Source organism: Carcharhinus amblyrhynchos, chromosome 3, assembly GCF_965287045.1.
Source record: "Carcharhinus amblyrhynchos chromosome 3, sCarAmb.v2.hapA, whole genome shotgun sequence".
NCBI classification, from domain to species: Eukaryota; Metazoa; Chordata; class Chondrichthyes; order Carcharhiniformes; family Carcharhinidae; genus Carcharhinus; species Carcharhinus amblyrhynchos.
The window spans coordinates 92,930,524-93,055,600 of record NC_137326.1 but is presented as its reverse complement, the minus strand read 5'-3'; the positions used below and the strand labels follow the sequence as shown (position 1 = coordinate 93,055,600).

Here is a 125,077-nt window from a genome sequence, read left to right as displayed (position 1 = left end):
AATTGAACCAGAGTCCTTGGTTTTGTTTTTATTCCAATTCAATCCAATCAAGTCCAATTCAGAGTCTCAACAAGTTGAGACATTCCTGATCTAAGCTGACAAGACAGGGCTCTCACCTCCTGTCTTGGGCTCGATCTACACGATCCAAGCTGATTGGAGTAGGCATTGCTCCTCCTCCAAGGCTTGATCTCATTTGCATCTTAGCCAAAAAGCCGAGATGCCGCTTTTAAAAATTGCTTCAAATGAAGCTGAAATATAACCTAATGACTTCAACCAAGCACAGCATGTCCACACTGCACTTGATTTTAGCCAAAAGGCTGAGAAGCGAGTCCTTGATGCTGTGATGCAGCAGTACTCATAATTATACTTGAATAAGTGGCTTGCTAGGCTATTTCAGATGGGATTTAAGAGTCAACCACATTAGTGTGGAGCTGGAGTCACACGTATGCTAGACCATGTAAGGGTGGCAGATTTCCATCCCTAAGGGATATGAGTGAGCCGGATGGGTTTTGACAGTTTCAAAGTCATCGTTAAATTTTTATTTTCAGATTTTTCTTTCTATTAAATTCAAATTTCAATATCTGCTGTGGTGGGATTCAAACACATGACACCAGAGCATCCCTTCGATTGCTGGATCACTAGTACAGTGATAAGACCACCACACCACCACCTCATCAAATTCTGGCCTCCATGAGCCCATTCTGATTTTAATTGGCTCACCTATGAGTGCCTATGCCTCAGTTGCCAAGGCCACAAACTCAAGAATTTCCCTCCTAAAACTCTCCTCCTGTACATCTCTTCCTCATGACACTCCTTTAAAGTTAGAGAGAGATGCAATTCTCTGGGCCTGCTGCGCTCCTTTTGTAGTGCAGCGGGCCAGGACAGTCGAGCGGAGGCCGAGTCGCAGGCTCCCCACTGGACACCATGGCCTCTGCGATTGGCCGGGCGCCAGATTTCCGGCACCATCAGCTCTGTTCCAGAAATCAGTGTGGAGCTGCATCATTTATGTTAATAGTTATTTACATACACTTCAAATAACATTAGACTGAAGTCTCCAGGCCTGCGAGCTTCCCCTCGCCTGCCAGTGTTGGGGTTTAGCCGGGAGCTGGCGACCCAACCCCACTGAAGAAGGGGCCGTCGATGTCCCCCAAAGGGCCAGGGTGTGGTGCCCCCTGGGCATTACCTGCCTGGCATTGCCCAAAGGGCAAAGTGCCAAAGCCCTGGAGGCACCTTGGCACCGCCCACCAGCCATCGGGCAGTGCAAGGGGGCAGGGCCTAATGGGAGGGTGGGGTTTGGTGGGGGAAGATTAGTGGGGGCGAAGGGTTCTGCTGTCACTCTGCAGTCAGCGGTGACAGAGGGAGGGAGGCTAGCAATAAGGGCTGCGTGATGGGGGCTGGGGGGGGAGGGGGGTGTGTGGGGGGGAAGGCGTGGAATCAAGGCGGGCCAGGAGAGGTAAAGGCTGGCCCAGTCATAATTGAGGGAGCCAGCGAATGGGCCATGGGGGTGATCACTCAGCCAGTGATGCAGGGTTGCACAGCTGCCCAATGGTTGAGCTAGCCAGCAATCAGGAAGCCAGCAGTGTGGGGCTACTGAGCAGGTGCTGACAGATTGATGCATGCACAGTGGCCCACTCAGCACTATGCTTCCAGCCTCTTCAGTGGGAATAGACCCTGCCCACTCAATTTCAGCGGGAATAGACCCTGCCCACTCAATTTCAGCGGGAATAGACCCTGGCACTCAATTTCAGCGTGATTCACATTGAGGCATTCTGCAGTGCACAGAGAGTGGGAGGTTCATTTTGAAACTTCTGCTGAAAATACCAGAGGGATGTATTCCAGTTTTCATGCGAAATCTACACTTAGGATTTTTTTGGGGGAGAATCGCCATATCAAGCTTTCAGCGCAATGTGCTCTCACTTAAAGTCTGCAGATTCTTACAGTATCTAAATTACAAGAACTTATACATTCAAGAAAGCCCATATTAACGGGATGAAAAATACCACAGAGATCTTCCACTGATTTCCATCCTCTTATCCACAAGATGGAGGAACCTCGTGCGGTCCTGGAGGGGGAACAGCACAGTGGAAGTTGGAGGTAGTAAAATAGGAGGGCAACCAATGTGAGTACAAGGCATGTTAAGAACATAAGAACATAAGAAATAGGAGCAGGAGTAGGCCATCTAGCCCTTCGAGCCTGCCCCACCATTCAATAAGATCATGGCTGATCTGTCATGGCTCAGTTCCACATTCCCGCCCTCTCCTCATAACCCTTAATCCCCTCTCTTATCAAAAACCCATCAACCTGCGTCTTAAAAATATTTAGCGAGGTAGCCTCCACCACTTCAACGGGCAGAGAATTCCAGAGATTCACCACCCTTTGAGTGAAGAAGTTCTTCCTCAACTCCGTTCTGAACCGCCCCCCCCTTTATCTTGAGGCTGTGCCCTCTAGTCCTACTGTCCTTTCTGAGCGGGAAGAGTCTCTCCACCTCTATCCTATCCATCCCATTCATCATCTTATATGTCTCAATGAGATCTCCCCTCATTCTTCTAAACTCTAACGAGCACAAGCCTAGTTTATTCAGCCTCTCCTCATGTTGCAGTTCTGTTAGTTCCAACTAAGCCGGACATTGAAAGAGTGAAATCTCCTCTTCCTTCAGTTGATGAAGGGAGCATACATGGCAACATGAGTATAACCTACGAATCCTCTGATCCTGTGGAATCCTACTACAATTGGAAAATGGGCCACAAAATATTTTTTCCAGAGGTTATATTCAACGTAGTTTGCTCCATGTTCCCACTCAGATGTTGAGAATTGATTACTAACATTGACGTGGACCCAAAAATGCTTAATAAACTTGTACTACATTCAGCTTAATTTTTGACAGAAATCTTGGCAAAAATATAGGACCGGATTTGGTACTCCTGTAGCATTTTGATTAGGTCAAAAACCTGAATTTCACCAATCCTGTATGGCTCCCAATTGAAATGTTAACCTTTTTTAAATCTTTTTTAGACATCAGTAGTCTGGCTGCGTATCTTGAGCAGTTCCTATTTCAAATTTCCAGTTTCTGTACTTTTTGTTGGTCAGATACTAGATTTCTCTTTTGCAAATGTGCAACAATTTATAATTCTATGACCAAATTAGACAAGTGTCACATTACCCTTCGGTTTTAGTCTTCTTTTGAAAATGAGAAAGCCGAGAAGTATTTGTCTAACAATGATAATAACCAATTAATGATGAAGAATATAAGCTATTAGAGTTTTGTTACATTTAACTGTCTATTGTTCTTGACTACCCTTCACTCTCAACATACTTTGTCTAACCCATTTGATCTGCAAAGGATAGATTAAGTGAACTTGGAGTTACTCGACTGTTTGATTATCATTTAGGAACTGCACATGACTGTCCATTATATTGTGTTTTTTTTGTCAAAAAATGTTTTAAAAATGTTCCCTCGTGGAAATCTTATCTATATAGAAATATATTCTAGTTATTAGATTTTACTGCTAGTTCTTTTGATTACTGTGGGTTTACTTACTGAGTATCAAACCACTTTGTACATTCTGTTTTCTCCAGAAGGTATTTGTCAATATTCCTCCCTTTTCCTGATTGATTTAAATGTTATTACAAAAAATGTGTCTGGCAAGCCTCTCCAATTCCTGTATATCCCATGAATATTCTTGCAAGTTATTAAAGTGAGTTAGTGATTGTGTTACTATATTCTAGCATTTTAAAATAGCAGATACGGCAAATAAAATCTGGAGTCCTTGTCCCACTTTTGAAACCTTTGGTGACACTTCCTGGGACTATTTATGTTTCCATTGCTGTGTTATGCACCCAATTTCATTTTCCTACCCAAACCCACCATTACATGGGTTATAAGGGCTGCTGGGATAATCTGCAATTAAAAAATGCACTGCATTTGTGAGTACATCTCTGCTAATGTTTTACTTATGGGTTTCTTTTGGGTCGTATAAAGCACACTCAAAACATTTATAATCTAAAATTTTATTTCTAAAATAAGATTTCAAAGTACATCAGATTTAAATACTTTCCACATCTCCCACCCCCTCCACCCCACCATTTGCTCATATTTGGTCCTCTATCTTAATATCCCAATATCACTTTCAGTCTTGTAGATTTCCATGAGGGAGGTAAATCCCAGAAGTGACTTCAAATTGCAAGACTAGAACAGAGACCACCCTTTCAAACTGGAAAACTCAAGACTTGGAATCAAAAAGAAATTCTTCTGTCCCAGGAAATCAAATTGCTGGTTGCTTTCTAAAACCACAGGCAACTATGAGGAAGAACACAAAGAAAAGCAACTTGCATTTTTTAAACCAACCTTCCAGAATCCTGACCTCATTACATCTGAAAACATTTACTCTGAAGTGTAATTACTGTTGCAATGTAGGCTAATAGTAATATATGTCAGCATTTCATTGTCCTGGGTCATTGATTACTGCACAAATTGGACTGAAAATCCACTCAAAAGAAACAAATTAATTGAAGACTACAAAATAAATGATTCTTATCAATTGTCACATTCATAATTGAACCAATCACAAAGCCTATTAATGCATGTTAGATTCTTTTTTAAGCCTGTTAGCAGTGAGACAATAACAAGAAACTTTGTAACAGATAGTAGAGTGCGACTGAAGGTGCTACACCAGTACATTATACCTTTTCAAAAGGTACTAAAACCAGACATTGTCACATATTTTACATGTCACATTATAATGGAGTTATAGTCAGACCTCTAAATGGCTCACCATGTGTGAAATCAGTCATCTTTTTGCAGCATTGTAACATCATCAATGGAGTGGTTCCATTTGCTTTGATGTCACAGGGATATTCTTTTAGGGCCTTCCATAGGTGGGACTGTTTATATAATCAATGGAACAAATAAGGTACTATCAATAAGAACTTGAACTACAACAACAATTGGATAAAGTGGCTTTCCTGTCTCAACCACTGTCTGCAAACTGCCGGCCAATGCCGTGGGTGGTCTGTGGCAATTTTTTTTATTGTAAAATGATATTGAAGTTTCTGGCCATCTGTAATACTCCCTCCTTATCTATCTAGGCATCAGAGCAGTTGCCTTTGCTTCTTTATTGTTCTTTTGATTTGGACTTTGGCAGCTGAGTACAATATTTTGTAGCTTTAATGTGCTGGTCACTGTCAGAATAGCAAGAATCATAGGTTGGAATCTTTTCAAGAGATAAGAAGTCCCACCACCAGGACCAAAAGTAGTATCAGACTCTTGCGTGTAGATAGAACATGGTTGGCATTTCACTAATGGTAACCAATTCAGAGGCCACAACAAGAATCTTAGTCCCATTGAAGATGGTAGCTCACATTTCAACTTGGCAGCCTTGGCCTCCTTGCTGAGGTAACTTTTTTGATTTACCATATTGGAGCTTCTCAGATGGATCCTGGCATTCGAGAGGGGTGCACCCCCAAATGCGGCTAGGGACGTCATAAAGTGGCCAGAAAGAGGAATCCCAGCTGCTCCCCAAGAATCTGTTGGCAGGCAGCCCCCGCCTACGGTGGTCTCCCTCCCAGCAGCTGCTGGAAACAACCCAACCTATTAGTCTAAATGGCCAGCTATTAAGTTTCCTTGCTAACAGGACGACATCAGAATCCTTTCCCAATACCTCACACCTTAGACCATCTCCAGAGGGCTAGCCCAGCTCTCACTTTTTGAGAAGGCAACTTTGGACACAGAGGGAAGGATTAATGCCACCAGAGGTGTGAGGTCAAATAAAGGCACCTTGACTGGTCGTGTGTGAACTAAACTGATGGAGTGATAATCCTTGTAATCCATGTCACGTATACTGTTTATCTGTTCCTGTTCACACAATTGAGTGGGTGATGACAGACACATCTCAAATGCATAATAAGTGCCATCCCTACTTGACTGCTATTAAATATTTCAAAACTATTCAAAAAAAAAGGTAGTTCACAAAGCCAAAGTTCTTTCCTCATCTTTCCACAAATCTGATCAGAAAATTATTCATCTTTGTTTGTTGTTTGCAAAATGGCTGCCCTTTGTACTGAATGTTCTTTTCATCGAATCCTGCAGTACAGGAGGCGGCCATTGGGCCCATCGTCTGCACCGACCACAATCCCACCCAGGCCTATTCCTGTAATCCCACATATTTACCCTAGTGAATCCCCCTGACACTAGGGTCAATTTAACATGGCCAATCCACTAACCTGAACATCTTTGGACTGTGGGAGAAAACTGGAGCACCCAGAGGAAACCCACGCAGACACGGGGAGAATTTGCAAACTCCACGAGGAAATGACCTGAGGCTGGAATTGAATCTGGGTCCCTGGCGCTGTGAGGCAGCAGTGCTTGTCACTGTGCTGCACCAGTTAGCATAAGGATCATTAGGGTTAGCATAAATCTTCCACTTGCACACCAAACCTGATCCAGTTTACCAGGACTGAAGTTATCCTTTCAAAAAACAACTCACCACTGAGAGGAAAGTTATAGAGTTTGAATGAGTTATAGAACAAAGAGATCTAGGGATACAGATTCATAGCCCCTTGAAAGTGGAGTCACAGATGGACAGAGTAGAGATGAAGACAGTTGGCATGCTTGGTTTCATTGGTCAGAAAACTGAATGCAGAAGTTGGGACATCTTGTTGAAGTTGTACAAGACATTGGTAAGACCACACTTTGAATACTGTGTACACTTCTGGTCACCCTATTATAGAACGTGGGCAACTGGGACTAGCTTAGGGGTTTAAAAATAAAGGGGCAGCATGGACAAGTTGGGCTGAAGGCTAGTTTCCATGCTGTAAACTTCAATGACTAAGTTGAAGTGGAGCATCCACTGCCACTACAGGACGACAAGGCATCTTTAAGGGAGCAGAACATTTTCCATTTAGGCCTTCACTGAAGTCTTCATATCGTGTGTGGTTAGAACCCGAGGAATAGGAGAGGTGACCACACTTGCACCTTCTCATCCGATTATGAGATCACTGACTTTCCACCACTGCTTTAGGGGCTATGACAACACCTCTGCTGCCACTCCCCAAGTTAGTGGTGCCAGTAGAGGAAATTAAGATTGAGGAAATCAGCAGGATTGCCACACACTCCACTTTTTTGTCATGAACAGGTTGGGAAAGGAATGTCCTCTTCCAACTACAGGGAAGATGGTGGAGGGGAAGGGTTTGCAGGGAACATCAAGGGGAATGACTAGTTAGTTTGTTTTACAGCACAATTTTACTTTGCTACGTCATGGTATAGAGGAGCAAAACCTAGCCCAAGATTGTGAGATCTTCAGTACTTAATGGCAGATAGAGGTGAGAGCAGCGAATACTACAATTGTACTTGCCCAGTTTCTTTATAGCGGTGCTTCGTATGGCAAGTTGTTGTCAGAGAGACATTCAAACAGATAAGGATGGAATCTTGGTGCTTGCAAAACAAAAAGGAAGATTAGAAACAATGAGGGTGAAGATTCCCTTTTGCTGTAGCTACCAGGTCAAGAAGATGATCCTTACCTAGGTACAGTAAGAACGCTGACTGTTTGGCAATCTTCCCATACCGAATATGGGAAACTTCTCTCGCTTATAACATTTGACAACCATAAAGTAACTAGTGTTTTAATAAGAATATAAGGAATTCCCAAAAAGGCCAAACTGTTGCAGCAGTCAGAGACGATGAAATAACCTTGTGGCTCCAGTGTAGTCAAGATAACACAAAGTTAACACAAGGAAAAGAGTTTAACAACTGAGAAACAGGAAAAAGAGAGACGTTCAACGTTTTCTAATAACAAGCCTGAGCCTAGTCTCTCCGGAAAGTTACTGAATTCTCAGAAGAGCCAGAAGTTCACCTCAAACTGCCTACAAAGCCAGAATTGATCAATCACTCCATTGTGTAAGAACCAGGTTGTATCATTTGTATGGTATTTAACGTACACCTGTTCTACAGTATTATAACACCAACTTTTTAATCAATTTGCGTATTCAGGCTTGCCATTCAAAACCAGTTCAAACAGAACCAACAGAATTTTGATGCAGGACTAATAACCTTTTGTTGTAACAGTAACTGCAGTAAAATAGTCAACCTTTCACACACTATTTCCAGTTAAAACTGCCTATTTAATTTCAAATCTTACCGAGGTTATAGGTGCAAGTCTCCACCTAGTGGAGGAAAGATGTCAGATTTCAGCTGGATCCTGCCTGCCATAGCTGTTGTAAAAATCAAGCATGGGGACAATTTTCAGCCCATGTTCGCTGCCATCAAGAATAGCAATGCAGGATGAAAATCCAGAGAGATTCAGGAAATGTGATTCCCTCTGGAGTGATCACAGTCTATGATTTCTCCCATCCCTCACCAGTGATGTCCACAAAGCATTTCAACGTATTTGCATGAATTTTACCTTAAGAATCAGCTCCCACCCCCCACCTTTTTTCCCCCTTTGGTAAGGTTTAGAACAGGTTCATTCAGATGTGCATAAAGTCCCAGGGGAGAGAAACAAGCTAAGGTTCAGAGTGGGCTGCTCTTTAAAAAAAAATGGGTGGAGACAGGCTTTGCCAGCTTCTTTAGGCCCCACCTCTCACAAGCTGGGTTAGAATCTGATCCTGACGCGTTGGCATCTTTTGCTAAGATTTTGCCCTGTGTGCGCTACCAATGTAAAGTACTTTATAATCACTTGAAGCAATAGTAGATAAAAGCATGGGATAGTAAGTTATACTTCCTCCACCTTTTCCTACCCATCAATGGAGCACTAAGTAGGGAGTGACCTTTTGTCAGTCATGTGATTTAAGACATAAGTAAATTCTCTATTATATTGATGGTTTATTCATAATCATATTTATATGGAAGAGGGAAAAATACACATGACTGTGCAACAACTCTTAGTATAGTGTATACGGTGGCACAGTGGTTAGAATTGCTGCCTCACACTGCCAGGAACCCAGGTTCGATTCCCAGCTTCGGTTATCGTCTATGTGGAGGTTGCACGTTCTCCCCATGTCTGCACGAGTTTCCTTCGGGTGCTCCAGTTTCCCCTCTCAGTTTTAAAGTTGTACTGGTTAGGTGCATTGACCCAAACAGGCGCCGGAGTGTGGCAACTAGGGGAATTTCACAGTAACTTCATTGCAGTATTAATGTCAGTCTTATTTGTGACTAATAATTAAAAAAAAGCAGCTATCAGGATGAAACAAAATAAAATGAATTCATACCCATTTGGTCAAGGAACAGCAATAGCAATAGCAATAGCAACTGTCATTCATCTAGCATCATTAATGTAGCAGACCATCCCAAAATGCTTAACTGTACCCTTTGCCCAGATTTTCACACAGGAAATAGCCACAGAACATTAATACAAGAAAAGAAGGTGAAGCCTTCAAAAGAGAAAATAGGAAAAACTTTTCATTTGTTTTTATTCTTTCATGTGACGTGAACATCGCTGGAAGGCCAGCATTTGCTGCTGCCCAACCCTAATTGCCCCCCAGAAGATGGTGGTGAACAGTGCTATCAGGAAAGAAGATCTTGCAGGAATTGCATCGTTTCATTACTCTGCACTTGGAACATTCAAATCAAGCATTCAGACTAAAAGCACAATGATACGTGACATTTATTCCACGCAGAACAGCAATATACACAAGAAATTCATGTTTAGGAAGCTAGTTTATTTCATGGCAGCAAGCTGCTTACAATTTTGATATATAGCATATAAACAGAGTCTGAAATTCAGCAGCATCAGCATAAAGGAATTGATGATTTCTATATGAAATACCAAGCCCATTAAGCAGTGGTACTAATCTATACAATATCTATGAATAACTACAGGAAGATCTTTGCAGAAAATATTCAACTATATTGTTGAAAAACTGATTGATAATAAATGTTCTTTCAACAGTAAAATGCCTGTCAATGCCATTTGCACACAGCTTTCAACAATGCCGTTCCTTTTTTAATTCTTTGCAAAAGGTACATTTTCCAAGCTTCAGACAGCAAGACATTTTCAACATGGTATCTGACATGGCAGGAGGAAAGATTTCAAGAATTAGGTTATTCTGCAAAGTATAACTTTTGAGTGTTGGGGGAGAGAAAGGGAAAATCATTTGCACTCAATATTGACAAGTTCAAGAACACCCATTAGTAAATACAAAAATGAACATCTGGAGGATGAGTGAACTTGCTTATTTTAATATTTAACAAAACATCATATTTTCAATTTTCCCTCCATCTCCCAACACACCATTTGAAACGAAAAATTAAAAAAAGGGGGGATTTTAAAAAACCCTCTAGGAATACCATCCAATTGAAAATAAAAATCAAAACATTACCATTTGTATACTCCAGATATCCAAAATGGAGAGCATCGTTAAACACTTGAAGGACAGCAGCAAATCTCACTTTGGACAAATATGCAAATTTAAACAGACCCCTGTTGTTACTTAGTTACTTGGGGTGAATTATAGGTATATTTTAGTATCTTTGAAGTGGTTTAACACCACTCACCCTATCCCCTGCCATAAATGTGTGAATTCAGTTCAAGACATTAGATTGTTATCTCCTTTGAGCTTGTTTCCCGAAATTAAACTGGTGAAAATTCTTCTAGTAAACAAATTTGACTGAGTGTTAGAAGAAATATAGAGCAAAAAAGAGAGGGAAGTGATTGAATGACTATTAGAAGCAGAAAACATAATGTAGTGCAAAGTTTGCAATGCATCATTCACATTTAAAAAAAATTATACTTTGATTCTCAAGGGTGCACACTTCCTATCATTCTTCCATTACTGTGAATTGTTCACTGTAGAACTTGGATCATATGAATCAGCTCTACCGAGCCTGGGAATTAACCAACACAATTGTAACAAACATCTGAAATCATAAAGCAATAACTCACAGGCTATTATGATCAAAATTTTAACTGTATTGTTTTAGGTAAAAGAGGTATGTGCTTTTACTGGATCTATAACCTGCATAAATTGAATGCTGACTACTTCTGTGATCTTGGTGTTAACTAAACGTACCTGAACAGAGTTTGTAATTCAATCTGCAGTGAGTGATTTTTTGATTTCAAAATGTTTTCTGCCAAATTGCAACAAGTCCTCGAAAGGTTCATGATAGTGCTGAAGAACATAACTATATGGCACATTCAAAAGAATGATGATAAAACCCAAATTCTTTCATCCTTCTGTGTCAGATAACGTGCTCCATTGCAAAAGGAAGTGTACTCACTTATCTAGTCATGAAATGAAAGCTCTGCTTCTGGTTCATCACCATTGGAAAAAAGTAAAACGGGAATGAGTTTTTCTTTTGTAAACCCAAATATTATCTGTGTCATTTTAAAAATGCAGCTCATGTTCCCCTTAAAGTGCCCCTGTTTATCCATACCTGGTCACAAACTGCATAGGACAGGAATTTGCAGTGTACAACTAAATCAAACACTGAAAACCATCATACTGTAAACAGACCAGGAATCACTAAAATCTACAATATCTAAACTGTATTATAACCAGGAAACAAAAATCACACTTTTTGTATCTAAAAATTATCTTGCAGTTTTTCTTCATTATAGACATTAAATCATGTTATGCACAGAATAAATATAGAACAAATATAGAGTATATGTAATATTGGTGCTATTTTACAATTTTAGTCAGAAAAGGTAGATGTTTTTATATCTTTTGTAGAGTTTTTGTTGTGCTTATAGATTCGGGCACACACTGTATTTACTCAGTGAATATTTATTTCAGTCCTTTGGGCAAAGTGGAAGCTTATCACCGGAGTCTCTACTCAACTTTAATAGCACTGTCTCCATGGTAACATGTGGGTGGGACTGCTGCTGCTGAGCGGTGTCGGTGAAAGGTGCGCTGCTATCAGGAGGTTGGAGGTCAACGGGAAGAAAAACCTGTTGCCAGACTGCAGCCAACAACTGGCGTCATGTCCCAGATCTGCAGAGAAAGCAAAACAAAAAAGGGGAAAAAAAGTTACAGCAAAGAGGCATTTTTACATAGCCTAAACACATACCAAATTCCTAGTTATATGTTACAGCATTATGGTTGCTAATGTTCACTTTTACAACCCTTGTTCATTCCTTTATATTGTATTCATTTCAGTAACTTCCCAGGCTCTTACAACAAGATCAGTTCTCCAATTTATATGGCAAACCAGCAGCAGGAATTCTCCCTGTAGCCCAGTGGAGTGGATACATTCCACTAAACTAGGTGGAAATATCTGCTCAGGAGACAAGCAGTTGGAATCTCAGAGAAGACTGAGTGTGCCAGGCACTGGAACCATTCAGGACAAGACAGTATATAACATTGACTGTCCGGTCAGCAGGTACCAGCTGCTCTGTTCAGCCCTGAACTATGTGCCAGGGCCTGTTCATCCCCTGAGGCTCAGGAAACTCAATCCTCAGTAGCCTTTACATGCTATGCTCTCTTTGCCATGCACACCCACATTCCAGACAAGACAAATAATCTTGTTGCACAGGATACGAAAACTCCAGTGGCCAGCCAATGTTTGCCATTTTGAAATGGAGAACACTGGGTCTCATGCAAGTTCTGGCACACCAGAAACCACTGCATTCTTCAGAGTTGGCCAAAACCAGTTATGCTGTTTTCGCAGGTGCCACACAAATGGGGAAGTGGACAAGTAAAACAGCTACCCACTCAACTGTTTACAACGGTGCAACTTTTTGTGTACTTTAGCATTTCCCCAGTAATTCCACTGATGAGATACTGGGCATAGTTGGAGTTAAAGTCACGTCAAATTCACCAATTTGTATGCCATGGATTTTAATTTTTGAGGACAATATTAAGTTGAATTAAGGCATCCAGATTCAACACATTAAAGAATCTAATGTAATAAATATTGACAGTGATTTGTGCACAAATTGTGTTGGGGCCAGAGAAGCGCGGGGGGGGGGGGGGGGGGGTAGTCGTGTTTAGTGCCAGGGAGAACCCACTTTGGGATTCTCCCCTCCCCCCACGTCATGACATAATCCGGCTCCTACTCAGCGAGGGTGGCAATCAGATTAGTAAATTCATATATGCATTCAATCATACATACTTTGTCTGTTTCAAGCCAGATTGTCTCTGCCCCCAGGATTCTCTGGCACTTGAGCACTGCAGGAACCACTAATGCTGTGTACAAACAGAAACTAGGCGTGAAGCCTTTGGGTGTTCAGGAACAGGGCTGGATAGTTCCCTGGCACTGCCAGGGACAGAGTAGAGATTTATGGCCCATGTTCAGGGGTGGAGGGATCCCAATGTCAATTGGGGGGGGGGGGGGGTGGTGGGGGTGGTCTTCAGTTTTCCTTTGAGATCGGGGTTCCATTTTTAAAAATCTCTATGAAACCAGGCTTGCTGGTGCGTTTAGGCCCCACTCTCTGAATTGGTGCAAAACTTGTCCCCCTCCCAAAAAATTATTAGGTGTGGGAAGATCATGACCCAACGTGTGTTGGGATATGCCAGCATGAATCGCACTGGTTTTCTTGGCAGAAACAACACTTAAGGCTGTGATTCTCCTAAATTGGAACTAAACCCACACCGGCGGGAAACGAGAGTAATTCCCATTTGCATTGACAACATCTGTCAGGTTGATTGGGTGGGATTCACCCACCTGAAAAATGCAAATGAGCTCATCTTGGGGAACCCATCAGGCAGCCTCACTGTTGACAGATCATGGCTCCATTTTTAATGTTTTAGAATGAGTGGATTAACATCTTCTTTTGCTGACCACTTATTCCCTTTGAAGAAACCACAGCTGTCAGTCAGACTTAATAGTAAACAGAAAAGGTCAGCAATAATGGCCACATTAAAGCATGAAGGGAAATGTAAAATTCTGAATTTATATTCACAGCTAACTAGAAATCCACTGAGCTGTCAATGGAAGCCTCTTTCAAAGCGCTGCACTTTGAAATTGACAGAGATCAGAGGATTCCAATGGAATAGAGAGGGTTTTGAAGGTTTCAACTTGCTAGGAAGGCTTGGAAATTTCAAAGCAAAGCTCTGTGAATACATTTGGGGCTGAGTGCACAGCTCTGAAGAATGGACACACAGCTCCCCCTCCCACCAGGTGAAATTCACATCTCTCTGTCAGAAGATTTCAAAGGGGTCTGCTCGCACCTGCAGCTTCTGAAAGGGAGAATCTCTGCTGCAGAACACAGTGCTGCAATGATAAATCTTGCCAGGTGATTTGGGGGGGGGGGGGGGGGGGCGTGGTTTGCACGGATGCTAAAGTGACCTGGCAACTTCATAATTTTCAGTTGACAGGCAGGAATGAAGATATTGATCACACAGCTGCCTGAAATCACCATAAGAAGTCTCACAACACCAGGTTAAAGTCTAACAGGTTTATTTGGTAGCACAAGCCACTAGCTTTTGGAGCACTGCCCCTTCATCAGGTGAGTGGGATCACCATTCCAGGGGTGATCTTCTGGTTCTGCCCAGGCTCAAAGTGCAGAGTGGCAAAGTCAACTCATTGCCCCCAACCTATACCCACCCAATTCCCAGGTCCTTGAGGGGCTTTTCCTCTGAAGCCTTGTAGTTTCAAGGGGAAAATGACCATTGGATTAACATCATTGACCCCCCTCAGGGCCCAAGGTGCCAGGCCAGGGTGTCCGTGCTGAGATGCAAGGGGAGTAATGCAGCATTGGCACTGTCGAGGCGTATGGCCTACAGGGGGTCCTGCGTGGGAAAGGGAGTCACACTGCGTGGTGTGTGGTGGGATGACCCCTTATTTGAATGCTGGATGCCATGGGTTGGTGGCGCTCCCCTAGACCCTCATGGTCCAGCACACCAGGTCTATGTTGATAATGACTAGTGCCAAAGCCCACCTGGCGCAGTTCTTGCCAGGGGGCAGGGAGGTGGGTAAGGGCAGTGAATGGGCCATCAAATTTGCTAACTGTATTACAATTAGTGGAATTGTATTTTTGTTAAGTTGCTGCTCTGGGCAGGAACCCAAATCAGGGCCAGTGGGGCAGGTTGGGTGAATCCCGATAGTCCTCACACCCAGGAGGACTGATTTTTAGCCTGACACCTGACTTGGTGGGCAATCAAGATTCCCACCATTGGCTAACGGGACTGGTGAATCCTTCCCTTAGTCATTTTCTGGAGAAATTGAATTGAACTTATTCAGTTGCTGGGAAGCATTGATATTAGCCAAGGGCCTTTTGACTGGGTTGTTTTTCGCACTTGTTCTTCTTCTTTTCCATTTGTGTTTGTAACTTCAAAAAGAGATCCTAAAGCAGGCATTTTCTGAATGCCAGGACCAAGTCCTTCCAGCTGAATGGGTTTGAAATTGTCAATTTCTGTGGCAGGCTAGACTTTGAGGAAACAACCTAATTAGTCTTTTAAACCAATGGGTGAATACATTGTGGGAAACTGGTCAAGAAATCCTGAAATAGGATTTCTGCATATAACTATATGGCACTTTGAGATACATACAGTGACAAGTATTTCTGCATGACACACAATCTAATTGACTATTAATCATTTAGACAAGATAGTGATTGCACGCTCCCAGTGAGGAGTGATGGTTGCTGACAGCATGTTTCAGGAAACAACAGATTTTAAATGGGTGCAGACATCCGTAATTTCCTGTGATAAACTCAGCAACAGCACCGTTTAACACTATTTCTTTTTCTCTGGAGCATAGAAAATTGAAGGTGATCTTCTAGAGGTCTGCAAAATAAGGAGGGGCAATGTCAATAAAATGTCAATATCATTTCCCACAGGTAGGGGAGTCTAAAACTAGGGGGCACAGGTTTAAGGTGAGAGGGGAGAGATACAAAAGTGCTCAGAGGGCAATTTTTTTTCCCACACAGAGGGTGGTGAGTGTCTGGAACAAGCTGCCAGAGATAGTAGTAGAGGCAGGTACAATTTTGCCTTTTAAAAAGCATTTAGACAGTTACATGAGAAAGATGGGTATTGAAGGATATGGGCCAAATGCAGGCAATTGGGACTAGCTTCAGGGTTTAAAAAAGTGACATGGACAAGTTGGGCTGAAGGACCTGTTTCCATGCTGTAAACCTCTATGTCTAAGATGCTGTATTTGTACAGTATAAAAATTAAATAGGAGTGCAAGTAAAGTTTTGAACAATTCCTGCATGGCAGTGCACAAACTGGCTCTATTAAGTTACTACATGTGTGGCCATCCAAAAAAAATTAAAAGGAAGCTGCCACTGTAGGAAATCACCCTTGCATTCAAAAGAAAAATGAAAAGGTGTCCAAGTATAGCTGATACGATTCATGTTAATTACTACAATGCTAAGTTAACTAGTTCAAGAGTACAGTCCCACTCCTCAGTTTATGAATTGTTTGTGTTTCCCTTCTAACTCAATTTTCTTACTTAATCCAACCTTTTCTCCTTTTTCTTTCTGTATCTGATTTGACATTGAATTCAAACCCTTAAATTCATCCTCCTCCTCCTCCTCCTCCATCTTTTTTTATTTCCCAATCTGTAAAGCTGATTTATTGGGTCCAAGGTGCTGCTTCTCTTAGTGCATCTGTATCAATGCACACTTCTAAAATCTTACTGAGCAATTTTTTTTTGAGCAGATGGGTTTGGAGTACATCTAAATAATGGCAGATTAAATATATATCCTGCTCCATGCACGTCTGGCCCATTATTTTTGCATGTTTCTCAGCTTCATGCAGGACACCGAATACAACTTTCTCATCAGTAACTTACTTTCCACATAATGTATAAAGTAGGGTAAGTGTGTTAAACAAACCCCCACAAAGAAATCAAACTGAACAGACATCTGAGATTTAGAAAGAAAACTACCTTCACAATGCGATCACTTCCACAGGTTACCATTAGTCCTCTTGCATTATCCAGATTCATGTCTGCAATATTATGTTTGCCTTCATGAAATGTTGCCAAAGAAGTCCGACTGTAATATTAAGTGTGTGATAAGCACCTCAGTGTCAGCAATGAAACCGTCCATTGACAAAATATTTTGCATTGTAACAAATTGCTAATAACGTTATTTGCAGATAATAAATAGCACTTGGAATTATTTACCTTATTTGCCATTTTGAGAAGCATTGAAACAAATGTCACCCAAATTGCACTGGGCCCAATAGACTTTGCTCCAGGAATAGACATATATTGATACATACAGTGGAGGTATTATCATAATATATTTCTGTGGGCAGAAAAACTGAAACTGTTTCCACTGGTGGTAGAGTCCAGGAAAAAGGGAAATCATCTTAAAAGTAGAACTAAACCACTGCGATGAAGCAGGGGAGCATATCTTCATGCAAAGGGCCCTTGAACAGTATCTCCCAAAAATCTGCTGAATCTGGAATCAAAGAATCATAGAATCCATGCAGTGCAGAAGGAGGCTATTCAGCCCATGGAGTCTGCACTGACTACAATCCCACCCAAGCCCTATCCCTGTAACCCGATATACTTACCCTGCTAATCCTCCTGACACTAGGGTCAATTTAGCATGGCCAATCAACCTAATTCACACATCTTTGGACTGTGGGAGGAAACCCATACAGACACAGGGAGAACATGCAAACCTCACACAGACAGCAACCCAAGGCTGGAATTAAACCTGGATCCCTGGCAATATGAGGCAGTATAACCACTATCCCACAGTGACAGAATTTTTTTGATTAGTTTTTTTACGTAGTTGGTTGGGGGGGAGGGGGGTGGAAATTTAGAACACAAGGTCACAGTCTTAGGATAAGCTCAGCTCATTTAAGACTGAGCTGAGTAGAAATGCCTTCATTCAGAGGGCAGTGAACCAGTGGAATTCTCTACCACAGAAAGCTGTGGAGATCAAATCACTGGATATATTGAAGAAGGAAATAGATAGATTTCTAGACTCTGAAGTTGTCAAGGGGCATAGGGAGAATGCAGGAGTATGGTGTTGAGATACAACATTGGCCATGATCATAGTGAACGGTGAAGCAAGTTCAAGAGCCAAATGGCTTACTCCTGCTCCTATTTTCCATGTGTCTGTTTATTTTGCATGCTCCTTTTGCTTTTTGGCACGTATGTCGTCTTGTGTTGTAGCTTCACCAGCTTGACACCTCATTTGGGTATGCCTGTTGCTGCTGTTAGCATGCCTTCCTACACTCTTCACTGAAACAAAGCTTGATGGTAATAGTAGAGTGGGGAAATCTACTTTCCTACAAGCCTTTATACTATGACCCCAGATAAGAAATGATTTTCTGCAATAGCATTTCAAGCAATATCAGTGATAAAAATGATACCTTATCTGCATTCATTGAGTTTTACATTTAAGAATAAATTCCAGAGGTGTACAGCAATGTACATAATTTTATTATTCTGGGTAATGATTTGCAAGCTGTCCTCCAGCATCATTGCTCCTTGAATTTGATTCAAAAAATTCTTTAGATTAGCCAGATTAGCATGGTAAACAATTCAGCCCATGGGACATCATGTAAGAGTCATAACAACACAATACAGCAATTTAGCCAGTCCAGTCTATCACTGTAACCATATATGTCTATTGGACCACTGAAAAATGAATGTTACATCAGTGAAAATCTCTCATCTACATGCTACAGAGGATAATAGATTATTTAAGCCCATAGAAATCAACATTTTTTTGCTTATATTTTCTTTTTTTTTCCCCCTCTCTTGCCCCCCTCTCCCATTTACATCTCACTTATTGTTGCTAAGTAATCTACGCCCAATATCACACATATCCACTCGTTGAAAATTCTTCGGATCATCCCAGGATAATTCAGCCTCGAGTCTTTCTTTCCTTCCTTTCCAAAATGACGGCACAGTTAAGAGCACCACCTCATCCCATAGGAAAACATTATTGCTAAAACAGACCTTGGGTTTACTTTTGTACACTTCGGCACTAATCTGCTACAATCTTCAACAGAACAGTAATCCAATGCTCAAATTTCAGCCCTTATAATATGGGACAAATGCATTTCATTACAAAATGAAAAGTGAAGGATTTAGTTAGGGAAAATACTTTTAACAACGAAGAGGTTTCTGACTCAAAGCAAAAGCCACATGGAGATCGTGTTCCATTCAAATGAATTTTCCTTCTTCCCCAAAATCAACCTAATGCAGAGATGTGATGGAGTGACCCTCCCTGAATTTAGAAAATATTGAATCCGATATTAAAAAAATTGTGTATATTGCTGTACACCATGGAAGTTATTCTTAAATACAAAGCTCAAGGATTGTAGATACCATTTTTATCACTGGTAATGCTTGAAATGCTATTGTAAAAATAAAATTCCTTATCTGGGGTCATAGAATAAAAGACTCAGTCAGTTAGCCATGCGTAGAAAATATAGAATTACCCTGCTCTACCATTACCATCAAGCTTTGTTTCAATGAAGAATGCAGGAGGGCATGCCAGGAGCAGCACCAGGTATATCTAAAAATGAGGCATCAATCTGGTGAAGCCGTGACAAAATTACATACATTTCAAACAGCAAAACCGGCAACAGCCTTGAGACAGAGTCTGCGCCAGATTTCAGATTTTGCTGGTTTACGAAAAGGAAATAAGAACCTTAATTCAGTGAATAGATTGGGTCACACGGATTGAGCCGAGTGAGGTTGGGTGGGGTTAACGATTACTTGGACCCTCTGAGCGTGGGAAATACAGGAGAATGAAGCCAGTAACTAGTTGGCACACTACTGTGTGAATGTATCACGTAGCTAAACAAGTCAGAAAGTTATTTTACTCATTTAAAAAGAGAATTGCTGAAAAAAAAACAGACATGTTGAAACTATCATGCAGTAGCAACATGAGTGGTATTCGCCACTAACAGCATGCTGCCATCAAGCCAGAAAGGTATCCTGCCTATCACACAAAAGGAGTAATGTGGCATATGAATTTCAGTGCCAGTGTGATGCAAGCCATTTGCTGACTCATCCCTCAGGGCAATGGCTTGGCCAATCAGGATCAAACTGCCAGGTTTAAATTTCAAACAAGCAATGCTTGGCAATCAACTAGGACATTCTCCATGGCACTGCCCCTGCCAGAGTCTACTTCCAACTAATCAGTGCTTTCTTCTCATACAGTATAAATTGAGGTTTTCCCTGTGTATCTGTATTATTGTAAAATATGATGACTGCAGAATAAAAAGTTTTTGACATGTCCATTTTTTTCAGCAATGCTCAAGTTCTGCATTAAATGACATTTTACAAGAATTGAAATTCATACATGGCAGCTTAAAAATGCCTGGCTTTCAGATATAGTCAGTTTTTGGATAGCCTGGTTTGAGACCACTGTATCTGTAATCCATTAAGTTCCAGAAGCAAACCACAGGCACTCTAACCATGATTGAGAGGTAGGGAATGATCCAAACAGAGCTGTGAGTATTTTATAACATTTAATTTATTGCACTGCTGCCTCTCTTCTAAATAAGATGCAATTACTTTTTATTTATTTCACCCAGGAGACGTAGTCTGAACAGCATAGAATCAGAATTCTACCATGCAAAAGGAGGCCATTTGGCCCATCGAGTCTGCACCGATCACAATTGCACTCAGGCCCTATCCCCATAACCCCATGCTAGCTATCCTTGTTTGTTCCTTGACACGAAGGGGCAATTTATCATGGCCAATTCACCCAATCCCACACACCTTTGGAATGTGAGAGGAAGCCAGAGTACCCGGAGGAAACCCATGTGGACACGGGGGAGAATGTGCACACACAGACTGTGACCCGAGGCTGGGAATTGAACCCGGGTCCCTAGCACTGTGAGGTAGCAGTGCTAACCACTCTGCCATCCAGAAGGAGACCATTTGGCCTTTCAAGCCTGCACCAACTCTCTGAAAGAGCATCTTACCCAGGTCCACCCCTCCCAGCCCCTGGCATTACTGTAACCCCGTGCATCTACCATGTGGCTAATCCACCTAACCTACATGTCTTTGGACACTAAGGGGCAATTTAGCATGGCCAATCCACCTAAACCGCAGATCTTTGGAGCGTGGGAGGAAATTGGAGCACCGAGAGGAAACATACACAGACATGACGAGAATGTGCAAACTCCACACACACACACAGTCACCCCATGCCAGAATTGAACCCGAGTCCCTGGCGCTGCGAAGCAGGAGTGCTAACCACTGTGCCACCGTGCTGCAGAACGGACAATACTCACTCTTCATCCTTGACTGTGTCAAAGCAGTCATTGCAGACTCGTACTGGAAACTCGAAGCCCATCACAGGGTATGTAGTGCGCTTAGTGCTGCATTTCCCACAAATCGCTTTTCCACACTTTCTGCAGTGATGCTAAATAGAAAATTGTAAAACAAAGGTTTGAATATTAAAATTCCATCTCCTATACAGCGTGAGAACATTTTTCAAACCGTCACAGGATTTCTAATGAAATCATCACCAGACTAGATTTTGTTCAATAATTTTCTGTGTAATTACTGAACAAAAGGAATCAGAGTTATATAGCATGGAAACAGGCCCTTCGGTCCATCATGTCTATACTGACCATCAAATACCAATTTATACTAATCCCTTTTACCAGCAATTGGACTATAGCTTACCATGTCTTGGCGATTTAAGTGCTCATCCAGCTGCTTCTCAAATGTTGCAAGAATAGCTGCCTCCACCACCCTCTCGGGCAGGATGTTCCATACTTCTACCACCCTCTACCTCTAAACCACTTACTCCTCTGCCATGGGGAAAAGATTTTATGATTTACCCTATCTATGCCTCTCATAATTTTGAATACCTCTATCAGATGCCCCCTCAGCCTCCTCCACTCCAGGGAAAATAAACCCAGCCTATCCAGTGTCTCCTCATAGCTGAAACTTTTCATCCCACGCAATATCCTATTGAATCTTCTCTGCACCCTCTCCAGTGCAGTCATGTTGTTCCCTTCTGATAGTGTGGCAACCAGAACTGCGCACAACACTCCATCTGTGGCCTAACCAAGGTTTATAAAGTTGAACCAAGATCTCTGTGCTCCTATATTCTATGCTGTGACCAAAGCAAGTATTCTAAATGCCTTTATCACCATCCTATCTGTGCTGCCACCTTCTGGAATCTATGGACTTGTATGCCAAGATTCCTTTGTTCCTCAATACTCCCAAAGGACCTATTACTCATTGTGTATTTTCTACCCCTTTTACATGTCCTAAAACGCACCAGTAGCAAAAGCTGATATCCAGCTTCTCTGAATTAACTTACAGAAAGTTAAAAATTTGCAATTTACTGCTGCAAAATAGTTATTTTCCCAACACCATATGAATTTATTGCCAGCATGGCCTTGTGGCTTTAACCAAAGTGAAAGTCTGTTATGTGGAATTGGAAGTGATTAGATTGGCCAGTTGAGGAAACTTGGGAATAGATCCTTCATCTTAAGAATGTATTATTCGAGATGTGTTCGTGTTGAAATGCCCAACAGTGCAATGGCTTTGGGTGGTGGTGATGGGAGGGCATTAGACACAGTGAGGTGGAAGGGTCGAGGGGAAGGGGATAGAAACCGTGGCATGTCACAGAGTGCCAGAAAGCCTTGCATGCCATCAAGGTGTTAAGTCTTGCCCTTTCAAAGATCAAGCTGGGCAACTATTCTTTAGGTTATCCATTATTATCCAAGTCATTACCTGATGTGGTTGTGATTGTTGACTGAGTTAATGTAATGTTTGGATCACAATCAGTGCTACTGGCATTATACCACAGGTTACATATCATTGAGGATTTAAAAGATTTTCAACTGAGTGACCTTAATCTGAATATTTGATTTGAGGAGGCCTCGTACCTTTCCATTCTTAAAGAATCAACAAACATGTTTTTTTTCAGCCACTTCCTATTTGCCCCATTATAACACCAAAGAATTTACCTGTGGTGCCATTGGCCACTTCTTAAGCTTGAGGCCATGGGGTGTGTGTATTTTTTTGCATTTCTCATCCCATGTCTTTTCAAGTGCCAACCTGATGTCTTTTTACTTGACTATGACATCTAAAACTGCCACCTCGTGCTCTCCTGAAAATTGTGTTAGATTTCCAGTATTGGCCTGGTGTTTTGATTCTGGCTCTAGACGAGAGATCCATCAGTACATGGACATTTATATCAATAGTTTTTCCAAGATCTTCCAATGCTACTTGATGGTGCATTTGTGACAGATAGGCACCCTCCTGATGTACTAAGTATCTATGGCGATTGTCTCTAAGGGCAACATGGCCTGTGTTGCTCTTAAAGGGACAACCACAACAGTACCTTGCATCTTCCACATATTTTTAAATCATGTTTTCTCAGTCATATGCAACATTGCTTGGGTAAGGTATAGGTTACACCTTACTACCGTTCCCTTTATGAACTGGGATTGTTTCATTCAGTGTCAGAGTTGGTTATTCTGTTATCGTGGTAATGTTTGATGCTGGAACCATCTCATTGACTCTTTGCCCATTTCAAGAACTCCCATGGTTCTCATCCTGGATATCCGTTTTCCAGTAAGTGTGAGGATTGGGCTGACTGGAGAATTCTGCTCACGTATCCAGTTCCTCCTCCTGTCTGGATAGTACTTCTTGTGGGTCACTATATTTAGGTGGCTATTGATTTCCCCCTAAGGCTTCCAGCTTCCTAAATCTTCCAATATTAATGAATCTTTTTCCCATGGTATTGGAATGATACATCAGTGACAGAATCATTGGAAATTTCCAGGTATTTACATTTCTTGGTGATTGTTGTAATAACTCCATGGAGGCGAAAGTCCCGTCACCAAGTTACCTTATTTACACCATACATCTATACACAGCCAGCTCTCCAGTTGTTCCCTGCTGAATGCAGGTTGGGAGACTGACACACCTGCTTTAAATAGGGAGCATGAGGCTCCCTGATTTAACGATCAATTAAGACTCATCAGGCAGTTCTTTCATGTACCTAACAAGTAAAACAAACTCAAATTAACTTAGGGACAAATTAAGAGGGGCAGCCCCCCCAAAAAGGAAGGGGGGACGGCCCGAACAGAAACTAAAGTCCAAAGGAAACTTAAAACATTAAATCAAAATGTGGTTGTAAGGGTCTATAACACACACCAGCCCCTGTGGTGCCCATCAGACATCTCTTTCAACACCAACCAAATAAACCAACTCAAATTAACTTAGGGATAAATTAAAAGGGGCAGCTCCCCAAAAGGCAGGGGAACAGCCCGAATCAAACTCAAATCACAAAGGAAACTTAAAATATTAAATCAAAACGTGATTTTCATGATTTATAATACACCCCAGCCCCTGTGGTGCCCAGCAGGCACAGAAGGCAAAGCCCATCAGGCAGTTCATACGCTAGCAAGCCAACCTCATTAGTCTGGCTGAAGTCATCACAATTGTGAAAGGGTCTTTGTTCCTTGGGTGTCATAGTCCATTAACAATGTTATGAAATTGATCTTTTAATTAACCTAAATCAGAAGATAATAAATTCTTGGGACTGTATGGATTTTTAAGGTCTCAAACCTTTGGGCATGTTTCAGTTTGATCTCGAGGACACTGACTCGAAATGAGCTGTGCTGACCATTCATCTTCTGGGACTCTAACCCATGGATCTATCTTGGTGATGTGGGTATGCCGGTGTTGGACTGGCGTAAACACAGTAAAAAGTCTGACAACACCAGGTTTTAGTCCAACCTATTTATTTGATAATATACTCAAGCTTTCGAGGGACACCCTCTTCATCAGGTGAATGGAGAGTTCACTCTCCATTCACCTGACGAAGAGGGTGTCCCTCGAAAGCTTGTGAGTATATTATCAAATAAATAGGTTGGACTAAAACCTGGTGTTGTCAGACTTTTTACTCTATCTTGGTGACCAGATTTTTTTCCTCAGGTTATCTGGGAAATGCAGCTCATGAGCTTCCTGTTCAACAAACAGTTGTCTCTGTGGTTGAACAAGAATTCCTCTTGCTTGTTAATTGGAAGCCTACTATTTTCTTTGTTATTTGATTATGACGGAGTTTCTTGTGCATCCAGGTATAGAAATTGTTCAGCATTGTGCACAAAAGCATGCAATGTGCAGTTAATGGACTTGTAATTTAGCTTCATCAGTACCCCAAGTTGTCAGTTCAATCCTGAATGTTGCCTGTATCTTGTTGCAGAAAGACACAGACTGTGTCAACCTTGAAGAGGTTATGTTTGAAACCATTACCAATCATCATCAAAAAGCCTCTCTTCTGGTTTTAAGTTGGACGGAAGACCACTGATGAAGCAACTGAAGACAGCTGGGCCTTGGGTACTGCCCTTGGAAACGGTGACAGCAATATCCTGGTCTCCAAAATCGCAATTATCATCCTTTGTGCAATGTATGATTCCTGACTCCAGCCACTGAACAGCTCCTCCCCATCCCTACTCAATGTGTATGTCCTATGGCTTGAATTGTATATTGTTTAAGTTGGGATGATGAGTTGCATTCTCAGGCTTATGAGCATTTCACTGTAGTCACGTATTGGCTTCCTATTTCTAGTGATGGAGGTCCCCTCTCTTCAGCTGTAAATACTAAAGTCTTCTAAGATCCCAGGATGAATGCCACCTCACCACAGTAGGGAATATTGCAAGAAAAATGTCAATGATCTTACTAGCTCAGCCAAGGTTGGAGAACCCACTATAACTTTGCACTAGTGCAAAGTGACAGGCAATCAAAAACTACTTCCCCCTTACATTGTGATCAATAATTTACTGTAAATGGTTATATATGAGTGCAGCATCCAAACGTCACCTTGATACTTTCTAAAACGCACATACACACATTCTTTCAGCCTTAATGCACATCATCCTCACACTTACTAGCCCATTTTAGAATCCGTCATCAAGGAGGAAATAGCGAGGCATCTTGAGGGGAATTGCTTGATAGAGCAGACGCAGCACGGTTTCGTTAAGGGGAAGTCGTGTCTGACAAATTTACTTGAGTTCTATGAGGATGTGTCTAGGGCGGTGGATAGAGGAGAGCCAGTGGATGTGGTCTTTCTTGATTTTCAGAAAGCGTTTGACAAAGTACCTCACAAGAGGTTATTGCAGAAGGTAAGGGGGCATGGAGTTGGGGGTAGGGTGTTAGCGTGGATAGAGGACTGGTTGTCAAATAGGAGGCAGAGAGTGGGGGTCAATGGGTGCTATTCAGATTGGCGGATGGTGACTAGTGGAGTGCCTCAGGGGTCGGTGCTGGGGCCTCAGCTATTTACCATTTATATAGATGGTCTGGAGGAGGGAACCGAGTGTATGGTGTCGAAATTTGCTGATGACACCAAGATTGGTGGGAAGGCAAATTGTGCGGAGGGTGTGGAGAGTCTGCAGAAGAATCTAGATAGGCTGGGCGAATGGGCCAGGAACTGGCAAATGGAATTTAATGTTGGCAAGTGCGAGGTGGTCCACTTTGGTAGGAATAATGGTAGGAAGGATTATTACTTACGTGGAGAAAAACTGCAGCAGGCGACGGTGCAGAGGGACCTCGGGGTCCTTGTGCATGAGTCGCAAAAACCCAGCTTGCAGGTGGTCAGGAAGGCGAATGGGATGCTGGCCTTCATAGCGAAGGAGATTGAATATAAAAGTAGGGAGGTCTTGCTGAGGCTATATAGGGCATTGGTGAGGCCGCAGCTGGAGTACAGTGTGCAGTTTTGGACGCCGTACTTACGCAAGGATATTTTGGCCTTGGAGGGAGTGCAGAGGAGGTTTACTAGGCTGATGCCGGAGTTGAGGGAGTTGAGCTATGAGGAGAGGCTGAATAAACTAGGCTTGTACTCGTTAGAGTTTAGAAGAATGAGGGGAGATCTCATTGAGACGTATATGATGATGAATGGGATGGATAGGATAGAGGTGGAGAGACTCTTCCTGCTCAGAAAGGACAGTAAGACTAGGGGGCACAGCCTCAAAATAAAGGGGGGGGCGGTTTAGAACAGACTTGAGGAAGAACTTCTTCACTCAAAGGGTGGTGAATCTCTGGAATTCTCTGCCCGTTGAAGTGGTGGAGGCTACCTCACTAAATATTTTTAAGAAGCAGGTTGATGGGTTTTTGATGAGAGGGGGGATTAGGGGTTATGGGGAGAGGGCGGGAATGTGGAACTGAGCCACGACAGATCAGCCATGATCTTATTGAATGGCGGGGGCAGGCTCGAAGGGCCAGATGGCTTACTCTTGCTCCTATTTCTTATGTTTCTTATGTTCTTATTTTACACTTCTTTAGAAGCTGACAATCCAAAACAACCATGAGTGATCAAGAAGTTACAATGTTATGCATCTGTTTAAGCTGTCAAATATTTTTGATTGAAGAAGTGCTACACTACGCACCTGTCGCAAACCAAGGCTCTTTGTATCCCACATCTGTTTCAAGTTCCAAAAGAACGGCTGTTTACAGTTTTGACACGAATCACTCTCTTGCCATTGTGGAGCCTATAAAGCAACAATCAAATGTTAAAAGAAAACTGCAGCAGACAAATGGATGCTGTCATTTTTCTATTTGTTTCATAACATTGCATCCTCAGTTTATGAATTTGTTGTAGGTTTTATATTTATATTCACTGGATGAATTGGAGGTGGGAGGGTAACAGAAGGCATGAGGGAATACAATAGAATCTTGTGACAGAAAACCAGCAGAGATGGCACCTGTCAAATTTTCCTCATTCAAAAAGTTGCTTGCTCCAATGATGCACTGAAATAACACTGAAAACAGAAAGAATGTTCCTCCACTATTCTCTCAGCTGGAGGGAGCATGCTCATTCAATTTCATCGCATTATCTATTTACCTTAAATTTGAATCATGCTCAATACTCAATCACTATATCCACTATTCTAATTACATATACCAGCACTGACTAATCCTCTTATTTAGGCCAGCGACGGGCAACCTTAGCTAGTAAATGGGCCACATGAGTGGCCCTCCTTCATCTCAGTGGGCCACAAAATTTGTTCACAAAGTATGACCCCATGAATAAAATTAAGTACATTTAACACATGCCAAATTTCATAATTATATTAAAAGCTTGATTATTTATATATTAATTGAACTAGCAATTTCAAATGGTAACAGCAAATAATTACTTACACTTTGGATGCAGAGGGAGCACATAGCTCTCAGCCAATGCTGTGTGCAGTCAGTGTGCACCTCACTTCACTTGCCCTTGCTTTACTTGAGTATCATTTCAGTTATACTGATAGGAAAAAACTATTATGATGGAAATCAGCAGAATGTGGCTACACTGCACGAGCAAGTCATCAAGATGTCTCATGGGCCACATTCAGATGGATTACATATGGTCCTTGGGCTGCAGCTTGCCCATCACTGATTTAGAAATTGCCAGCGGGTTTCCTCCCACAGTCCAAAAGACGTGCTGATTAGGTGCATCGGCCATGCTAAATACTCCCTCAGTTACCCGAACAGGCTAGAGTATGGCGACATTGTAGTGCTAATGTAAGCCTACTTGTGACACTAATAAATAGACTTTAAACAGTGATGTGTATCATTATATAGAGGATATTTATTGTCCCATTAACCAAGTTTTGATAAACTGAACTGCATGGAATGGGTTAAATATGCAGTGCCAAGTTAAGTTAAAATGTTAAGTTCTCAAGGTAGTTGAAGTTGATGTGACTGAAAATCAAGGACATCGATGTAGTGGACTCATGTAAGATTTTAACAAAGGCATTGTTGATCAGAATTTTAAACATTTTGATTTTGATACATGGAGAACAAGCATATTTTCACATAATATGTAATTAACTCATGAAAATAATGAACTGTTGAAACACAGCGAACAAACAACCTTGAGAATGGTTAAAAATAAAGATTGGGAAGAATGATGTCAACAAACAAATGGATTGTTGACGTTTGAAGAAAGTAGTGTCATTGGACAAAAGAAACCAGTAGCAAACCAGAAACATCAAAATAGATTAGGAAGCCATTATTTGGGTGCAGGCTTACACTCTCCATGGGAAGGGTAATGTTAAACTTTTCTTAAAAATAATGCTGAGTTATGAACTGCAAATTGCAGAAAGTCAATAAACTAAAAACAGCTTTAAATTAAGTATGTTTGTTTCCTGCATTCCTCTGCTCCAAAATTGAACAAACTTTGCAATGCAGAGATAGATAGACAGGTAAAGCAGGAACCAGGGCAGCAACACCCAGAAGTCAAGTGGACTTCTAATTAACCCAGTTAAAATGGGATATACCAGTGTTGAATTCTTTATTATTCCCAGGTCCCTTTCTTCATTTTACTGTGCTAATTCTTTTTCATTCTATGATGAAAAACTGACAGAGGGAGACATGATACAATAATTAAATAGTGGTAGGTTATAGGTACATTGCAGTAGATGGGTTATATAAATTGGATAAGAGCACAAGACTGGACAACATTAATACAAAATGCATGAGTCTTAATAGAAAATAATTTTCTGCACCCACAAGATATTGCACATTTGGAAAATGCTCCCAGAGAATCTGGGTGCTTGGGCTGGGCGGGTGATCAATTGATTTATTGCAGAAATGGGTCAAACTGCCAGTCTTAAAAAGGGAGTTAAGAATCAAGGAAAAACTAATTCCAAGGAAGGTAGGAAAGTGTGTTTAATGTTTTGTATAATAGCAGGTGCTGGGGTCTCGGAAAGTAGAGGAGCCATCACCACAGTCACTGTATAAGGATTTTGGATGGATAATTCAGAGAGTTCACTGACCTTGAACAGAAAAGGTTTCTCTCTTCACAGATGCTGCCTGCCTTATTGAGTGCTTCTCACATTTTTTAAAATTATTGAATGATTTTTTTTTGCCTTGGTTTTATATAAGTATCCTGAGACGTATCTTTAGTTTCTATTATCATTTCTATTTTAATATCAAAATTTATTTTTGGGATCTGGGTCATTTTATGTGTATAACGAAAAGCAGAGATCCAATTTAGATTCCCGTGGGATGCCCCTCAACAGCTCCTTGTAGTCAGATGTTACATCTCTCACTAGGCTCAAATTCCTACAATTTAAATAATTCCACTTCATTTTTACGGCCATCAACTTAATTAGAATTTGATTATATGAAAGAGGTAGAATTCCTTCTGAATGTTCAAAAATCATATTAAGGGAATTCATTGTCCACTTCAGAGGCACAACAGATTCACAACAACATTGCTCGGGATGAGAAAATATGAACATTTGGCTTTGAAAAATAGGGCTTTTTTAAAAGAAAAACAGACAAAAGTTACAGGGAGATTCAATAGAGAGGTTTAAAATAATGAAGGGGTGGGGTAGTGTTATTTAATAGCAACAAATTATTTTCAGCGAGAGAAGTCTAAAACTGGGTAATGTATAGATAAGATTAAATGCAAGTGATTCAGGACTGAGGCCAGGAGAAATGCTTGTCAAGCAGAGGATGAAGGAGCTGTGGAATAAACTACTGGAGTTAATGATGGAAGCAGACATAAGGCTAATATTTCTAAGTAGGTTAGACAGGCGAATGAATGAAAAGGGAATAACGCAATATGGGAATTGTATGATTGTACAGGTATAGGACGAGCTGGAACATGAATACTAAGATGACTTAGTTTAGCCTGGTCTGTTTGAATGTCATAATTTCTTTGTCAGTCATCTCCTATGCCAACAAGAACATTGAGGGCATTTGGGAAGAATGGTCATCAATTTTCAAATCAAAATCCATGGTCTCTTGTTTAATAGGCTAAAGAAATACATATATAATTATCCAAGAACATAACTCCCATTATTTGGTCTAGTATTAGTTAATGCAACAAGTTAATTGTTGCCCAGCTCAGATTTTCAAAAGCCTGACACTAAGTATCTATTTGCTTCCAATGTGACAACGTTGCAACACTAGCATTCATAAAGATCAATAATCCTTCAGCTATTTATTCCCTCATCAACTTTAATGTTCGAGATATATGCCATTAGGCACAAGGGATAGACTTTAAATTGCTTATCCACTTTGGCAGAAATAATAGTAGGAGGGATTATTATTTAATAGGCGAAAAGCTGCAGCATGCTACGGTGCAGAGGGACCTGGGGGTCCTTGTGCACGAGTCGCAAAAACCCAGCCTGCAGGTGCAGCAGGTGATAAAGGCGGCAAATGGAATGTTGGCCTTCATAGCGAAGGGGATAGAATATAAAAGTAGGGAGGTCTTGCTGCAACTGTACAGGGCACTGGTGAGGCTGCAGCTGGAGTACTGTGTGCAGTTTTGGTCATAGCACTTACGCAAGGATACATTGGCCTTGGAGGGAGTGCAGAGGAGGTTCACTAGGCTGATACCAGAGTTGAGGGGGTTGGCCTATGAAGAGACACTAAATAGATTGGGTCTGTACTCGGAGTTTAGAAGGATGAGGGGGGGATCTTATAGAGACATATAAGGTAATGAAGGGGATGGACAGGGTAGAGGTAGAGAGATTCTTCCCGCTTAGAAAGGATAGCAGAACTAGCGGACACAGCCTCAAGATAAGGGGGCGGGGGGGGAGCAGTTTAGATCAGAGTTGAGGAGAAACTTCTTCACTCAAAGGGTGGTGAATCTCTGGAATTCTCTGCCCGGTGAAGTGGTGGAGGCTACCTCGCTAATTATATTTAAGTCACGGGTAGGTAGGTTTCTGATAGACAAGGGAATTAAGGGTTATGGGGAGAAAACGGGAAAGTGGAACTGATCCACTTCAGATCAGCCATGATCTTATTGAATGGTGGGGCAGGCTCGAAGGGCTAGATGGCCTACCACTGCTCCTATTTCTTATGTTCTTAGTATATTTGTCACAGTTCCCCCAAGTAGAAGAACTGGATCTAACTGTTGTCAACATCTACAACTTGGGTGCAGACATACATTGTTTCATTAAGGATTATTATCAGCACAAGAGTAAATTTTGTTGTTTCCCACTATGTCACACGCTGGCACTAAGACATGAAACTGCCTGCACCTAAATTATCCCATTGTTAAAACTGCAAGTCTATTTTAACCCCAAACATGAATACTTTCATAAGTGAGCCATGGAGCTGTTGTGGACATTGTAATTTTATGGTAATATGGGACAATGAATATATGAATGGATCATCACTTTTTCTGTAACTATTACATGCTAGGCTAGTTACACTAATACAATACTGCGCACCATAGACAAACAATAAAATATCATAGAAGTAAAGTCCCACATATTAATTACAAGTTAAGGATATATTCTGAGGAATCATTTAGGAACATTTACCTACCACTGTGACCCAAGTGGCTGAATGAATGAACTGATCACATTTAGTCCACCTCTGGGTAAGTCATGGTCAACATCTGTTCATTTTAAATGAATACAATTTTGAAACAGTGACAAGGTGCTATACTATATCCATGTTTGAAGAAAGTTAATTACCTCTTCTCTCTGGACATCCATGTTCCAAACTACAATACCTCCATCAGCAGCACAAGAAATCAGCTGCCGTGTTAGCTGCAAGTAGCACAGAGATTGTACCTTGTCACTGTAAACAAATCAGAAATCTGTTAATCATGGAGACTCACTATTACAACATTCATGTGTTGAATTCCATTAGAGTATTTACTGTTAAAGCAGTCTTTGGCAGTCACAATTAGACACTAAACTACAGTGAACTACAGTCAGCACTTATGATTACACATTTCCCTTTCTGCAATATGTGAAGGTCTCTTTAGTCACGATCATCACTCAGACCAAAGAATTTCCATCAAAACACCTTACTTTTAGTTAAGTGTTTACCGCTTTTATCCCTTATTTAGCAACAATTTCTATAAATAGATTTTTACACCTATGATCCAAAGGCTGCACCATTTCAACAACCACCTCTACTTAGAGGGATAGCAATCAACCTATTAATTAATTAGATGAAACGGTCTGCTCAGTAGGTTAAAATATCATACATAAAATCAATTATTTTCCAGGTTAAAACTTCAAAATTAATTTAGTCAATTAGAAAACCAGCCTTCCATCTACACTTCCCACTGCCTCGGCAAAGCAGCCAGCATAACAAGGGCCTCACGCACCCTGGACACTCTCTTCTACCTTCTTCCGTTGGGGGGAAAAAAAAATACAAAAATCTGAGGTCACGTACCAACCGACACAAGAACGGCTTCTTCCCTGCTATCAGACTTTTGAATGGACCTCCCCACCATTAAGTTGGTCTCTCTCTACACTCTAGCTACAACTATAACACTACATTCCACACTCTCTCGTTTCCTTCTCTGAATGGTAAGCTTTGTCTGTATAACATGCAAGAAACAATACTTGTTACTGATACTAATTTGTGACAATAATTCAAATCAACATACAAAGAAAGTTCAGAAACTATTGAGGATAGCAGCAAAATGAATACAAGCAAGATTTTCAGTAACTTGTCCTGAAGAAATAAGACCAGTTTTACAAAAACATAATCCTCATATCAAAAAAATAACCTCAAGGTGCAAAAGCCTCCATCTGAAAAGATACAAAATCCAAAAAGACGTGAATTTTATTGCTTCCCCTGCTTTGAAGGCAGGGGACATACAAAATAAAGTAGCAGCCAGCCCAACATCTTCCAGCCAAGCCCCCCTCCATATTATGGATGTACGCAAGGGGGCAGGCAGACAAACTGGCTGATACCTGACCAAGTCTACTGATACCCTTAAGCAGCTAATTGATAGAATGTGATCTGTAAGTGACAATCTCCATCACAATAGTATGTACAGCTGAGGAAGGTGGAAGGAAGATAGTTAGCACAACAGGTTTCATTGCATGGGTAAAAGGGAGAAGGAAGGGGAGAATAGTTCCTTTGATGGGATCCCTTGCATCCAAGAATGTTTACTTCTCCACTCTCTTTGTGCCTCCCTTCACACCATGACCCCCACCACCCCCTCCTCTTCCCTCCCTGGGAAGAAGTGTCTGATCCCTCCCTGACTAAAACGCCTGGACTTACTTTTAAATACATTATCCCTCCAACTGGGGGACTGCCTGTATTCGAAGCAGCAGCCATACTTGTTTCTGATGACGCTGGGACAATGGACTGGCCAGACAATCTTGGGGCACGATATCCTGTGCATGAAGGGGTTCATTAAGGCTGTCCCCAAGCAGGGGCAGCCAGACAATTTAATGTAAATTGCACATTGAGGGAGAAGTTTGACTTAGAGGCATACATGTCAAATTAATTGCCAGGAGCTGAACATTGGGAGGGGACATCAGCTAACATGCTGAAGGTTCTACCTCACGTCACACTTCGGTAGGCCTGAAAATGAGCAAGCAGCTGGTCTGAAATAAGGCAGAAGTCCAATGCAATAATCAGAACTTGGCCTTAAAAGGGACCATTGGGGGATACTCAAGAAATACCAATTAATATTTTCAAAAATATACAAGTAGCCAGCGGCAGAAATTCTCAAGTTCATAGGCTTATCTGAACAAAGGTGGAGGTGATGAGAAGATAAGCTATAAAGTTCAAGAATATTCATCTGCCTCTTTATAAAGTATTCACCAATCTATACACTTTATAATAGTTCTCAGTGGTTTTAAGCAGTGAGCCTGTGCACACCAGTGGGAGAGAGACTGCAGCTGGAGTGAGTTTCATCCAGAGTGAGGGTATCGGGAATTTTGAGCTGAGTGGGAATTTGGTGCCAAGGGGAAAAAAAGTGTTCATCTTTGGGAGGAGCAGACCTACGAGGGAGACTTGAAGGCAAGCGAGAGATAAAAGGAAACTTAACTGTGCCGTCACAGCCAGCAGTTAAGTAATTGTTGGTAACTGTTTAGTTTTTTCCTTTTCTTTTTACTCTTGGCATTGTAGTTGCGCACTATAATACTGTTTCCGTGTAATTTCTGAGGTTTATAGTTTGTAAAGGTTATATTTAGTAGTAACGAAGAGCAGGAAAGAAGGGTCCAAATGCATTGGCTATAATCTGAAATAAAACCTCTTTCAAAAGTTTAAACGAAAAGGGGTACAGGCATGACAGGAGAGCTCCAAGCCGTGGTTTGCTCCTCTTGCTCCAAGTGGCAGGCTGGGGACTGTTCCAGTCCCCTGGGTCAGCGTGTGTACAGGAAGTATCTCCAGCTGCAGCTCCTGGAAGCTCGAGTTTCAGAGCTGGAGCGGTGGTTGGAAACACAGTGGGGCATCCTTGAGTCACAGAGTATCGTGGATAGCACGTATAGAGATGTGGTCACTCCGCAGGCTCAGACTCTGCAGGCAGGAAGGGAATGGGTGACTACCAGACAGAGCAAGAGAGATAGGCAGGTAGTGCAGAAATCTCCTGTGGCCACTCCCCTGCAAAACAGATATACAGCTTTGGATACTGTTGAGGGGAATGACCTTTCAGGAGAAAGTGACATCAGCCAAACTTATTGCATCACGGTTGGTTCTGGGCTGACTTGAAACTGGGAATGTTTCAGATCCGACACATTTGGCCAATTCTCAGGTGCCCCCATACACACACTGCCTGCAAAAATATCAGCCAGTCCTGCACAAGCCTGTGGGTGGGGCTTAACGCTCTGTGCAATAGTTATAGAGCACTTAGTGGGCTGCACACCCAAAGTAACTGGCACGTCTCACTTTACCACCACATTCACCCATCCAGATTCAGCACGAAACAGACATGGTCTGCAAAGGTCCAGCTTCTGAGCAGATAGGTTCTGAGCTTCCAGCAGCTCTCTGACACAGATTAGTGGTGGTGATTAGGGAGGGGGGAGAGGAGTGGGCAGGGGTGCAGAGGATGCAGGTCAGACGGCTCTCTGGTGGGGACAGGAGAGGCGGGTCTGATGGCAGGGAAGTATTTCTCTTTCTCTGCACGTGCAGTTGGAGGCGCCATTTGCAGCTGCAGGATTTCAAGGCATTAAGCCCCACCCGCAGGCTTGTGCAACACGATTTGCACTAGCTGATACTTTTGCAGGCAGAGTATGGGGGCACCTGAGAATGGGCGAAATGTCAGATCTGAAACATTCCCAGTTTCAAGTCCGCCCAGCACTTAGATTTAAAATGGTGAAATAGATCCCCACAGCTATGATCAGCACCTCCAAGTGCACATGTGCAGAAAAAAAGAGAAATGCTCCCCTGCCACATCGCTCCTGGACTCAGTAATACCCACTACCCACCCCCCAGCCATTGCCCTATCCCCAGACTGATCATGGGCCCCTCCCACCTCTTCCCCATCGACCATAGGCAGAGCAGTAGCAGACCACCACCCCCACCAACGCCCCCCCCCCCACCCCCCCCCACCCTCCGATCACATGCAGAGTGGCAGTAGAACCCCCTTCACATCACATGCAGGTGGCAGTGGAATCCCCTCCCCCCCTACTGATCACATGCAGAGTGGCATCGGATCCCCCCATGCCTCCCACTGCCTGCTTCCCACCACCCCCCCCCCCCCAAGTCTGAGTCAGAGAACCATCTGACCCACCTCCCCCCTCAACCAGAGAGCCATCTGACCAACTTCCCTCCCCCTTGCCACCAGAGAGCCATCTGACCCACCTCCCTCCCCACCACCAGAGAGCCCTACGACCCACCTCCCTTTAGCCCCCATCTGAGTCAGAGAGCCGCTGGAAGCTTAGAACTTACCTCCACAGAAGCTGGAGTGCTCGAATCAGACTTTTGCAGACCATGGCTGTTTCACGCCAAACCTGGTCAGGCTAATGTGGTGGTAAAAGGGGAAGTGCTGGTAAGTTTGGGCTTACAGTCCAAATGCATTTAAATTGATATCGCACCAGTTTCAGGCGTGGTCCTGACGGCGGCCATTTTTGGGCCTCAGTAAAGGGGGAACTGGTGTGAAGGCGGGCGCGGATCACTGTACTTGCCTCATGACCGACTTTACCAAGTTTTTGCGCCCCGATACTAAAACTGGGCCCTAAGAGTTTCTATAGATTCGTGAAGAGAAAGAGGTTGGTGAAGACAAATGTAGGTTCCCTATAGAGAGAACCAGGGGAATGTATAATAGGGGACAAAGACATGACTGAGCATCTGAACATATACTCTGGTTCTGTCGTCATAAAACAGAACACAAATCAAATGCCAGAAATATTGGAGAATGCAAGATTTAGTGAGAGGGAAGAACTGAGGGAGATCAATATTATCACAGATATAGTGCTAGAAAAATTGATGGAACTGAAGGCAGATAAATCCCCAGGATCTAATAATTCTACATCCCAGAGTACTTAAGGAAGTGGCTCTAGAAATAATGGATGCATTGGTGGTCATCTTCCAGGATTCTAGAGACTCTGGAACAGTCCCTGCAGATTGGAGAGTAGCTAATATCATTCCAATATTCAAAAAGGGAGGTACAAAGAAAACAGAAAATTATAGATCAGTAAGCTTAAATCGGTAGTGGGGAAAATTCTCAAATCCATTATCAAGGAACTTGTAGCAGAGCATTTAGAAAGTAGTGGCAGGATCAGACACAGTCAGCATGGATTTACGAAGGGGAAATCATGCTTGGCAAATCTGTTGGAATTCTTTGAAGGTGTAAGTAGTAGAGTTGACACGGGGGAAAGAGGTTGATGTGGTATATTTGGACTTTCAGAAAGCGTTTGACAAAGTCCCGCACAAGAGGTTATCGTGCAAGATTAAAATGCATGGAACTGGGGGAAGTGTATTGAGATGGATAGAAAACTGGTTGGCAGAGAGGAAACAAAGAGTAGGAATTAATGGGTGCTTTTCAAATTGGCAGCAACTAGTGGAGTGCCACAGGGATTGACGCTGAGATCCCAGCTATTCACAAAATATATTAATGATTTGGATTAGGGAACAAAAATGTAACATCTCAAAGTTTGCAGCTGATACCAAGTTGGGTGGGAAGGTGAACTGTGAAGAGGATGCAGAGATTCTTCAGAATGATCTGGGTAGATGGTAAATGGGCTAATCAATGGCAGATGCAGTATCATTTGGATAATTGAGAGGTTATTCACTTTGGAAGCAAAAACAAGCAGGCAGATTGCTATCTAAATGGCTATAAATGGGGAGAAAGGAGTGTGCAGCAGGATCTTGGTGTCCTTGTGTACCACTCAGGATAAGCATTCAGGTACAGCGGACAGTAAAGGCGGCAAATTACATGTTGGCCTTCATTGCGAGGGGTTACTAATACAAGAGCAGGGACGTATTATTGCAATTACATAGGGTCTTGGTGAGGTCATATCTAGAATATTCTGTGCAGTTTTGGTCTCCTTTTCTGAGGAAGGATGTTCTTGCTTTCGAGGGAGTGCAGCTAAGGTTTACCAGGCTGATTCCAAGGATGGCAGGACTGATGTATGAGGAGAGATTGACTAGGTTAGGATTGTTTTCGCTGGAGTTCAGATGAATGAGGAGGGATTTCAGAGACTTATCAAATTCTGGGTAGATATAGGGGGGAGTCCAGAAAACAGGGTCACAATCTCAGGATTCAGGGTAGACCACTTAGGACAGAGGTGAGGAGACATCTCTTCACCCAACAAGTGGTGAGCCCATGGAATTTATTATCAAGTAGTTGATGTCAAAACATTGAATTTATTCAAGGGGTGGCTGGATATAGCATTTGGGACGAATGGAATCAAAAGTTATGGAGAAAAAGCAGGATGAGATTATTGGGTTGGATGATCAGCCCTGATTGTAATGATTGGTACAGCAGGCTCAAAGGGCCAAATGGCTTCCTCCTGTTCCCATCTCTTATGTTTCTATATTTCAAATTAGTCCCGCTTGGCAGGTACAAAGGCTGATGAAGGGTTTCTGTCTAAAACTTAAGCCTGTTGCTTCTCTTTCAAATAAATGTCCAAATATCCACTGTGTATTTCTGCCACCTTTTACTTTTTAAGAATTCCATAAGATTATTTTGCCCAGTACAGGCTGAAGCAAAAGGTTACTTGGTGTGTGTTTTCTCATAGTTCCTTTTACATAAAGCTGTTTACCTGCATATTACAATCCGCCAGTCAATAATGCCTTCACTAGAATCCTGCCTGGATCTTCAAGATCATAACATCAATGGGATTATTTTACAGACTCTTGTGCAAGATAGAAATTGAAAAGATTTTCTTCATAATAATGGCCAACATCATAACTAATTTTAGTGTTTAATATATTTGGTTAAAAATGGTCAGAAACAATTTGCATGGTGGTTGTTTTATTTCTGAAAAATGCAGAGAAGTATGCTTTGTTTCCTGAAGAATGGGCTGAAAATGCATTCTGAAACACCAATGTGGCACTTATTGGTATATTTGAAGATTCAGTTCCAGAAAACCAAACCACTTTTCTATACAAATTTCCTGGATGAGCCCCATTTAATTGCCCTTTTGGATCTTACCCAGCAAGTAGACCAATAAGTTATTCCCACATTACTTGGGTTCCAAAACAGTACTTTAAATACTGCTTTAAAAACAGGGTGGCACTGCAGCAAGCACAGCTGCCTCACAGTGCCAGGTCACTGTCTGTGTGGAGTCTGCACAGTGGGTTTCTCTCGGGTGCTCTGGTTTCCTCCTACAGTCTGAAAGATGTGCGGGTTAGGTTGAGTGGCCATGTTAAATTAACCCTTATTGTCAGGGGGATTAACGGGTAAATATATGGGGTTACAAGGATCGGGCCTGGGTGGGATAGTTGTTGATGCAGGCTCGATGCACCGACTGGCCTCCTTCTGCACTATAGGGATTCTATGATTCTGTGAAATCTAAAAATCATTCGGGCTTTTTTAATTCAAAGATAAATCTTCAGAGCGCTAATGAAAAGTGTATTTTATTCTGAAAGGAGGAGGACAAATACCCATTTAAAAATGTGCAAGTAAATTCAGTAAGTTCAGTTTTACAATCGTATGCATTATATTTTCCATAATTAATAAATTGTGTTAAAATGATCAAACTAAAAATAAACTAATTTTTGTGCAGAGGTTGCACTTCTGTGATGATGTAGGATTTAAAATACGTGAAACACAGAAGTTTGCTCTGACTGTTTTGGAAAGACTTGCACTGATGAAGGCGTGTGTTTTAATGGGATGAATGGCCTTTAGCTGTTCAATGTCAACAATCCAAAGATGAAATTGCCACATTTGAAAGCATGCCTAGTTATTGAAAAGTAGGTGGAGGGTGGAGGGACTGAAGAGAAAAATCATCCACTTTTGGGTATATAAGCAGGGCATACAAGGCACGTCAATGTCAATACACAAGAAACAACAATGAATTGGTGCATTACTCCCCTGACACAACGATTTCTTGTTAAAGAATACCAGCGCAGTCTCACAAGATGTTGAACATAATGTTTGTACTACCCTAAGGTTATGGCAAATGCTAATGTTGTTCCATAAATATATCACCCATTAAAAATTTAAGATGCCAAGGCTTGTGGCTTGGAAAATGGTGGTGGATCATTGTGGTAAAGAGCAAACAATTTAAAAACTGAAAAGTAAGGGCATGCACGATGAGCTTAATATGGGCTCTATTAGGGATTTGGCAGGAGCCAAGGAGAGTGACTAGTTTTTTCCAGTCTAATTTGAAACTGGCAAGTGAAGAAGTGTTTAAAAGATTTTGTTCATCCACATTTTTCATTAATGGTGAAAAATACCATATCCTGCCAAGCAGGCCAGTTACTGGAAGTTGGTACCACAGTAGAAAGTATCAGAGTTATTCAGCTAACAACTTTGCTGCCTTTAAATATAGAAAAATATGCCAAAGTGTTTTACACATGTACAAAAATTAAAAGGACATTGAGGCTGTGGAGAAAATATTTGGCGTAATCAAAAACTTGGTCAGGGTTCATTTTTGGTAGAATGGAGAGTTGTGGGGTAGGGACCAGAGTGAGATGACAGATAAACTAACGTGAAATGACTTTGTGCAATAATTTTAATTATTCCAGGTCTATTTAATTCAAGCTCGAGAGTAAGGTGGGGGGTTGGTGTGGCATCAGGAAATAAACTGAAAGCCTCATTATGGGCTAGATTTTAATTCTGTGCAAATGAATGGGTTTTTTGTGTCACTTAAATTCCCACCAAAGCTTTTTAGCTTGCCTTTATAGAAATACTTCCAACTGGAGTCCCTTCATCACAATGAAAATGAATTTGTGATTTTACCTCTGCTGTTAATTCAAAGCACACTAAAAGCCAAATGTAGCAACATCAACTGAGTGTATTGCTTCGAGAACATTCAATATACTTCAGAATTCATTTGTGTAAAGTTCTTCTGCCATGAAAACATGTAAAATAAACTGAACTACTATTGCCAACTTTACATGGACTCAAGATGAAAACCATGCGCTATTTAGTTTGTGGAGCTCATTATCTCACCACTTGCACAATTTGTCACTGAGCCAGCAGGATTCCTAGTATTGTCACATTACAATCTAATATTTCATCTGCTTATGATTCTCGTATAATAAACAATTCCCCAGCCAAGAAAATAGGTGCCCTCTTCTCCAACCTCTTTCAGTGTTAGTTCCCAGCTACTGGAGCTTTGAATGTTGAGAACTGATTTTGTCTTTCAAGCTTCTTCCCTACAGGCAGTGCTTTAAGCACTTTATTCCCACAACGATTATAAATTTTCCCATCTCAAGTGAGAGGGGGAATGTAACCTACTTCTCTACAGTCTGTGGTATGGCACCACATACCACAATATCTTAATTCACAGGGAGAGAAAGTACATTTTGTTAAATATAGCCAGCTTTAACTGGAATCAGCTTTTTTTTACAGGAAAGAAAAAATAATTTTGTAACATTACGTAGCACCATCTTCATGAAAGGTTTTGACCAATTGAGACAAACATTACAATACATCAAATATAACACTATCACTTGCAATGCAATGTCATCTATAATGGCTAAAGCTTCTCCAAATATTTGCATGTCTAAAAGAAAAAGAATGATGGGCTTAAAATGAACTAACCTTCAAACCAAAGTTAATTTGGAATGTCAACTAATTAATACAGACAGCAGCAGCCATCAGCATTTTAAGATTAGCGCTGACTTTTGAATTTTTAAAATCTATGAGAGATGACTTTCCACTTACTGATGACCCTGAAGCAGTAAAGTCCTGCCTTTCATTCCACCAATGTCCCACATGATAATGCTGTGGTCAGATGCTCCGGAAAACAGTAATCGATGGACGGGATCCCACCAAAGGGCTCCTATACTGCCTGCTAGAAAAGAAGAGCAGAATGATGATGCACAACACAGCTACAGTATGAAATGCCTCAACAAGAAAACCAGTGTGCCATCAGTACAACACACTATCCTTAGTGGGGCATTTTATTCAGGCCGAGGTTACATACTTGGGGAGCAAGACGCGTTAGTGCATGAAAATCAAATTCACTTTCACAATAAACATCAAAACATCAGCATCAAGCATCTCCAGTTCTGAACAGCATATTCTGTTCATATTAAATGCAAACTAATACAAAGCTTCAAATACAAGATTCAAAATTAAAATGCCAACCAGTTCAGAAAGGATGGAATCTCAAAAATTGTGGAGACTTGAGCCAAAATGATCCAATTCTTATTAGGTTTGCAACAACATCAACATGCATTTATATGGCTACTGAATGGAGATGAACATCTTAGGACACTTCACAAGGGAGTGTTACCAAACAACATTTGACACTAAGTCATAAGGGGGATATTAGGGCAGATGACCAAAAGCTTGATTGAAGGTATAGTTTTTAAAAAGCTTCTTAAAAGAGAAATGGAGAGGTTTAGTGAGGACCTCCAGAGCTCTGCAGCCAAGGCTCCCAATGGCGTGGTGATTAAAGTCAGAAATGTTGACGAGGTCAGACTTGGAGGAGCAAGATCTCTTGCATGGTTGTAGGACTCTGAGGCATTGGGATTGATTTGAAAATAAGGCTGACAATTTTAAAATTGAGGCAAAGCTTAACTGGGAGTCGCTATGGGGGTGAACAAGTACAGGGGTGATGTGTGAACAGAACTTGATGCGTGAACAGAACTTGATGTGAGTTCGGATGCAGGCAAAGTTTGGATGAGCTGTTAGCCTCCCATTTGCTGGCCAGCTTGATCACTGGTCAGCCCAGGACTCCCATACCGCTGCTTCTCCAGCATCCCCCACGGCCCGATCACGGCCCCCATGACCATTCCCGGGCCAGCCCCGACCTCTCTCCCGTCCTGGAATATCCCACCTCAGCCTCCATCCCTCTGCCCCTCCCCAGAAAGCAGACCACCCCCATCCTGACATACCACCCATTCCCCGCACCCCCCTCCCCAATCGCTGGTCTCCTTCCAGCCCCGTCCAGATCCCAATACAGAGTGGCAGCAGGACCCCCCACCGATTTCCCCCTAGGCCCTGTCCCAGCTGGCTTCATCCCCTTAGCAGTGCCCAATGCCTGATGAGCAGTGCCAAGGCGCCCCTTGGGTAGTGCCATGGGGCACAGGCTGGCACTGCCAGTGTTCCTGTGTCCATGGGGCACCACTCCCCACTGCCTGATACCCTGGAGGGGAACCTCAATTGCCCCCTTTTGCTCCAGCAGGATCTCAGGCTAATTCCCCAAAAGTGGGGAGATACTCTGAACCCTGCTGGTGTGAATTTGTACCGGCAGGGTGAGAGATGTTATCCGGCCCAGAGAATTTCAGTCCCGGGCCTGATAATCACATTGAAATCACACTAAAATTAGATTAAAATTACTTACCTGGTGTTCTTGCGGGTTTCCTATGTGGTCCCAACTGTGCTGGATATCCAACAGAGAGGACGCACGTGCATTGGGAACGCATGCATGAATCAGCATACGTGCCCACCTCCTGACCCAACCTTCCAAAAAATTGGCGGGTCAGAATAGGAGAGTTGTCCTCAATAAGTCTGGTGATAACAAATACGTGGATGAGGATTTGAGCATTGGATAAGCTGAGACAGTGGATAGAATGTTCCAAAGAAAAAGGCAAAGTGTCAGGTCCTGACTAGAAACCAGTGTGTTACTACTAGTTTTTGGAAACCAGTAGCGATTCCTGCCAGTGTGACATCTCTCTGGCAGGTGGAGCAGGCAGGCGGGCGAGCAGATAGGACGGAGAGGAGAGTGGTTCAGACACGTGGCTGAAATCTCAACAATGACACTGAAGTTGCAAGCAGCCTGTTTTGAAATGCTGCATCCCTATCGAGAAAGTGGAACGGGATAAAGTTTATTTATTAATCACAAGAAAGGCTTATATTAACACTGCAATGAAGTTACTGTGAAATTCCCCTAGTCACCACAGTCAGGCGCCTTTGAGCCAATGCACCTGACCAGCGCATCTTTCAAAATATGGGAGGAAACTGGAGCACCCAAAGAAAACCCACGCATGCATGGAGAGAACTTGCAAACTCCGCTAAGACAGTGACCCAAGCCAGCAATCAAACCAGGTCCCTGGTGCTGTGAAGCAGCAGTGCTAACCACTGTGCTACTGAACTGCCCCTGCACCAATCCTGCAACTATTGACCAGTTATCCTATGATCAATGGGACAACTTTGAAAAGAATATTCAAGAAAAAAAATAATTGGCACTTGGGAGAATGTAAATTAATGAATGAAAGCCAACCTAGAGATCTGATAAAGGCAAATTGTGGTGACTAACTTGATCAAGTTCTTTGATGAAATAAGGTGAGTGGGTTGTTGATGGTGTTGTTGTTCACGAGACCGATTTAGACAAAGTACCACTTCACACACTTCTAGCAAAATTATAGCATATGAGGTTAGAGGGACAGTAGCAGTATGGATATGAAATTGGCTAAGGAACTCAACAGGAAACAGTTGCAAGTTGTTTTTCTGGACTGCAAGAAGTGTGCAGCTGTGTTCCCCTAGGAATTGGTGTTGGAGCACTGCTCTTTCATACCCTCAACTAGCTTGCTAATATCTAGAGAGATATTAGCAAGCTAGTCGAGGGCATACAATGCACCTTTCAAAATCTGACACAAAAATCAAAGATATAGTTAAACAGGAGAAGAGTAGCAGATTTCAGGAGCTGGTGAAATGAACAGACAGATGGCAGCTGAATTTTAATGCACAGAAGAATTGTGGAGTGATGTATTTGGCAACATCAATGAAGAGAAGCAAATTTTAAAAGGGGTTTCAGGAACAGAGACTTGAGGGTGTACATACACATGTCTTTGAAGGAGGATGGGCAACTTTAGAAGTCCATTAAAAATATAAAAACCTAGAATCTTTGGTTTTGTAATTAGAGTAGAGAGCAAAAGTAGGGAAGTTATGCTAATCAAAAACAGAAAATGCTAGAAAGTCTCAGCAGGTCTGCCAGCATCTTGGAGAGAGAATAGAGCTATTGTTTTGAACCTGGATGACCTTTTGTCAGCGCTCAAGTCATGCTAATTTTTGTAAAGCACTGGTTAGGCCTCAGTTGATGTACTGTGTTCAATTCTTGGCACCAAATTTGAGACAGTAGGTCTTGGGTAGCACATGGCATAGTTAGCACTGCTGGGACCTGGGTTCAATTCTGGCCTCGAGTCACCGTCTATGTGGAAGTTACACATTCTCCCTGTGTCTGCATGAGTTTCCTCGGGGTGTTCCAATTTCCTCCCAAAGTCCAAAAGTGTGGTTACATGGATTGGCATTTACGTAAACTGGATCAGGGAGATTAGCAGGGTAAATACATGGGATAAACATAGGGATAGAGCCTGGGTAGATGTTGCTGCAGGCTCGATTGGTCAAATGGCCTCCTTTTGCAGTGTAGGGTTTCTATGATTCAATGAGTAATTCAAAGAGTACACAAGTAGAACAGTACAATGGATAAGAACATAAGAAATAGAAGGACTTCAGTTCCATGCAGCGGTCAGAAAAACTGGGGGTTATTCTCCCAACAGCAGAAAAAACAAAGGAGAGGTTTGAAAGAAACGTCCAATATCCTGATGGGATTTGATAGTTTCTCCCACTTTGTTTCTCCCTAGTTACTCTGTTTCCCATGGCACAGCAGATGGTGCAGGTTAGGCAATTAACAAAATAACCAGTTGGGACTTGACAGCAAGAAATACAGTACAAGTGGGTGTTCTGTGGAGGGTGGGGTTCTGTGGGCAGAGTCTGCCCCCCAGTGTGACGTTGTGGGACCCACCCCCTCATTTAAGTCCCAAACAATCCAACAGAGCAAGCTTCCCTGAGTGTTGGCGACTCCCACACATTTTTCCTGCCCACTGCAAATAAAATTAGAAAATTCCACCCAAAGTATGAGACAGAACCTTAAAAAAAAAGTAAATCCTCTTACAAAGTAAACACAGTAATCACAGTAATGATTTTTCACAACATTTAAATTGGGAAGTGTGGAAAGTAATTCTAACCCCGTCTGCAGTTGAGAAAGGGTAAGCTATTACACAAGGAACAGAAGGAATGTGCCCTTATGAAAGTTGATTTAGCAGAGACAGAGGTGGTTTTGTGGAGCAAAATCTTATGGGCTGATAGAGCTGAATGGTCAGTTTCAGTGCTGTCTATTCTATGCAAAGCTATTAACAAGATATAGATTCAGTGAGGCCTAGGGAATTCAGAATTAGAAATAAATAGTTGGGATGGTTGCACGAGATAGAATAAGTAGATGTATGTACAGATGTGACCTCCCACCGCTAATTCCATTCTGGGGCTGCATTCCATAGACAATGATTGAAAACCCATCAGAAATAACATTACAGATATTTTTGCGACTCAGTTGGGTTTTTAGATTATTTGAACGCATGATGCTTTCTGAAATGTGATCGATCGAAGGGACAGTGGTATCTGGTAATGTGCTAATTGAGGGAAACAACTCTTGTTATCACTGACAGACATGATGCAGAATCAGGCAGCACTCAGCAGCTGCAGCATGTATGTACACATCACCTTCATGTCCTTTTAACGTTGAAATGATACTGCAAGAATTCTGTTCGAGCTTTAATAACGTGATCTGCCCAGAGTAATCACCCACAAATGCATGACTCGTTTCTATATCATATCTGAATAAATTGAAAGTTAAAAAGAATAAAAGTTGATGCCATCCTCAACACAAGTGACATGACAAAAGAGTGATTTTCAATTGCAACTGAAATAACTGCCAGTTTTTTTCTAACTTCACCGTAGTGCTCATGATAAATTTATATCAAAATATCTTCTTACAAACCTGCCACACTGATAAATTAGGGCTAATAGCACTTTTACAGCAATGACAAAGGTAGACCGTGTTCCTTTAATGTTAGTTAATTACTGACAGTGCTATGTTTTAACTTGGCAGACAAATTCTCCAGACAAGAATGAGTACAAAAAAAAATCCTTTCTGAAGTTGAGCTTCCTCTTAAATTCTGAACTCTCACCTAGTTTAAAAAGAGGAAAACACTATTCAGAAATATTATATGGAGCAATATGTTTACAGCAGGATCCAGCTATGTGTTGTCATTCTACTTTAGTTCCAGAAGTGTGCTCACAACCTAGAAGTCTAGTGTTTCAAAGAAGATGCTAGCCCTCGTGCTGCAACAAAAATTAGCTTTATCCTGCATGTGTAACATGTTGGGTGATATTTACAACTGCGCTGTGCCCATTTTTGGGCATGAAACGGACGTAAAGTGGGGCATCAATAGCGCGGTTGTCACCTGTTTTCATGACCGGCCCATTTTATGAGCGCAGGATTTCCGGCGTGGTCAGCCGGAAATGGGAGAGAGGCCAATTCATTTATTTAAATTTATTAAAATGATATTTTGAACGTGTGTAGCGAGCCCAGCGCTCAATTATCCTGGCCCTCCTGCCTTTATGGCCTCGCTGGCGAGAACCTCTGCCAGTGAGGAATAGTTGTCTTGGCCTCACCAGTGGAACCAGGGGGCGTTGAGGCCCCCCAGAGAGACCAAGGGCAAAGGCAGGGTGGGGTGGGGGGGTAAAACTGTCCCTTGGGCAATGCCAGATTGGCACCTGGGCAATGCCCACCAGGTAGTGCCAAGGGGTGGGCTAATTGGGAAGGGCTGCTGCCACTCTGCAGCAATTGGTGAGAGGTGGAACTGATCGGTGAGGAGGCCGGCGAGTCCATGATTGGTGGGGGAGGGCAGTGGGTATACAAATCGGTCTGGACGGCCGGGGGAGACTGCATCTTGGACCACAGGTCCCTGTGATTGCAGGGGGGTGGGAGAGCTGCTTCAGGCTGCCTACAGTAGCAGGGACCTGACAGCTCTCTCTGTCTGTCAGATCCCTGCTACCGCAGCATCAGAGGTCTGCATATGCACACTACCTCTCTCTGCAGGCTTTTGGTGTATTAATCCCCAACAACAGGCTTCTGCAGCAAGCGACAGACTTGCTCAAAATTTTGCAGTCAGAGTGTGTATGGGGGGGACTTGTAAACATGCCCAAAAAACAGATCTGAAATTCTCCCAGTTCCATGTCCTCCAGCACTTTGAAATAAAATGGTAAAATTCTGGCCAACGTCTAATTCAAACTACATGCAGATGAGCTGACAGAACAGTAGTAGGCAGTTCACAGACATTGGTTAAATGTTTCCTTAGGACATATTCACAAGCACTTCTTTTGGTTCAGTTCAGCAACATGAACTCTCATTGACCAATCTTGATACTGATTTACTTGCCAACATATCTAAAAGTGATCAAAGGTTAAGGATACTGTAAGCATGAAGCCCATGCACCAAAGCAATGTCTTCCCCGCAGACATCCACTCCTGGTACACATCCAACTGAGGTATTTGTCATGTCCTGTGCTTATAACCCATTCAGTTACTGGAGAAAATATCACTGCTGAAATACGATTCTGATGTGCTGGAAAGGGAAAGAAAAAGATACCATTATGAAATATTAATTGTCGTAATGCAAACTTGTGGAAGCTGTTTGTGAGCCATTACATAGTGCGTTGCTGAGCTGAACTTCACATTCAGTTTAACTTACACTAAAGTGGGCAGGATCATAAAATGAACTTTTCGCATTAAACTCAGGAGTAGAAGAAAGATCTCTCTGATTGAACATTATAAACAAAAGAAAACCTTTCACATTCTCAGATGTCCCAAAGCAGTTTATTGCAAATAGCTGCTTTAGCATGCAGTCATGGGAAACGGACAATATTCCACAAAAATAAATCTGTTTTTGATTGTGTAAGATATGAAGACAAATGCAAATCAAGACACTGGGAGAATTCTCTTGCTAAAACGTCAATTGATGACACAGGAATTTGTGCACTGACAAGGCCTTGTTTTAATATCTTGGCCGAAAACAGCACCACCGTCAATGCAGCAATTCTTCAGTGCCAAACTCTTCCCAAAAATTGTGCGTTCAGGTCCTGCAGTTGGACTTGAACCCAGCCTGAATCAGAGGCAACTGCATCACCACTGAGTCAAGCTGACATTTATAATGTTCCTGTTACAGCCTCAGTAAAAAGAAATGATTCAAATGAAGGGAAAAAGTGTCAAGATGACTTCTTTTTAAGAAACAGGGAAAGGAACCATTTAACAGCATCAGGGGCCCAGGTTCAATTCCCGGCTTGGGTCACTGTCTGTATGGAGTCTGCACATTCTCCCCGTGTTCTATGTGGGTTTCCTCCCATAGTCCAAAAGATTAGGTTAGGTGCATTGGCCATGCTAAATTCTCCCTTGGTGCATCAACAGGGGAGCCAGGGGATTGTCACAGTAACTTCATTGCTGTGTTAATGTAAGTCTACTTGTGACACTAATAAGTAAATTTTAAACTTATGAGAACAGGCAGGAAGATGGAATTTACATCAAGTTCAGATGATCTTGCTGAATGGTGGAGAAGGCTCAAGGGGCCCTAAGACATTCTCGTATTCCTTGTCCTTTGATCCCTACTTTGAAAGGGTATGAAGCAAATTTCAACTTTTCCACTGCTTATTCATCAGTTAAAAAAAGCAAAGGAAAGCAGAGTGACATAATGGATGAGACTTTCAAATCCTGTCCTGAGTGCCACATCACGTTTCTTCTGTCTGCAAAAATCCTGCAGAAAATTTACTGAACAAAAACTATCTTTCAGAGATAACCTCACAACTCTGCAAACAGCACATTCAAATCTCTTAGAAGGTTTTTAAAGGGACAGCCTGCAAAATTGAGTCCAGAATCAAGTCAGGTGCTGGTGGAGGGCAGCATTTGGCTCTTAAAACTTGTCCCACCAATCAAAGATCTCCTATCTCAATGTCATTTCCCTTAATATTTTTAATATCTAGAAATCTATCAGTCTGTCTTGAATATACTCAGGGACAGAGCTTCCACAACTGAGTGAAGCAATTCCTCCTCATCTTATTCATAAATACCTGCCCCTTATTCTAAGAGTATATACCGAGGCTCTAGAAACCCTTCAGCCAGAAGAAACACCCACCCTGCATGTACCGTGTCAGGATCTGTAAGATTTCTGTATATTTCAATGAAATTCTCTTCCTTCTAAGCTCTCTAGAGAATTTAAGCCCAGTCTCTCAATGTCTCCTCACAGGACCATCTCACCAAAGGGATCAGTCTGGTTAAATTTCATTGCACTCCTATGACAAGTATATCCTTCTTTGGGTGAGGAAACCAAACTCCAGGTGCGATCTAAATCCCCTAGAAATTTCTTTGCGTCCTCCTCACAATTCACATTCCCATTAAGTTTTAAGTCTGGAAAGATTACATTTGGTAATATTACAAGTTTTAAATTTTGAAATATTACATTTGATCCCCACATCCAAATCATTGGTATGGTTGTGAATAGCTGGGACCAAAGTACTGATTCTTGCAGTACCCCACCAGTCATAGCATGCCAACCTGAGAATGACTTATTTGTTCCTATTCTGTTTCCTGCTCATGCTAATATACCACCTCCAATTCTGCTTACTAACCTCGCACGGGACTTTATCGAAAACCTTCTGAAAATCCAAATGCACCACATCTGCTAGTTTGCCCCATCTATTCTGAGAGTTACTATTAGGTTTGTCAAACATGACACCCGTTTCATTTATCCATGTTGAATCCTACCATGATTTTCCAAGTGTCCACGTGTCATGTTCTTTATAACATTTTCCCAACTACTGTCAGGCTAACAAGTCGAGAGTTCCTTGCTTTCTCTCTCCATTTATTCTTAAATAGAGTGGTTACCATCCAACCTGCAGGAATTATTCCAGAATCTGGGGAATTTTAGAAGACACTCACTAGTGCATCACTATCTCTCCAGCCACCTCTTCCAATATTCTGGGATGCAGAATATCAGATCCAGGGGATTTGTAAATTTTCAGTCCCATTAATTACTCCAGTAGCACTTTAAATCAGTATTAATTTCTTTCAGTTCCTCAATCTCACTAATCCCTTGGCTCTCAGGGAAAGTATTCTGTATTCCCCCCCCCTCCATAAAGACAGACATGAAGGCTGGAGCTTTCTGGCCGTTCACACCAGCAGAATGTTCTGGTCCAGTAGATACTACATCCACGCCATTGGTTTCCCGGCAGCAAAGGGTGCGTTCAACAGGAAACCCTATTGACAACTGTGGGTCCAAAGATCCTGCCATCATCCAACGGGTTGGCCAGCTCTATCACCACTAAACATGAGGTTGGGTGCATGGGAAATCCTGCCAAATGTATTTGTTCAGTTTCTTTAGTATTTCCCGATTCTCCATTATAAATTCTCCTGTCTCTTCCTGTAACAGGCTCCCATTTGTCTTTGCTATTCTTTCCTTTATTTATCTATGGAAGTTTTTACAGTCTATTTTAATGTTCCTTGCTAATTCATTTACACATTTTGCTCATTCACTTTACACGTAGAGCAGCACAATGTTACAGTGGTTTGCACTGCTGCCTCACAGTGCCAGAGACCCAAGTTTGATTCCCGACTTGGGTCACTGTTTGTGTGGAGTTTGCACATTCTCTTCGTGTTTGCATGGGTTTCCTCCCACAGTTCAAAGACGTGCGCGGTAGATTGACTGGCCGTATTAAATTGGCCATTAGTGTCAGGGGGACCAGCTAACGTAAATGCAGGGGATTATGGGAATCTGGTCTGGGTAGGATTGTGATCAGTGCAGACTCAATGGGCTGAATGGCCTCTTTCTGCACTGTAGGATTCCACGATTTTAGTTTCTCTATCAGTTTCTTGGTCCTCCTTTGCTGAATTTTAAAATATTCCTAATTGTTAGACTCACTACTTTTTTTAGCAATTTTATAAGCCTCTTCCTTTGATCTAAATATAATCCTTAACTTCTCTCGTTAGCTTTGGGTGAATCACTTTTCTAGCTGGCCTTTTGTCCCTTAAAAGAATGTATATTTGTTGTAAACCATGTATGAATTCTCTAAATACTAAGCATCACCTGTCTATCATCATACATACGTTGCCCAATCTACCACTTGGCCCACAAGCTTTCATAGCTCTCCTTGTTTAGATTTAAGACCGTAGTTTTGGATTGAATATCATCACTTTCAAACATTATGTAAAATTTTATCATATTATGGTCACCCTTTTCTAAAGGCACATTTACAATTAGATTATTTGTTAGCCTTTCCTCATTGCATAACATTAGATATATAATAGCAAGTTCTCGAGTTGGTTCCTCAAGATATTCTTCTAGAAAAGAACCTTGTATATATTCAAGGGATTTGGCTGCCACAACATCACTGCCAGTTAGATTTACCCAGACTACATGTAGATTGAAGTCCCCCATGATTATCCTTATTACATGCATCTTTAATTTCCTGATTTAGATATCAACTATAAACACCTCTACCAATTTTGATGCCCCTTGCTATCTTTTACGTCCACACAAACTGATTCTACATCCTGATCTTCCAATCTAAAATCTTCTCTCTCTTTAATGTACTAATATCATCCTTTATTAACAATGCTGCCCCACCTCATTTTCCTTTTTGCCTATCTTTCCTAAATGTTGAATACCCTTGAATATTCAGTTCCCAGCCTTTGTTACTCTGCAATTGCAGTTCGGTCATCTCTGTTTACCCAATTTGTGCTGACAATTCACCTATCTTGCTGCAAGCGCAGCACATGTTCAGAAATAGAGCCTTTAGGTTTTTTTTCATTATTTTCACAACCTCTAGCCTTATCTGCTGGTGCACTCTTAAGTTTGTTTCCTGCCACACTCTTGATAACCATTTTTAATCACTGCTACCTTCTCTCTTGACGTTTCTTCTCTAACAAATTTTCCTTCACATAATCCCTATTTAGTTGAAAGCCTTCTCTATCACCCTAGTTTTACAACTCAGTGAATGCTGCTCCAAGAATGGTGGAGAACACACCACTGATACAGCTCCCACTTTTCCAAGCCCTACCCACATCAGTGTTACTTACGTGGATCATAACAACCAAATACTCCTCTTCCCACTGCAAGTTCCCCTGAAGCCCCAGCCCTAAGCAAGTGTCCCAAACTCCAGCATCGGGCAGAAAACACAGCTTTCTGGACTTGCACTCGTGACTGCAGGACGGTGTCCATTTTCCTGATGATACTCTCCCTTACTACCATTATATTCCTGTTAACTCCCTCTTGGTTGAATGGCTTTTTCGCCACATTGCCATTGTCAGTTTGCTCGTCCACCCTGCAGCACTTGCTATTGTCTGTACAAACTGCAAAAACCTTGAACCATTTGGACAATTGCAAAGACTTCTACCTTCTTGATCTCCTTATCTGTCTCATTTGCAAGTTACATCCCCTGTCCGTCCCATTGACCAAATCAGTTGACTCCATCCTAATGGGTGTGACCGCCTCCTGGAACAAAGCCTCCAGGTAATTTTCCCCCTTCCTGTTGTGTCAAAGCGTCTACAGCTTGACCCTCCAGCCCAAATGACCTCAAGCTGTACTTTCTCCAGCCACACATATGTCCATGACCACCCACCACATATCGCCCTCCCAGCTACTTTTGTAGTCTTTAATTCATGAAATGATTATCCTTACAGATGTGTTTAGTCCTGCCTATGTTTATACTCTATTACTTCAATCAATATTTTCCTTGCTCCGATTGGACTTCCCTCACTAACAAAAATAGGAAATACCAAATAGGAAATCAAATAAGCTTTATTGCTGTTAAGAAACCTTCTAATAAAACGTTTTCAATTGCAAAAAATTATTCAAGTTTTAAAAGGTAAAAAGAAAAAAAATACTAAAACCCATCAATTACCTGTCCTTCTGGGATGTCACGATTCATTCGGAATGGCAGCTTCCCCATGGAGTCACACACTGAGCTAGCTCTTTTGAGGTCGCCTGGCCAGCTGCTCTCAAGTTTTTTTTATAAAGTCTCTTCATGGGGTAGCTACTTACGTGAACAGCATCTTCTCACTGCACTGAATTCGCTCACTCACTAAATTCCCAAGCTCTCACACTTGTGTATAGATGCATTCAGTGACAAGCTGCTGTTTTGCATGTGCTGACAGTTAACCAAACTCGCTGCTTCAGAAACCCCTAGAATTGAATGGGATTCTTAACCTTTCCAATACTACTGCCCATTGAGGTCAATGTCAGTTTCACCACTGACAGATTGGGTTAAAATTGACTTAAACTTCTCAATCCTAGCTCTCATTAGATATCCTACAATAAAGCTATGTTTAAACTAATTTTGTTTTGTTTGAGCTTCTGTATCAATGGAGATAGTTTTTGCAAACTTTCTCTTTTCCCCTGGTCTGATTACCATCCTCACTTTACAGTGAAGTGGATGGTGTTATTCCCGCTGGCAAGGTGGCAATGCTTCACTTTTCTGAAATATCTAGTATCACATCTCAGTTAAAGTGGCTGCTTCTTGTAAAAATTCTATTGCATCTTACACCTTGGTCGGTTTATATCAACTCAACCCAACCCTCTATCTCTGATTATAATATCAAGATATGCACAAGCTCAACTTTAAACCGTAAATTTATTGAAAACTGAATCTTGCTACTTTCCTGCTCCCACTATTCCATCGATCTGGGTAGTGGCTTGACATCAGCTGTTTGAACATTAGTTGCTGCTTTCCAGAATGGCTGATGCAATTTTAGGAGCTTGCTTAATAGATTTTTCAAGTTTTCATGAATGGGAAAGTCAGTGTTGCTCATGGTCTTATCCATTCTATGGAGCACAATGCAAATAGTTAGAGGGTAATGTGGATGGTGCTGGGAGCCATTTTATTGTAGTTGACTTAAAGGCCTCCTCAGGGTCTCTCCTCTCCCCACCCCCCAACTCAACACTAAGCTCATGGCTGCAATGATCTTTGTGCAGTGACCGCACATCCATAAAGCAGTACAGTATTCTGTAGTGGCATAGACTAAGGCACAGTAGCAAGCTCTGCTGCCTCACAGCATCAGGGACCTAGCTTGGGTCACTGTCTGTGCAGTCTGCCTATTCTCCCCGTGCCTGCATGGATTTCCTCTGGGTGCTCTCGTTTCCTCCCACAGTCTGAAAGACGTGCTGATTTTAGGTGCATTGGCCTTGCTAAATTCTGCTTCAGGTGTGGCTGAATAGATGCCGGAGTGTGGCAACTAGGGGATTTTCACAGTGGCTTCTTTGCAGTGTTAATGTGAGCTATTTGTGACACTACCGCCCCTTCCTCAGCTGCGTATTTAAGTTCTGATGTTTTATGTACATTTTTTCTCCCCCCTCAATCACTTGGGCAAACAGAATTCAGATTCTAATATGCCCTTCACTAACATGCCCTGGAGCAGCCACTGTTCCAAAGATCACTGAGTGCCTCATTTCAACCAAGATTATTTCTTCCACAGCAAAGTTTATTTCGCAAAGGACTGAAAGTACTTTCAAAGCATCAGCAAGTTAATAATCTAAAAATCAGCTGATACATCCAGCACATCACCATCCATTGTGAAGGGAAGATATTACTTTCACCGACAACATCTTTTGAAAGGCCCCATAAATACAATTAGTGAAAAGGCCACACTGAATTCACATTATCAGTGACAACTCGTATGCACCAACACAATTATGATAGCTTTGTATGGCAAGTATAGGCATATTCTATTTTGCAACATTACTGTATAACCTCCTAATGCATTCAGTAAAAAATAATCCATTGTTGGTTGAATCAAAACCAAGTTTTCTCCACCAAGTGTCAGAATTGACATGTAAAATGAAAGGCAAGGGTGGTCTATGAGCCTTTAAATAAACTAGAAACAGGAGTTGGCCATTGAGCCCTCAAGCCTGCTCCCCATTCATTTTGATCATGGAACTCAATATCCTGATCCTCCCTTCCCCCATATCACTTGATCCCTTTAGCCTTTGGAACTATATCTAATTTCGTTTTGAAATCAGACAACATTTTGGGCTCAACTACATTCTGTGGTAGTGAATTCCACACGTGCATCACCCTTTGGGTGAAGAAATTTTTCCTCACCTCGTTCTAAAAGGTTTACCCCTATCCTGAAACTATGACCCCTAGTTTTGGACTCCCCTACCATTGGGAATATTTTTTCTGACTAACCTTGTTAGAATTTTCTATGAGATCCCCTCTCATTCTTCTAAACTCCAGTGAATATAACCCTAACTGACTTAGTCTCTCCTCATAGGACAGACCTGCCATCCCAGGAAACCACCTGGCAAACCTTCGCTGTACTCCCTCTATAACAAGGGTATTCTTCCTCAGATAAGGACAGCAAAACTGCACACAATACTCTAGGTGTGGACTCACCAATGCCCTATACAATTGCAGCAAAACATCCCTTTCCCTACACTCAAATCCTCTCGCTATGAAGGCCAACATATCATTTGCCTTCTTTACTGCCTGCTATACCTGCACTTACTTTCAGCGACTGACACACAAGGACTCACTGAATATCCTCTCTCAGATTTCATCCATTCAAGTAATAATCTGAATTCTTATTATTGTTACCAAAGTGGATAACCGTACATTTATCCACATTATACTGCATCTACCATGCAAACGCCCATATACTCAGCCTGTCCAAATCACGCTGAAGCATCTCTGCATCCCCCTCGCAGTTCACCCTCCCACCCAACTTTGTATCATCTGCCAATCTGGAGATCATACATACAGTTCCCTCTTCCAAATCATTAATATATTATGTGAACAGTTGGGGTCCTAGCACAGATTCCTTTGGAACCTCACTAGTCACTGAGTGCCAATCAGAAGATCCATTTATGCTAACTCTTTGCTTCATATCTGAAAACCAGCTTTTGATAATCCTCAAGACATTACCTGCAATCCTACGTGCTTTAACTTTTCATAGTAGTCTGTTATATGAGACCTTGTTTAAACCTTCTGAAAGTCTAAGTAAACCACATCCACCTCATTCTTCTTAGTAACTCTACTAGTTACATCCTCAAAGAATTCCATTAGATTTGTCAAGCGTGATTTCCTTTATGCTGACTTTGTCTGATTATACCACTGCCTCCCCAATGCAGAGTTGTGAAATCCCTGAAAATGGACGCTAGCAACTTCCCCAGTACCGACATTAGGCTCACTGTTTTCTCTCTACTTTCCTTTTTGAATAGCAGGTTTATATTAGCTACCCTCTGTAGGAACTATTCCAGAGTCCAAAGAAGTTTGGAAAATAACCACCAATGGAGCCACAATTTCCAGGACTACTTCCTTAAGTATTCTAGAGTGAAGATTATCAAGACCTGAAGATTTATCTACATTATACTGCATCAGCCATGTACATGCCCATATACGTTATGCTGCATCCTTCAATTTCCCCAAAACTATTTCTCTACTAATGCTGATTTCCTTCAGCTCCTCACTGAAACTTATTTCTCTCAGCACTTCTGGTACATTTATTCAAGTTTTCCTTGTGAAGATTGAAGCAAAGGACAAATTTAATTCCTCAGCCATTTCTTTACTCCCTGTTATGAATTCTCCAATTTCTGACTGTAAGCGACCTGCATTCATTTTTGTCAATCTTTTTTGCTTTACATACCTGTAGAAACTTTTACAGTCAATTTTTGTGATTCCTGCTAGCTTACTTTCATATTCTATTTTTCCCTTCTTAAATCAATCCCTTGGTCCTCCTTTGCTCAAACCTATTGCTTTTTCTCACAAATTTGTATGCTTCTTCCTTGAATCTGATACCATCTCCAACTCCCCCTGTAAGCCATGGTTTGGCCACAATTCTCTTGTGCAAAGCAGGAATAAACAACTTCTGGAGATCACCTATTTGTTCTTTAAATGCCTGCTATTGCCTGTCCACTGGCTTTCCTTTTAGTAATGTTTCCCAGTCCATTTGGCCAATTCATGCCTCATACCATTATTACCTTTATTGAGATTCAGGACCTTGGTCTCTGGTTTCTTGTCTAATGCTTTTTCCAACAACACCCTAACTGTTTGGTGGTCTGTATACCACCCCACCAAATGTTTTTAAACTTTTATAGCACCAATGCTTCAAACTAGATTGTTTTATCAGGGAAACATCCTCACTGCATCTAGTTTATCCAGCTCCATTAAAATTTTGTCTGTTTCAATCAGATCTCCTTTCATTCTTCTAAACTCGAGTGAATATAGGCCCAGTCAAACCAATTTCTCCTCATAGGAGTCTCAACAACCCAGTTTCAGTCTAGTGGTCTCACTAAGGCCTGTATAACTGCTGTAAGACATGCCTACTTCTGAACTCAAATCCTCTTGCAATGAAGGCCAACATACCATTTGCCTTCCTGATTGCTTTCTCCACCTGCCTCTCCAATTTCATTGACTGGTTACAAGGACACCCAGACCCCTTTGTACATCCACACTTCTCAATATTTCACCATTTAAATATGACTCTTCCTTTCTGTTTTTCATACCAAGAAGTGTATAATTTTGGCTCTATGTCTTACATTTTCAAATACACAAAAAGGGCAATACTGCATAAACTCCTCGGCGCAAATCTTTTGTTTATTTACTTTTTCCATTGCCACCTATGTTTTGCCTTGTACCTTTCTTCAATTTTGACATTTAAGCATTCCTGCCCTCCAGCCAGTTGCATACTCTTTCTCTGCACCCCTCCCACTTTCATCCCAATTTTGTGCCAGATGATAAACTGTTTATCAACAAAATCTTTCAGCTCTGATGAAACATCATCAACTTGAAAAACTGGTCTCAATTTTAGCCACAAAAACAGGTGGGTTGGTTTCAGGTCAGGATTTTAAAAATCTGAACCCTGACTCCAACTTATCCATTTCCAGGTTTCGGGGCTGTAGACAAGGGGGCAGGGAGCCAACTCACTCCAAGTATTTTAATAAGGCTGGCAGCAAATGATAATCAGCTTCGCAGGGTAGGTGGGTTTCCAATGCAGGGTGGCAAAATTTGCAAACATAAATTATAAATTTGGCACCTCTTGATCTGGTCTGGTCATTGAGATGTTACAGCAGATAAGAATTTTCAGTAGACAATTAAAAAAACAGCTCACATGATGATATGTTGGTGGGTGTGGTAAAGAAAACGTTAGACACATTGGGATGAGTTCAGATCTAACGATCTTTTCTCATCCTCGATATGTAACATACGTGGCATGATCACCAACAATGAACACTTTGCAGATGTTTGCAAAGCAGCTTTGGAAAGTGCCTTGCAGATGGTTACCTATTTAAGCTGCCATTGGAAGACAATGCATAATGTCAGTCATAATGTCAGTGGGAGAAAGGAAATTAGAGGAAATCTTCCATGTGAGCCATTTTTATTGATATACATTTCCAATTTAAAAGTCAACTCAGATTCATAAATAGTGCTAAGATTTTCCTCCATTTTATAATCCATCTCCCTACTCAGCTAAACCTAGTAATATTCACAATACTCCAGAAATTACCAATACAGCAACAGGCTCACAAATCAGTTTCTAAATATGAACTTTTTGGTACTTCTGACATTTGCCTCAAATAGTGAGCACAAAAATAAAATTTGGTGACCACAAAACTTAAAGTAACATACCTGGGTAAGTCTTTACGTAAGTCATCTTATTGAAATCTTCCGCCATGAGGAACTCCTGAAAAGAAAAATGTTGTAATTAAAGCACATCTCCATAAGCTAGACAAAATGCAGTGTTAAGAAGGTTAGAAGTCTCATAACAGAATTTTTTAATAGCTACATACTCTCAGAGAATAGTATAAGATAGTGGAATGGTGCATCGGCATCTTTCTAATCAGCATGGAGGGTGGTTAGATCCTTAGAGGGTTTATGGGTTCCCACACCCAGCAGACACGAACATCCTGCTGGATGCCATCTTGGAATTCAAAGACAAAGCTCTGGTCTCCACTCACTGTGAAAGACCAGAGCAACATTTGAACCTTTCAGTTCCCAAGGCAGATGCTGGAATGTTACCATGAAGCCAAATGTTCACTTGATGTTCTATAATCCACAATGTAATATTCTTCTGCCAAGTAGAGCTGTGTGCAATTGTCATGTACATTTTTACAGCAATAGACCCTTCCAGACGATTTAAAAGGCTATTTGTCATTAAGCAAACCCCTGAGAGTTAGTTGGGGTCAGAATTTTTTTTTTAAATAAAAAGTGTAAATCGTCAAGTCAGTTAGGATGCATCCTCCGCTGGTGAAAACATTCCGTGTATTTTGGAAGGGCTCTATTTTTAAAAGAAATATTTGAAATTTAAATTTGCCAATATGCTCGATTTGATCCAAACATCTTCTTGACCACAGCATGGATGCCCATCATGCCCAACTGAACAGTGGTTCCAGCAGCCACAGAGGTGGAGCAGCCACCCATCTTGCTAAAATGTAACGTTTGTTGCTCTAGGTTTTCAAGCACATACTCATACAGCTAGCTGACAAATATGCCTTCTAGCAGTTGTTCATCCAAGACTTTTCCGATCAGCAATATGATAATGATTTGCCTTTAACACGGTAAAAGGAATTCCACTGAACGTGGTTGTAGTTGATGCCCCAGATAGACAGAGGTCACAGCATAGTTACCCATCACCAAAATACAAATTCAAGAATGGCTCTCTGTCCAGAGAATTCAGTGAGAGGTTGATTGAGGCCAAAGACCTCCCACGGTGTAGGTGCTTCCAATATTTCCCATTATAAAAGGATAAATACTACTTTGGACTGGGATACTGAGAAATTTATACAATGAGTGCTGTAAATCTTTGGAATTCTCTACCTGCGAGCATTGTGCATGCTTCAGTGTTGGATATATCCAAAGCGAAGATAGATTTTTCTCTCAAAACACCAAGAGATATGGAGAAAGTAGACAATGGGAAAATAGAGTGCAGACAGAAAATCAATCGTGACTATATTGAATGTTGTATGGGCTACAGGGCCCAGTCTATTCTTGCTCTTATTTCCTATATTAAAGAACAAAGAATGAAATACAACCCAGGAACAGGCCCTTCAGCCCTCCAAACTTGTCCAATCATAATGCCCTAACTAAAAAACCCTTCTGCCCTTACTTGGTTCATATTCCTCTATTCCCTCTCTATTCATATACCCACCCAGAGGCCTCTTAAATGTTGTTAATGTGCCTGCTTCCACCACCTCTCTGGCAGCACGTTCCAGGCACCCACCACTCTGTGTGAAAAATGTCCCCTGCACATCTCCCTTAAACTCTTCCCATCTCACCTTGAACCTGTGCCTCCTTGTAATTGACACTTCCTCCCTGGGAAAAAGCCTCTGACTATCCACCCTGTCTATGCCTCTCAATTTTGTCGACGTCCATCAGCCTCCATCTTTCCAGTGAAAACAATCTTAGTTTATTCAACCTCTCCTCATAGCCAACACCCTCAAGACCAGGCAACATCCTGGTGAACGTTCTTTGCATTCTTTCTAAAGCTTCCATGTCCTTCTGGTAGTGTGATGACCAGCACTGCATGCAATACTCCAAATGCAGCCTAACCAAAGTTTTATATAGCTGCAACACAATTTCTCAACTATCGTACTCAATGTCCAGCTGATGAAGGCAAGTATGCCATATGCCTTCTTAATCACCTTGGCTTCCTATGTTGCCACTTTTAGGAATATACAGTATAATTCACACCTAAATTTGACCCTCCAAAATGCATCACCTCACATTTGTCCAGATTAAACTCCATCTGCCGTTTCTGTGCCCAAGTCTCCAATCTACGTCCATATCCTGTTGTAAGCTCTGACAATGCCCGACATTGTCAGCAACTCCACTAATTTTTGTGCCATCTGCAAACTTACTAATCAAACTACCCACATTTTCCTCCAGATCATTTATAAATACTACAAACAGCAGAGGTCCCAGCACTGACTCCTGAGGAACACCACTACCTACAGATCTCAATTCTGAAATACACTTTTCCACTGCTACTCTGTCATCTTTAATCAAGCTAGTTCTGTAACCCTTTAGCAGTACACCCCAAATCCCATGATTTTAATTTTGCATCTGTCTGCCATGTAGGACCTTGTCAAATGCTTAAAGTCCATATAAACTATATCCACAGCTCTGCCCTCATCAATTATCCTTGTCACCTCTTCAAAACTTCTTATTAAACTCATGAGTTTCCCTTTCAATTTGTTAATGTGCATGTTGCAGTGTCATTGCCTTGAACTATTGATTGCAGCAGGCAGAGATTAAAGCAGACTTGCTGCATGCCTTAAAACAGTGACAACATAAGTGTCCCTGGATGTGTAAATTAGAGGGATTAGTGGGGTTACAAGGATAGAACCGGGGTGGGATAGTTGTCAGTGCACACTCGATGGGTCAAACAGTCTCCTTCTGCACTGTAGAAATTTTATGATTCTATTCTACGAACCTGTTTGACTGGGTGCATGGTATGGTTGTCTCAAAATCTCCATTCCAGAATCAGGGAACACCAGGATAAATCCATCATCACCAGAAGAATTCAGGATCAGAGCTAAATAATCTAGGGACTGAAGAAAATTACCCATAGCCATTCCTGGAGGGAAACAGCTGATTCAAGTGGAATAATGAAAGTCCTTTAAAGTAGGTCACTAAGGAGTGGGAAAGGGTGGCAGGGGCAGGGGCAGGGGGAAAAAAAAAAACATGCCACAAAAGGAGAAGAAATATAAATAATTCAGTGGAACAATTGTAAATTGGTGCACTTAGGGCATTACTGAAGTCTGAATAAAGCAATGAGATGAACATTACGCCCAACACTGAACATAAAATCCACACATTTCTTTTATATTATCTCTGATTTTCTTTCGGCAAGAGACAAGAATGGTAATCCTAATCCTTATAACTAGAACAGAGATAGGACAACATGCAGGCATACATACCACAATTGCTCCATTATCCTGCCCTATAAACATCCGTTTGCTGTCAGGATTGTAGGATATGGCAGAGCAGGGCGCTTTAAAAATAGAAGTGCATAGTTAACGTTAGCTGTTCACATCAGAAAACATCTACATTATTCTTTAAAAAAATATTTTATGGAATACGTAAAAAGTTTTTTGTAAGGATAAAACCCGATACCCATTTCTGCTTACAACAATGCTTTTTCTAAAAAAAAAGATTGATGGTTGTATCACCTTCCTCGATCCATTCAAACATTATGGCCGGAATTCTCCGATCTTGTATGCCCCATTCCTAACAAGAACAGAGAATTTGGCACTCATTCACTGCAGCTGAACTGGAGAATCCAGCCACGGGCAAGGTAGGAGAATTTGGGCCTACATTTCTCCCACGCTGAATTAAAAAAAGGCAAGCATCAAAAGCTGATTTAAAGTTTATTTATTAGTCGCAAGCCGGCTTACATTAACACTGCAATTAAGTTACAACGAAAATCCCCTAGTTGCCACGCTCCAACATCTGCTCAGGTATACTGAGGGAGAATTTAGAGTTCTCAACGCACATAACCTGCACATCTTTCAGGCTGTGGTAGGAAACTGGAGAACCCGGAGGAAATCCACACAGACACAGGGAATGTGCAGACTCCGTACAGACAGTGACCCAGGCCAGGAATCGAACCCGGGTCCCTGGCACTGCAAGGCAGCAGTGCTAACCAATGTGCTGCCCTAATTTGGAGTAATAAAATTGGAGTACTGGACAAAGTCCCTAAACTACCAATTTCTAAACAGTCAGATATAGAATTCAAACGATATACTCAATATTGTGCTTCCCTACCACGCATTGCTTCATTCACTGTCCTCAAAAAAAAGTTTTATATTTCTATTTTGAGCCAAATGGCCTTCCTCTGCACTGTAAACGTTCTGTTCTTGCTCTTCCTGATATATATATTAATGATCTAAACTGTGGCGTTCAGGGCATGATTTCAAAATCACAAATGATCATGACGATACAAAGATTGGAACTGTTATCAACTGTGATGAGAATAACCTTGAACTTCAAAAGGACATAGCAATATCAGTGAATTGGGAAGACGGCAGATGAAGTTCAACACAGAGAAGTGAGAGAGGATTCATTTTGGGAGGAAGAATATGGAGAGATAAAGTTAAAGTTTATTTGTCACAAATGAGGTTTACGTTGACACTGCAATGAAGTTACTATGAAATTCCCCAAGTTGCCATACTCTGCCACTTGTTCAGGTCAATACGCCTAACCAGCACATCTTTCAGACTGTGGGAGGAAACCCACGCAGACACGGGGAGAACATGCAAAATCCACACTGATGGTGACCAAGCATAAAAGCAAACGGGGAAACCCTAAAAAAGATGCAGAAACAGGAAGTGTATATGCATATATGCCATTGAAGATGGCAAAGTGTGTTGAGAGAGCAGTTAATAAAGCATATAATTTCTCAGGCTTTACAAATACGGCATAGAATAGAGGAGTATATGTTGAACGTGTACAAGACAGTCAGTTGGCCTCATCGGAAGTACTGCATCCAATTCTGGCCATCATATTTGAGGAAGAATGCAAAGATAAGGGAGAGAATATGGAGGAGATTCAGAAGAATTATTCCAGGAATAAAGAACTGTAGCTATGAAGGTAGATTTAGAGGAGCTGGGACTGTTCCCTCTGGAGATAAAGAACCTGAGAGTAGACCTGATGGAGCTATGCACAGTCCTGAAAGTTATGGACAGCATAAGTTATGGGAAACTGCTTCCACTCAAGAACTAGAGGGCACAGATTCAAAATAACTGTCAAAAGTAGTAAAAGTGGTGCGAGGAAAATGTTTTTACCCAGACAGATAGTGATTGGAATCTGGAATCAACTTCTTGAGAGGGTGGTGTAGGCAGGTTTGAATGGGGTATTTGAAAAGGGAATTGGATTGCTATCCGAAAAGTAAGAATGTGCAAGGTTATGGAGATAAGGCAGGGGTGTGGGGCTCAGCAGAAAATTATTTTGGAGAGCCAATGCAGACTCAATGAGTTAAATGACTTCTTAAGTTAAATCTCTTTTGATGCCCTGCCACAGCTTGAATTTGAAAAAAAGTTTCTGTACAGGAAGTATTTGCTGCCAATATTGGAAATGACAGAACCTCTGGACTAACCCCACTCCAGAGTTAACCACTATCTTCCTGTATAAAAACGTGCCTCAAGTTTCCAAGAGGGACACTATCTGCAGAATGTATACAGTCAGTTTGCCAAGGTAAAGTTTCCTTGAAGGTAATCACTTTGTGACTTGAGCAAAGCCAACCCGATCTTAAGATAACAAGCTGGGATCATAGGTAGGCTTGGGGGAAAATTCTGTCAGAGTGAGGCTGGAGATCACAAGGTTAGCAAACTTTTCTGTGTCCAAATAAATGCTGGATGCTGTAGTCTTCAATTAACTAATTCAATTTTCTGTGCCGAGTAGAACACACTTGTGCTTTCAATCAGCTGCTGATCACAGGTCTAATGTACCAGAAAGATAAATCAATTGGCTGAATTAAATTATTTCCTGCAGCAGGAGATAGAGACCTAAATCAGTGGTTTCAGTTTACTGCTGGTCACTGCAGTTACAGGTGAGTCACACTGGATGGTGATCACAGATACTTATGTTTGCAGTACAGTGGCACAGTGGTTAGCACTGCTGCCTCACAACACCAGGGATCCAGGTTCAAATCGGACCTTCAGTGACTGTCTGTTTGGAGTTTGCACATTCTCCCCATGTCTGCATCGGTTTCCTCTGGGTGTTCTGGTTTCTTTCCATAGTCCAAAGACGTGCAGGTTAGGTTGTTTGGCCATGCTAAATTGACCCTAGAGTCAGGGAGATTTGCAGGGTAAATAGTGGGGTTACAAGGATAGAGCTAGGTTATCGTCGGTGCAGGGTTGATCGGCTGTATGGCCTCCTTCAGCACTGCAGAGATTCTATGACCCAAGTGTCCGTGAATTCGGGCATAATATGGTGCACCACAACCTACACACTACCCTCTCTCAAATGGAACAAAAGTCAGCAAAACTGGTGGCAACTTAAAGGTACAGAAACAGATATCTGTACACAAGTCATTGAAGGTGGCATGGCTTTAAGAATAGGCACATCTTTGGGTGAAAGAACCTTTTTTTTAAAAAAGTCATTCATGGAATGTTGCTGGCTAGGCCAGCAACCCATTTATTGCCAATCCTTAATTGCCCTTGAACTGAAGGATTTTAAGAACCAACCACATTGCTGTGGGTCTGGATTCACATGTAGGCCAGACCAGATAAGGCTGGCAGATTTTCTTAACTAAAGACCATTAGTGAAGCAGATGTTTTTTAATGACAATTGACAATGGTTTCATGGTTATTGCTAGACTCATAATTCCAGATTTTTAACAAATTCAAATTTCACCATCTGCTGTGGTGGAATTCGAACCAAAGTCTCCAGTGCATTATCTTGAGTCTCTGGATTACTAATCCAATGATAATATCACTCTTTCACTGCCTTCCTTGGCAGAATTGAAGATTGCAGATATTTGAGCAGTTATGTCCACAAATCATTTCATAAAGTTCTGCAAACTTTTGTGCTATTTATTTTGATGATATAACCCTTCCTGTACTGGCAACATATGTTATTACTGTAAAGAATCTCTTAATTTTCCAACTCTGAATGAAAGAGTCATTTCAGATGTGGCCAGATGATCTGAATTTGAACTAGATTAAGCAATTATTTGAGTAAAAGCAATTCTCAACTCCAGGTCATGGTACTGCATGTGGTTACACCACGTGAAGGTATCTCCACATTAAGTTTGTGCAAGTTGTGCAACATAATTTCAAAATATTTGAAAATTTGTGCAACATAATTTCAAAATATAACTTTTGTTTAAAACTGACATCTTGGAAGAAGCAGTGTTGTTTCAATAAACCATGATCATTTCAACTTTTCCTGTTGCTATGCTACATCCAAAGACAGAGCTGAACTTGGAACATTTACAAAATGCTGCAATTTTCCCGGAATAAGTTTTCAAATACAGAAGACAGGATAAGAAGTGGTACCTGGGAAGATTGTAGCTGCAACAATGCTTCTGAAAAATATTTCAAAATGGCAATATCTAAATAGCCAGACGGCACTGGCCATCTCATGTGATGGTCTCACAAGACAGTAACATCACAACGCCTGCAGGCCAAAGGAATCATCTGTTTGTTTATGTGACCAAAAACTTTAAAGAAAGCAAGAGAGCATTTCTATTTCAAAAAACAAAACAAAGTCAGCCTGACTTTGCCACACATCCCTGTGGCTGCAGGTTTGAGCCCCATATTAGTCCAAATTCAGATCATCTGGCCACATTGAAATGCCTCTTTCATCCTGAGTTGGAAAATCAAAAGGTTCTTCACAGTAATAACATAAATGTTGCCAGGGCAGGAAGGGTTATATCATGAAGCAATGACTTTGGAATGTGGTTTTCCGTGATATTTCCTAAAGTCAGAGCATAATGAACAATGAAATAATCTTGTGCTTATGAAAAAAATGAATAACTTTGCATCCTTCATATCCTCAATATGTCCCAAAGCACACAGATTACTCTTGGAGACTTTACGGTGGAAAAAATTGCAATTTCCAAACAGGGTCCAACATAAATTAATCGGTTTTGATGCTGTCACAGTGGGACCCAGTTTAGTTTGTCCTTCAGATAATTCTATGTAAACTCTTATGTCCACCTAGTCAGGTGGCACTTACGATAGTGCAGTACTTTCTTAGTACTTCTTGGAATATTAGCATGAATTATGTGCTCCAGGCCTAAAGAAGAACGCCACATCTGAACCAAATGATCATAACAACACAAATTGTAGACAATCCCTGCCAGGGATTTTTCTTATTTATTCAAGAGATGTGGGTGTCATTTGTTGTCTAATTGCTCTTGAACTGGATGCAAAATTCTTTCCCTAAAGCGTACTAGTAAACCAGTTGTTTTTATTTAAATGACAATTAACAATGCTTTCCTGGTCTCATCAGACTTTTAATTCCTGATTTCAATTGAATTCAAATTCCACCATCTACCATAGCAGGGTTTAAACCAGGCCCCCCAGGCTTTACCCTGAGTCTCTAGATTACTAATCCAGTGATAATATCACAAGGCCAGCACCTCCCATGAAAGCTAAAGAAACAAAAAGGAAAGAACAACATGAAATAATTGATAAAATACTCAGTCAACTCTTAAGAGAAGGACAACAATAATTTGGGGGCTGGTTGGATGGAATGAGGTGAAGAAGGTAGGTAAATAATGGAGGACCAGGGAGGAGAATCTCTCAATCGTTTCCGGGGAACTATTTGAATGTTCCATAGAGAAGGGGGGAGGGAGTTTATTGGGCCAAAGTAAAATCCCATACTCAGTGGGAAGGGATACCAAAGATGAAATACTGAACAGTGGGATGCAGGAAGGGACTGAAATGTTGGACTGGATAATGTACAATGCAAACAAAAGAAAGCAATGTCCCATGAAAAAGGAGTACTTGGACATGATATGATACTCATTGAGGTGGAAACTGTTATTTGGTTGGTCTGCAGCAGGAAACAGGAAAGAGTTGAATTCCTGCATTGTCTGAGGAGAGGTAAAGATAGAATTATTGATAAGTGGATGGATGGGGTGGCATAATTCAAGAAAAAGCTGTAGGACTTACATAATGATGGGCTGAGTGACAGACTAGGCAGATAGTTGGGGTAATGAATAAATGAACAAGCAAGCACAAAGAATCGTAACTTCCTCAGAGTGGCAATCAGTGTCGGATTGCCACTCTGTATCAACTTACTTGCACTGAAATCTTAGATGCCTGTCTCACCCTCCCATCCTGACACAAACAGGATGAGATTCAGACAGCTAAGGTCCTTGGCTCCAGCAGTGATGTGTAAAAAGGAGCAAGACAAAGGAGGATTGCGTCCTTTTTTATGGCATTAGCTGCGGCAAAGCAGGTGAGTTTAAATGTCTCATTGAAAATAACAGGCCAGGAAGAAAGTAAATGAATGTAGGGAGCATGGGTTCACACATCACAGTGGGAGCGCGGAGGGGGTGAGTGAGTTGGACATCAGGTGATAGGGGGTAGGGGTAGTGCATGGTATGTCAAATATCAGAAGAGGTGCGGTCAGGGGTTGTTCAAGAGTAGGGATTGGTATCCAATGCAGGGGCCAGTCTGAGTGTTTAATTATGCTGAAGTTAGAAGTGCTTTTATTTCTAACTTGCACAGAGTAACTGAGTGTAAAACTGACAGGAGCATCCAAAGTTAGCAATTAAATAATTTTGTCAGATGTTTTCCAGCCCAGTGCAATTGTCCAAAGGAAGTCAGCGATTCGGGACAATTGCTGGATAAATCCTTACTGGAGATCTTCTGAGGGGGATTATCCAGCATTTGTTTGGGGTACCCCCAAATTCTGATGCTGGGGAGGGGTTTCAGGAAGTTATGGGCCATTGATTCCTAATTGTGGAGTTAATGGGAAGACGTGTAACACAACAGATTGGGAAGCAAATAGCTGGGGCGATAGTGTCCTCTGAGATTGGTGTTAAAGTGAGCTAACAGGGAATTCCCATTTATGCTGGTCATTACTCCCCAAGCCGATCAGACATCCTGTTATTATGAGACTTGCCAGCAGACCTCAATAGCCATTGCGCCAAATAAGGGATATTTTGTGATTTTAATCATTTCAAACCAACAAATACCATTTGTATGTTTCAAATGACGCTGCAGTTATAACCTCAGCATCCATAGGTCTTCATGGAAAGTTTCACAATTTGCACATTTAACGGTACAGCTTTCTATGATTATTTTGATCACTTTGCGACTTCACAATATCACAAACAATTAGAAAGATTAAAGAATCTGTCTGCTATAGCTACTTCCCTTATAATTAATCAAATGAAGGAAAAATCTTATCATTCCAATAGAAACCATTTAATCACAAATATCACACATTCCTAGAACATTTTGCAAAAGCAACTTAAAATCAATCCAAAATTCAGAAGAGTGACATATTAGTGAATACTACATTCAAACAACCCTATATCTATTCATTTGAATTTTTACTCACCTGATACGGTGTGAAAGATGCTTGGCCAATACTGACCACTGTCTCGTTTCAACCACACACGTATTGTTCTGTGGACAATAAAAGATATGGACATTAATAAATGGTGGATTCGCACAAACTGGTACCTTCCCATTGGATGGAACATGTAATCCTTTCTTGAAAAATAAGTAAGTTTCAGTGACAATAAATTGAATCTATTGGCCTCAGTTAGAACATAGAACACTACAGCACAGTACAGGCCCTTCGGTTCTTGATGTTGTGCCGAGCTACGTCCGAACCGAAGATCAAGCTATCCCACTCCCTGTCATTCTGGTGTGCTCCATGTGCCTATCCAATAACCGCTTGAATGTTCCCAAAGTGTCCAACTCCACTATCACAGCAGGCAGTGCATTCCACACACCAACCACTCTGAGTAAAGAACCTACCTTGGATATCCCTCCTATGTCTCCCACCATGCCCCTGGTAACAGCTACATCCACCCGAGGTAATAGTCTCTGAACGTCCACTCTATCTATCCCCCTCATCATCTTATAAACTTCTATTGTCGCCTCTCATTCTCCTCTGCTCTAAAGAGAAAAGCCCCAGCTCCCTCAACCTTTCCTCATAAGACCTACCCTCCAAACCAGGCAGCATCCTGGTAAATCTCCTCTGCACTCTCTCCAATGCTTCCACATCCTTCTTATAGTGAGGTGTCCAGAACCGAACACAATATTCCAAATGTGGTCTCAAGAAGGTCTGGCATAGTTGCATCATAACCCTATGGCTCTTAAACTCAAAGCCCCTGTTAATAAATGCAAACAAACTATAAGCCTTCCCCACCACTCTATCCACTTGAGTGGCAACCTTCAGAGATCTGTGGATATGAACCAAGGTCTTTCTGTTCCTCCACATTCCTCAGAACCCTGCTGTTGAACCTGTAATCTGCATTCAAGTTTGTCCTACCAAAATGAATCACCTCACACTTATCAGGGTTAAACTCCATCTGCCACTTTTCAGCCCAGCTCTGCATCCTATCAATGTCTCTTTGCAGCCTACAAACGCCCTCTACCTCATTCACTAATCCACCAATCTTGGTGCCATCAGCAAATTTACTAATCCACCCTTCAGCCCCTCTTCCAAGTCATTGATAAAAATCACAAATAACAGAGGACCCTGCACTAACCCCTGTGGTACACCGCTGGTAACTGGTCTCCAGTCTGAAAATTTTCCCTCCACCACCACCCTCGGTCTTCTATGAGACAGCCAGTTAATTATCCAATTGGCTAGATTTCCTTCTGTCCCACACCTCCTTACTTTCTTCATGAGCCTACCATGGGGAACCTTATCAAATGCCTTACTAAAATCCATGTGTATGACATCAACTGCTCTACCTTCATCTACATACTTAGTTACCTCCTCAAAGAATTCAGTCAAATTTGTGAAGACTTACCCCTCACGAATCTGTGCTGACTATCCTGGATTAAGCTGCATCTTTCCAAATGGTCATAAATCTTATCCCTCAGGACCTTTTCCATTAACTTACCGACCACTGAAGAAAGACTAACTGGTCTACTATTACCAGGGTCATTCCTATTTCCTTTCTTGAAGAGAGGAACAACATTCTCCACTCTCCAGTCCTCTGGCAAAATTCCCGTGGATGGTGAGGGCCCAAAGATCAAAGCAAAAGGTCCACAATCTCATCTCTTGCCTCCCAAAGTATCCTAGGATGTATCCCATCTGGCCCAGGGGACTTATTGACCCTCAGGTTTTTCAAAATTGCTTATACATCTTCCCTCAGAACATCAACCTCCTCCATCTATCCGCCTATATCACACTCACATCTTCAAAAACATGGCCGCCCTCCCTAGTGAGCACTGAAGAAAAGTATTCATTCAACGCCTCACCCATGCACAAGTTCCCACTACCATCCTTGACTGACCCTAACCTCACCCTGGTCATTCTTTTATTTCTCAAATAAGAGTGAAAAGCCTTGGGGTTTTCCTTGATCTGACCCACCAAGGACTTCTCATGCCCCCTCCTAGCTCTCCTAAGTCCTTTTGTTTTTAAACTCATTCCTTGCTACCTTGTAACCCTCAAGTGACCCAACTGAACCTCATTTTCTCATCATTACATATGCTCCCTCTTTCCTCTTGACAAGATATTCAACCTCCAAAATTTGCACTTTGCCTATTATCTTTTAGGAGAAAAAGGCTGGAAACTTTTCTATCTTGAAGCAATTTACAGTTTTCCCTGTAGTTCAGAATACTTTTAGCATTTTTAACTAGGACAAGGATGTCAGTCCATTCAGATGGAAATTTCATACTTGCTACTGGGCACACTTCTATGCAAGTTTAATTACACAAGGGATGCATTTCTTCTACATTAATCCTTGCATTTTAGTTTTAACAGCAATGCGTTTAACTTAATTACAGGAAAACGGCAAAAATTCATAGCAGCCTTATTATAGAGGTATACAGCACAGAAAACGGTCTTTTGGTCCACAACATCTGTACTGCTCAAGACAAACCATCTATTCAAATCTGCTAAGTTTCTTCCTGTTTATCTATGCCCCTCATAATTTTATACATTCAATCACATCCTCACTCAGCCTCCTTTACTTCAAGGAAAGCAACCCCAAACCAAAACTCACCAGCGCAGGAAACATCTTGATAAATCTCCTCTGCACCCTTTCCAATGTTATCATATCCATCCTAAAATGGGGATTCCAGAACTGTACACAATACCCTAGCTGTGGCCTAACCACAATTTTATATAGTTCCAGCATAACCTCCCTACTCTTAAACCCTATGCTTTGGCTAATAAAGGAAGTACATTATCTGCCCTTTTAACCATTCGTCCACCTGTCCTGCTACCTTAAGGGACCAGTGTACACGCATGCCAAGATCCCTCTCATCCTTGGTGCTTCCCAAGACCCTGCCATTCACCATGTATTCCCTTGCTTTGCTTGTCCTGTCTAAGTGCACACATCTGGATTAAATTCCACTTGCCATTGATCAGCACATCTGACCAGCCTGCATCCTCCTGTATCAGAGACTGTCCTCCTCACTGTTTACCAGCCCACCAATTTTTATATCATCCGCAAATATACTGACCAAGCCTCCTACATTTAAGTTAAATCATTTATATCAACCACAAATGGCAAGGGCCACCCTGCGGGGTCCCACAGGACAGTCTTCCAGTCCAAAAAAACAGTTCTCGACCATCACCCTCTGCTTCGTGCCAATCAGCCAACTCTGGATCCATTTTGCCAAATTTCCTTGCATCTCATAGGCTCTTGCCTTCACTATCAGTTTCCCATTCAAAAGCCTTGTTGAAATCTAAGGAGATTATGTCAAACACATTACTCTCATCTATACATCTGGTCACCTCTTCAAAAAAACTCAATCAAACCAGTCAGACATTACCTCCTCATACCAAAGTGATACTGACTGTTCTTGATTAATCCCTGCCTCTCCAAATGCAGATTAATTCTGTTTTGCACCACTGAGGTTAAACCAACTGGCCTGTAGTTTCCTGGTTTACCTGTTCCTTCTTTCTTAAATAATACTGTTTTGACATAGTTTGTCAGAGAGAATGCAAGTATATAAGACTGTTAAATGCAACTCACCAAGGGATAAGAACACCACAAGAACTAAAGGTTTAAAAAAAGTTCTGTGTTTTAAGCAAGATAAGGACAAAATTACTGGAAAAAGCACCCTTTCTGTACTCAATACAAATATTTCAATGAGTTTGAGAGCAGGATTTTTTGTCAACACATGCCCCAAGACCAGAAATTCCTGCCCAAGTTCAATGGACCTTTAAATGATCAACCAACTTTTCTGTTCCACTCACTATGATTCCCGTGACAGGCTAGGCCAGAAAGTTTACCCCCCATTTATTTTAAATTGTCTAGCTTCACATTTTTTCTAAAATAATTTTAATGGTTAACTGTTGTCCAATTTGTCTGAACAAAAATTACTGCCTTCAACCTTTGTCACATTGTGAATGTTCAATATCATAGGACGTTAAAAGATTTTTAAAAAAAACAAGCAATCTTAATATATCTATAACCAAGTATTAGTATTTACTTTGAAAATACATAAATTGAGTGAATCCGTTCTAGCATGGTCATTTTGACTATTAAAATGTTTTTAAACTTCAGCTATATGGTTTACATGACAACTTTTTTCTACAAAACTAAAGAAAAAGAATTCTAGGTTAAAAATTTGGTCACTTCAGTTACATTCAGACCTACTGCCACGATTCATGTGGAGCAGTGAATATTTGTAAAACAAAATTTCCTCTGCTTGAAGCTGAAAGAGGAGTTTTATCAGTAAGTTTAGCATTGTCTAAACTGTAGAGCAAAACCACAGCACAGGGATCTCACCCTTTACAAACCAAGTTCATTGATTAGGCCGTGGGTTTAATAAGGCATAAGACAGAACCAACTCTAACAAAATAACCAAGACTTGGGACCTATTCTAACCTAAAATATTCCATAATAGCTGCTTCATAGTTAGGAAATCTTTTAGTTCAAATTTAAAAATCATAGAATCAATGCAGCCCATAAGAAGTCCATTCAGCCCATCAAGCCTGCACCAACAACAATCCCACTTCTATCTCCATAACCCCATACATTTACCCAGCTAGTCCTCCTAACATTAAGGGGCAATTTAGCATGGCCAATCAACCTAACCTACACATCTTTGGACTGTGGGAGCAAACTGGAGAACCCAATAGAAACCCCACGCAGACACAGGAAGAATGTACAAATTCTACCCCATCACTCAAGGCCAAAATTGAACCCTGGTCTCTGGCACTGTCATCATGGGCCTATTTCCATGCTGTAAACCGCTATGACTCCAATTGAGCACGGCCAATCCACCTAACCCACACATCTTTGGAGTGTGGGAGGAAACCGGAGTACCTGGAGGAAGAGGCCCTTTGGGTCTGCACTGAACACAATCCCACCTAGGCCCTACCCCCCTGTATCCGTACACATTATACCCACTAATCCCTCTAACCTACACATCCCTGGACACTAAGGGGCAATTTCTTAGCATGGCCAATCAACCTAACCTGCACATCTTTGGACTGTGGGAGGAAACCAGAGCATCCGAGGAAACCCACACAGACATGAGAATATGCAAACTCCACACAGACAGTGACCCGAGCCAGGAATCAAACCCAGGACCCTGGAGCTGTGAAGCAGCAATGCTAACCACTGTGCTACCATGCCACCCTAAACCCATGCAGAAACAGGGAGAACTTGCAAACTCCGCACAGTCACTCGAGGCCAGAATTGAAACCAGATCTATGGCATCGAGAGGCAGCAGTGCTAACCAGACATCTCAGATGGTTGTGGGATGGAGCTGAACAACATCACAAAGATAGGGAGAAGTGAAGTTGTGGATCCGGTGTGGAGCGGTTAGTGGAGGGGTTGTTTTGAATACAAGGAGAATTTTTGTTTAACCGTGAACCTGTGTAAGTCAGTGAGCACAGGAGTGATGGGTAAACAGGACGCGGAGTGTGTTTGAATGCAGCTAGCAGTTTTAGGTTGCCTCAATTATATGGAAAGAGGCTGATGAAGATCACACCAGAGTAGTTAATTCTAGAAGTAACAAAAAAGCATGAAGTAGACTTTCAGCAGTAGATGAACTGAGGCAGAGCAAAGTCAGGCAATATTACAGGAGTGAAAATAGGTGGTCTTAGCGATAGTCCAGATATATTGTTATAGCTCATTGTAGGATCACATAACACCAAGATTGCAAACATTCTGGTTCAGCCTCAGATAGTTGTCAGGGAGAAGGATGGAGAGTAGGGAGCAGAGTTTTTTTGTATAGTCCCAGGTGACCATAGACTGGTGCTGATTTGACCTGAAGATCAACACAACTCAGGCGAAGAGCAAAGTTAAGGCAGGGCTACGGGGAATTGAACCCATGCTGTAGATATCGCTCTACATCACTAACCAATGTCTGGCCAACTGAGCTAAATCAACCCACTTTGCGGCAGAGACTGAAGACAATAAGCTTTGTTATCAGGATAGTTAATTGGAAGAATGTTGTATTTATCCAGTATGGCACATGTAGTTTTGAGACAATTGACGAGTCTGGAGAAGAATTGATGAGGTAGAACTATGCATCATCAGTGTGGTAACTGAAGTTTTGACTTTTGAAATTGATACTTTAGACACTCAGCTAAGCAACATATTATTGTGTAATAAGGATAAACATACTCTGTGCCTCAACTGGCATTAACATCAGTGTCATTTAAACAGTTCATACCCTACTGAAAGATTTACAAACTGTCAAAACATTTCAGCAGTTCTGGGTACATTTGCTACATCTGCCTGGTTTCTCAAACATTTCAAAAAATGATTTAAAGGTTTTGGAAAAAAAAGTATGCAAAACAAAACTTTTTTTTTGTGTGGCGCAGTAAAACTTCCAAAAAAGTTAAACCATTTTAAACCAAGAATTAAGTTTGATTGTAAATCTTTGTAAAATCCCATCACGCTGGTTAATACGTTTCCAGTGAAGATGCAATCGTTTGAAAAGGGGTAATATTTTCCTAAAAGAATGTAAACAAGAAAAGCTCCTCATACAATGTCATCTCGGTGGCAACACTGATACAATAACTCTTTCCCCTCAAAAGCACTTCCCCTCCCCCTGGAAACAACCGCTTTGCGAAATGTGATGACGCTCTTCACTCAGACTCCAATAAGACATTTGTTTCCATCCGATAAACTTCTCTATTTATATCGCTAGTCAAACTTCAGTACATCTAGCCTAGAAGAAATATGTTTTTCAGGCCCATGAAAAAAAAGTTCATATGGTTGCTAGGAACATGAAAAACGAAAACGGGAAAGATTAGCATAATTGTTTTCGCTTTATAAAGCGATTTCCTACAGAAGTGCCCCATCCACATTTGCTCACAGCCTGATGAGCTGAAAGCCTTCATCAAGTTGTGGTTTCAGAGAAGATGAACCCAACATGTAAACAAAGCTGAAAGCTGCTTCGGGAAAGCCAAGTCCCTCCAGGGACCTTATCAATTAAACACAGAAATGCCGCCGCACACCCACCCACATTTACGTTCAATTCTGTTACAGTAGTTGCAGCTTCCAGCATTTGCTATCATGTTGTTGTGAGAGAAACACTGTATTCCAGTGGCATTCGTGAAGGATGATCTACTGATCCCCCGGCTCAGGAGTAACCCAGGGCTCCTTTGTACCTGTCCTCGCTCACAGTGATCACCCCGTCCTCCTTGGGGATGAGCACGGCCGCGTTCACCGTGTCCTGATGCCCTTCGATTTTGTTCAGCAGGACCGGGCGGCTCGTTTGCATCCGGGAGTGGATTTCTGCCGCCATCTTCCTCCTTTTTTTTTGGAAAGCAATCAGCTGACAGGCTCCGTTTTACTTTGTGTTTACCGTATTGACTGAAATAGATGCGGCCGGCGGGGTGGAGGTGACACAACTGCGAGGGTTGTGCTTACAACATGATTGACAGTTGACCGCCAACAACAGATCTGCTGCTTCCGAGGTAAACATTAGGGGTTTTATGATTCTATCCCTACAGTGCAGAATGAGGCAATGAGGCCCATTGAGTTTGCACCGACCACAATCCTACCCAGGCCCTGTCCCCACAATCCCAAGCAATTACGCGAGCTAGTCCCCCTAACACTAATGCACTGAAAAAAGTTTGTAATGAGTTTAGCATGGGGGGGGGCGGGCGGGTGGTGGCGTCAGTCGGGTATGAGTTTAGCATGGTCACATTCCCAACTGTTGTGGCCACGTTTTCCAAAATATCTTTCAATAGGTTCCATTTATCCATTATTCCCACCAATACTCAATGGGGGTTATAGTGTCATTGAGGTTTACAGCATAGAAACAGGCCTTTGCCCCAACTTGCCCATGCTGCCTGTTTTTTTTAACCCCAAAGCTAGTTCCAATTGCCAGCATTTGGTCCATAGCCCTCTTTACCCATCTTACCCATGCAACTGTCTAAATGCTTTATAAAAGACAAAATTGTACCCACCTCTACTACTACCTCTGGCAGCTTATTCCAGACACTCATCCTCTCTGTGTGAAAAAAATTCCCCACTGGACCCTTTTGTATCTCTCCCCTCTCACCTTAAACCTATGCCCTCCATTTTTAGACTTCCCTACCTTTGGGAAAAGGTATTGACTATCCAGCTAATCTATGCCCCTCATTATTTTATAGACCTCTATAAGATCACCCCTAAGCCTCCTATGCCAGAGAAAAAAGTTGCAGTCTATCCAGCCTCTCTTTAAAACTCAAATCATCAAGTTCCAGTACCGTTCTAGTAAATCTTTTCTGCACTCTTTCTAGTTTAATAATATCCTTTCTATAATAGAGTGATCAGAACTGTACACAGTATTCCAAGTGTGGCCTTACCAATGTCTTGTACAACTTCAACAAGATGTCCCAACTCCTGTATTCAATGTTCTGACCAATGAAACCAAGCACGCTGAATGCCTTTTTCAATGCTCTGGCCACCTGTGACTCCACTTACAAGGAGCTATGAACCTCTACCTCTAAATCTCTTTGTTCTATAACTTTCCCCAATGCCCTACCATTAACTGAGTAAGCCCTGACCTAGTTCAAGCACCAAACTGCATCACCTCACATTTATCTAAATTAAACTCCATCTGCCATTCGTCAGACCACTGGCCCAATTGATCAAGATCCCATTGCAATCCTAGATAACCTTCTTCAATCTCCATTATGCCACCAAGCTTGGTGTCATCTGCAAACTTACTAACCATGCCTATAAATTCTCATCCAAATCATTAAAATAAATGACAAATAACAGTGGACCCACTGATCCCTGAGACACTGCTGGTCACAGGCCTTCAGTTTGAAAAACAACCCTCTACAACCACCTTTGGTCTTCTATCATCAAGCCAATTTTGTATCCATTTGGCTACCTCACCCTGAATCCCATGAAATTTAACCTTATGCAACAACTTACCATGTTTTAATTTGTCAAAGGCCTTGCTAAAGCCCATGTAGACAATATTAACCACTGAACTCATCTCCCTTCTTGGTTACGCCTTCAAGAAACTCAATCAAATTTGTGAGACATGATTTTTCACTCACAAAGCCATGCTGATTGACTCTAATCAGTCCTTGCATCTCTAAATGCTTGTAGATCCTGTCTCTCAAAATACCTTCTAACAACTTACCCACTACAGATGCGAGGCTCACTGGTCTGTAGTTCCAGGCTTTTCTCTGCAACCCTTCTAAAATAAAGGCACAACATTTGCCACCCTCCAATCTTCAGCCACCTCACCTGTGATTATCGATGATTCAAATATTTCTGCTAGGGGACCCGCAATTTCTCCCTAGCCTCCCACAATGGCCTGGGATATATTTCATCAGGTCCCGGGGATTTATTTGCCTTGAGGCACTTTAAGACTTCCAGCACCTCCTTCTCTGTTATATGTACACTCCTCAAGACATCACTATTTATTTCCCAAGTTCCCTAACACCCATGCTTTTCTCAAAAGTGAATACTGATGAGAAATATTCATTTAGGATCTCACCTGTTTTTTGTAGATCCCCACATAGATAACCTTGAAATTACATACAGGCAATTATGTTTCAAAGATGGTGTTGCAAACATCAGAATGCATTATTGTAGTTACTATGCAACAAAAGCCCAGATGCAACAACAGATGGGTTTAGGATTGATAATCAATCTCCAGGATTCCAATGCCTGGGACCCTCTCCTGCCTCACTTACCTCGCTGATGGAGGTCCTCATTGGCAAGATCACAGATGGCCCTCAACAATGGGGACCAGATAATGATGACCTCATGGGTGGCACCAGAAGCCATTGAAGCTCTACGAGGGCAGGATGGGGCAGTGCCCTTGGAGGAGGTGGGAGGGGAGGTCTGCAAGAGGGGAGGGAAGAGGGGAGACTCTGCATCTGAAAGGTGGGGGGCTAGTAGGTCAGGCCGATGATCAGGGGTTGATGCTGGCTGGGGGTGCGTCTTTAGGGGTTTGGCAATTGGGGGATGGAAAATGGTGATCAGGAGGCGCATACTCTTGGAGGTCTGTGGAGGGGGTTGACAGATCTGTCAATATTGTTCATTCTGTACACAATATGCTGGTAGATCAGGGCACCTGCACAATGGCACCCCGAGAAGTCTGCAGTTGGCTTTCTGGCATGAATAGGCTCTACACACTCCCCCTACTAGTCAGAATCACATTATGGCTTCTGTATTGCACAGAGTGCCATAAATTACCACCACTTACCGCACTGATAAAACAGGCAAGGAAACCTCCCATTTTGTCACCCAACATATTTTTGTAATTTTTTTTGTAATACCCTCTTTACCAGACATAAAAATATTGAAAGGGAGAGGGGAGAGGCTCTTTGGCTGACAGCAAGCATCATCCAATTGGTGAAAGTGTTTTTTTGCTTTCCAATTGGTGTGGCAGTATACGTCATGAGGATGGATCTTTTGGTCCAATAATAGCTGGAGTAGGGGGGTAAGTCAACAAGTCATATGATGAAACTTCCAGGGATATATTTAATCACAGTTGGCAATCCTAACAACAGAGCATACTCTAAAGTGCAAACCATTTCTTATTTAAATCCTCACTTTGAATTGGCTCACCAGGGAAGTGTGATTCTTTCATTGCATTACATGGACATTGACCAAAAATAAAGTTTGTAATGGCTACTTTATTATGACATTCTATTAAGTCATGCTCCCAATTTGCAACAGATACATTTTGGGATAATAAAGCAAAATACTGCAGATGCTGGAAATCTGAAAATGGAAACAGAAAATGCTGGAAAAACTCAGGAGGTCTGGCAGCAGCTGTGCAGAGAGAAAGAGGGTTAACATTTCAAGTTCAATATCACTGTTCTGAAGTCATATAAACTTTGGCATTTGATATCAGTGGCAAGAATTTATAACCAAAACAGGAAATGCTGGAAAATCTCCGGTCATTCAGCATCTTTGGAGAGATAAATGGAACTTTCAGAAATAGACTGTTCACTAGAACAGAAAGAAATTACAGATCAGCGTTTAACAAAGAAAAGGAAGTGAGAGGAGAAACACACCCACACACTCATAAAACAGAACTAGAATGATTTGTGAAGTGCTTAAATAGAAAACAGGAGCTGGCTCAAAAAACTGTTGGAAGTGCTAACACAATAACTTCCTTTCCCTACGTTTTCCAATGGAGATTGTCTATAGAAATACAAGTTAAATTCTTTTATATCAAAATGTCCTACTATTGATATTGGTTTTAATATTTTTGATGCTCTACAAAAGCCAAAATCATGTTTTAATTGTTCTTCATTATAATTACTTTCATTTAATATATTAAAAAAGAAAGATAAATTATTATTAGCCTTAAGTCCTGAATCACAAAATGCAGAAAATATACTAAAAAGTATCAAGAGAAACCAAATTTTCTTGGAAGAGCATCTCCCCAGACTCACATAGAAAATAAAATGCATTATCAGAGGCAAAAATCTGTCCATCTCAGCAAAATATGTACTTGTGTATACCTCTGTGTATTCCCCCTATATAGTGCAACTAACGCAGAGCTTCATGTTTAGTCATGGCAATTTTATATCCCATGCCATTCACATTCTAATTGTTTCTTTGTATATCATACATGAGGTTGACACAATGTGATTCAGAGCCAGTTGCAGCCCACAATATAACTTGGGTGCAGTTATCTGTGCTTTGCACTCTGCAGTTACTGATCTCAGAATTGCAATGAAATTTAACTAAATTAAAAGACAAACAAAATATCTTGGAGACTGAAATGAAACTTTAGGCAGTGGCACTAGAATCTTGCAAAGAAGGATCTATTCCTTTTGGATGGCCCCCACTTAAACCAGTTTGGGACCAGTGTTCCAAAGAATCGACTAAGTCGGGCTGTAGATAATCTAAAGAGAGTGGAAGTGTTGAGGGTTCAGGCGAGGGGAATTTATGAATCTAAAGAGAAAAGCTAAGGCCATATAACAGTATAGGAACTTGGATAAAGGTAAGCAGAGTGTGACAGGAAGGGACCGTGGGGGAGAATTTGTTCTTGGAGCACCACATCTAGTGGTGCAACACTGACTTAAATAAACTCCCAGGCTGGGAGGGGGAGGGGGGAGGAGGAGGTGCTGGCAAGCCAGTGCTGTAGCTGCTGTGTATACTGCACATGTGGCTTTCTTCACTAATATCAACAAAGAAAGCCAGACTTGTCCTGGAGATAGTAGCCTGCTCAGGAAATTGGCATAGGTCTGCATAGCTGCCATGCAATTACATTTCTCCCACTAGAAAGTTTAGACAATCAGGGAAAAATGGTAAAATAAAATTAAAGGCACTTTATCTGAATGTATGAAGCATTTGTAACAAGGTGAATGACTTAATGACACAAATTGAGTTAAAGGATTTGATCTATTGATATTGTTGTTTGATAACAAAGATTGGGAACTAAATATTCCAGGGTACCTGACATTTCAAAAGGACAGGCCAAAGTTAAAAGAAGAGGAGGATGAAGTAGCCCTGATAGTAAAGGATGACAGAGAGACAGTAGTGGGAAAGGATCTTGGCTCAGAAGAAGTGGAAGCAGTATGGATGGAGGTAAGAAATAACAAAGGGAAGAAAACACTGAAGGGAGTAGTTTATAAACTGCCTAACTCTTGAACAGCATGTTAATCATGAAATAAAGGAAGATTGTAGCAAAAATAAAGCAACAATCATGGTGGATATATATTTTCATATGGACTGAACAAACCAAATTAGCCGAAGTAGTTTGGAAGCTGAGTTTATGAGAATACATTCAAGACAGTTCTCTAGAACACTTCATCATGTAACCAACAAGGGAACAAGTTATTTTAGATCTTGTCACGTTAATTAGGCAGGGTTAAGTGGTAATCTCATACAATGAGATCCACTGGGTAAGATCATGATATGATACAACTTGACATTATGTATAAGAGTGATGTAATTAAACCTGAAATTAAAGTCTTAAATGTAAATAAAGTCAATAACATAGATATGAGAGGTATAAGCAAGTTGGCTAAGCTAGGTTGCTAAACTAAATTGATAGGTATGATGGTGGATTGCAAAGTTGAATGTTTAAAGAAATACTTTATAATCCTCAACCATTGTACACTCATTCATGAGAAATGTGATCTAATGTTGACTAACTTAAGGATATTTTAGATGAAAAGAAGAAGCTGTGAAGAAAAGCTGTAATCCTGAGGACTGGAGGGAATTTCAGAAAGCAACAAAGATAAGCAGAAGAAAGTTATGAAGAAGAATACTAGAGTAAACTAGCAAGTAATATAAAGACAGATTGTAAAAGCTTCTGCAAATATGTAAAAAGAAAAAGCATCGCAAAAGTAAATATGGGGCCCTTAAATGCTGAAAAAGAAGAAATTATGATGTGGAATAAGAAAATAGCAGAATTGTTAAACAAATAGTTTGTATATGTTGTTATAGTAGAAGAACTAAAAACATATAGAAAGGATGGTGAAACAAAAATTGGTTTAATGAGAGTGAGGAATTAAAAGTTAATACTGTTAAAGAAAAAGTACGAGCAGTTAATGGAACTAAAGCCTGCAAGAGCATGGCTTGGATAATTAACTGAGTCTACACATTTTCCGTGTGTCCCCATGTGCTTTCTCTGGGTGCTCTGGTTTTCTCTCACAATTCAAAAGACATGCTGGTTAGGCCTCTTTTAGGGCAAACCAAATAAACCGACTCAAATTGACTCAGGGATAAAGTAAAAGGGGCAGCTCTCCAAAAGGAGGGTGAGCAGCCCGAACAGAACAGAAGTACAAAGGAAACTTAAAACATCAAATCATAATGTGATTATCGGGGTCTATAATGCACCCCAGCCCCTGCAGTGCCCAACAGGCGCAGAAGGCGTCAACTACACCCATGGATACCGCATGCTCCCTCTCCAGGGACACCTGGCCGTGAACGTAGCCGTGATAGAGGGACTCATGCTGGTTAGGTGCATTGGCTATGCCACTTTCTCTCTCAGTGTACCCAAACAAGTGCTAAAGTGTGGTGACTAGGGAATTTTCACAGTAACTTCATTGCAGTGTTAATGTAAGCCTATTTGTGACACCAATAAAATAAACTTTAATAAACTTTAAACTGTTTTACACCCTGCCTAATTTTACAGCCCTTTGAAGTCAACTCTATGTTGAAGTGAATGCCTAATATAGAATAGTGGTCAACCACAATCAGTTGTCTGATGTTTTTATCCATTGTTAATCTATTTCCGGAGGCTATTCTACTTATTGTTCAGCAACTGTTTGCATTAGAGTGGACAAATGTGCAAACATCTCTTTACCACTTTAGCTGAAATGTCGCAAACAAGTGTTAAGTAATTTTTGTTCATTGGCAAATCAAAGTTCAACTGTTTGTCGTAATTGGGTGGTTTCATAATCCAATCTCTTTAAGCTAAATTATCTCCTAATAAACAAAGCCATTTGCTGATTCCATCATTTACACAACTACAACATTCCACAATTTCTGATTGTAATTGCTTTTAGATTTTTTAATATTTGAGGAGATTATGTTATTTCAGAGTAATCATACATTAAACATCTGGTATGACTTATTTTACAGCTAAATATGAAGAATGTTGAAGTAATTCCAAACATCAGCATGAGTCAATGAATGCTGCCGACTTAACACTGTAATGGATGTCAATGGAAGTAAAAATCAGGAGTGATATAGAGGGGCTGCTGATTCACTGTTGCCCCCTTACACTATCATACAAAGTCAAAGATAGCCCAGATATGTTTTTGTCCCATGATAAGGTGAGGCTCTTTTGAGCTCTTGTAATACTAATTCAGCTGTACTGTGAGATGTATCTTTTTTAATGTTGTATAAGACTAGTCTACTTACTGGCAATTTTCCCACTCATGAAATAGAAGGAAGGTTTATTGATGCTAGCTATGATGTCAAATGATAAACAGCACACTTGACTTTATAATGATTATCACTCCTGCATATGTTGTAAGGTTTTATTATAGCTGTAATTCATAGTGCACAGGAGAATTTGATTGTGTTTACTCTAGATATTTCTGATTTTTTCTCTCTAACTTGTATATGTAATTAAAGTACCATTCTTAGCTAAGGTTGCCCTGAATCAATAAACATAGACGTTATAGAACATTTAAAAAGAATTGAATCTCTCATGAAATAGTGTGTATTTATGATTCAAGAAGTCAAAGTGAATTGATTTTTTTTACCAGAGTAGAATTTTGAGAGGAATGTTTAAGTGCATCTTCTTGTTGAATTATTCAGTCAACGTTTGTAATCACCTCATTTTCCTAACATTGTATCTATATAAATGTATAGAAATATATTTACATGTAAAGAAAACGTAGAAAATATGTTTAAACTAACAGAATGTATATCTTAAATACCACAGATGTTACATTGTTTTCCTCTTATGACACTTCCCAGGGCTAGTGACAGAGATCTTAAGTAATGGATGCATTTTGTGCTAGCACTACATTGTTCAACTATGGAGGTAGCACCCATGACGTATAATTTTTACTAAACTATTTCAGAATGTGCAGTGCACTTAAATTCTGTTGGTTGTTTCTTTTTAGCAGTCATCATGTGTCAAAGAATTCCACACAAAGAATCAAATGTTCCTGTAGCATTCACACAACGAATCTGAAGTAATCAATTTATTAATCTCTGTAGCCATAGCATTGAGAAATAGAAGCAGAACACATGTTTTAGATGACTTGTTGCTTTGACAAAATGTTACACCTCTGATAGATGCATCACTTCAATCTGCAATAAGCCTCAGACTTTGCTTCATGGTATAACTTTTCACTCAATTCCTTCTGAGCCCATGAGGGTAGATTTTATACATTTGCACTCAACATGGACTGCACTGGCTGTAAGTTCACATGGAACACTGGATGAGAAGATGAGTTGTTCTGTTGATGAAAAGAAATGGACAAGAAATCCTATGGGCTTTTCAGCCTTCACACCCAAATTCCCCACATTTACTTATGGTCTGGGGTGCTCTTTGTTGGGACTGATTTTTTAAAAATGCCTGATTGTTGTAAAAATCCAGCTGGTTCATTAATACACTTTAAGGAAGGGAAGGAAACATTGTCTTGCTGATATGTGACCTCAAAGCCAAATGTAGCAATGTGATTGACTGTTAAAGGCCTGGAAAGCCAAGTAAGATAAGAATAAAGACAAATGTTATCACTCAGCATCAACCTTGGCGTTGAATTCAGATCATGTGGTCAACTCTTTATCATTTGCACAGAAAGATTATTGCAGTTTTTGGAGTTCAATCATCTCAGTCCCATGATATTGCTTCAGAAACCCTCAGGGCAGTGTCTTTGATTCAACAATTTTCAGTTACTACTTCAATAACCTTCCTGCTTTCATAGGGTCAAAAATAGAGATGTTTGCTGATGATTGTAGAGTTTAGTTCCATTCACAATTTCTCAGAAAATGTAGCAGTCCGTATGCATAGGCAGCAAGACCTGGACAACATTCAGTAATGGCATCTGACATTTGGGCCAAACAATTACCATCTGCAATAGAGTCTATTGACCACCCATTGATATGCTAAAGTATTATCATCATCAAATACTCACTATTAACATCCCGGGGAGTTACCATCAATTTAACTGAGCCAGTCATATACATCACTACAAGATTAGGTCAGAGGGAATTTTGCAGCGAGTGGCTCACCTTCTTCATCTTCCTTTGCACTATGTATGATTCTAGCCATTGAAATGTTTTCCACTATGATCTCTTCCTTCTCCAAATCTGCTGCCTATGTTTTTGGCATGTGGTCTGTCTGGCTCAATTCTCATTGCACTTTTTGTCACCCCCACAAAACTTCCCCAGCACCTAAATCAGAATTATAATGCAATATTCTGCACTTGCAAGCAAGGGTGCAATTCTAAAACCACCAAAGAATCTCTGCACTATTCATGTCAAAGCTGGTCACTTGATCAGTGTCCGCTACCTAATTCATACATTGCCTCCACCAACAACATAATGTGGCTACAATGGGCCCAATTTTACCATTTTGATTCTAAATGCTGAATCAGGGCATATTCAGATCCCACTTGTAAACTCTGTTCTCAGGAGCCTCCATATGCACTCAGCCTGAAAAAAAAGCCGCAAGTCTGAATTATACTGTGGGTGGGACTTATTGCACCCAAAACACTGCTGCTCCGATCAGAGCTTTCAACTGCGCATGTGCAGCAAAAAAAATTTTTTAAATGCTCCCCTGCCATATTGCCCGCAGACTGCAAAAGGTGGATAAAGCGGCCCAGGAGCGATGGCCCCCCAGACATCATCCCTCTCCACAACATAACAGTTCCTCTTATCCACCCACTACCCAGACCGATCATGACCCTCCTGCCCTATATCCCCCAACCGATTGCCAGCAGAATGGCAGCAGAACCCCCCCCCCCTTTCCCCCCACCAATCGCCTGCAGAGTGGCAGTGGACCCCTGCTTCCCGCTACCACTAGAGCATCATCTGGCCTCCCTCCTCCTCCTCCCACACCAAAGAATGATCTGGCCCTGCTCCCCCCCCCCCCGCCCACCAGAGATCCATCTGACCCACGTCCCTCCTCCTCCCCCCCCACCAGAGAGCAATCTGACCCACCTCCCTTGCCCCCTGCTCTCTCCCCAACACCGATCTGAGTCAGAGAGCAGCTGGAAACTCTGAACTTACCTCTTTCGTGCCAAATCTGGACAGGTGAATGCGATGGTAAAGGGGGAAATGTAAATAAGCTCATTAAGTCAATTTAAATGCATGCCCATTTCAAGTGCAGTGCCAATCATGGCCATTTTCAGCCCTTGGTAAAGGGAGAATCGGCACAGACAGAGGCGCGGATTATGCTATTCACCTCATGCCTGACTTTACCAAGCTTTCGCCCCTGAAAACAGGCGCAACACAATGGTACATAAGAACATAAGAACATAAGAAATAGGAGCAGGAGTAGGCCATCTAGCCCTTCGAGCCTGCCCCGCCATTCAATAAGATCATGGCTGATCTGTCGTGGCTCAGTTCCACATTCCCGCCCTCGCCCCATAACCCTTAATCCCCTCGCTTATCAAAAACCCATCAACCCGCGTCTTAAAAATATTTAGCGAGGCAGCCTCCACCACTTCAATGGGCAGAGAATTCCAGAGATTCACCACCCTTTGAGTGAAGAAGTTGCTCCTCAACTCCATTCTAAACCGCCCCCCCTTTATCTTGAGGCTGTGCCCCCTAGTCCTACTGTCCTTTCTGAGCGGGAAGAGCCTCTCCACCTCTATCCTATCCATCCCATTCATCATCTTATATGTCTCAATGAGATCTCCCCTCATTCTTCTAAACTCTAACAAGTACAAGCCTAGTTTATTCAGCCTCTCCTCATAGCTCAACCCCCTCAACTCCAGTATCAGCCTAGTAAACCTCCTCTGCACTCCCTCCAAGGCCAAAATATCTTTGCGTAAGTGCGGCGACCAAAACTGCACACAGTACTCCAGCTGCGGCCTCACCAATGCCCTATACAGCTGCAGCAAGACCTCCCTACTTTTATATTCAATCCCCCTCGCGCTGAAAGCCAGCATCCCATTCGCCTTCCTGACCACCTTCTGCACCTGCAGGCTGGGTTTTTGCAACTCATGCACAAGGACCCCGAGGTCCCTCTGCACCGTCGCCTGTTGCAGTTTTTTGCCACGTAAGTAATAGTCCTTCCTACCATTATTCCTACCAAAGTGGACCACCTCGCACTTGCCAACATTAAATTCCATTTGCCATTTCCTGGCCCATTCGCCCAGCCTATCTAGATCCTTCTGCAGACTCTCCACACCCTCTGCGCAATTTGCCGTTCCACCAATCTTGGTGTCATCAGCAAATTTCGACACCAGACACTCGGTTTCCTCGTCCAGATCATCTATATAAATGGTAAATAGCTGAGGTCCCAGCACCGACCCCTGGGGCACTCCACTAGTCACCAACCGCCAATCCGAATAGCACCCATTAACCCCCACTCTCTGCCTCCTATTTGACAACCAATCCTCTATCCACGCTAACACCCTACCCCCAACTCCATGCCCCCTTGCCTTCTGCAATAACCTCTTGTGAGGTACCTTGTCAAACACCTTCTGAAAATCAAGAAAGACCACATCCACCGGCTCTCCTCTATCCACCGCCCTAGACACATCCTCATAGAACTCCAATAAATTTGTCAGACACGACTTCCCCTTAACGAAGCCGTGCTGCGTCTGCTTTATCAAGCAATTCCCCTCAAGATGCCTCGCTATTTCCTCCTTGATGACAGATTCTAACATTTTACCCACAACAGATGTTAAACTAACCGGCCTATAATTCCCTGCCTTTTGCCTGCCACCCTTCTTAAACAACGGCGTAACATTAGCCGTTTTCCAATCTTCCGGCACTTCCCCGGAATCCAGCGACATTTGGAAAATAACCACCAAAGCATCCACCATCACCTCCGCCATTTCTTTCAGAACCCTCGGATGCATTCCATCTGGTCCTGGGGACTTGTCCACAATCAGTCCCTCCAGTCTGTCGAGCACCACCTCTCTAGTAACAATAATGTCATTGAGACCCTCCAGTCCTACCACCTTTCCATCGCTAACACCCGGCAAATTATTCATGTCCTCCTCCGTGAAGACCGAAACAAAAAAGTTATTCAAGACCTCAGCCATTTCCCCATCCCCTACCACTAAGTCCCCCCTCTCATCCTCTAAGGGTCCAACGTTCACCCTAGCCAGCCTCTTCCTTTTTATATATTTATAAAAACTCTTGCTATCCTTTTTTATATAAAGCGCTAGCCCAGCTTCATAGTTTCTCCTACCCTTCTTTATCAACTTCTTTGTCAATTTTTGTTGACATTTAAACCTCTCCCAATCCTCTTCTCACCCACTACTCTTAGCTACTCTAAACGCCTCCGCTTTTAATTTAACACTTTCCTTCACCTCCTTCATTATCCACAGCTTATTACCTCTCCTCCTACGGTCCTTTTTAACCATCGGAATAAATTTCTGCTGAGCACCAAGAAAGATCTCCTTAAAGATCCTCCACTGCTCCTCAGCAGACCTACCTTCCAACGCGCTCCCCCAGTCAACATTCGCCAATTCTTCTCTCATCCTACCGTGCTCCCCTCTGTTCAAACAAAGGACGCATGTCCGGGAACCCACGTTCTCCTCCTCCATCTGCACCAGAAACTCCACCATACAATGATCACTCTCCCCAAGAGGATCCTTCACCACAAGGTCCCTAATTCTACCCACCTCATTACATAACACCAGATCCAAGATAGCTCGCTCCCTCGTCGGCTCCAACACACACTGTTCAAGGAAACTATCCCGGCAGCATTCCAAGAACTCCTCCTCGAGCCCATCGCGTCCAACATGGGTCGACCAATCAATATGTAGATTGAAATCCCCCATAATTATCGCCGTTCCATTCCTGCACGCCGCACTTATTTGCGTGTTAACAGCCCGCCCCACCTCCAGATCATTATTTGGGGGCCTATAGATGACACCCACCAGCGTCTTCCTCCCTTTGCTGTTCCTAATCTCCACCCCCAACGATTCCACGTTCTGCTCTTTGGCTCCTATATCATCCCTTGCTACCACCCTGATGCTATCCTTAATCAGCAGAGCTACGCCCCCCACTTTTTCCTCCCGCATATCCTTCCTAAACACTTGATACCCCTGGACATTCAGCTCCCAGTCCCTGTCACCTTGCAGCCATTTCTCTGTAATGGCCACCAGATCATATCCATTTGTGCTGATCTGCGCCACCAGCTCATCCACTTTATTCTGAATGCTTCGTGCATTCAGATAAAGTGCCTTCATCCCAGCCTTCACCTGGACCCTATTTCCCGGAACGCCACCAACCATACCCACGCCCCCTACTCCCTTTATTATTGGGACATCCTCGGCCCCTTCCCTTACCTGTACCCTCTCCTTAACTTTAGACCCCATAATGTCACCTACCCTTGTACCCTCCCCCCCGCCAATTAGTTTAAAGCCCTGTCTACAGTCCTATTTACACGATTCGCCAGGACCCTGGTCCCAGCACAGTTCAGACCAACCCCATTCCACCTGAACAGGTCCCACCTACCCCAATACTGATGCCAATGCCCCATAAATTCAAACCCATTCCTCCCACACCAATCCCTGAGCCACCCATTCACTTCCTTAATCTTATCAACCTTACGCCCGTCTGCACTCGGTTCAGGCAGTAGCCCAGAGATAACCACCTTGTCGGTTCTACTTTTTAATTCCATTTCCAGCTTTTCATACTCCCTCCCCAGATCCTCAGTTCGCATTTTGCCTACGTCGTTGGCACTCACATGCACCACAACGACTGGATTCTCCCCCTCCCACTCCAGGTTCCTCTGCAGCCCAGATGTGACATCCCGGACCCGAGCACCAGGCAGACAACACACCCTTCTGTGCACTTTGTCATTGTGACAAAGGACAGTGTCAATACCCTTCACCCCACTATCCCCAATTACTACTACGTTCCTTTTCACCTCTTTGCCTATGTCCTGCTGCATCACTGTACTGTGTGCGGTTTGCTCACCGACCTCACCTCCCTCGTTCTCATCCAGACTGGAAGCAAGAACCTCAAACCTGTTATGCAGATTGAGAGGCTGAGGCATCCGCTCCACACCCTCCTTCCTCCGCTCCCCACCCCCCTTCCTCCGCTCCCCACCCCCCTTCCTCCGCTCCCCACCCTCCTTCCTCCGCTCCCCACCCTCCTTCCTCCTCTCAGCAGCCCCCTCTTGTTCCTGACCCTTAGATGTACCATTTAAAAGATACACTGCAGCAACTCACTGAGACTTCTTCATCAGCATCTCCCAAATCCACTATGTCTACCATTTAGGAAAACACTTTACAACAGAACATTTTCTCATATAACCATGTGCATATCAGCTGTGAACGGCAATGATTTACTCTCCCTTTTCCTTGTATATACTGCAACCTTTGTGACATCAGCAGATATAGACTTGTTTAGATCACTGCTTTTATTATTGAAGTGCTCTTGACCAATGTCTCTGGGTTTTGATGTCTTTTCACTCCGCCCACACAAAGAAAGACCCAATCATTAGGTTAAAAGGCTGCATTTTGGCTACTGATTGATAAAAGCATCACTGTAGCTCAGGGATCAAGGGTGAGAAATGGAAGCACTTTGCCTAGATTCTCTACTTCCACAGTCCTTTTCCCATCATTCTGATGCCAAACGCATTTTGCTGTTACTATTCTACTGGAGAACACTTTGGTGCAGATTAGTGAGGTACTGTAAGGCCAAAGTTAAACAATCTGTCACACTGTTTGAGGTGTCAGACATATTGGAATTTGAGCATACATGGCTGTGAACAAGGCTTGCATGGGCTCATTTGAATGCTGTGATTAATGTTCAGCAGTGTTAGCCACTTCATCCATGCAGGAAGGCATCATCACAATGCTCTGCAATATCAACCTCATTAACTTTAAGGTGGACTTTTCTATCTCCCTTGTAATTATGAAAGCATGCTTGGCAAGAACTGGCTCTATGTTGCACATTTTGTGGTTTTCATCAATGATTATCTTTTTGATTGATGATCCCCTGAGCAGAACTTGGAAATGGTTAATGTAGACTGTTCCTGCCACTACTGTTTTCTCATTTTTAATTGTGATATGTGGATCACTTGGTAAAAACCCATCTATTGGTCTAAATGGTCAGCATCTGAACTGCTGCATGTCATGCTGATGCACAATGGAGTTAATAGAAAGATATAGAACAAACAATAACAGCACAGCAACAGACCCTTTGGCCCTCCAAGCTTGCGCCGCTCATGCGCCCAACTAGACCATTCGTTTATATCCCTCTATTCCCAGTCTGTTCATGTGGCTATCTAGATAAGTCTTGAACGATCCCAGCATGTCTGCCTCAACCACCTTGCTTGGCAGTGCATTCCAGGCCCCCACCACCCTTTGTGTAAAATACGTGCCCCTGACATCTGTGTTGAACATTGCCCCCTTCAACTTGAACTTGTGACCCCTTGTGTTCATCACCTCTGACCTGGGAAAAAGCTTCCCGCTGTTCACCCTTTCTATGCCCTTCATAATTTTATACACCTCTATTAGGTTGCCCCTCATCCCCTGTCTTTCCAGGGAGAATAACGCCAGTTTACCCAATCTCTCCTCATAGCTAAGACCCTCCATACCAGGTAATATCCTGGTAAACCTTTTCTGTACTGTCTCCAAAGCCTCCATGTCCTTCTGGTAGTGTGGCGACCAGAACTGGACGCAGTATTCCAAATGTGGCCTAACCAACTCTCTATATAGCTGCAACATCATATGCCAATATAAACTAATAATATTAGCAGGGTAAGAATGTTGCCACTTTTTATGAAAATGATTATATTGCACCCACGTGTTGCAATTAAGTCAGCATGACTGATTGTTACATAACATGTATACACATATATTTTATTCTATCACCAGTCAATTCAGAGTCCTCCCTTCTAATGTCCAGAGATGCCACTGACCTCCAGCCTTTCTTCCTTGGCAGTTGTTAACTGTGAGACCTATGGAGGACCATCTTTGGTTCTCACCCTTTCACTTGCTTTTTGTTCTCTTCCGCAATGGAAAAGGCATATCTATGAGTGTCTGTAATGGCATATGTTCACCCAATGAATGGAAAGTATTTGGTGAAGTTGGCAATGAGAAAGAGGCATCAGTTTGCTTCAGGATGAGGATGAGTGATGGATTGATAGATGGGCATGTGAGGGAGGTGCTTAAAAAAAGACAATAAAAGCAGAATACTGTGGGTGCTAGAAATTTGAAATAAAAACAGACAAGCTAAACAAACTCAGCAGGTCTGGCTGCATTTGTGGAGACAGAAACAGAGTTAACATTTTGAGTCCATATGACCCTTCTTCAGAGTTGAAGAGAGGGAGAAATGTGATGGATTATATAGTTGGGAGAGGGAGTTGGACAAGGTGGAACAGAATTGAAAATCAGGGATAAGTGACAGCCTGAGAGAGATTGACAATGATGTCATGGGCACAAGATAAAGGGAATGTTAGTGGCGGCATTAAGCACTAAAGAAGGTGCTGATAGTGGCATAAAGGTAAAAGGGCAAGAGGATGATTGATATGCTTGCAAGGAAAGTGGATGTTAAGTGTGACGTGATGGGGCAGGTGTAACAAAGCAGGGCTATCATATCCTCTATTCTCTCTTCTCAAATCTTATCCCGCCTCCCCTTAAATGCATCTAAACTATTTGCCTCAACCATCCACACAGAAATTCCATCATCTTGCTGTTGTCTGGGGTACAACATTTCATCTGAATTCCCTTTTAAATTAATAATCTTATTTGATGGCCTCCAGCTCTTCTCCAGAAGCAGAAACACTCTGCCTCTGCCTACTTTTATCAAAATCTTTCATAATCATAAAGGTCTCTATTAGGTTACTCTCCCACCTTGTCCTTCCAAGAATAAAGGACTAAACCTGATCTTCCTGTAAACACTCTTGGGAACTCAATTTTGGTCTTACTGCAATATATTGTATACACACAACTCATGTGAATAATTTTGTAGTTCATTGCCAAAAGGACAATCCCATAATCCTTCATTGATTACACAGCAAAGAATTTTAATTCACTTCTCCGAACACTCAGCTATGGGTTTAACTGAAATTGAGACACTTATTTTGCTACAGACACCGTTGGACAGATGCCAATCATAGAATCCCTACAGTGCAAATGGAGGCCATTTGGCTCATCAAATCTATCAACTCTCCAACTGAGCATCTTATCCAGTCCACCCCAGCCCTATACCCATAACCTTATATATTTACCCCTGCTAAACCCCCTAACCTATACATCTTAGGACACTAAGGGGCCGTTTAGCCTGGCCACTCCATGTAATCTGCACATCTTGGACTGTGGGGAGAAATCAGAGGAAACCCACGCAGACATGTGTTGTATCTATTAAATCTCAGATACTTTTGACCAGTTTACTTACTCAAAGGTCTTACCCCAGTGCTCTTATTTGCAAGATGGACAAAAGACAAACTTTAAAGTTTATTTATTTATTGGTGTCACAGGTAGGTTTACATTAACACTGCAATAAAGTTACTGTGAAAAATCCCCTAGTTGGCAGTTTCTTTCTTCCTTCCTTCTGTGGTCAGCCTTCTGGATGGTCAAGGTCACCTCCTTGTCAAGTCTTTGCCGCTGGTGTGTCTGAAATGCGTAGTTTTCCTCCTCCCTCCCCGACTTTCCAGAAAATTCTCTGGTTTCTGGCCAATGTGGTCTTGGGAGTGTAAGAGGAGTTTTCTGAAAGTGTTCCCCTAGTGTTCTGTACTTGTTGAACCTCACTCAACCAATACATAGACTGCAAAAGACAGTATATAGTTAAAGAACAAAAAGGGATTTATTTGCAATGCATGCTTTGGGAGAGAGACACAGTCAATGAGGGATCACTGTCATCTCTGAGCTAATATTGCTAGGTAAAATTATATTATTCTGAACATTTCAATATCCCACCCAGTCTTGTCAATCAGACTGGAGGACCCAATCATAACATTCAGCATTAATTTCCTTAGTCAATAATGTTCCACCTGTCAGCAGGTATGGGAGATTATTAGCTTATTGTCCATGTAGGTTCCTTCCCACTTACTTAGGAAACCGAACCCATATTATTACCAGTGTCCAAGGCCGTAGCCAACACTTGTGATTTTTAATTGGTGAAAAGAATCACTCTTTCGCTGGAACATGGGCCACTTTTATCAGCTTGAGAGATTGCTCCAGCCTTGGTACCCATGAACAAATTTACTCCCTTAAATAGCAGGCCTATGATTAAACTAGTTTTCATGTATCCAGAAACAGATAAGAGAAGCTATCTTTCTGTGCTCCATTGTGTTAAAAGAATTTGGTCTGTCTACCACAGTTTCCCATCATGCTGTACTTAGAATGAAGTTGGCCAAGTTGCACAATACATATATATTGAAAATACAATTTAAGCTTATAATTTAATACTTGGTTAATTTGTGGTTCTACAGTTTATAATACCTTTGCATATTTTGTTCCAGGCACATTATGAATTCTTACTATATTTGTAAGGCACTTTATAATTACCTTAACCTTGTCTACTTATTTTGGTAAAAGTAATATGAAGGGTCTTATACTAAGAATTCTACACTACTCCCCACCAGGGACAGGGTCCAAGTACCCAGTGGGTTTCAAGATGTCTGCCTTACAGGACACCAGGGCCCACCCCTAGGTGTCCATCTCCACCATGTTGCTTATATGTAACCTGTTGCCATATAAGGTAACTGCAGGAACTTTAGGTGACAGAAGGTCTGGTTTGGTCTGGGCTTCTAACAATAGGCCGGTGCATTTCAATGGGATGCAACGATCTCCTGTTGGGTCTCAGTGTGATGATCTTTGATGGATGATTGATGGGACAGTCCCAGTTTCTGTGTGTTTGTACATTTGACCTTAGTCAAATCTGGCCTGACCAATGTTTGAATGTGTTTGATTTTAATATGCCCAATTCTTTAATTTAGGATATCCAATTTAATCGGCCTTAAAACTAAGCCCTGATTGTATTACCACACATAGGGAGAACATGCAAACTCCACACAGTCACCCAAGGCCAGAATCGAACCCAAGTCTCTGACACTGAGGCAACCAAAACGTATGTTTTGAATTTGGTGTAATGAAGTCATAAAGTAAAGCAGTTTATTTATTAATTACAAGTAAGGCTTACATTAACACTACAATGAAGTTACTGTGAAAATCCCCTACTCGCCACACTCCGGCACCTGTTCGGGTCAATGCACCTAACCAGCACATCTTTCAGACAGTGGGAGCACCCAGAGGCAACCCATGAAGACACGGGGAGAATGTGCAACCTTCACACAGACAGGGACTCGAACCTGGGTCCCTGGGGCTGTGAGGCAGCAGCGCTAATCATGCCCAGCCCCCCCCCCCCCCCCCCAACCACCACCACCCCCACCACCCCCACCACCACCCCCACCACCAACTGTGCTTTAAAGGTTTGTGGACATTTGAAAAACAATCAGAATGCACCTATTTAAACAAAGGCCTACATAAAATGATGTGTTAGTTACAAAGGGACTGAAGGCATTGCAGTCAATATGGCTTTGAGAGTTGCTGGGACAGGAAGCTGCTGACAAAGGCAATCCCCTTGTCAAAATATACAGTTACACAACATATTGAATAACTGTAAATTTTGATCTGGAGTAAAACTGCTATATGATTGCTACCAGTGCACTATTGCACAGATGACAAAAATAACCTAGTAACTCTAAAATGCTTGAGGCATCCTGAAGATATAAAGCATTACATATGAATGAAAGATTTTCAACTTATTCGGGTTTTCCATCGCACATATTAATTTGATCGCTGGCTTGAATAAGCTTAAAATTATTGGGAGGATGGGGTGGAGTGCTGATATTATTGAATTGGCACCTGGGCATGCTAAAGATGGCATCATCAATTCAATTTAAATTTATTTTATTGCTTTGCAGCATTTACTTTCATAGTTCCTCAGAAGCTTGCCATGCGTCTGCTGGAAACAAACCTACATGGAAACATTAAATTTTAGAAATATATTAGCTGTAATGCTATCATTTTCTTATCATTACCATCATCATCATCTTTTATTTATTTAGTCAGGGAAATGTGGGCAATCGCTGGCTGGGCCAGCATTCATTGCCCATCCCTAATTGTCCTTAAACTGAATGGTTTGCTAGCCCATTTCAGAGGGCACTTAAGAGTCGCAATGCTGTAAGTCTGACATCACACGTAGGCCAGACCAGGTAAAGTGGCAGATTTCCTTCAGTAAAGGACATTGGTTTCATGGTCTTCATTGGACTTTGAACCCAATTAAAATCTGGAATTAAAATTTCACCAGCTGCCATGTTCGGATTCAAATCCAGATCCCCAGAGCCCTGGGTCTGTACACTACTAGTTCAGTGACAATAAATACAACACCTCTGCCTCCCCCATTATGCTATCATTCCTCCTCCTTCAGGTACCCTGCCCAGAAAGGTTGTTGGTGACGATGGATTTCCAATAGATTGGCCCAGATTGCATTTGACTAAGTACTGCCATGCTATTGGGGAGGGTTTAAGGTAGAGTGGCAGGGGGATGGGAATCTGAGCAGAGAGACAAGAGAGGGAAACAAAGATAGAAACTAAAGACAGAAAATAGAAAGCAAAAGTGGAAGGCAAAGGAAATACAGAATGACAACAAATGGAGCCACAGAACAACAAAAAACCTGTTTTTAACAATGTTAAAAAGACAATCCTGCAGGCATTGTATTGGAATGCATGGAAAATTCATAACAAAGTAGATGAACTGAATGCAAATTGATATACATATGATTGTAATACACAGACATGTCTTCAGGGTGACCAAGGCTGGGAACTGAATGTCCATGGGTGCTTGATATTTTGGAAGGCAGAAAGGAAAAGGTGGTGTTGTTAGTTAAGAATCAAATCAGTGCAAAAGGATACTACAGTAATCATGGATGACTTGGACAAATTAGTGATAGTAATGTGGCAGATGAATTCCTAGATTGTAAATGAAATTTTTTTTAGACCAGCATGTTGAGGAACTAACTGGGGAACATGCTATTCTATCCTTGATTATACAATAAGAAGAGTTAATTAACAATTTTGTTGTGCAGTGTCCTTTGGGAAACAATGACCAGAACGTGATAGAGGTTATCACGGAAAGGTTGTTGGTGATCAGAATACCTAAAAACATGAAGCTCTCGACCCTTTCTACTTCATCCTCTTTGATGTAGACAGGGGCATTTCTCCTTTACACTACCTGAAGTCAATGACCCCTTTGTTTTGTTGACATTGAGGGAGAGATTTTCACTGCACTAGTTCACCAGATTCTCTATCTCATTCCTGTACTCTTGCTCGTCTGACCCACTACGGTGGCATCGTCAGCAAACTTGAAAATTGAACTGGAGAGGAATTTGGCCACACAGTCATAAGTGTATAAGGAGTATAGTAGGAGGCTGAGAACACAGCCCTTTGGGACACCGGTATTGAGGATGATCGTGGATGTGTTGTTGCCTATCATTACTGATTGTGGTTAAGATAGATCAGGGAACTTCAAAATACATGACAGCGGATATGCAATGGCTAATATTTAAAGGAACAAATGTTTGGATTGCAAGACTTATACATTCTTTTCTGGTGCAAAAACAGAAGTAGAGCAGTCTAACTATGGCTAACAAAATAAATTAAGGATCGTGAAGTTGCTAGGAAATGTAGCAAGGCTAAGGATTAGGAGCACTTCAGAATTCAGCAAAGGAGGTCCAAGAGATTAAGAGGGAGGAAAATGGAGTATAAGAGTAAGCTTGCAAATAAGACAAAAAGTTTTTACAAGTTATGTGAAAAGGAAAAGATTAGTGAAAACAAATGTAAGTCTGAAATTAAGAGTATTTATGATAGAGAACAACAAAATAGCAGAGCAATTAAATAACTACTTTATCGTTTTGCATTCAGAGGAAGGCACACTGATTCCTAGGATGGCAGGATTGTTGTACAAGGAGAGATTGAGTTGACTGGGCCTATAGTCACTGGAATTTAAAAGAATAAGAGTGGATCTAATTGAAGTATATAAAATTCTGACAGGGCTGGTGGATAGATTGGATGCAAGAATATTCTTTGGGGCTCTGGAACAAGGGATCACAGTCTCCGCTTACAGGGTAAACCATTTAGGACTGAGATGAGGATAAACTATTTCACTCTGAATCTGTGGAATTCTCCATCACATGACTGGAAAGCTGCCACTGAATATATTTTAGTCTAGAAATATATTTATTTGTTCAGGTGTTATGAGATATGGGGATAGTGTTGAATTGGAGGATGAATCATCATCATCATATTGATTAGTGGAGCAGACATAGGAGTGAATGGCCAAATCCTAATTCCTATGAAATTACAAACCACCACAGATCAGTACTGACAACACCAACCTCAGTGTTAGAGGGGTATGCCTATATTTAGAATTTTAAACACTAGGACACAGACAGGCAGATGTTAAAGACCAATAAGCTTATTTATCACCTCGAAGTGTGACCACCAAAATTCAAGCATACAGGCAGTTATCACTGCCTTCATGGATTAGAGGAATGGATTCCATACAGCAAACAAATGCAACTGAATTGCTTAACAACAATGCATTCTTTGATCGATCATAAAGATCAGCTGGCAGAATTCCATCACAAGCAATGAAATCCTTGTCAACCCAGCAAATACATTCTCTTGTGAAAGCAATTTTGCAGGGCAAGGCATGTTACACATGGAGGATTCTAGTGGCTTTACGATGACCTATGCTCTGGTGAGATGGAGGTTCACTCAAAATTGCTTCAAAAATCAGCTGAAAAGACAGCAGTCTGGCTGACAAGGAGGAAGGTATGGCATAGTGGCATTGTCACTGGGCTAGTAATCCATTGACCCAGGATAATGCTCTGGGGATGAAGCATAGCAGATGGCAAAAATTGGAACGCAATAAAATAACTGAAATTAAGTCTGATGGTGACAATGAAACCATTGGCAATGCTGTAAAGACCCAATAGGCTGCCTGAAGTACACTGGATACCAGTTAATCTATGATCCTTCAGTTTAGGAGCCATTGACTTAACTCAAATTTAGATTAAGCCCAAAAGGATGGAAAAGAAAAATCAATTAGTACTTCACAACTTCAGAGCTAGTCTCAACAAAAAAAAACTATCTTGTGGTGCAAAGTTGCATGAGGAAGAACATATAATTTCTGACTGAAAACAAATTAAAGCTGTTTTAGCCTAGAGTACAGTGACAATCAAGAACAGTGACAGATTTTCTGCAAATTTTATAAAGGATAAATGTTTATTACAACACCCAGAGTGCATATGCAACTGCAACCATTCCATCAGACAAGAGGAAGCATGTATCTGGGTCTTAAGGATAAAAATTCACGATCACACTTAGTGTAGATAAAAGCTTGGTCTGTTGAAGGTATGCTCTTTTAGATTCACAGCAGCTTAAGTGATTGCAACAATTGGTTCACCTCCGGCTTCACCTCCTTCACAGTGCAGCTAAATTTCTGCAATAAAAACCTGATTAGGTTCTATAAATGGGTAAAAGATCTATGCAAGTTCTCTTGCCTTTTCAGTAATTGTCCAATTTCTTCTGAATCTCCCTGCCTAAAAGTGCATCTTAAGTGTTGCATTTCCAAAACCTGGTTTGGGTCTGATGTTTCCCATTGTCCTCAAATGGTCCGATAACCTGGCTATTGCCATTTCATGCTTTTTCTGCAACTCTCGCCTCCCCCCAGCCCCCCAATCTTTCATTCTTGGGAATTTTACTCCAAAGCCAAAATATCAGTGAGCTAGTTGCTGTCATTTAGATTATAACAGACATTAAGGATACATCTGTTGAATTTAATGACTTGTCCAAACAAACAGACCACCTTCCCAGGGCCTTGTGCAGTTCCATGCATATTGACAGGAATAGAAATGTCACCACCCTTAACTTCACTTAGAGCCCATTCTTCAATTTTGTTAAAGAGCGTCTATTCTGAATCCAGGAGGCTGGACTTTTCTATACTTTAGCAATTAAGCAGTGACTGTTTTGTAGAACATATTGTGTGAGATGTCAATGTCAAAGCATTTGAAATTTGATCAGATGCCAGAAAAGAGATTGGGATTGCAATGTTATGCATCATTAACATCCCGAACTTGTCGTCACCACCTAACAAAGTGATTTTTCCAAAGTTCTGTCAAAAATCCATTTAAATGAAGCATGCAACACAATGTTAAATGTAACATTTGATCCTGTATCCATTTTATGCTCACAAATTATGGAGCAGTGCCAGAGGAGGCTCAACTTTTGGAAATAGGGTACTGAACTCAAATCAGATTGCAAAATTGGCTTCAAACATTCAAAATTCCACTAATATCTCCAATGGAAGCTTCAAAGCACTTTGTTATAAAGCTACCTAGGCAGCACAAGAAAAGGCAAATCAAGTAGAAATGGAAACTAAATTCACATTTTATTAAAACATTTCCACTATGGTAAATGTGACTACACAATTGAAGGCCACAAAATTTGGATTTAAACAAATCTTGAGCATTTAAAAGTCTTCAAACTACAGAGGTGGTAACATTCAGGTAGAGCACCAAGTTCCACTAACTTAAAAGGTTAAAGAATAAAAGTATTGATTTAGATCTTCATTGCGATTATTCAGCAAATGACATTCAATTTGTGTTGCAATAAATATTAATGCACAATTACTCCAGCATTTAGTTTGGGAATTTGAATGGCTTTTCTCAATAGTTAGAGCTGCTTAGTATTAAAGACCTTTGGGTGTGACTTGCACAGCAAGGTAATTATAATTTTGCATTCCAAAACATTTAAACTTCCACTTAGTAAAAAAAGGCCTGAATTCTTTAGTTGTAAGTAGGGGTTCAGACTTATACCTCCCCCATACACTATTTTATGCCTTTGGAATGGTTGAGTGCAATTGTGTAGATGCCCCCACATTGACATGAATGGAGATGGTAGATAACAGTCCAAAACAAAACCAAATAAGAACCATACAAAATAAATTGTTATCTTCAAGAACACCGAGGAACTCCAATTTAGTCATATTCCAAACAGCTTTGAGCATTTTCATGCAAAAATTGAATATTATTTAAATGCCAAGAAAAATATTGGGCTAAGTCATACTCAAACGTTTAACGTTCCTCAGGGTGCAATACAGAACTTGGATAAAAGTCAGACATGATTTCATACTGATTGTTAAAAATACTTAAAAATTTAAACATTCTATGCAAGGCAAAATTGCATGCATGTATTATTGTAAGGCTATAAAATCAGTGTTTATACATAATAGCACTGTTTTTCATCATCAAGTCACTTGAGCACAGTAATTTGACATTTCCTCCATTTGATGCTGGAAAACCATTTCGAAACTTATCCCATTGAAATTGGCTTCTTATGGTTTTGCAATTTGCCCAATAAAAAGAACTGTGCCTGCATAAGCAATTCAGAAGAGAAAACCAGTTAGTGTATAAATTGTACCAAGTTATAATTTTAATTAAGTAGGTTTCAAGTGTATAGATTGATATTTGTAAGAATGTAGAACACTCCTTGAAATAACAGTGCAGGGATTTCTATTATTGCCTACAAGTCAGTGGTACCTGCTCCACAATCACAACACTGGGCAATATACCATGTAAATCCTACTCACCCCAGAACTGCCCAAGCCAGGAGTGCTTACATGGTTTGCTGGCCTCTACACCAAGCAACATCTTAACTCCTGATGCTTCTAGACCTCAAAAGGACTTCTTCCCCACACTACCCCCCCACCCACACTCCCTTCCTTCCAAGCCCATGGTTGGGGTTGGAATTGGAATGGGAATGAACCAACAAGAGTTCACACGGTCTTCAACTGGTAATTACCACCTTGGTTGACTGCACATTATTGAGGCCAGACAACCTAGATAATTTGAACCTCAGCATGAAATCTGAATCAGCCCCAAACTTTAGGAGTAAAGTATCTGGGATCCTGGAACAATGCTGTGGATAAATTATCTAGCTCTGTGGAAAATGATTGAAAATAGTATGGTGGGGAAAGAAAAAATAGACAGTGGAAAGCAAAGAAAGTCCCAAAATACATTTTTAAGTAGGAAAAAATTACAGGACAAGAGAATGGACAAAAATAAGCATTAATCAATGGAGGTACAATAACTCATTAGAACAGATTGATAATATTAACTGAATGTATGCTGTACTGTCCAATATTTGCACATAAAACGTGATCAACTCTATGATCACACCCTGGTAATAAAGACATTTAAAACAAATTTTGATACGTCAACGTGTTAATTCAAGAAATTATGACTATGAAATAGCTAGGTTTTGCTACCAGTCAGTGGCTTTTTATTGGAACATACTTCCACTGTGTATCCTCTCAAAATGCATCACATTCTATTATCAAAGTTTTCAGCAGGAAAGTTTAAGACCATGAAGTAGGAAAGTGTAAGCAGTTTGACCCCTTGAGCCTGCTTCACCATTCAATAAGATTATGACAGATCTGACATACACGTACCTGCCCTTTCCCCATAACCCTCAATTCCCTTACTGATTAAGGATCTAATTATCTCAGCCTTAAGTGTACACTGGGACTCTGCCTCCAGTGCTGTTGTGGCAAGGAGTTCCAAAGACTAAACCCTCATGACAAATTCCTCCATATTTCATAAGAACATAAGAAATAGGAGCAGGAGTAGGCCATCTAGCCCTTCGAGCCTGCCCCGCCATTCAGTAAGATCATGGCTGATCTGTCGTGGCTCAGTTCCACATTCCCGCCCTCTCCCCATAACCCTTAATCCCCTTGCCTATCAAAAACCCATCAACCCGTGTCTTAAAAATACTTAGCGAGGTAGCCTCCACCACTTCAACGGGCAGAGAATTCCAGAGATTCACCACCCTTTGAGTGAAGAAGTTCCTCCTCAACTCCGTTCTAAACCGCCCCCCCTTTATCTTGAGGCTGTGCCCCCTAGTCCTACTATCCTTTCTGAGTGGGAAGAGTCTCTCCACCTCTATCCTATCCATCCCATTCATCAACAAAAATCAGATGTTGTCCTCTGCACGCATTTCTATCCATGCTGCTTTATTCCGTTAGAGACATCATACCAAGCCACCTTTTTGAAAATCCTCTAATCCTCTAACTGCAGCCTGATTTATGTGCAGTTCTGGACTAACAATAAATAAGATATGCACAGATTCACTTGCAGGCATGTTAGAGATAGGAGCTTACAATTATGTGCACAAAAAGTTTAACTTCAGCTCTAATGCAAATGGGAGTATGAAGGTGAATATGATGGTGTGCCAAGGGCAGGATTAAATTAAAAGAGCAAGAATGGTCTAGGCTTCAGGCAAATCAAATTAGAAAAAAAAAATCTTGCTGGACCTGATAAGCAGGCTTGGTGTTGCAACTTTCCAATTCAGCTCAAATACAATATCTCTAGTTATTGGACGGAAAGGGGATTGTTTTAGTACATTTTAAAGTAATTATTCAAGGGTGTGTTCTTAAATTCCAGCCAAGTTTATGTAGTACCTCTTTCTGGCCACTGGATGTCTCAGTTAACTAGTATACTGATGCACTTTCATGAGCTTTGTGGGAAAAATGACAAAGGCTTCCCAGAAGCAAGAATTACACAGGTGGTGATTGTTAAGCTATTTAGTAGCTTAATCACATGATCATTTTAACAGGTTTTCATTATCCAGGTGTGGAGTCTTCTGTAGATGTTATGAAGCACAAAAATGATTGCTAGAGAAAGATGGATATTGCACACAAGCTTATAACTGGTTTTCTTAAACTAGGATTTCAAATTTAGGTAGTTTACACAATTGTTACAGTACAGAAGGCCACTTAGACCAGCCAACAAAATGAGCATCATGGTTTGGAGCCATTGCCCCCTACACATTGATTACTTGAATAGAAATATCTAATGCCCCTTGAATGCCTGAAATAAACCCATCTTCAGGCAGTGCATCCAGATCTGAACAAATTGCTGTGAAACAAGTTCATGCTAATACTCCAATTGCTTGTTAACAAGTAGGATTGTTCACCTACAGCATGGGTTTTCTAGATGGCATTGGGGCCATCCTCGGCTACAAAAAAATGCAGTCAAGTATGATGAACATTGAATTCTCCCAAACAATACAAAATTTACTATGATTAGTCAGTTGAGTCGTAAATACCATGTGACAGCATCAAACTCAACACATTTCTAAAGTTACTTACCTATATATATTTTTAAATAAGTTACTTACCTGTAGAATTGTGGTATAAGATATAGAGGAATGGTCTATTCACCATAAATGGAGGAGTAATCCGGAGTGATTTCAACACAACAACAGCAGCTGTAATAAAATGCACTATTAGTGAACCAAGTGTATGGCAAAGCTGTTCACAGTTCCAGCCAAAATCGTTTGGCTTTGCATTATTTTAGTGAAGATCTGAAATCTACAGTCTGACATGCAGAATTGTATTAGCTTCCAACTGGAAGACAGGGTATTATTTTGCTCCAGAGCCAAGGATGGAAACTAATGGCATCGTATTTCTACAGAAAGTAATGAATTCAGTAGCATTAATTTTGTGTTTTAAAAAGGCATGAGATGCATTGGCTATTCACACCAGTGGGATTCTCCAGCCACACTAGGAGCACACCCCTATGCACAGGATTTCCCACTGGCATGGGGTAATGTCAATGGGAATTGACAGCAGTGGGATCAGAGAATCCTGCCACTCTGCACTGGCAGAAAACATGAGGCTGGGAGGCCAGAGAATTGCACCCATAATCTTTGTCCAGAACTCTATTACATAGACATTGAACTGCAGTGGAGTTATATTTTAAGCATTCCTCTGCCCTCATGCAAGAAACCAGGGAACATCAATTCTTAATGGGTGGACATTTACACTCATTCAGCTTCTAGTTGCATTGGCTTCTTGGATCACAGGTTTGCATCCATGCTCCAATCTCGAGTATCAAAGCCCATATTAATAGATTGCACCACAGTTTTAAGTTTGTTAGTGTCAAGGGTAGGCTTACATTAACACTGCAATGACGTTACTGTGAAAATCCCCTAGTCTGTTCAGGTACATGGAGGAAGAATTTAGCATGGTCAAAGCACCAAACCATCATGTCTTTCAGACTATGGGAGGAAACCCATAGACAGAGTCACCCAAGCCAGGAACTGAACCTGGGTCCCTGGTACTGTGAGGCAGCAATACTAACCACTGCCACTGTGCAGCCCTAAACAATGGCACCTAACATGGGGCAATAACACCACAAAAAAATTGACATGTACATTTACACATGGACAATTAGTTATTCTCAAAACTTGAGCTGTTCTCCTATTTTCATGACAATATCAGCATTTCTTTATTCATGGAATGTGGGTATTGTGGCTAGGTCAACATTTATTGCCCATCCTAACTCCCTATGTAAAGGTGGTGGCAAGCTGCCTTCTTGAACTTGGGCAAACTGGGCATCTGTTTAATGGCCTCCTTGGGAGTAAAGTGAGATACCTTCCATAATAGATCTTAGTGGGCAGATTGATGTGATACATTATGACTTGAGATTTATTGTTATAATTGCACTCCAGGGCGCCCCTCACTTCCACTTCAGAAGCTTGTAGCTGCATTGTCCATGCTTGTGCCAATTTAGTTGAAAGCTATTCATCATCTCAGAGGCAGGTCAAGGCCAGGAATGATTAGATCTTTTATGTTACACCAGCCCCATAATTCTATTTGAATACTGAGTTGATATCAACAGCAGGAATTAGCTGCTGTATGGCCAGTATGATTTTAAGCACTTGCATAGTAGGTTTTTCCATCAGTGTTGCTTGTGACTTTTCCCATCCTGTGGAGCACAAGGGCACAACAGAACAGCAGGAGCGGTTGGTTAGGACAGCACAAAGAACCCAGATGGAATGAACTTAAACTTCCCTCACCATTCTCTCATCAGCTTTTTGGTATAATGCAAAAGTCACCAGACTCCAACAACTGTTGATCAACTAATTGATCATGCAAAAGGAGGGGGGAAGCAGAAAAGAGTGAAAATTAGGACTTATGTTTTCCACTGGGTTGCACTGGTTCCCTTAGTGCAATTTGCCCCAAATCAGTAAAATCTGCACAAGGATTGAACTTTCAGCCTAAATGTTAGAAGTGTGTCCATCAACACCAGACCCCTAGATCAAATCACCCACCTGAAGTTTCAAATAGTTTGTCTTATTTGTGAGATACAGAGTTTTAGTTTACATTGCTCAACAGCGCTGGTTCATGGCAGATTTGGAGATATGCAAACCAAGGTGAATGCAATTTGAGGGGAAACTCTTAACAAGCCCATTCTGGAGTATAATTTGCACGTGAATCACTGATTACTGAAACAGAAACTTAGATTATCCTGGCAGCATAATTTGGCCGTTTCAGCTCTTACTTCATGTTTGTGCAACACATGCCTTGCAATTATTACCTGAAACAAATTACTCCACCACAGTGAGCAGGGTATGACTAATGTTCTGTTTTAGTGCATTATTGATGAGAGTATACTTATTGCAATGTTTAAAAATGCTGACAAACTTGCCTGTTGCTGCAGAAGCTCTTGTCCCATCTTCACTCACTTCAATTTTAGCCTTTTGTATTAGTTGTGAAACATACAGTTGATCTGATCCTGCAGCATATTGAAGGCAGTTAAAAGTGTGCACTATTTAAAAATATTGAGAAGTTTTCTGACAAAACATTCAACTACTTACTGCTAATCTTTCCAAAATTTGCCTTTGTTTGATCAAACAGATCAGTGATTCCAAGAGATGAAAGAGGTTTCTCCAGGTTGGTTTCTGCCTCAGCAGTGAATCTACAGATGAAGTTTTTAGCAAAAAGCCAAAAGCACATTTACCAGCAACAAAAAAGGATAGGCAGCCATAATAAAAATGATATGGCAAAGTGTTAATTAAATCAGTATTCTACTCCAAATGGATGGCAAGCTTCAAACACAGAAGCATTAGAACTAATACATGGCTACTTTTAACCATACAGGTTTCAAAAGCAAATATTAACACTTACTTAGGTATGGCAATATCAAGCTTCTTTTCTCTCATGACTACCTTCCAGCTGTTTATAGTTCGTACATTCATGTACGGAGTTATTGCGGAGAGTTGGATATTAATATCCTCAGGAACAACAACAAACATACTGATAGTGCCACCATGGTATGGCAGCTCAAGGATAAAATATTTCACATTTGTTGGTGTAACGGCCTTTCCTGCAAAACAAAAAAGCATGTACAAAAGTTAAAGATAAATCTCTTGTATTCATGGAATGCTAAATATCCCAAACATAGTTTGCCAAAGCTAGCATGCATTTACAATATCACATTCTGACCACGCTTGTTTTCATATTAAAATACTATTGACCATCAACCCCATTCAATTCATAAGATTTAATGAACAGTAGAGATTTGAATGTTATAATCAGCAGCATTCAAGCTACTAACACAAGAGCGCCAATCTGTTAATTTTGTACTGTTCATACCTTTTCACAATTATCTTATGCTAGATGCCAGTTGCCGCCTTTGTTAAAGAATAATTTTATTGCAGTGAACTAAGCCACTCAGATTAGCAGAAAGGTGAAGAATGGATCATAAAATATGAGCACATGCATTCAAAATATACTTCCAGAGCACCCTTACTTAGCTAGTTGTGATTGTTACTGAGACATCAGAAAAGATCAGGTTCAATTGCTGGTTACTGCCGACCCAGCTGCTCTCTTATGTGGCACCAATGTCACCAAAAGATCCTTAGGAAAAGGAATAATTATATAGCTCTACAAATGTACTAAGCTAGACTTCAAATTCAAACATCTTGCACTAAAATTTTCCAATATGAATTCCCTCAGTTCCCATTTTTCATCTGCTCAGCACCTCAGCCAGGAACCAGATGTTACAAAGCCTGTGTCCTTGATCATTACCAGTACTATTGGGGCACAAACAACACTTAGTATCTGTGTCTTCAGATCACCTAATATACAATTTAGCAATTTGATACTGAACACCACATTAAAAATGTTGAATATAGCAGAATGCAAGAAAGTAACAATGCCTCAATACTCTTGACACATTGCTGCTTTAACATACTGCTCTGTATTCAACAATCCAGTGCTCATTTTGGCTAAAGGCAAACATTCTAATGGTGCCACACTTACCAAAGTTGAAGGTTGATATTTGGGACATCATAGGAACTTGATATACATTTCCATCAGCAGCATAGAAATCCCTGTTACGAGTATTTCCTGTTCGAAACCGGGACTTCCACAAACCCTTGAAAAAAATAGCATTGACCACCACTAGCTTGGTGGCTACATTGAGAACTTCTGGAGAAATGAGATTTGTAATCATACCTAAGAAACAGACCAAATTGCAAGACTTCAGTAAAACAGGCAGTGGATTCTACACCTTGCCTTCCCTCTAATAGGGTGAAATAAATTATCTCAAATATCATGCTTTGTTGGCAAACAATTTACAAAAAAGACCACATCAAGATGCAAGTACTAAGTGAGATTTATTACACAGAAGTAAAAATCCAGCAAATAATTTTAATTAATTTATATCACACACGAGTGTAAACCAGTTTGGAAAAAGCTGTGCAGAAGACAGCACAATTTTATAACTTTATAGCACTGAAACAAAACCAGATACATCCATTTTTTTCATATTTGACATGCTGACAAAAGAATTGGACAATTAGTTAATTTCACAAAAACAAAAAAATCTGATGTGAAATGTTGGCTTTATTCTCTCTCCATAGATGCTATCAGACCTGCTGAGATTGCCCAGCATTTTTGGTTTCAGATTCCAGCATCTGCAGTATTTTGCATTTAATTAATGATATTGCTTTTAACTTTAAAAAAACTGCAATACAAGTAAATGTTTAAAATCCTAAAAAATGAAAAAAAGTATTGCACATGCTGCAGTTTGGTAATCTTATATAAAAAACATTCAGAAAAATTAATTGCTTTCTCACTTCCTTTACCCATTTCTCCCCCAAGACCCATCAGCCAATTAAGCTAGTCTTCCTACTTCATATTGAAGGATTATGTACCTCTGGTTTGATTCTTAGTCCACTGATTGATTGCTGTTGCAGCTTCCACAGGATTTTCATAATTCAAACTTTTCAATGCAGCTTGATACACATCTTTTGTCTTGCTAATAAATGGTGGTTCCATTGAAAAATTACTAGCTACAAATAATCCATTGGCAATAGCTACTATATCATGATTTCTGCTTTCAGTTAAAAACTTGTGTATCCTTCTGAGCTTTCTGGAAGCACCTACAAGGAATCAATCAATATATAAAGTAGCTTACTAGAAGCAGACTTATGTCATACATGCATCATTCTAACATTCATAAATGAAGTACTTGGATATAAAAGATTAACTTACCAAGCATCTAATGCAAATATTTATTTAGAACTTCTATAATTCAAATTAATGTATTCAGTATGTGAACTGCTAATGTATATGGTATTACACAATGAATAGTTTATGATAACAGGTAATAGCTTATATACATGCAAACTAAATGAATACTAAAAAACAACTATTTTCTCTGGGTGATTCAGAATATTTTGTATTGACTTACAAGGAACTAATTTAGTCAGGGTTTTGATTTCAAAGTCTGAAAAAGTAGAACAGCTGTTTGTGCCTGGGAAGATTGAAATTGCATTAAAATAATAGTAATATTTTCCAGGAAATTAAACTGCATTATTTTATTTTTGAGAGACTATATCCAGAGACCCATAGGCATGCAGTCAAGCAGCTGGTGACTACATGCTTGCTAGTTACAATTGCACAGCAAAACACGTCTTCTGAATGTCACTGAGATTCTAGTATTGGGGTCCCAGGCACCATGGACAGGATGACAAAACCTTCTCCAGAACTATAATTTCAAGGCAGTTACTAAAAGTTGCATTTGTGAATGGTTTTCGAAATCAGCAACAATTACATATGCTTGAACAAACTGAAATGGGCTTAAATTAGAACAGCAATGAGAACCGACTGCCCAAAATCAAGGACAAATTTGCATCAGTTTTCTTGCCACTGAGGCTAAGTTGCAACATCTCATTTAAAACGCTGCACTAGGGGTAGGGAACTTTGCAGTTGACAAAGTTAAACAAAAGCTTACAAAAAAGTTTATACAAACCACGCGAGTTGTATTTCAGAGCACTGCTCAATTGTTGCCTTGTTCTTCCACCTGCACCTAGCTGCAGCATCCCAAGTACAGAAGCAATTCCATGTGGAGACATGATAATGTTTTCTGTTGGCTTAGAATTAGCGACATGATTAAAAATCCTCATCCCCAGGTCTGACCCAAGTTCTGATACTTGGGTGTTCTTCCATTGGCTGTGAACAGATTTCAGGAACACACTGAGGAGGATCAAGGTGCCTAATTTTCCCATTGTGATTCCAATATTAAATCAGATAGGAATCTGCAAGATGAAGACAAAAAAATTAGTCTGCAAATTACATTGAAAAAAGTGAACCTTGATGTTTTCAAAGTTGTAATTTGGGTGACAGTAAATAGCTAGGAAAGTATTTGTTTTAAACAATGTCTATCAAATACATCCAGAACATCTGATTGTGTTACAACCTGAAGACTCAAGACTTTTTTTTAAAAACGTGTAAAAGCATTGCAAATAATTTATGCAATTATATGATCAGATAATCTAAATCAATGCTGAAGCAGGTGGTCATTATCCTTGAACAATTTTCCATACCCCAGTTAAGTTTCTTGTAACCTATTGCAAATCTTTTCAAAGCTCAAAATACCTAGTGCATGGAGTTTTCAATCTATTATCCAATCAATGCCATAGAATAGCTTTTTAATAAAACAGATCCCTACTTCACAAGACACAAGAGCCCAGATTGATAAACTATCTGCAGCAAAATCGAGCAAGAGCTTTCCTGGAACCTCCAGGCCCGACATAATTTCAAATTCTTAATACTTCCAAATATTCATTATGTCCACCCAAATGTGGATGTATGTAACACATTTCAAAACTATTTAATACAGGCATCTCACCGACACTGTGATTAAAGAGTCACCTTCCTTTGTGCAACTTTTTCTCAACTAATTGCACATGACATGCAGAAAAGAGAAATAAAAAATTCTCAATATAGCATGGAAAAGGGCTGCACTGTGGCAGATGCCACACCAATCTCCTTTGAACGATTGGTGTAGAAAACAATCAGAACCCATCCAAATTATTCTTATAACCTTAATGCTGAGAAAATGATAAGTGAGTCAGGGGCACAGATATGGCAGAGTTCCAGCACCATTGCAACCAAGTGGAAAATTAGTCATATATTTTGAGAAGTCATCGATATTAAATCCAAATATCAAACTGCAAGGAAGCAATTTCACCACAATAAAATAAATTTGTGCTAGTTTTATTTCATACATTGTATTAAAATGCTTGGCCTGTTATAGTCTTTTTTAATAGACATCCACAATAAGTGTAATGCATTTTCTACAACTGTTTAATCAATTTAAATAATTAACATTCATATGAGCAAAGGAAAGAGAAATCAATGTTTTTTTTAAAAGCAACTTTTACCAGACCATCTGCTACTATTTTTTCCATCTACCACAACCAGCAGACAACTTAAAGGTGAGTGGCAAGAATGAAAATTAACATGACTAGGATCAGAGTTGCTCTTAGAGTTGACACTGACACCAGGAATCAAACAGCCTGTGCAGTAACTATTCCATGATAAGAACATAAGAACATAAGAACATAAGAACATAAGAACATAAGAAATAGGAGCAGGAGTAGGCCATCTGGCCCTTCGAGCCTGCCCCGCCATTCAATAAGATCATGGCTGATCTGTCGTGGCTCAGTTCCACTTTCCCGCCCTCTCCCCATAACCCTTAATCCCCTCTCTTATCAAAAACCCATCAACCCGCTTCTTAAAAATATTTAGCGAGGCAGCCTCCACCACTTCAACGGGCAGAGAATTCCAGAGATTCACCACCCTTTGAGTGAAGAAGTTCCTCCTCAACTCCGTTCTGAACCGCCCCCCCTTTATCTTGAGGCTGTGCCCCCTAGTCCTACTGTCTTTTTTGAGCGGGAAGAGTCTTTCCACCTCTATCCTATCCATCCCATTCATCATCTTATACGTCTCAATGAGATCTCCCCTCATTCTTCTAAACTCTAACGAGTACAAGCCTAGTTTATTCAGCCTCTCCTCATAGCTCAACCCCCTCAACTCCGGTATCAGCCTAGTAAACCTCCTCTGCACTCCCTCCAGGGCCAAAATATCCTTGCGCAGGTGCGGCGCCCAAAACTGCACACAGTACTCCAGCTGCGGCCAGATTGATTTGCAACAACTATTTCCTTTCCCTTCACTTTTCTTGAGGGGATCATTCCCTCAATAACAATCTGTTTATATGCCACTCTGCTTGCTCACAGATGCAACACAGACTTTCAAACACTGCAGCATCACTGTCCAAGGTGTCAAAGTCTCCTGTGTACAAGTAAACAATATTTGTCAAAATCCAACAAGCTATATGCTATCATCTGTGTAGCAGGGAGACCAGTTCAGGTGAGGCGATTGCTTAGATGAACACAAAATTCCCATCTGCCAGTGCTATGTCACAAATCACTACCTTGTTCTGACCTTTGACCTCTTGTACTTAACAGTAAGGAGTCTCACAACACCAGGTTAAAGTCCAACAAGTTTATTTGTTGGCACAAGCCACAAGCTTTCAGAGTACTGCTCCTTCATCAGGTGTTCACACTGCTGCTCCACAACATGGCTACCATCAATAGCATCTCCACATCATGGCTTTCTTGTGCTATCCCAGCTATGCTAAATGGAAATTCAGGAACATCAGACTCACTTGAGTATTCTACAGTCTTAGTCTGAACTGAAAAAAAATCTTATTCTCGGAGTTCTTCCCCTGTCTGAAGATTGGCCCACTAATTGAGATAATTCTTTGGGCAGCACAGTGTAGCCTCAGTGTCAGACACCAAGGTTCAATTCCAGCCTTGGGTTACTGTCTCTGCATGGGTCTCCTCCAAGTGCTTCATTTCCCTTCACAGTCCAAAGGTATTCAGGTTGGGTTGATTGGCAATGCTAAGTTGTGATGTGGAGATGCCGGCGTTGGACTGGGGTAAACACAGTAAGTCTGACAACACCAGGTTTAAGTCCAACTGATTTATTTGATAGTAAACTCACAAGCTTTCAAGGTTAACTCTTCATCAGGTGAATGGAGAGTTCTGGCCTCAGACAGAGCATATAAAGCACAGACAGTTTACAGATTACTGATTAGAATGCGAATCTTTACACCTAACCTGCTATTCAAGTCTTAAAGTGGCCGACAATGTGAGTGGAAGGAGCAAAGATCACAGGTTAAAGAGGTGTGTATTGTCTCCAGACAGTACAGTATCTGAGGTTTTGCAAACCCAGGCAAGTCATGGGGGTTACAGATAGTGTGACATGAACCCAAGATCCCTGTTGAGACTGTCCTCATGTGTGCGGAACTTGGCTATCAGTCTCTGCTCAGCGACTCTGCGCTGTCGTGTGTCGTGAAGGCCGCCTTGGAGAATGCTTACCGAAAGGTCAGAGGCCGAATGCCCACGACCACTGAAGTGTTCGCCAACAGGAAGGGAACAGTCTGTTGTGCTCCTTCCACTCACATTGTCGGCCACTTTAAGACTTGAACAGCAGATTAGGTGTAAAGATTCGCATTCTAATCAGTAATCTGTAAACTGTCTGTGCTTTATATGCTCTGCCTGAGGCCAGAACTCTCCAATCACCTGACGAAGAGGTTAACCTCGAAAGCTTGTGAGTTTACTATCAAATAAATCGGTTGGACTTAAACCTGGTGTTGTCAGTCTTCTTACTATGCTAAGTTGACCCTGGTGTCAGGGAATTAACAGGGTATGTGGGGGTTACAGGAACAGGGCCTGGGTGGGATTGTGGTCAGTGCAGACGGGATGGACCAAGTGGCCTCCTTTTACACAGTAGGGATTTTAGCAATTTTACATTTGAAATGGTTTCCATTCTCTTTGGAGCAAAAGATGGGGGCAAGGACACACAAATTTGGTGTTTGCCAACATTTTCTGTTTCCACTTCCAAATTAAACGGCTGAATATTGGGGCAACTCATGTTACTCTCACCTTTTTCCTCTGGAGAGTTGCGTCATAATTTTTGCTATTTACACATCGTTTCTTTAAATGCTCTCCTCACGTGAATAACTATTAACACATTTCTTTTTTAATCACACTCCAACACAATAAGTTGTGTATGTTTTCACCACTTCTTGCCTTTCATGTAATATATGAAAAAAACACAAGTTTATCTTTTAAATTCTGAAAAATGTTTCTGCTTGAACGCATTGAAATATTTGCTTATCTGCTGAAAGAAAAACATTAAAATAAAGTGCCTTTCCAATTCGCCAAATTAACACAATGAAAATTGATTGTATCTCTTTAAAAAATGCAAACCCGCCGCGTACTTTGGGATCCTTAAAGAATGAATTTCGGATACTTTTCAAATTAAGTAAGTGCGGAACAATTTGCGTTTAGACACATTTTAAGCAGAAAGTCGTAAAACGCTTCAGAGAAGTAGGAGCGAGTTGCCACTAAATAAAAAGCTGCTTATTATTGCACTGGTAACTGGCACAGTTTGATGTTTGCACTCGACAGCAAATAACGCACTAAGATGTGGCAATAAATTCTGTTTCCAACCCACGCCAGTCACTTAACATAAATGCCTGTGCTTCTGACCCATTTATCTCAATTGGCTGAAAAATAAAAGTTATCCATACAAACGAATTTATTTTTTTACCAGCAGAAAGCACTTGTTAGCGTCTGATGAACTATTTAAAGCCCAGAATAATTTGCATCTCTGTAATCCCGCGGGCAGGAACTGCGTTTCCCCTGGATTTTGTTTCCACAAAACTACCTTTCATATCGACAACCTCACGGATCCAATGCCAACCTGAGGGTTACTGAACGAGTACGATACAAACAAATCACCATCGCTATAACCACGTAAATACGTGCTAAATTGTTGAAACAACACCCAACTTTTCAAAACTGCACCAATTTACTTAGAAACAGGATTAGGTTTCAACTACTCTAAATGGCTGTCTTTTCATGGCAGGACAATTTACCTGTACACAGACCACCCTCATTCAAACGCAGTTAACTCCAGTAAACCAGCGATTACTGTGGAGTGGCACTTTAAATAGGCTTTGCTGTCTGCCTGTCTGCTCCTCCTCTTCGCTGCTGGTGGACTGCCAGAGGTGGGCGGGTTTCACAAAATCTGGAACTCCTTTCACAATCCCAATCCTGCTGCTGGGAGTTAGATTTGTGACCCCAGCCCGCGCCTTAAAACTGTCGGCAGCTGTGAACAACTGTTCCAGTTCTGAGTGATGGCTCTGTGAATGTGAATTGTGAAACCAGTGAGTAGGGCTGATACGTGGTTTTCGTCACCCTAGATGGGAAGGAAATATCTCATAAGGCGTACACACACATACACAGGGTTCTTGTGTGTAGCTGTTGTATGATGACCCACATAAAGAGCCTTTATGGAAAATCGCCAGTAGAAACAGCCCCAGTTCATTTGGCTCTTCCGCTGAAACATCCCACGTATGTGTTGCAAACTTTGCCCAACATCACATCCGACCACTGTCTTTGCGAATGGCACTAACTCCGACCATTGAAGTGACAGCATTCATGGCAAAAAAGTAACTAGAACTGAAATACTTTCCCCCTTTCAAGAGGCATTCATTTTTGTGGAAATAAAATATTAATTGAAAACTCGGGATTATCTTTGCCCAATAAAAATAGCTGGTATGGGGGGGTTAATGTTTTTATTTTAGCTGCAGATTAATAACCTGAGGTCCACAAGATTTCACAGATTTGATTTCAGTATTGCAGTTGACCAAACTACGTAGTGCTGGGATAAGGGCAAAATACTGTGGATCTGGAATCTTAAAACAAAAATAGAAAATACTGGAAAATATCAGTAGGTCTGACAACATCTGAAAATGAAGCCAATATTTTGAGTGAGGATGGGTCATTCTGTCTTGAAACGTTGGCTGGATGCTCTCTCCCTAGGTGCTTTCAGACCTGTTGAGATTTTCCAGCATTTTCTGTTTTTGTTACATAATGGTGGGCCATTGTTGATAGACTGTTGAATAATTTAGAGACATAAAATGCTTATCTCAAAAGTTGGCGTTAGGCATACATGGTCCTGCAACACTTTTTTAAATGCAGATTTTATGTGATATTTAATTTTCATTCATATATTTTTAGTTACAAGCATTTGGTGGTACTTTTGCAACATGAGGTGGAATTAATACAGGAGAGGGAACATAAATAAAAAGTCGCTATTGTGGCGAGATGTGACAATGTCTCTCAAGACCCTCTACGATTTTCAACCTTTCACAATAAGTATCAATAATTTAGACGTCAGGTAAAGGTCACATGCCCAAGTTTATAGATTTCACTTTAATGTGGAAGGCACAGTAAATAGTGCAGGTAGGAGGACAAGGTAGAGGATGTGAAGATAACACATGGCAAATGTAGTTCATTTTGGGTAAGTGGTTATCAAGTTTGAATGCAAGAAAAACAAATCAGAGTAGCTTCTAAATGGTGAGAAACTAAACGGTGAGAAACTCCATGTGGACAGGCATGGAGATTTGTATGCCCAGGTACATAAAACCGAAAGCTTGTGAGCATGTATGTAAGTAGCCAACAAGGTTAATGAAATGTTGGCCTTTATCTTAAGGGGCCTGGAACTCAAAGAAGAAATTATGCATGAATTCTGTTGAGCTCTGGATTCAGCTCTGGGTGCAGCACCTTTATTGGTCTTGCAAGCGGTATAGTGAAGATTCACCAGAATTTTCCACCACACTTGGGTGTAGAAGTTATGAGCACAGCTTGCTTAAACTGGTCTTGTATTCTTTGTGTCAAAGAAGATTGGGGGTGCACTAATTGAGGTTTGACAATTATAAAATGATTTGATAAGGTGGATTCTGACAATCCATTCCATCTGGTGGGGGGGATCTGGAACCAGAGGGTATAATGTTTATACTAGAGCCAGGCCACTCAGGAGCAAAACCTCCTTGCAGTGACCACAATATGATAGAACTTCCCCTGCAGTTTGAGAGGGAGAAGCTGGAATCGGATATAACGGCATTACAGTTAAATAAAGGTAGTTACAAAGACATGAAGGAGGAGCTGGCCAGGATTGATTGGAAAGGGAGCCTAGCAGGGAAAACAGTGAAACAGCAATGGCAGGAGTTGTTGTGAGTTATTCAGGAGGAGCAAAAGAAATTCATCCCAAGGAGGAGGAAACATGCTAGGAGAAGGAGGAGGCATCCATGGTTGATGAGAGAAGTCAAGGACAGCATAAAAGCAAAAGAAAAAGCATACAAAGTGGCAAGGATTAGTGGGAAGCTGGAGGATTGGGAAGCTTTTAAAAGCAAGCAGAGGGCAACTAAAATAGCAATAAAGAGGGGGAAGATGAAATATAAGTGTAAGCTAGTTAATAACATAAAAGAAGATGGGAAGAGTTTTTTTCAATATATAAAAGATAAGAGGATCACTGGAAAATGAGACTGGAGAAGTAATAATAGGAAATTAAGCAATGGCAGAGGAACTGAATAAATGCTTTGCATCAGTCTTCACAGTGGAAGACACCAGTGGGATGCCAGAGCTCCAAAAAGTCATGGAGTACAGGTGATTGTAATGGCCATCACTAAGGAGGAGGTTCTGGGCAAACCAAAAGGTCTGAAGATGGATAAATCACCTGGACTGGATGGACTACAACCCAGGGTTCTAAAAGAGATAGCTGAGAAAATGTGGAAGAATTGATGGTTATCTTTCAGGACTCACTGAGAACAGAGAGGGTACCAGAGGACTAGAAAATACCTAATGTAACACCGCTGTTTAGAAAGGGAGGGAGGCAGCAAACAGGAAATTATAGGCCGGTTAGCCTGACTTTGGTCATTGGCGAGATTTTAGAGTCCATTATTAAATATGAGATCGCAGAGTACTTGGAAGTGCATGATAAAATAGGACTGAGCCAGCACAGCTTTGTCAAGGGGAGTCATGTCTGACAGATCTGTTAGAGTTCTTTGAGGAAGTGACATGGAAGATAAAGGAGAATCAGTGGACATGATTTATTTAGATTTCCAGAAGGTCTTTGATAAAGTGCCTCATAGGAGACTTTTAAATAAGTGCACATGGTGTTAAGGGTAATGTCCTGGCATGGATAGAGGATTGGCTGACTGGCAGAAGGCAGAGAGTGGGGTCTTTTTCAGGATGGCAGCTCGTGATTAGTGGTGTGCCTCAGGGGTCAATGCTGGGACCACAACTTTTCACAATGTACATTAATAATTTGGAGGAAGGAACTGAAGGTACTGTTACTAAGTTTGCAGATAATACAAAGGTATGTAGAGGACAGGTAATATTGAGGAAACAGAGGGCTGCAGAAGGACTTGGACAGGTTAGGAGAGTGGACAAAAAAGTGGCAGATGGAATACAATGTACTTTGGAAGGAGGAATGCACTTTGGAAGGAGGAATGGAGGCATAGGCTATTTTCTAAACGGGAAAATGCTTAGGAAATCAGAAACACAAAGGGACTGGGGAGTCATTGTTCTAGATTCTCATAAGGTTAACGCGCAGGTTCAGTCGGCAGTTAGGAAGGCAAATGCAATGTTAGCATTCATGTCAAGAGGGCTAGAATACAAGAGTAGGGATGTATTTCTGAAGCTGTATGAGGCTCTGGTCAGACCCCATTTGGAGTATTGTGAGCAGTTTTGGGCCCTATATCTAAGGAAGGAAGTGCTGGCCTTGGAAAGGGTCCAGAGGAAGTCCACAAGTATGATTCCTAGAATGAAGAGTTTGTGGTATCAGGAACGGTTGAGGAATGTGGATCTGTACCCATTGGAGTTTAGAAGGATGAGGGGAACCTTGATGAAACTTACAGGATACTGTGAGGCCTGGATAAAGTGGATGTGGAGAGGGTGTTTTCACTAGTTGGAAAAGCTGGAACCAGAGAGCACAATCTCATGCTAAGGGGATGATCCTTTAACATAGAGATGAGGAGGAAGTTCTTCAGCCAGAGAGTGGTGAATCTGTGCAACTCTTTGCCCCTGAAGGCTGTGGAGGCCAGGTCATTGAGTGTCTTTAAGACCAAGATAGATAAGTTTTTGATTAATAAAGGGATCAGAGGTTGTGGGGAAAAGGCAAGAAAATGGGGATAAGAAAAAAAATCAGCTATGATTGAATGGCGGAGCAGACCTGATGGGCCGAGTGGCCTAATTCTGCTCCTATGTCATATGGTCTTCTGGTCTCTGTTGCACAAGTAAAACTCTGGGTGCTGGATCAGTTGAAATGTTCAAAACTGAGATATGTGGACTTTTGTTTGCGATATTGAGGGAGATGGAAAAAAGTTTGGGTAAATAGATTTGAGGTTCAGGTCAGTCATGATCAAGCAATCTTGAGAGACTGAATGGCCTATTCTTGTTTCTATGTACACATGAATATGTTGGCTATGATCTTTATGAATGTGCTGTATTGATCTTTCTGCAAAGGCTAGACTCAGCAAAAAGTCCAAGGCATCAAATATATACAACAAACCGATTAGGTCTTCAAGGGTTTCTTTGGGCCCATAGAAGCTTTAGACTGTCATAAACCATTCATTCATTCTGTTGATGCAAAGAACACTGAGGAGCGAAGTAATAAAGTAAATATATACAATTTAGCTAAAGTGGTTTTGTGGAAATGAGTGTCATTCTAAAGTGGCCAAGTTTGAAGGTCTGGCTTAAAAATAATGAATCACCATTACATCAGTTTTCATTTTTTTGAAGTTAGCTTTGCATAACCCATGATTTAATTTTGGTTTTGTGATCTTTGAGGCAGAATGGAATCACCCTTTCTTCAGTAACAATACTGTTGCAATTTATTCTGCTGGTTGCCTTAGAAAAGTTCAGCAAGTAAGATGTTAGTTAGCATCTGTCTGCATGATTTATAGGCAAGTACATCAGGCATTTCAAATGGATCTTTTTAAAAATTTCTCCTATTTTGAATCAGAAGTCAACTCAGGCCAATATTTTCCTCTCATTTACCTTCTGTTTTGTAGTACATTCTATGCTAGAAGTAAATGGAGCTGAAAAAAACTTACACCCAATGCCCATCAATTCAAACATGGCCTAATGAGCTGTTCAGCTCAAAGGGAGGGCAACAAATGCTGAACTTGCCAGCAATGACCACATCCCACCTAAGAATAAAGGACATATACCAAATGGCCTGTTTCTGTTCTATAAATTCTCTGTGAAACTTGCATTGCACCACTCCTGAATACAATGCATTGAATCAGCTTGTTTTTCCACTTGCATCCAGAAAAAAACTGAAAATATTTTTAAGAATGTATATATTTAATAGGCGCTGATGTCTTCTGTGGAGAGAACCACTACCAGTTTATTCTAGTAGGCATCCAAATTTAATGCAAACCATCTCTTTGACTCACAGAGCTTGACAGCAGAGAAAGGGCCCTTCAGCCCATCCTGTCTGTGCTGACCATCAAGCACCTATCTCATCTAATCCCATTTTTCAGCTCTTGGTCCATAGCCTTGACTTCTGCTTTGGTTAGTTGGTAGATTGAAAATAAGTTTTCAATTATCTTCTTTATAATATATAAGATAACTGTATTTTTTTGTGAAAATCTTGCTGATTATCGTCCAACAAATTTCAATCCTCATCAGTGGCCAAGCAGCACTACCTGTTACTCACGCACCTCCAATATTTCCTGAAAACTGTCAACCATCAGCCAAACAAAATCAAGTTCATCAGTTAACGTCCCCATATCATTAGTTACACAAGGAAATGTTGAGAACAATCAGACAGCTGTCCACTTGTTGGACAGCTCTAATCTCACAGCACTTCACAGAGTTGTCCTGCAGATCTAAATGTTTGCCCTTTAGAGACACTCAGAGAGAACACAAACAGAGAAGTTAATAAATGATGAACTATTTTGTTTCATTGAGCAAGTGCCCTACAGCTTCTGCATTACTCGAAACCCCACAGCTGAACTACATTCTGATAGACATAGGGCCCTATTTAACCATTTTGATTCTAATTGCTGGGGGAGACTTGAAACTGGGAGTGATTCAGATCTGATTTTTAAACCCGTTCTGAGATGCCTCCAAATGTACTGTGCCTGCAAAAATATCAGCGATTCTGAATCACACTGCTGAAGCCAGTTGGCAGGGCTTAACGCACCCGAAATCCAGCAGGTCTGATCAGCGCCTCCAACTGCGCACGTGCAGAAAAAATGATAGAATGCTGTTCCCCTGCCACATGCCTGCCAGGCCAGTTAATGCCTCCCCCTGGCCCTCATAGTCAATGTTCCAACACCCCCCAACAGATGAACAACATCAATTTGCCACATGTCAGTGGTAGATTCACCACATATGGTGAATGGCAAGTGTATTGGACACTTAAATTGCTTGAGATTTCCTGTTTTTTGTTTGAATTTTTAAAAATGTTTTATAAGTGAATCATTTTTGTTATTATTTTGTCATTTACGTCCGTATAATGTGATGTTTTAGTCAGTGTGTACTTTTGTATTATGTGCCATCAATTGTTCACTTTCCAAGCAGTCTAGGTACATTTTAATTTCCTTCTATCTCTAAAAACAATATTTTTTTCCTTTGTTCTTCTTATTCTGGGTCTTATTAGTATTTATCGGAACATTGTCGGAAGGATGTGGTTGCACTGGAGGGGATGCAGTGGAGATTCACCAGGATGTTGCCTGCAATGGAACATGGAAGTAATGAGGAGAGGTTGCGTAGGCTTGGGTTGTTTTTGTTGGAGTAGAGAAGACTGAGGGGTGACTTGATCGAGGTGTACAAGATAATGAGAGACATGGACAGAGTGGATAAGAAGCAGCTGTTCCCCTTAGTTGAAGGGTCAATCATGAGGGGACATAGCTTCAAGGTGAGGGGCTGGAGGTTTAGGGGGGATATGAGGAAAAGCCTTTTTACCCAGAGAGTGGTGATGGCCTGGAATGCACTGCCTGGGAGGGTGGTGGAGGTGGGTTGCCTCACATTCTTTAAAAGATATCTGCTTGAGCACTTGGCACATTGTAACATTCAGGGTTTTTGATGTGCTGGTACAGACATGATGGGTGAAGGTCTTCTTCTGTGCAGTGTAATTCTATGATTTTGCTTATTGATTGCATTCTTATTTTGTTGCTGGTGACTTGTATTCTGAAAAATAAAACACACCAAAATGATACACAAAAATACCAGAATCCTCTGTCTCTTTAAACAACTCCAATAATGATCAATTGACAGTTTACGCTAAATGTTGACAAACTGGTAAAGTTTAGAAGTGGCTGAAAGATATGTTATGATCTTACTAGTTGTTATGATACACAATCTTTAAATTCAATTTTAAATTTCTTCTGAACTGTTTTGTCCATTTAAAAAGGTTTACATTGATGGTGTTGATTTTTAAATTTTGAACACACAGGATCCCGCTGTGAATCAGCTTTGACTAAGTTAAGCATGTATTTTTACTGCCATTTTAAACACTGTGCAAACATACTTAACAGCAGTAATCTGAAAGAAATTAACAGTGGTCTTGCAAAACTCTTGGAGGAATTACACAGAAACCTCTGCATACAGATTGGGATGAAAACAGCAGTCACTATGGAGACACAATGGGAAATTCAAATAACAAAAACTTAGCAAACAGTGAATGAAAGGAAAGGAACTGCATGAACACAGTGAGGCAGCAGCTGGTTGGGAGCTGCATAACTACCATGGCAATATTGTGATGGTATTTAGCAAGGGGTGCCAACGAAAGGATACAAATCAACAGGCTAAAACAGAACACGTCTGAATATTTTTTGTAGCAAGCTCCAACAAGTGGCCCTGTTGACTCAGACCTGCAGTTGCTACCAAAATGGTATTTTCTCATTAGAATATGAATCCTTACACTATTACTTATGACTGTTGCTAGATATCACTGATTCATACCTTTCCGTAGTCTGTTTGTTTCTTTATTTTGCCTTTCTAGTTTCTCTTTTTATACTGTTGCAATTACCTCTGTTTGCCTGTCTCCCTTTCTATAGTCTGTGTGAATGCCCCTTTCTCTCTTTATTTGTCATGAGGAGAATGTGCCAGGAGTACTGCACTACTCAAGGAGTTAGTGCAAGAGCTCTTCATGCTTTTTTGTAAACAGGGTGAGACTTCCCTCCTGGACAGTAACAGAAAATAGCCCCAGTAGCTGAATTACAGAAACAGCAAATAATTCTCATCACCTTAGCTTGGCCTAAGTGATAAAATAGATGCTTATCTCTGGACATCAGCAAATCATTTCACATGCACATTTTACTGTCAATGGAGTCCATCGCAGCAGGAACCTTGGCAGCCAGACTCACTTCATCATGGGAGAGATGGCAGGAGATCTTCCCCCAGTTAAGTTGGACAGCAAAAGGGGCGGACCTGAGATTCCCGCCACCGGAAG

At 41.3% G+C, this 125,077-nt stretch overlaps 2 protein-coding genes and 1 long non-coding RNA gene across 4 annotated transcripts; 1 reads left to right on the top strand and 2 right to left on the bottom strand.

Moving 5' to 3' along the window:
* Positions 1-9,630: 9,630 nt before the first annotated feature.
* wdfy1 (WD repeat and FYVE domain containing 1) lies at positions 9,631-77,369 on the bottom strand. Of its 2 annotated transcripts, none has more exons than XM_080185526.1 (12): positions 77,141-77,369; positions 69,935-70,002; positions 62,833-62,906; positions 59,543-59,597; positions 48,348-48,498; positions 46,593-46,705; positions 41,811-41,940; positions 32,254-32,359; positions 27,217-27,318; positions 21,097-21,227; positions 16,766-16,874; positions 9,631-11,925 (listed from the first exon to the last, which is right to left on the bottom strand). In XM_080185526.1, exons 1-12 carry the CDS (start codon positions 77,275-77,277, stop codon positions 11,866-11,868), a joined length of 1,236 nt encoding a protein of 411 aa, XP_080041652.1. In that variant the 5' UTR covers positions 77,278-77,369; the 3' UTR covers positions 9,631-11,865. The 2 variants fall into 2 exon arrangements, with proteins under 2 accessions (XP_080041652.1, XP_080041653.1); XM_080185527.1 differs by having other exon boundaries at positions 41,811-41,937.
* LOC145340931 (uncharacterized) lies at positions 77,361-86,131 on the top strand. The gene is made up of 3 exons (XR_013886321.1): positions 77,361-77,449; positions 82,396-82,532; positions 84,537-86,131. It is a non-coding gene; the product is annotated as an uncharacterized LOC145340931 (long non-coding RNA).
* Positions 86,132-101,988: 15,857 nt separating this feature from the next.
* On the bottom strand, positions 101,989-116,953 carry serpine2 (serpin peptidase inhibitor, clade E (nexin, plasminogen activator inhibitor type 1), member 2). Its single transcript, XM_080185525.1, has 9 exons — positions 116,703-116,953; positions 111,723-112,008; positions 110,623-110,850; positions 109,727-109,921; positions 108,590-108,788; positions 108,280-108,380; positions 108,111-108,197; positions 105,796-105,885; positions 101,989-102,990 (listed from the first exon to the last, which is right to left on the bottom strand). Exons 2-9 carry the CDS (start codon positions 111,976-111,978, stop codon positions 102,953-102,955), a joined length of 1,194 nt encoding a protein of 397 aa, XP_080041651.1. The 5' UTR covers positions 111,979-112,008; positions 116,703-116,953; the 3' UTR covers positions 101,989-102,952.
* Positions 116,954-125,077: the final 8,124 nt, after the last annotated feature.

Excerpts from the sequence above, each read along its gene's own strand:
- serpine2 (XM_080185525.1), bottom strand. The coding sequence starts at position 111,978 with ATGGGAAAATTAGGCACCTTGATCCTCCTCAGTGTGTTCCTGAAATCT. Across the intron at positions 110,851-111,722 it reads TCTGAAATACAACTCGCGTG|GTGCTTCCAGAAAGCTCAGA; the intron begins GTTTGTATAAAC and ends GATTCCTTGTAG. Across the intron at positions 109,922-110,622 it reads GACTAAGAATCAAACCAGAG|GTATGATTACAAATCTCATT; the intron begins GTACATAATCCT and ends TCTGTTTCTTAG.
- wdfy1 (XM_080185526.1), bottom strand. The coding sequence starts at position 77,277 with ATGGCGGCAGAAATCCACTCCCGGATGCAAACGAGCCGCCCGGTCCTG. Across the intron at positions 70,003-77,140 it reads ATCACTGTGAGCGAGGACAG|AACAATACGTGTGTGGTTGA; the intron begins GTACAAAGGAGC and ends TATTGTCCACAG. Across the intron at positions 46,706-48,347 it reads GCATGGGCTTCATGCTTACA|ATATGATATAGAAACGAGTC; the intron begins GTATCCTTAACC and ends CAATTTATTCAG.